Source organism: Ochotona curzoniae, unplaced genomic scaffold, assembly GCF_017591425.1.
Source record: "Ochotona curzoniae isolate NIBS_2020 unplaced genomic scaffold, NIBS_Ocur_1.0 contig_1071, whole genome shotgun sequence".
Taxonomy (NCBI): Eukaryota; Metazoa; Chordata; class Mammalia; order Lagomorpha; family Ochotonidae; genus Ochotona; species Ochotona curzoniae.
Genome location: NW_024464939.1, coordinates 2,769,038 through 2,913,216, shown reverse-complemented (window position 1 = coordinate 2,913,216; position 144,179 = coordinate 2,769,038). Strand labels below are relative to the sequence as shown.

At 42.7% G+C, this 144,179-nt stretch overlaps 3 protein-coding genes, 1 long non-coding RNA gene and 1 pseudogene across 7 annotated transcripts; 1 reads left to right on the top strand and 4 right to left on the bottom strand.

Annotated features, from left to right (window-relative positions):
- Positions 1–15,541: 15,541 nt before the first annotated feature.
- Positions 15,542–19,144, bottom strand: LOC121166110. The gene is made up of 4 exons (XR_005885344.1): positions 18,953–19,144; positions 17,870–17,970; positions 16,852–16,967; positions 15,542–15,745 (listed from the first exon to the last, which is right to left on the bottom strand). It is a non-coding gene; the product is annotated as an uncharacterized LOC121166110 (long non-coding RNA).
- A 27,275-nt stretch (positions 19,145–46,419) lies between these two features.
- Positions 46,420–102,779, bottom strand: TMEM67 (transmembrane protein 67). Of its 2 annotated transcripts, none has more exons than XM_040993350.1 (28): positions 102,540–102,779; positions 100,139–100,227; positions 95,739–95,832; positions 91,779–91,878; positions 90,035–90,104; positions 89,868–89,939; positions 87,539–87,601; positions 85,185–85,339; positions 84,952–85,060; positions 84,184–84,270; positions 83,839–83,904; positions 80,837–80,993; positions 80,152–80,275; positions 78,072–78,177; positions 73,755–73,811; positions 73,563–73,661; positions 67,325–67,423; positions 66,975–67,061; positions 65,664–65,763; positions 65,426–65,565; positions 63,312–63,452; positions 59,934–60,014; positions 59,333–59,449; positions 54,576–54,692; positions 54,374–54,478; positions 53,816–53,918; positions 48,315–48,457; positions 46,420–47,522 (listed from the first exon to the last, which is right to left on the bottom strand). In XM_040993350.1, the coding sequence occupies exons 1-28, from the start codon at positions 102,760–102,762 to the stop codon at positions 47,442–47,444; spliced, it is 2,985 nt and encodes a 994-aa protein (XP_040849284.1). In that variant the 5' UTR covers positions 102,763–102,779; the 3' UTR covers positions 46,420–47,441. The 2 variants fall into 2 exon arrangements, with proteins under 2 accessions (XP_040849284.1, XP_040849292.1); XM_040993358.1 differs by having other exon boundaries at positions 84,184–84,261; positions 102,540–102,772.
- On the bottom strand, positions 74,159–74,634 carry LOC121164964 (annotated as a pseudogene).
- A 5,997-nt stretch (positions 102,780–108,776) lies between the features above and the next one.
- Positions 108,777–117,689, top strand: RBM12B (RNA binding motif protein 12B). The gene is made up of 4 exons (XM_040993319.1): positions 108,777–108,932; positions 109,126–109,193; positions 112,871–112,923; positions 113,461–117,689. Exon 4 carries the CDS (start codon positions 113,489–113,491, stop codon positions 116,339–116,341), a length of 2,853 nt encoding a protein of 950 aa, XP_040849253.1. The 5' UTR covers positions 108,777–108,932; positions 109,126–109,193; positions 112,871–112,923; positions 113,461–113,488; the 3' UTR covers positions 116,342–117,689.
- A 2,442-nt stretch (positions 117,690–120,131) lies between these two features.
- CIBAR1 (CBY1 interacting BAR domain containing 1) lies at positions 120,132–142,539 on the bottom strand. 3 transcript variants are annotated; one of them, XM_040993331.1, is made up of 9 exons: positions 142,446–142,539; positions 141,754–141,988; positions 139,058–139,126; positions 138,330–138,431; positions 135,262–135,267; positions 133,073–133,177; positions 127,379–127,492; positions 122,643–122,762; positions 120,132–120,435 (listed from the first exon to the last, which is right to left on the bottom strand). In XM_040993331.1, the coding sequence occupies exons 1-9, from the start codon at positions 142,469–142,471 to the stop codon at positions 120,334–120,336; spliced, it is 879 nt and encodes a 292-aa protein (XP_040849265.1). In that variant the 5' UTR covers positions 142,472–142,539; the 3' UTR covers positions 120,132–120,333. The 3 variants fall into 3 exon arrangements, with proteins under 3 accessions (XP_040849265.1, XP_040849273.1, XP_040849280.1); XM_040993339.1 differs by lacking the exon at positions 127,379–127,492; XM_040993346.1 differs by lacking the exon at positions 135,262–135,267 and having other exon boundaries at positions 138,336–138,431.
- Positions 142,540–144,179: the final 1,640 nt, after the last annotated feature.

Sequence of the window (144,179 nt, the reverse complement as noted above, 5' to 3'; positions counted from 1 at the left end):
AATGGGCTTTGAGTTTCTCACATTGCAAGTGCTCAAGCGAAGTTGGGGTCTTGGCAGGTAGATGGTATGGCAGGAATTCCAGTGATGAGTGGAGTTTGGATAGCATAATCTGTGCCCTTCCTTTCAAAACAAAGGTTTTGTCTCCACTAAGCCTTAGCAAACACACACAGACTCAGACTTAGAGATTGCTCTGCAGAAAGGCGAAATGCCTTGCTTAGGCAAATTCTTTATCACTTTGTAGTTTCAGCTGGTTGGTGCTAGCCAGGCTACTTCTAGTTTCTAGTTTATCCACTGTCAATGGATGTGTTTACCACATAAGAAAAGCCAATGATTGAAAGAAAAGACTAGAGTGAAATATATTTGTATGTGAATTTACTTGCATAACAAGAACCCTGGAAAGGGGATTGGCATTATGACATAGTGAGTAAAATCACTGCATGTGACACCAGCAGCCTGTATGGGTGCCGGTTTGAGTCTTGGCTGTGCCACTTCCTGTCCAGCTCCTTGATAATGTGCCTGGGAAAGCGTAGAAAATGGGCCAAATACTTAGGTGCTTGCAACCATCTGGGCAATGAAGGACTCTTTCTCTCTCTCTCTCTATCTCTCTCTCTCTCTCTCTCTCTCTCTCTTTTCACACATACACTCTCTTTTTCTTTCTCACCTCCCATCCTGCCACCTTGCCCCATTACTCTGACTTCTAACTAAAAAATCTTTAACGAAGAAAGAGCAAATGAATGGACCTGGAAGGACTTTCATTTCATCAAAACATTGCAATGCTTATCTCATGACATGAAAGATGGTATCAATGTTTAAGTTTTATTCTCTGTGTTTCAGATTTTCTACAGGAACCAAGAACTGTGTGTACTATCTAAAGTCTGTCCATCTATCTGTCTGTCCATCTAGATATTTTTCCTTTGGCAGGCTGGAATACCAGTGACACCAGGACTGAGTGGTGCAGATTAGTGCTAGAGATCCTAGGAGGAAATGTGTACTTCGCTTAAGAAGATGCTAAGGAGCAGAGCAGGCTGCAGCATTCAGCTGACACCAGACCCACAAGGAATAATTTGGTGCAGTCAGGGCAGGAAGAGTTCAGGGCCAGAGAGCAAGCAGATTGGTTGTATGTCATGCAAACTGGCTTTAACTCAACAAGAAGAAAACGTTTTTCACTCATATTTTTCAGTGATGGCACCCATGCTACTGCTGGACTGCAGCAAATGAACAGTTTTGAGTCCCTGACACCTTGAGACACAAAGGAAGCTTCAAGGCACGGAGGCAACAAAGTTTGCCTCCATGCTTGGGAAGATTTTTGTGTCACTGGGAAGTATGACAGGTTAAGTGTATCCATCAGGAACACAGGGGTATCTCAAAAAGTACCCTTTTGTGAGAAAATGAAATAAAAAATTTCAGAGCAATTAAGTCTTTGAAATACAGGGATAGTTTTTTCATAGGACATATTTTAGTGAACTTCTGGAAGAGTCTCTGTGCATTGATTTCAATAAAACATTTTTGTGTCAAAATAACTTACCCTGTAATTGCATTTTCCATGGACTTTCTGAAGTTTCCTCATGATCCCCACATAATTAAATCAGTCTCAACAACGTGGATAAGAGACTTAAAATGATTGCTGTAAACTCATGTCAAGCATAAAAGAACACCAAGAAATGAAAGCACTAGCACTTTCCCAACTTTGAGAATGAACTCCTTGCCAGCAATATTAGAAGATAAAAATTAAATCTGGCTAGAAGCTGGCCAAATAGGTTGAGATTCATCAAGAGGACTATCTGAAAATGGAGTTTACGTCTAATATCATGAGCAATAAAAAAAAATTGTAAGAGAAAACTACAGCTTGTTATATCTGCCTGTGATAGAGTAGCCATGCTTTAATAGCATAATTAGAATGAAGGCAAAAAAGGAGACAGCATTTGAGTGGTAAGATTGCTTCAAAAGCTTATGTTTCATTTTTAGGTGATATGTTAAAATTGTTTAGCCACATGTTTTAATAGTGCCTATGCAGAACTGTAGATAGACAGAGCAGAATGGTTTCAGACCAGAAGTCTTGGAGCTAAATGAGTGCCTGTTGCTGGAACTATCTGACTGTAGGTTTAATAGAGTCAAATAACCTTTGGAGAATGAGGTTGAACATGTGCTAAAGACCTCATAAAGACTCCCATGTTTCCACAACCCTCTTGTGTTTCCACTGCATTTTATTCAACTTTCACAGAATGTATCTTATACACTGTGAAGATTATGCAGTTCAATACATATAACATATATTTATTTAAAGATTTTTTTTTATTTGAAAGGCAGTTATACAGGGAGAGAGAGAACTTACAACCACTGATTCCACTGCAACTTTTCCAGTCGGTAAGCAGAAGCTGGATTGGAAGTGAAGCAGCTAAAGCAAGAACAAGTGCCCACATGGGATTCCTGTGCTGCAGGGTGGAGGATTAGCCAATTGAGTCACCATGCTGACATCACAAATACATTTGTGATAAAAAAATTTTTAAACAATAAATCATTTTATTTTTGATGATGTTTATATGGTTGAGATGGATACATGCCCATGCAGACCACCAATTAGGGAGGAGAGGAGTGAGGAAGTAGCTGAGACAACTGTCTCCAATCTCCTTTTTTCTTTCTTTATCTGAGTAAGGTGGGGAGAGAAGGGGAGAGGGCCCTCCGAGAAGCTTAACCGCATCAGTACCTGGCAATGGGGGACAGTCACCAAATGTCATCCTAGGGTCCCTGATATAGAGTGTGCTCCAAGGATATTGCCCACGTGGTTTCATAGTACTGAGATGCTACTGATTTGGTTGCTCCAAGGTTGAGGAAATCCTTCCAAGGTCCATTTGCTGATATAGCCCAATTCGTCCAAAAAGCTTGACGAGGAGAGCTGTCCAATTGTTCTCCCCTCCGTGGTATGTGACATCCTCCACGGGTCTCAATGAACTGGTTGTCATGTTCCCCATGTGTATCCACTGCAAGGCCTCAGCAACTGAGGAGACCCAATTCTGACACATGCACTCCATTGTCAGACCACAGAGTCTATGATTTTCAGTGTGGTCAGAGTTCTGAGTCTAGTGATCCAGTTGTTGGGGAGGAGGGTTCCCCAAGAAACCTTGCCAGAGGTGACCCCAACCTGACTCCCATGTGTGCCAACCAGTATAGGGTTCAGCTCAGTCCATCACCCACATCAGCTTACACTCACACACATATACACACACTGATGGTTTCAGTCACCTGGTCTGTACTGTTCTCAGCCCCATTTTACACACAAACCAATGGATTCTTAGGCCCAGCCTAACCCTGCCCACCACACACTTGGCCTTCACGCAACCAGTAGGAAACTTTAACCTAGTTGGAGCAATCTCTAATAAGCCACACCACGCCTGCCCCAGGCCTGATTCCTGTGCTTGCCAATATGTACAGCAGATTGGTCTAGTCTATCCCACATCCCATTTGGCTTTTGTATACACCAGTAGATGTTAGAACTAGCTCAACCCAACTGACCCCCCCTATCTAGCCCACACTCATACTATTAGGTGCCACTGCCCGCCTGTCCAGCCAGGTTTGCCCTCAGCCCTGCTTCTCATGCTCAGCAATGGGAGCTGCAGCCCATCAGAAAGGTGCCCACAATTTCCTTACAAAGCCTACTCCCAGTCCCAGATCTTCCACTTTCCAATCAGTACTGCAGTCTAACCTGACAGAACCTCCCCCAGTCCCAGCACCTGCTAGTCGATGCTGCAGCAAAGCCCAACCAGCCCATACTTCCTCTGGCTCATGCATGTACCAGCAGATACAGTCACTTAGCCCAGCCTAGCTTTCCCCTAACCCAACTCACATGCAGGCCTGAAGGCTGAGAGGTGACCTGCCCAGGCTGATCTTTCCGTACTTCCAGCTCTCATGCTCACTAGTGGGAGTGGTGGTCCAACAGGGGAGCCCCTGAGCATTGCTACTGGGCTCTTCCCCCACCCCCATCCCCATTCTGGGTCTTATTGTGCTGATAGGAGTTGCAGCCCAGTCTATTAGACTCGCCTCACCTCAGCACTCACCAGTGGGTGCTGCAGCCTGACTGAACCTGGCCTGCCCACAGTTCCAACTCATGCTGGTAGGTGCTGCAGCCTAATGCAGCCGAGCCAGCCCCAGTCCTGCCCCTAACGAGAAGTGTCTGGTGCTGTGGCCCAATCCAGTCTGTCCTACACCCCATTGTGGCTCTCATATCTACTAGTGGGTACTAAGAGCTGGCCCACCCTGGCATGCTCTCAGACCTGACCCACATGTATGCCAACAGATACTGTAACCTGCCTGGTCTGGGCTGCTCCAATAGGTGTGAGCCCAGCCTAGCATGGCCCACATCCCATCCTGGCTTCTGCATGCCAGCATGCTATGGTTTGGGCTAACCCTGTCCATCCATCTCCCTGCCACCTTTTCTCTCCCCAAGCCAACCCACACATCTGCCAACAAGCAAAGCAGCCCTTCCTGACCTGACCAACACCCAGCTGACACACACTCACCAATAGGAGCAAGAACCCACAAGAGGAAAGGAGTTGCCCAAGTTCATCCACCAGGCCCACCCCTAGTCCCAGATCTCAACCATGCCAGCAGGTGCTAGACCCTTACGCAGCATAATCCACCCCAGTCTGCTGGATGTTGTGACCCATTCTGCCCCATACCCAATTCTTGGGTGCACCTGTGGGTACTATAGTCTGGACCAGCCCAACCTGTTCCCAACCTCAGTACCTGTGAGTTTTTGTGAATTCCATGTCATGCCTACCTTAGCCTATCACTACCCTCAAACTACCTTTCACTACCTTGTGCAAACCAGCTGGTATGGCAGTCCCATGGGGATGAACCCACAATCTACCACAGAATCTGCTCCCAGACACAGTTCTTTCATGAACTGGTTAGTATCATGGCCCAGCCTAACAAGATCCTCACCCTGCCCCAACATTCACTAGTAGGTGGTGTGTTCAAGCCCTGCCAGGCAGGCCTTCCAGCTATGGCTTTTGTGTGCACCAGTAGGCAGTGGCTGATACCAACAATCCCAGCTCAGGTTTCCAATGTGGTCAGGTTATTGGTTTGGCCCTGAAGATCCTCCAGTTTCCCTCCTCTAAACCACCTGATCTCAACTCCTGTGTTTACTTCAAGTCCAGTAGCCTGATTGTTGGAAGTCCCCTAGAAGTCACTTTTCATTTGTCACATATTCCCTCAGTGGTCCTCCCTCCCACACATCTCTAGAACTGCTTAACTGAGCAATCCACAGCTCCATATGACTGTGAGTATGCAGATTCCCAAGCCAGGTCCTCTGGCAGCGTTCTGTGGCAGCCTGGGGTCCTGCTTGCCTACCTTGGGCCTATGCACACTCTCATGTGGGTTGCCAGACCCTATCTACTGACAAGCTAGCATCTACCTGCCTTCCCATATCTTAAAAAAAATAGGCAACTATGCTAGCATACTGATACAGTTAACATAGATTTGGCATTTACCAGTCCAGGATGCCCACCAGCTATTAGCTGCTTTTCTCCCAGCAGTGTAACACCTGCCAAGATATAATGCAACCTAGACAGTTGCGTATGGCTGGGGTAAATACATATTGCTAAATATTAATGGGATTTCTTTTTTTCTGAGAGCCATAGTATTCATTTCAGGAAAGAGGAAGGGCAATCGTGAAACACAGAGTTCTGAAATAGCTGATATTGCATCAGCATAAGCTGGTTCCAACTCCAGGGGCAAGAAGGTCCTTTTATGTCAGTGATGGAGACCAGACCAACAGCCACAGCAGGACACTGAAGCCGCATGGCCTTGGTAGGTGACAGGAATGGCATCCCTGTAAGGGCTCAGTCTCCTTTGGGACCCATCCTAGACTTTTGTTCCCAGGATTCTGGGTAAAATGGGGCCAAAACCCAGAAGGCTGTTTTACTGTCAGAGTGATCACTGCTAGATTTTGTCTGCTGCCATGCTAAAACCTCAGTCTTGATGCATTTATCTACAAAAGGACATGTTACAACTGAGAAGAAGTTGCCAATTCCTCCCAGCTATGAGAATCTGCAGTTTTATGAGAGAAGATCATTTCCTGAGACAGACAGATCCAAGGAACTTGCCAGGCCAGAAGATCTGGTTAGGTAAAGCCTGCAAAAAATAAACCGAATCTTGGGATTGTGTAGACGAGGACACAACCAGGGGAGGGAGGAGCTGTAGAGCTGCCAGTGACCCTTGGGAGGCCCCACTGTCCCTGCCATGCTAGTGGCCCTGCTGAGGCGGTTGGTAGGCTTGTCTTGGCTGACTCAGGCTTGGTTGTCACCAGCTTGTCATTGCTGTAGCTTGCAACGATCACTGATTTGGTTTTGTCCCTTGGTCAAATCTATCTCTGCTCTGAGCTTGTGAGCTCAGCTCTGCTGCTGAATCTCCGAAATGATGACTTCTGGGGGAAGACATTTGGGCTGATGGATCAGGAAAGCCAACTCCAGTGAGCTAACAGAAACAGGGCACAACCAAACAACATCATTTTTCTTTTAGTTGTTGACAGAAATGAGGATGGTGCCACAGGCTGCCGTCTGCTGGAGACTTTCTGCCCTGCTTTTGGTTCTATTCATCTAGGTGGCTCTTCATCACTTCAGCAGTGATGAACTTCAGTATATCAGGCACTATGCCATGTGTTTGTAGAAGTCAACGGCAACTTGCTCGACCATGTAGGACCTAGTAGTTTATAGGGGAAATACAGAAACATACACAGTGACTGTAACACACTGTGACAAGAGGATGTTGCAAGACACAGAGAAGGGACAGTGGCAGCTCATGGGTGGGAATTAGGGGAAATTTCCAGGAAACTTAAAAAAACCTTGGAAAAGTCTGTAAAATTAGAGAATATAGGCAAAACAAACCACATAGAGCCACTTAGGTAAAGGCATAAGGGCACTAACATGGTGAATTCTCATGTGGAATTCAGTTACTCAACACATATTTATGGAACATCTATTACATGCCAGGCACTGAGGCTTTCCTTCCCGGTACTGAGGATATAGTCCTGGATCCAGGACACAAATATTCTTGCCTTGCTGGAGCTGATATTTTAGCAGGGAAGATCATCCAGAAATCATAAAGCTGGATAAAGAAGACCCCAAGTGAGAAGGTGAGACATGTGATAATTATGCTTCCAAAGTGTAAGATCCAAGTGGAGGAATGAGTTGGAGACTACTCAGACCTGCCGCTCTCCTTCATTTACCAAGCTGTTCTTCCCCAAGTCCATCTTCAACCAATCCTCCTGAAATGGATCAGGCTGTTCCCCTAGTGCAGTCATCCTGTGGTTGATTGCTGGTTTCTACATACCTTTACACAGCATATGTGGTCTTACCTTTGCCTACCTCCTCACCTTTCTCTGGGGTTATAGCCATTTATCGACCACCTCTCTTCCTGCTTCCTCTCTGAAACTTGGTCATTCCAAGAAAGTTGGAGCCATCCTTTTCACACCATGAGCAGAACAACTGGCTCTTGGAAGAGGCCTGGGCCCTAACGTGATTTGTCAGATGTGTGTCTGGGACGCTGGGCACAGGACTTCATTTTACTATTGTACTTAATGTGGCAGAATATGCACAACATAAAATGTATCATGGTAACTAACTTTTAAGTGCACAATGCTGTGCAATGATGCCCATCATTTGTCTCCAGAACTTTCTCATTGCCCTATAGAAACTCCATCACCATTAAGCAGCAACTCCACATTGTCCCTCCCCAGTCCCTGGTAATTAGCTCCCAAGTTTTTGTGTCTAGATTTGACTGTTCCAGGTACTGCAGCCTTGTGGGATCATACAATACTTGACCTTTGATGAGTGAATTCTTCCAAGTAACAATCATATGTTCAAGGTTCATGCTGGAGTATGTGTCCGCGTTTCCTTTCTTGTTAAGGTTGAATAGTGCCCATTGTGTATGTATCAGCTAGTGCAGTCATCCTTTATGGACACTCGGGTCTCTCCTTGGCTTCTGATTCATGCTGCTATGAACATCGGTGCTCAAGTCTCTGTTCATGTCCCAATTTTCACTTCAGGGAGTTTTGGTTTTTTTTTTATCACAAATCTTCATCACAAGTCCACATTCATGTGCTTATACCTCAGATGGGGGATGGGATGGGGATTGTGCCTTGGAATTTGCTCCTCTACTGGAATTTTTTTCTTTATATCTCAAAGCCCCAGGTAGAATGAGCAGTTCCATATCCTGTCATACAACTGACAACACATGAACTATCAGTCTTTCACTGCTGTCTGGCCATGATAGTTCTGAGTGAGTCACAGCCCTTCCCTCAAAGGAGAAAGGAAAGCCATACAGTTGGGTTGGATGGCATGGGTGTGTGATGAACACTGCTCTTTGGTTAGCAAGACTACGAGGAGTTTCTGGCTTCATGGCAAGGCCTGGCAGAAGTTCTCTAGTCACCTCATTGCTGCCTCATCCCATTCTATGGACACTCGATCACTGCTCTGACATTTCATAGAATTCTCCTGAGGGTGCTGCTGTTGTTTTTCTGCAAACGTGAAATGATTCCTGTAACTGGCATAATACCTCAAACTGATAAATCATGTTATGGTAAAAGCATCTTTAGTGACGCAGGCAATAACCCACAGCTAAAAGCATGCAACAGTAGAACTGAACCCATATTGTCCCCAAACATCCTACTATGTGTCCACCTTTGTCCTGGAGCTTGCCCAAATACAAGTAATGTTCTCCTTAAGAAATGGCTTGATAATATCTTGGAACAGATGGCAATTGTGGAGATACAAAGAGTTTGCTTACTGTGCAGCCTCGAACTGTTGTAACACATGAAATGATACATTTTGGTTTCTCACCACGGAAAGCAGAAAGTATATGGGCCATCTTCTAAAGGGAGACAAATGTGAACCCCCAAAGAAAAATGGCTTAAAAATTCTACCTTATATTGGCACTTGCATTTAGGGAAAGAAAATAGTTATAAAGATGAAAAGAATTTTCTTGTAAAGGCCCTCTGTTTGTAGAAATGCTGAGTTGCCCTGATCCCTTTCACTGCCCTTTAACAAAAGAACAAAAAACAATTGACTCAGTGCTAGGTGAAGGTGATGATAATTAATGCCTGATTATAAAATTTAATAAAGAATCTATCATATATGCCTTTATAAATTCCTTTCATTTATGAGCTTTCTTTTTAATTCTGTACTCTTGATATTTTAAGTAATATTAGTTTAGGTTTAGTGAAAATTGATTTTGAACCGCTGTCACTATGTAACCGCATGTGCTGCCAACCGTGCCGTTCTTGGCTTCAGCCAGGTCACTGACGGTTTGAGTGAGTAATAGCTTGCTGAAACTATTTTCTCTGAAGTAAAATAATAATGTTTTTAGGATTGTTTCTGTAATCATTCTTTTATAATAAAGTAAAAATGAAACAATCGGATGTTGTGCAAAAGCTTGTGATGATTTGTGTATAAATAAAAAAGGTAACTTTTCTGGATTGTCCATTATGAGCATCATGCCTTAGTGGTCCACGTCTCCTCTTCTTGTCTCCTCGCTGATCCATGCATTCTTTGCAAGCTCTCGAATCAGCCGGAGCAGGTCTCTGGTAAGTGGCACCCAACGTGAGCCACAAACCCACGACCCTGGGATTAAGAGTCCCATGCTCTATCGACTGAGCTAGACAGACGTGGCCATGCTGCACCTCAGAGAAGGATCTCCATGTTATCACCTCCATAAATCTGTGGGGCAGCCCTTCCAAGTGAGGCTCCTTTTGTTCTTTTTAAAGCTGAAAAACTTCCATTTTAGAGAAGACAAGCAATGTGTCTGAGGTTCCACAGCCAGCTTCCTAATCCTATATGGCTCTAGTTGTTTTGCTTGTTTGTTTGTTTGTTTGTCTAACTGGACAGACAAAACTGTGAATAAGCAAGTTACAGAGCACTGATTATATATTAAATCTCAGAAGAGGAAACACCAAAACATACTCCACTAATTTGAAAGTAGACTATATTGAAGATTGAACTTGATAGGGATGTTAAAGAATGAGTTGTCTTGAGCAAAGCTGCCGTCGCAAGAGGATGTTCCTGGGGTGGAGACTCTGTTGGGCAAAAGGTAGGAAAGAAGCAGTTCTCATGTGGATTAAGTAAGAGGCATAGATTAGATCCTCTGAGTCAATGGGGTGGCTTTGGAGAACAGTCATATCGGAAGGCTCCACGCACACTAGAACAGAACGAGTCCAGTGTGGCTTGCCAGGAGCAACATGAGGGTAGATTTGGACTGAATTCTTACCTTGTTCTAACTTGCGAAATCTTGGGCAAGTCATTGAAACATGCTGATCCACTTCCTTACACATGAAATGGGGCTGATAGTGCCAACTTTGCAAGAAGCTTTATAAGAAGCTGTAAGAATTGGAGACAGTTTAGGTGTTTGGCCCCTGTATCCCATGATGACATGTCAGGCTTCCTGGGTTCACGTCCTGGTTCTGCTCCTGATTCCAACTTCCTGCTAATGTGAACCCTGGAAACCAGCAAGTGTTGGCTCAGGTGCTTGAGCTAGAGATGACAAAATAACAAAATTTGAACAAAACAAAACAATTTAATCATTGTGGGTGAGTGCCAGGATGGGTCTTGGCTTAATTAGCCCTGTGCAGGAGGCAGCAGGAACAAGGTTTCGGAGCATGTGTAGAGACTTGAGACCTATCTTTGGTTTTGGTGAAAGACTTGAGACCCTTCTCTTGTTTCAACAGCACATTGAGACCCCTGTGGACCCATGCAGTTGGCAAGAAGCCCGAGGCTCTCCAGGTATTTCCCTCCCCTTCAAACTCTACTGGTAATTTGTGGACTTTGCAGTAGCTTGGTTGCCTCCTCCCCCTGCTTACCCCTGCACATACCCATCTCCTGGTAAACTTATGATAGTCTTGTAATAAACAACTCTAGGGTGAGAGTGATTTACATAAGTTGTGGTGGGCTACATAGTGCCACCTGGCAAAGTATGTGACAGCTGCACTGATTGGCTAGGCTTATAATACGTAATAAATGTGTATATACAATAAAATTATTGTTTCTACCCTGATGCTTGTTCCCCTGAGCCCTTCCTATATAAGGTTGTGCTTGGTTATTTATAAAATGGACCAGTTCACCATAACTCTCTCCAGTACTTCTTTATTGAGAATGCTATTGCTGTACCACGTTACCTGAGTAGGTTGTCCGTGACCAAAGCCCACCAATAATCATTTTATTTCCATACATGGAGTGAGACAGAATTGATATCAGAGAGTTTGGGAAAGAATTCAGAGAAGCATAGACAAGACAGCAAATTGGATTTGGGTTGAATGCACTGACAACAGCACGCTTCGTACACGAACCTCTCATTGTCTGAAGCCAGTGGCAGGGAAAACAGGACCCTTGCTTCCCTAAAGAGGAAGCCACAGCCATCCAGACACCGTAGGACCCTGGTGTCTCTTGCTTACACAGTGAGCCTGTGGACATTACTGTACTGGGCAAAATGCCAAGCAATCCTTGCTCGCAGCTGAAGAATGGAAGGCAATGCTGCAGAGAACTGCATTTTCCACTGCCAGCAACTGAGATTTTGCCTACATGTATTCCGTTTGTCAGTTAATATGACACAAAGCTAAGGCAAGAAACCTGAGCCTCATGCTTAGATGCAAGTGCAGAATTTTCTACTGGAAGTTTCCTGAATACTTACAGGTTGCTAGGATACTACCCAAGAACACTACAGCTTATATTTCTTTAATGTGGTAAAAATGACTCCCCCTGTACTATAAATGTGACCTGTCATTTTAAAATTTTAAATGGAATTTAATTGGTTTAGTAATGGTCAATTATTTTTTATCCTCTATGGCATTTTAGAATAAATCTTATTTCAGCAAAAATGACCTAATGTAAGAGTTATTCCAGGAGTAAAGATTTTCTTTTGATTTTGAAACATGTTGATTATCTCTATGCAAAGCAGTGTTGATTGTCCCATTTATTATATGAATGGAATGACATGCATCATTAGTTGAATTCTTGACTAGGGTTCTATCTTTTTGCTTTCTGAATTCAAGCAGGTTGTAAATGAAAGCTTTTGGATGCTCTGTGAGCAACACAATGTGTCCAAAAGTACCTTTTCGGTTGAAAGGTTAGGGGGTGGAAGAATATTCTATTCTTGCTTCTGTTCTGAGGCCACACAAATGCTCAAAGCCAACTTGACCTCTGAAGTTACAGACAGCAAACTCATAGCTGACATTTTCACATCGTTGCTCCGTGTTCCATGGTCATGAGACCGTAGAATCCCAAGCCTGTGGAGGAATGTTTACATTTTCATGTATAGAATTTGAGCAATAAGATTTCAGCTTTACGTATGTTGCCCCACATGTGCTCATGTGTTTCCGTCTTCTCCTACCAGACTAACAGAAACACCTACATGTGCTCGTCAGCTCTTCTTCCATTAAATCGTTAGTTCTATAAGAAAAAGCTCACATTTGTGTTGTTAATCACCAAACGCCCCAGTGTTGTTCCTGTATCAAATTTTAATATGTAATACACATCTGAACATGTAAATCCCTGAATGAAAGCAATACTGTAATTGATTCAATTAGGTACACAGAATGCCAAAATATATTTCTTCATTATATCAATATACTTGTTTATATTATCTACTTTTTAATCCTACAGTCATAGAAATTTAGGAGTAATAAAGGTCTTACAAGTCACTTGGTACAGTTGTGGTCCACTTTAGATGCACATTACAATCATCCAGGTGCAATGGAAATTACTGGTGTCTGAATCCCACTCACAGGGGTTTAATACAGTTGGTCTGAGATGTGGGCCAAACACTGGGAGTCTTAAAAGCTCAACCCAAGTTCAGATACATGAACATGTTGCAACCTTTTCCTTTTACAGATAAGGAAATTGAGTTCCAAAGAGGTTAAGAAACCCACTGTATGTTATCCAGCTGGTTGATGCAAAATAATAGAGAAACCTCAGTGTTTGCTCAGTGTTCTTTTCCTTACACTTTCATTTCTCAATCTATTCATTCACAAAGCACTTACTCTTTTTTTGAGTATATGTTTATCATGTACAACATGCAATTTTGAAATGTATGTGTACAATGCAATGTCTAAATTGAGTTCATACACATTAACATGCATGTTTTAAACACTACTTCACATTTTTTACCTTTTTGTTATGAAAACATGTAATATCTACTCATCAGTTTCTTGGGGAATATGATGTAAAGTTATGAACTATGGTCACTACTGATTCCTTCCAGAGCTCCTCCTGTGGGCAGCATCTCTGTGCCTCATCTGCACCCCATGCCCATTCTGGCCAACTTCTGTGAGTTCAACTTTTTTTAGATTAGATATGTGAAAACATGTAGCATGTCTTTCTGTGCCTGACTTATTTCACTTAATACAGCGGCCTCTTAGTTCTTTTATATTACTGCAAGCATCAGGATCTCCTTTTTCTGAAAGTCAAAACAGTATTCCATTGTGCGCATACGTCATGTTTTCTTGCCCATTCATTCACGCATGCACACCTAGGTTGATTCTGTATGTTGGCCATTGTGAGCAGAGCTGCTATCTGTGGGCTGACATTGATTCATTACATCTATTTAATCTCTTTTGCATACATAATCAGTAGTATGACTGCTGTATCATATGGGAGACCTAGGACCCTACGTACGACTTTCCATAATGACTGCACTAATTTGCATTCCTGTTAATAGCGTGCCAGTGTCCCTGACTTTCCATATCTTTGCCAAAACATTGTAACAGGTGCAAAGGAACATCTCATAATATTTTTATTTAAATTTACATTTTTCTGATTAGTGACTGATTAGCTTTTCTTTTACAAAAAAAATTATTTTGATTATTTTAAGAAGTTGATTTATTTTTGGACAGGCACAATACCACAAGAGGGAAGGAGGGAGGGAGGGAAAATCCACTGGTTCACTTCCCAAATGGCTGCAATTGCCAGGTTCAGGCCAGAATGAAGCCAGGAGCTAGAAACTTTTTAAAAATGATTTATTTGATTTTGATTGCAAAGTCAGATATACAGAGAGGAGAAGAGACAGAGAGGAAGATCTGTCTGATGAATCACTCCCCAGATGACCGCAACAGCCATGTTGAAGCATAATTTTGCTGAACTGGCTATTTTTTGGGTAATCTAACTCTATAACTCTAACAAGACATATGTCAACAGTTTAGGTGAACGGTTTTAGGAGGGGTGTGCAGAGAAATCTTAAATACCCTAGTGAGGAGTAACTAATCTTCGTGTCCCACCCAGTGAGTTATAAGTGCATCCCCACTGACCATTTCCTGTCTGTTTCTAAGCTTTCCTTGTTGTTCTCTATCTATTCTAGTTTTGTTTGTTTGTTTGCATTAAGGGGTTTCTGGAGCGATCCTGATGGTCATTAGGAGAGAGGGTGGGGACCCAAAGTCAGAACCAAGCAAGGACCAGAGAAAGCTTCTCTCCCTAGTCCCAAAGGAAGTTTATAGTTCTTCTGTTTCTGCGGACTGCTCAGTGCTCCTGGTTGTCGTTCTGATGACCTTGGATCCTGCAAGGCAGGATTTGGGCTTCTTCCATCCCATGTGGTGGATCCAAATGGGGGTGGGTGACCTCAGAGTTCTCGGCCTCTGAAGGCACTCCAATTCCCCGTGGTCTCCTTGGCAGTTGGGATGCAATCCTCGGTGCTCATACTGATAGTTCTTGGTGAGGATCTGGGAGTCTTCAGGGTTGAGATACAAGCCTCCTCCTGGCCGAAAAAGGCACATTCTTAGCCAGAATGAGAAAAAGTAAAGAAGACCCAAGTAAATAAAATCAGAAACAAAAGAGGAGACATTGCATTTGACAACACAGAAATACAAAGGGTCATAAGAGATTATCATGGATAACTAATTAGTGCAAAAATGTGGTGGAAGAAATGGACAAATTAACGAACATAGGAAACTTACAACGACTGGATCATGAGAAAATGAAAACTGTGAATGGATCAATGACCAATGAGGGGGTTGTAACAACAGTAAAAACACTTCCATCAAAAAAGCCTTGCATCAGATGGCTTCATTGTCAAATTCTACAAACCACTTGCTTGTTTCATTCTACATTTCCCTTTGATTGTAGTTTTAGCATTAAACCTTTTACCTTCTTAAAGGAAAACTTTATTTCATTTGACAACTGAAAAATATTTCACTTGCAATACAGAGGAAAATTAAGAAAAATAGAACATTACCAAGTTCTAGGTGGTTAAAATTGGCTGTTGAAGACTCTTGGCCTGAAGAATACTTTGAAAATTTATGGTCAAAATTGATGGTCTCTGAGGCCTGATGGCAAGAAGCCATATGCTCAACTGGCTTCTGGTGCATTGGATGTTGTCGACAAAATGGGGATCATCTCAACTGATTGTGGTTAACTAATTCTAAATGCTCACTTTTTCGTCAGTAAAAAAATAAATAGCAAGTGATATGAGTATATAATATCATTAAGGTGATGAATTCTCCTTGACAAAAACTGAAAAAAAAAACTAAAAATGAGTGACTTTATTAACACTATATATGAGTCAAATAATAAAATCTGGAAGAATTAATCTATTATTAATTTAAAAATTCTGCAACCACATAGCATCTATAATTACCTTCACTGCCAAAGTGTCCCACAGCTCATCCTCTATTAAATGTCATGCTGCATACCTAATTAGAGGCTCAGGTCTCCCTGGTGTCTGCAGTGAGCATCTAATAAGGATGGTGAAGGCAAAAGCGCGTTCAGGGTGAACTCTGGAATAAGAAAATCTGTACATATGAGAAAGAAAAAAAGCAACTTTCATTTAATATACTCAAAAAATTGGGAAAATCCACTAAGAATTTCTTGTTTTGGCCTTAAATTTCTTTCTAATTAAGTGATTAATTCTGACAGTTAGCATCTAATACATACAAATTAAGTGCTTTCTCCAGGAAAAAAAAAAAAAAAGAAAGAAAGAGGAGAAGGACTGAAAGCCCCTATTGTGACTCAGCTAAATCAAATCCAGTTCTGAGAGAAATATTTAGCGTAGCTTTCAGCACCATTTGGGGTACCTGTATTTCATATCAGAGCACCCGAGTTTCAGTTCAGGCTTCACTTCCAAGTCCAGCTTCCTGATATTGACTACCCTGGGAGGCAACAGATGATGGCTCAATGCTTGGGTCCCTACTGTCTACCCATATTGAAGACTCAAACTGAGTTTCAGGCTCTTGGCTTGATGCATCACTGGCTGTTGTGGGCACCTGGGAAGTGAGCCATTGAGTGGAAGTTCTTTCTCTCTGTGTCTTTTGCTTTTCAAGTAAATAAAAATAATAAAAACTTAAAAGACTGCCATTGTGGTACAACATGTTAATCCTTGACCTGCATGTCCGTGTCCCATGTCAGAGTGTTAGTTCCAGAGGTTTTGATTCCAATCTAGCTTCCTGTCAATGTGTATGGGAAAACAGCGGAAGATGGCCCAAGGGCTTGGATCCTTGTCGTCCATGTAGGAGAATAGGATGGAGTTCCAGGCTCCTGGCTTTGGCCTTCCTCGGCCATTGATGTCATGTAGGGATTTACTCAAAGGATGGAAGAGCACTCTATCTAACACTGCTTTGTGTGTGTGTGTGTGTGTGTGTGTGTGTGTGTGTGTGTGTTTCAGAAAAGTTTATTTGTGAAGGGTCCAGGTGAGTAGGGAAGGGAGAGGGAAGAGAAAGCACCTCCAGAAAGAAAATGGGGAGGTGGGATGTTTCTTGAAAGAGGAAGGAGAGAGACACCCTCTAACACTGTTTTCAAATGAATACATATTTTTTTAAATACATTAGGCATGTTTTCTAAGAAAAACTTTGACTTTCAGAGATCAAAGCTTTCTTATTATACATACCTCAATGACATGAGTCAGTGACAAACGACAAACTATGAGGTGCAGAAGACTGATAGATGTCTCCCAAATATCAGCCCAAAGGGAGAAAATGTTTCCTGGAACAATCCTTGTACTTCCTATAAAATAAAGACTTACTTTCACTCATTCCATTTCCTTTTCAGAAGCTAAAATTGTTGCTGTCTGTTTTGTGCTGCTTAACAGTTCTCTAATGAACATTCCCCTAACACTCTGTCCTTCCTATAAAAGCCAGCTGCCATTAGTGGTTCTATCAGGGCACAAGTTATAATATAACCAGTTTCCTTTCAATCTTTTGGCTAGCAAATCTCCCCTGCCAGGAACTAAAAAGCTTGACTTGTGTGAATCATCAAAGCTTTTTCTTATACGTGGTATAGAATAACCTTTCCTTTTCTGAAGGTTTCATCCAATAGCCTCCTCGACCTCGGGATGTCACCAAATGGCATGTATGTGGTATGTGAGAGAACAAAGGGAAAAGCCACTCAAAGCCGAGCCACATATTGCATAACACCTTATATTAAAGACTCCATGACCCATAAAGTGCTTACCTACTTTGTGGAGTTTAAATAAAGCAGAGTGGTGTTCCTTTTTAAAGAACTGCTTTACAGTTACCTTCCTGTCAGAATTCCAATTATTCTATGACTCAGTGGGTATGTGTCTAGCTTTTTTAAAAGACCTTTGGGTAAGAATGTGAAGAAGTTTTTGATGAGAAGTTTGTAGAGGAAAAGTTTATATAATACTACTGAAGCTACACCAAACACGTATTTTGTATATACGCACACACAAACATATGTAAAATCAGGTCGACATTCTTGTATATAAATGACTCATTTTTCCAAATTTAAAAAATAAACCTTGCTTAGATACTTTTATTTCATCTATAATAGAGACTGGCTCAGTTCATTTACTTTTGCCTTTACTGGTGCATGCAAACTATATTCTGTAACTCCCTTACAGACTAGTATGGCCTGTGACTCATTCTGGCCAGAAATGGTACACTCACCTTCTTCCAGGCCTATAGAACGTTGTGTCATCCCCAGTGTGCATGCTGGCTGGCAGAAGATCCAGACCAGGACGCAGAGACCTTCACAAAGTGCCTAATTCCTAAAATGAACCATCACATGCCAATCACAAGCATCCCTTACACTGAACTTCGAGTAAATAAGAAATCAGTGTTTATTGTGTTAATAGAGATTTAAGTGTTTTTATTTTGGTACTGAATGTATTTTCTTTTCTCTTTTGGCCTTCTTCTACTTGCCTCTTTCTTGCTTTTATTGTCTTTACTTGCCATTTGATTGTGTCTTTCTGATTAAATAGCCAAATCGAATTTCCCTTAGTGGATTTGGGATTAAATCCCAAACAATGTTGACAATGTTGAAATAATCAGACTCATTAGGAGATAAAGATGAACCAATTCAACTCATTGAAGAGCTTACAAGTTAAATATTTAGCAATAGCGATTTTTATTTAACAATTGTTTGAGTGGATGGGCAATATTAATCTAATTTAGGGAATGCATACACGTCTTCTGGTAATTGTGACAAATGTGGTTATCTCAGCACTAATGACCCAGCAGATGTGTATGTGAAAAGTCTCTTCTGATAGGGAGGAAAACCAATGAACATGAGCTTGAAGACAGACAACAGCCTCAACACTCTGCCAACTCTATTTGAATGGCCCCGTGACTTCTGACGGGCACACACGGACACAGTCACTCAGTGTCAGGCATCTGAAAAAGTAGACCAGAAAAAGGATTAGCATTGTATGTGATTGGGGCAGTGAGTCCAAAAAGAGCCTGTATAAATCCAAAATTTAAAATTCCATATGATCTTGTGTGACAGTATGTTAACCCGCCCCTGTTTCCCTTCTTGCTCCATGTTGTTTGTTCTCAAGTAGGACTCGATGAAACCAGTTTGGGGCTGTCTCAAAAACAGTTCCCAGGAGAGCCACTCTGGATCTAATCAGAAAAAGTTTCATTTTGATCTATTTTACAAAGTACATTTTGACATTAGTATGTGTTACTGTGTCAGGGCGGGGAAGCTTTCTTGGCTTTAAATAGATTATAAGCCATTGCTTTCTGCTTTACCTGGCATCCACGCTCACAAGTTTTGTCTCACGGACAGCCAGTGATGTACGTGCTGAGATCTACAGCAGACCTCTTGCCTAAGCTCCCCACTCAGTCCCACGCATACTCCTTCTTCTCGGCTTCCTGGATTTCTCATAGGTTGACACCTCCACAGAATATTCCCGAAACAGAACCCATTATCCTGCCTACTCTTCTCCCTTAATGATGTCACCATGCACTTGATGACTCAACAGTAAACTCTGAGTCATTTGACCCCCTTTTAGTTCCTTCCCCATATTCAATCAATCATTTGGTCCTTTTTGGAAAATGTCCTAATTATCCCTTATATAGGCATATGTCCTTGTTCTCCATCCTCACTGCACTGCCTACGTGTCAGCATCCGTCATCATCCTTCATGGGGATCTTCTCAATGGACCCCCCGCTGCTTCTCCCGGTTCACTCAGCCCCAAGGCTGTCTTGATTTTTCTGAAATAGAGGAATAATAAAAATAGAGTGTCATTTTTAATTAAGTAGTTAACAAACTGTTTTCATGTAGGTTGTCATATTTAAGTCTCACAACTGTTCATCAAGAAAACATTGTAACCAATTTCACTGCGTGTTCAGATTTGAGTTTGACAAATGCTTCTCCACTTGGGCTGCCTTCTCTGGTCCAGATGAAACAAACACCTGATGTGCTGTTCTGGATTTTGCAATCAGAGAAGCAGCACATAATGTCATCAGCTGAGCAGGACCAGGGAGCCCCAACCTTCACCACGAACCCCTCCCTGCCTTCATCATGGCGACTGCTGGGCTCTTGGTAAAAAGACTGGCTCAATGTGATTTCAGTGTGGCCCAAACGATCATGGGTAATTTTCTTTCTTTCTCCCTCACACAGCTATGATCCTATATATTTTAAAGATAAATGTTTTGACTGAATATTTTGATAATAATCATTCACTCGTATATAAATTCTCTGAAAGTCTTAACCTTTCTGGTTCTGTGGAACTTTGTTGGGTAACTTCATGCAAAGTATATGCTACAAATTATTTCTTAAATTGCAATAGTAAATGATTTGGTACCTACAAAATCATTTTATGTTCTTCAGCTTCATGACTTAGATTGGGCACATTTTTAATTACTGCCCTTAATTTTTTTCCTTAAATGTATAAAACAGCAGGGTCCCTGAGGTGAGCATCATTCCTTAACTTCACAAGTCTGTACAGTTCTGGCAATGACTACAAGGCCTGAAGTCTTCTTAGTTTTCAAATGTCCTTAGAATTAATAGACAAAAATTCTAAAATTCTATTGTTTCACTAAAAAGTATCCACTCTGAAATTACTATTTTAATACCTATTCTTTAGAGAGATGCAAATTAATGTAACAATAAAATGATCACTTTTTCCCTATTGCCTAAAATATACATTCAGAAATATGCCTTCATGTAACAAGGAGCTATGACAAATTGCCTATCCAAACAAAACAAAACAAACAAGTCCTCCCCGGGAGGCCTTTTTGGATATCTTTGGCATTAATGTAACTTGGAATAACCTTTATGGAAGGTCATTTGGCAGGAAGTATTGTCAGACTTACGTATGTATGTTTTGGAGACTGGTGTTTGATCCAGTGGTGAAGATCCTGCGTGGGATGCTTGCACGCCATATCAGAGGACGTGGGTTCAAACCTCAGGTCTACTTCAGGTTGGGCTTTCTGCTGGCATGCACCCTGGCAAGCAGCGGGTGCCGGCACACATAGCTGGGCTGCTGACACAGGGGATGCCTGGGCTGAGCTCTGGCTGTCAGGCTTTGGCCTGGCCCAGTTCCAGCTGCTGCGGTTATCTGGGAAGTGAACTAGCTGTTAGAAGATCTCCTTTCTGCCTATATATCTGTCTCTGTGTGCCTCTCTACCTTTCAAACAATTGGTTGCATCAATTAATTTTAAAATGCATGAAAATACCTAGAATCATTAACTAGAACTTATTTTTCTAGAACATTCTTTTAAAAATATACTGGAAAATGGAAGGGCAGGTGCTTGGTGCAGCACTTAAGCTGTCGCTTGGGGTCTCAGCTCCTCATGTCAATGTGCTTGGGTTTAGTCCTGACACACTTCCTGTTCTAGCGTCCTGCTAGCCATAGTCTAGGAGCCAGCACTTTTTTTTCTTTTTGCCTCTCAAATCAGTATGATATAAAGGTTTAAGAAAGATCTATTTATTTAAAAGGCAAAGTGACACACAGAGGGAGCTGTTCTTTCTGCTTGCTCATTTTCCAACTGCTCACAACAGCAGGAGCTGGGCCAGGCTGACGCCAGGAGCCAGGAGCTCCAGTGAGGTCCCTCTCCTGGGTGGCAGGGCCGGGGTCCTTGGGCCGTCACTTGCTGCCTCCGAGGTACAGCAGAAGACTCACACTGGCACACTGATACGTATGCAAACAGTACACTAACCTACTACACAATCATGCTGGGCCCTAACAATTTCTCCGAAGATACAAATGACAATAGACGCAAAGCTTTGGTTAAATGATGGTCCACGAAAATAAACGTATCAAATGCTTGTGGGTTAAATGAAGTAAGTGGCATTTTATAAATAAGCGATGAGGTATTTGGGGCTGTTGCTCCAGGTGGCTGGGCGAAGACCAGCAAACATGAATCGGTGCTTTCTGAGGTTTTGGCTTGGGGCTGAGTCACTGAAGGTGAGGGTGGGGTACGTCAGGAAGGATCCGGTTCCCTGGACGGAGAGGCTGGAGCGGACACAAAGAAATAAAAAACCACGAAGCAGAGGCAGCAAGCCTAAAGCTGTTTCTAGACCATACCTGAACCTGAACGTTTCAGAGTTCCGGCTGCAAGCGGGGAAAGAGCTCTCTTGCGCCACCTCCTGACACACCCGCGTACGTGCCCCAAATGTTCCCTTCTGCTCAGACTCTGCGTCTTTTCTGAATGGGGCACAGCAAATGCTTCACAACAGTTGATAATTAAAAGGTCCAAGAATGTAAGGCGGATTGAGCAAATATTTACAGAAGTAATACTCACAATATTTAGTGGAGTGAAGAGGAAGCAGGTTAGCCAAGAAGGGTTCAGTCATTTCATTTCTGTGAAGGGCAATGCTCTTCAATAGTTCCGAAAAATGGAGTTTAAAGATAATGAGAATGTAGCATCATATTTATGAAATCTCCTTCTGTCTCTACAGACACAAACGGAAAAAAAGGGGAAGGGTAAACTTTAAGGTGTTAACAGAATTCTAGGCAATGAGGTTAGATACAGCCGCAAGAAAAGAAAGAATCCCCTCCCCCCCTCTCACGGAGCTTGCTTTCTTGTGAGAGAAATAAATAACATAAAAAGTAAGCTAATAAAGAAGTACAAGATATTTACTGCGTGATATCCTGGGTGCTAGATATTCAATTTTGTGAACAAATTAGACAGATCATGGATCCTGCCCCATAGAGTTCTCAAATCCTTCTTCAGGCAAGAGAATAGGGTAAGTCTGATACTACAGTAAGTGCTTGCAAAAGGAAAGAGGGTGTTGTGGGACATGTGAGAGGGTCCCCCACCCCGGCCAGGGGCATCCGACAAGGCCCCGAGGGAGGAGCAAGCTAACGGTTGAAACATAAGGTGGGAGTTAAGTGAAGTAAGAGAGCTTTCCAGAAAGGCCAGCAAGTTTGAAACCCTTGAGGAGGGACAAGACAGGGCGTTACAGTGATTTGCGGGTTTATCGGAAGGTTGGATCTTGTCTGTGGTACTTAGAGTTTGCGCACGAACAGAGCATTGAGGAGAGAAGAGGCAGGGGAAGCCACCAAGAGGAAGCCATGCCACCCTGTTCAGGAGCGGTCGGACCTGACCGAGAGGGGTCGCTCACAGCTCAGCCTGGGTGGTAAGGTGGCACTGGGGAGGCTGCATCCCATATCGGAGTGCCCCATGTGAGTTCAAGTTCAACTCCCTGCTAAAGCACGCCCTAAGAGGGAGAGGGTCAAGCACTAGACTTGGTGATTGCTGGAATTTAGGGAATGAACCAACAACATCTCAGTATCTCTTCCAAATAAGAAGGTACGTCAATATTTTGTTTTAAAATTACAGTATGTTTAAAATCAATTTCTAAAGACTGTTTAATCACATAAGGATAAACTTTTTATTTTTTTTAAAGATTTATTTTTATTATTTTTTCATTGGAAAGGCGGATATACAGAGAGGAGAGCCAGAGAGGAAGATCTTCCGGCCGATGATTCACTCCCCAAGTGAGCGCAACGGGCCGATACTATGCCGATCCGAAGCCAGGAGCCTGTTCCGGGTCTCCCACGCGGGTGCAGGTTCCCAAAGCTTTGGGCCGTCCTCGACTGCTTTCCCAGGCCACAGGCAGGGAGCTGGAAAGGAAGCGGGGCTGGCGGGATTAGAACCGGCGCCCATATGGGATCCCGGGCGTGCAAGGCGAGGACCTTTAACCACTTGTGCCACCGCACCGGGCCCAAGGATAAACTTTTATTGCAATATTTTTTAAAAGAATATAACGTGTTTCCTATATAATCCCCTTATAGGAAGAAATAAATGTGGCATATATTGTTTATAATGCAAAAAAAAAAATGCAATCTGCAGTTCTAGTGATGGAATTAGTGGGTTTTTTCACAATTTAATAACCCCATTTTATTTAGCCAATGTTTTGTTATGATAACAAAACTCTTGAGGCAACTAGCTTTCTAGACAAAAAGTTTATGCAGCCTTACAGTTTGAGAGGTTCAACTTCAAGATTGGGCATCTACATTGACTTGGCTTCTGTGAAGGCAGTGGATGGCAGTGGTGGAAAAAATGTGGAAGGAGGAACACATGGCAAGCCCAGAAGCAGAGAAGAGTGTGGAGACCCAAACTGCAGCTTTCCTAGCAACCCTTGCACAGAACTCGACAAGCCGCATGAGAGCAAAGACATCCAGTCGCCTAAGGACTCCACTCCAACCTGCTCCAAGATCTACCACCTCCCAATAGCATCACCTGGGGACCAAGCATTTAACACATCAGTCCTTGAGGATCAATCAAAATAATATTCAAGTGACAGCACGTATTTTGACAAGTTAAAAACACAAATGTAAAAGTCCTACTGTGTCCTGTCCAGCAGGACAGTCAACGGGGGTCGCAACCACCTAGGAGAGATTGGGGGACAAGAGACACGAAGAATGGACAGCAAGACAGGATGTCTGATCAAGCTGTCAGTTTATTGATTTTAGTTGAGGGTTTTTATATTCTTCAGTAACTAAGGCTCAGGGAGGAAAGGAGAAGCTAGGACGCAAGCCATGGTCTCCAGACCAATTGTTCTTGAGCAGATCCATATCCACAATAGTAACCAGCATATCAACAATAGCATAGGTAATCAGTAACAAGATGTCGGCAGGTATAGCATAAATCACATTCTAAAACACTTGCTACAAACAATTGAAGCTAAGCGTGTGATTAGTTTCATAACTTCTTTCCCAAGCATCTAGCCAGCCGGGGATTTTCCACTGGCCCGTAGTTCTACACTCAAAATGGCTTCAGTGTGGCTATAGTACACGGCTCCTGACACTACTGGTGCCACCCGCGGGAGTGATCCTGCCCTCTCTCTCAATCTCAGTCCTGCTGGGCGTTTAGGAGGCGGCAGCAAAAAAGTCAGCTGGTGCACCTACCCTACGTAGAAGTTAAGCTTCACTGGGAAGGAATCTTTCAAACAGGGCACACACCAGGTAACTGTAGTTCCTACAGGCAGGACAGGCACACGACACAAGGCTGAGCTGTCAAGTAAAGCTTACACTTTCCCTGGGAATTACTGGTTTTTTAAAGGACAGAAGTCACTGAGTGATCTAATGATGTAGAAAGGATTAGGGTAACTATGTGGTTGGCAATATGAGATTCAGGACTCATGAGATTTTATTCATATTTTTCTATAACAATTTACATTGTAATCTCAAGAGCAGTGAAGGGAGCTCTGTTTTGACAATATCATATAAATCTCCCTATTGGTTTTCACTAGTACAGCTAACATTTACGTGCATAGATTTGCATGTTTAATCACACTATTTACATATGATGGAAGCCCATAACTTGTAAGAATTCTGAGCAGTAGCAAACAACCTAAATTATATTCTGAATTCTGTGGCTCTGTTGAGAAGACTGGAGTTCCAGCTCTCCACTGAGGAGCTTGCCAATGACCCTAATCCTGCCACAGAACTGCTTCTGGTCTCAATTTCCCAGCCACGTGAGGAAGGAGAGCTATTATTGCTGGCGTTCATTCAGTTCTATGGCTTAAGGGTTTTATCCCCTATGGTGAAACTCAACAACATCTCAAAGCTTCAGTGAAGACTGAACATTCTCAGAATACTTTTATTCTGTAGGTTTCACAGGAAAGATGACATTACAATTTTTTAAAAACTGTAACGGCTTTCCTACTCTGGAAGGTGGAAGAGATAAAGATGTTCTCCTATTCCAGACATACTGGTATGGGCCAGATTATTCTGTAGATTAAATAGAAAGATGGTCTTACAGTGGGGAAAGTGAGGGGGTGGCTGTTGTAGCAGACATGTCTTTAGCGCTATTATCTCTACTAGAGCTCTTCCAGCAACATACACACCATCTTAATAACAGCAGTGCGCTCCTAAACAAGGAAGAGCATTAGTCCTTACTCTCAGATTGGAGAAAGATACAGGAATCAGTTGAAGGCTCAGAATCTGGAGCAGGGCACAATAGCACATGCCGGGGTCCCATATGGGTGCCTCTGCATGTCCAGCTTTCCCATTCAGCTTCCTGCTTGTGGCCTGGGAAAGCAGCTGAGGAAAGCCCAAAGCTTTGAGACCCTGCACCTGTGTGGGAGACCTGGAAGAAGCTCCTGGCTCCTGGCTTCAGATGGGCACAGCTCTAGCCATTGAAGCCACTTAGGAAGTGAGTCAGCAGATGGAAGATCTTTGTCTCTTCTTCTCTCTGTATATCTGAGTTTCAAATAAAAATAAATAATTTTTATAGAAAAAGAAAAGAAATCTTGGAATCTAGTAGGAATGAATGATTGTAAATTTTTCCATGGTGGAGGGTTGGTTGGAGGACTTTGAGAATGGCAAGCTGAAGTTGGTTTCCAATTTGTGCAATGCTTTAGATCTCCTGCATTATTCCAGAATCCTTGCAAAAGCAAGAAACATACAATTCTGTGACTTTAAAAGTGCTTCACAGATGCAGGAGAGTCGTGGCCAGCGGGGGCCGGGGGGAAGGGCAGGTGGCGTAGCAGGAACCAGAGCTACAGCTGCCGGGGAGGGAAAGGTAGAAATGAAATTGAGCAGGGGTGTTCAGAGCAAGAGGCAATTTGAAGGACACGCATACACAAGTACACACACAAGTACACACACACACATTCCCATACACCCTACCAGGGATGTGCAGAAACCCTGGGAACGGGCAGGGCCTCTGGTAGCAGGTGGTTTGAGAACTGGAAGTGTGCCGTCTCAGAAGGCTGAAGACTGGTGACCATACGGTTCGTGAGAGAAAAGAAGAATTCAAGTGTATTAGCAAAACTAACCATCGTTCTTTAAAAGAAAGTAGAAGTTTTCATTGGAACAGAAATCACTTCTCCAACTGTTAGTGAGATTTTCAACCATTTGACTTCCATGTTAACTTCTTGTTTTGACAGCTAAAGCCCCCTCCACACCTGTGCTCACGGGCCTGTCTAGCTGGCCACCGCTGTCAGCCCCGGGAAACTTCCCAGACATTATCTTCCCTGGACATTTTCAGAGAGCTTTCATGCCACCACTCAGGCCATCTCCACTTAGGTGCTATGGGGATTTTCTTTTTCTTTTAAGTGATTTTTATTTATTTTTATTGGAATAGCAGATTTACAGAGAAGGGGAGACAGAGAAAAAGATCTTACATCTACCAGTTCACCCCAAGTGGCCATAATGGCTGGAGCCATAACAGCCAGAGCTGTGTGGATCCAAAGGCAGGAGCCAGGAGCTTCTTCCAGGTCTCCCAAACATGGATTCAGGATCCTAAGGCTTTGGTGCGTCCTTCACTGCTTTTCCAGGACACAAGTAGGGATCTGATGGGAATCAGGGCCACGGGGATTAGAAGCGGCAGCCATATGGGATCCCAGCACATGCAAGGCAAGGAGTTTAGCCACTAGGCTACCTCACTGGGCCCCTCAGTACAATTCTAGTAATAAGGCTGTGATTTTATGCACAGATACATAACATGGAATGAATTCTATCTCTCAAAATAGAACCAAAAGAATAACAAAATAGAAGAACATAAGTCTGTTACGATCTCATTGGTCTCTGACCCGTGAGCGTATTTCATCTGCAAAGGAATTTGCTTTAAGGAGTCTTGAGAGCTTCCGTTCTGGGGACTAGCCATCCCAGGAAGCCAGACAGCCTTGTATGATGTTGTGATTGTTTGGGAAGGTTTCATGTGCACACCCATCCTCTCCTCAAGGTAGGAAACTCCTTTCAGCATACCAGCTTCACTGCCTTAAAGCGTAGCAAGAGCTGAATGCCAGCCACTCTTTTGAAACAGCTCTAGGTAATCTGAACCTGCTCCAGTCCCTCAAACTGGCATTCACCATTTCCTAAGCTCCGTTCACTGAGCCTAGGTGCTGGGGGACTTCACGGATTGTTAACTCCAGCGTCATAGGGAAACATCTGCGGGAAGCCATCATTTTAACCTGTTTCCCATTTTCTTAGTTCCTTCTACTATTTTTCACAGGATATCTCTGATCACTGCTTTCCAAATACAGCCCAGGTTACTCAGGGTTAGAAGCAGGTATGTTCAGAAATAGAACAGCACCAGGGAGATGGGTGTGCGCAGCATTTGACAGTCATTCCTTCCTACATTTTTTGAGTTCCCATTAATGTGGATTGGAATTACATTATAGTCGCATCCTCATGTCGTTCCGTATCGAGCTTGCTGCTCATTCCAAACTATTCTCCTTTGTCGGGAGCGCCGTTGTCAGACTAAACATGTCACATCGTTTTGTGGTCGTCTCAGTAATAATTCAGCCACCTTGGCAGACTACATTTACTGCGCCTTTGCGTAGGTCAGACTTGATGCTTAAACTTTAACTTTACCCTCTTGATGCAAACACTTCATTTTACACATGAAAAGCAGAGGTAAAGATCACACATAATTAAGCATTTTTATTGTAAATTTAAAATGTTATCTCAAAGACAACAGAAGGAGAAGAGGAGGAAAGATGGGGGGGGGAGGGGAAGGAAGGAATATTATTATGTTCCTAAAATTTTATCCACAAATCACATTGAAGCTGTTAAAACCTAATTAAAAAATTAAAACAAACCATTTCAAAAAGGAAATGCAGGACTGGGGAGTTCAAATAGGTCTGTTGAATACAGTGTTTATTTTGAGCTACAGTTTTGCCTCTTTATTCGAAGCATACAGAAAAATAACAAAGCAAAAACAGAACCTGACTAAATGAGGGCTCTTCTGCAGATTTTCAGTATCCCAGGAGAGCAGACAGAGCAGAAATAGGCGTAAAACTTTATTTTGATTAGTGTCCAGGACTGAAACTCACATACATAAAACCTCCTAACCCTTTACTCTCTAAGGGTCTAATCATTTACATAAACACTTAAAAAATCAGCTGAATGAATTTCCTTGCTTCTAGCATGGCTGTGCTTGGATGATACAGATAATGAGAAAGGATAGTACCCAAATATTTCTTAAAATACAATACTGGGAATCCAAGTATCATGGCAATACTGATCCCAAAGATCTCTAATCATTATTCTTAATGGCTGAGTAGTATTCCATGGAGTAGATTCACCACAGCTTCTTTATCTACTCCTCTCTAGACAGACATCTGGGTTGTTTCCATGTCCTTGCTACAGTAGATTGTGTTGCTGTAAATGTAGAAGTACAGATCCCTTTCTCATATGTAAATTTCATTTCTTTTGGATATATTCTTATGAGCAGGATAGCTGGGTCATATGGCAGGTTTATTTGGGGTTCTCCAAGCACTCTCCATACTGATTTCCATAGAGGTTGTACTAGCCTACACTCCCACCAGCAGTGAAGGAGGGTACCTTTCTCCCCACATCCACGCCAGCAGGTGTTGTTAGTAGAGTTCTGAATGTAAGCCAGTCTCACTGGAGTTGGGTGGAATTTCAAGGTGGTTTTCATTTATATTTCCTTGGCAGCTAGGGAGCCTGAGTATGTTTTCATGTCTGTTAGCCATTTGAATTTGTTCTTTTGAAAAATGTGTGTTCATTTCCTTCACCCATTTCTTCACAGGGTTATTTGTTTTGCTGTTACAGAGTTTCTTAAGCTCTTCGTAAATCCTGGATATTAGTCCCCTATTTTTTGTGTGTTGCGTAAAGATTTTAATCCCGTTATGTTGGTTGTTTCTTCACTTTGTGGGTTGTTTCCTTTGCTCTACAGAAGAGAAAATATTACATTCAGTGAAATAAGTCAATCCCAAAAGGATAGATATCATATGTTCTTTCTGATATAAGGCAACTTTCATGCAAAAAATAAGATCAGTTGTCCTTCCAACACTGTTTTTGGTCATGGGTTTTGATATTTTGTTTTCATTTTCATTTCTTCAAAATAGTTTATTTTATTAAATTCTTCAGGGACTCATAGGTCACACAGTAGCATCATTTTCTTCAAGAAGGTCCTTGATTTTTTCAATACTCAGTGACACACTGGTCATTCTGTAGCATGTTATTTTACTTCATGGCATTGTAAGTTTCTATTTGTCTTCCTGTTGATTTTGTTTTATGGTTTGTAATTTAAGGGGATGTACAGTAACTGTGTACTAGACTATCATATCCAGATGTGAAAACACAATGTAGTATGCATCTCTACTTCCAAATCAAAGATGGACTCCCAATGAAACTGTCAAACATATCTTGACAATAGGATGCTGGACTGTCTGCCATTGTCCGTACCTGCAATGTCAGGATACACTTAGATAACAGAATGATGGACTTAGGATATTAATGAAGAAATACAATAATATAGGGGAAAACAGCGGGGAAAGGTGGAGGGAATAAGGGAAATCCCAGAATCTATGGAATTGTATAATAAAACTTTAAACAATGATAAACAAACAAACAAATAAATAAATAAGATTTCCAATGAGAGCTGGTTTGAGCTTGAAAGCGTATCAGGTGACATGGAGGAAAGAGTGCAAAATGGTCTGCTACCAGCTGTTTCTCCCCTGCTGTGTCAGTTCTGCCACTCAGCTCAACAGAACAGCTGCAGCAGAAGACACCAACAGAACAATGGCCGACCCTGGCAAGGGGCAGACCTTTCCCAGTGTGACTCAGCTCATTGCCTGGCTCTGTACTCTGAGCATTACCACAGCCCTGGTAATGAACCTTTGAAACTGTGTGCAGTTAGATCTTTGAGAGCAGCTCCCCAAAATGAGAACTGCCCAGCGGATGGCACTTGAGTGGGCAGAACAGAACAAAACAGACTTAACTGAAGCAAAATCTGTCCTAAGGCAGATGACTGGAAACATGAATTAGATGAAATAAGACACTTCGTGTTTTGCTTTGGGACTATATGCTCACCTCTAATCCAATCTTCCCTCCGATGTTGGTCAGTTCTGTGCAACAGTCGGTGCAGAGCCTCTGAGGACCAGAATGCTTCCCCCTCAAGGCCTCCGCACATACTGGTCTATGCAGAACCCTTCAACCCTACTGTTTCAATCCTGGCTAGCTTCTGTTCATCGCTGATGTCTAAGTTAAAGCACCTCTATGTAAGAGATCCTTTCTAGACCGCCCGAACCATAGCAAGCATGCTGGTTTCAAGCGCTCCTTGTATCCACTGCAGTTACAATGAAGTACTTCCTACTGGCAGGATGAAGCTCCTCCCCACCCCCAATGACGCCCATGCCCGAATTCGGACTTTAAGGGTGTGATTAATTTAAGCATTTGAGATGAGGAAATGATCGGGAATTAGACAGATGGCCTGATGTAATCACTGAAGTCCTCTAAGTGAAAAAGAGCCAGGGGCGGGGCAGAAGAGTCAGAGTGGAAGATCCAAAGACACTGTGCTCCTGGCTTTCAGATGAAGAGGCCAGAGCCAAGAAACGCAGGTGGTGCCTTAAAGCTGAAAAGGCAAGAAAACAGAGTCTTTCTCAGAGGTCCCAGAGGCACGCAACCCTGCTGACAGCCCGATTTTAGACCAGTGAAAGTCTTTTCAAATTTCCGACGTTCACAAGTCCAAGATAATTTTGTGTTGCTTAAAGCAACAAAACAAGTGCAGCAATCTGTTAGCACAAAATTGCAGTGATTTGCTACAGAAGCAGCAAGAGACCAACAGCCACTTATTGTACTTGGATGTTTGCTGTTTGGTTTCTTTCTGCTCAACTATAAGCTCTTTAAAGTACAAGCGGTATTGTAGCTCCGTATCCTTAGCACCCAGTGCAGTAGCTGGCACTTGTAAGCACTGGAAATACAACTGCATATTGCTCATGCTCTAATCCTGGGATCTTACTCAGGGGCTCCTCATGTACAACAGACAGTAATCCCAACCAAGACACATATTCTTTCCTCCTAATGTTTACTGAGCATCTCTTGTATGTTCCAAGTGCAGCACCAAATGGGAGAAGACAGTGAGAAGAAACGAACACGCCCTTTTTCTTGATGAAGATTGCACAAGTGTCGCTACCAGCAACGTGGGAGCTTCCTTTCTCGTCACACAGCTGCTAGGGGTCACAGACACAAGTCTTTGGAGAAAAATATTATTATATTTACTATATCAGTTGTAAAAAAACAATATATATGGGCCCGGCGCAATGGTGCAAGTGGTTAAGGTCCTCGCCTTGCACACCCGGGATCCCATATGGGTGCCGGTTCTAATCCTGGCAGCCCCGCTTCCCTTCCAGCTCCCTGCTTGTGGCCTGGGAAAGCAGTCCAGGACGGCCCAAAGCTTTGGGACCCTGCACCCATGTGGGAGACCCGGAACAGGCTCCTGGCTTCGGATTGGCATAGCATCGACCGTTGCGCTCACTTGGGGAGTGAATCATCGGACGGAAGATCTTCCTCTCTGTCTCTCCTCTCTGTATATCCGCCTTTCCAATGAAAAAATAATAAAAATAAATCTTTTTAAAAAAACAATATATGGATTTATAATTAGATGTTTTATAAGGTGACTCTTTGGGCTGTGTAATTGTTCAAACTGCTGTTTCTACTGCCGGCACTCTAGTTCAGAGTTCCAGTTCCAGCCCCAACTGTTCTACGTCTGAACCAGCTGGCTCCCTGCTCATGTGCCTGGGAAGGCAGAGGATGGTGGCTCAAATATTGGGGTTCCTGCCACCCACATGGTTCCAGCTTCTTGGATGCAACCATTTGGGGAACCAGGGGAAGGAAGATCTCTCTGTGTCTCCCTCTCTCTGTCAATTTTTCAGCTGATAAACAAATAAATAAAAGAAAGTTACAAGTATATCAAGTAGTCACTTGGAATTTACTTGGACAAGCTTCAGTTGAAAACAATTTTAAAAATAATTATTTACTTGAAAGTTAGAGAGACAGAGACCTTCCACCATCTGAATTGCTCAACAGATAACAGATAACTGTAACGGCAAGTACTGGGTTAGGCTGGAGCCAAGAGCCAGAAGCTTCATATGGGTCTTCCGAGTGGATAGCACTCACCCAAGCACTGGGGCTCTTTCACTACTTTATCAAGCACATCAGCAGAGAGCTGGAATGGAAAGTGGAGCAACCAGGACACAAACTGACTGCCAGGCGCCCCAGGCAGTGGCTTTAATCTAAAATGGAACAATCCCAGCTCCCTCAAGTAATTGTGCTTTATATATAAAGAAAAATTTAGGAAAAATTCATTTGGCGAAGAATACATGTGTAAAAGCTGCACTAACGGGAGACCACAGTTAGCAGGGACAGAGGGAGTGAGGTGGAGAGAGTGAGGAAGTGCTTTTCTTAGCTCAGCAGCAGGGCGAGTTCACCTGCCTTTGACATCACAGAGGAGCCTAACTGGTCCCTACGACCTGGCCGTGCTCTGTCGCCATCTGCCGGTGCAAATACAAACGACAAGGCCTTCAAGTCAGTTACAGATTAATACCTTCATTTTTTTTTTAAATTACATTGCATTATGTGACAATGCCTTCATTTTACACAGCAAATACAGCATGAAAATTTATTTGTTCCACATACACTTACCAACATGTAAATTTGTTAACGTTAGCCGTTTTGATGGCTTCGCCTTCTCACAATGACAACAAGGTTGAGTACTTTTCATACATGTCTATTGGTCATTTGGACGCCCTCTTTTGGGGGGTAGTCCCCTAAGTGTGAGTTCATCGTTTTTTTTTACTGGGTAGTCTTTCCTTATTGATCTGATTGTGCGTGTGTGTGTGTGTGTGTGTGTGTGTGTGTGTGTGTGTGTGAGAGAGAGAGAGAGAGAGATGAATGCCCTGTATGGGTTAGCTTGTGAAATGGAGGAGAGGTTGCACAGCTCCTGCTCCGGGGAGGAGTCTGCGGACTCATTCACCATCCTCCAAAAGTGGGTTTTTGTCTTCTTTGGTCCTTCTTAGGCAGACTTTGTCAGATATTTGCAAGTGTGAAGACCAGTCTTTTCCCTTACGGTTCATCTATTTTTAAGAATCTTAGCCTACGGTTACGATAGAGGTTGAAGTTTAGTTGGAAGCCTAAAGTTACATGACAGAACTTTGAGAGGCTCCATCATTTACGCTTTAACATTTACATCGCTGTGTGAGACTGCTTCTTGTGTATGGCATTGGGGCAATTTCATTTTGGTTCCCACTGGCATATTCAATGAATCATTAAAAAAAAAAAAATAGCCCTTTTCCTCACTGCCTTGCACCCTCTGTGTTCATTAGTAACTCTATACCTGTGAATGATATGCCACTCTTACAATCTACTGGTTACTTGGCTATCCTTGGGCCACAAGTAGGTATTTATTCATATTAATAATTATAATTACAGTGGAAGCAGTAAGGACTCTGATAGAGTGCTACAGGGCCCAGTGAAGAGAAGTCGGCTAATCTTCTGCCTGTGGTGCCGGTATCCATATAGGTGCCAGTTCAAGTCCCATCTGCTCCACTTCCCATTCAGCTCCATTAATGGCCTGGAAAAGCAGTGGCAGATGGCCCAGATCCATGTCCCTGCATCCATATAAAAGACCTGGAAAAAGCTCCTGGCTCCCAGCTTTGGACCAGCTCAGCTCTGGACACTGTGGCCACTTGGGGAGTGAATCAGAGGATGAAAGATCTCCCTCTCTCTCTCTCTTTATAACTCTTTCAAGTAAAATAAATCTGAAAAACCCTCTAATAGAAACCAATGTTGATTTTGCTTTCTAAGTACACAGATCGCCTTGTGGCAGGCAGTTTGTGTGCTCTCCCCTCTAGTAAACGCAGCAAAATGACAGTGTCTTAACGTGAGTTCCACGGGGGCCAATCAGTATTTCTTTCAGAATTTAAAATTCATGGGACTAACTACTACTTATTACATAACCAGTACTTACACCATATCTGCTAAGTGCTAAGCACTGTATACACATTGACTCATTTAATCTTCCCAATGACGATGGTAAGTACATTAATCCCTTTTACAAGCCGGGCAAATTTAATCACACCTGACTAAATCACCGTGCTAAGAGATGTGGCCAGGTCAGTCTGTCAGATGTCTCTCCTATGGGTAACACAATTCTCTCCAAATCATATAGTGCAGTTAGGAAACAGGGCAGGAGTACCAGTTTCCTAATCCATGAGCTGTCCATTTTTCCAGACCAATGGGACTGTGGGAACCACACACTCCCAACTCTTCTATCCATTCACCCTCTTTGGTGTGTTGAAGAGTTCATTTAAAAGTGAACTGGTAACTTTAGCTTGATTTAGCTCGCACATGGATGGGAATGTGACTTGATATAAGGACTCCTGGTTTCCCTTCCCACTGCATTGCTTTCTCAAACCCTCAGTGTATCGCTCTGCCTGCCCTTTATGATCAGCCAGGCACTGCCACAAGGGGAGACACAGAAAAACAAAGCTATTGTATACTCCCAAGTCCTAGAACTAAGATGTGCAGTGGATCACACATGGTTATGTGGGCAAGCACCAGTCAGGAAGACAGAAGGCGTAAGGAAAGGGGAAAGACAAGATCCTCACTGAAGTTGCTGTTGCTTCTTTTTGGAAATTATTACTTTTTAAACTTGTCTGAAAGCGAGAGAGAGCTAGAGAGATGTATCTGCCATCTGCTTGTCCACTCCCTGAATGCCTGGAAGAGTCAAGCCAGGGCCATGGCAAAGCTGGGAGCTGGGGTCTCACACCAGGTCTCTCATAAAAGTGGTAAGAATATAAGCACCTGAGCCATGTTACCTGCCATGGTGTGCATGAATAGGAATGTTAGAATCTGGAGTGGGCCTGGGCCTTCAACTCAGACACCTTGATGTGGAATGTTGGTGTCCCAGATGACATTTTAACCACCATGTCAATGCCACCCGTTTTATTGAAGTTTCTCAGAAGGGGATATGCACATTAAAGACTGGCTAATTTGAATAATTGAGTGAGTTTTGAATTCTGGGGTGGTCCCTAGTTGCTGGGTCCCAGGTCCTAAGATGATTGAGGCAGAGGAACATCGCTTATAGAGTGTGCAGGTCAGATACAGGAGGAATGATTAAGGATAGTTAATTTGTATATAATACACATCATCTCCCCTGATCGCTTTGTTATTTAGAAGAACTCACTAGCCTGAGGAGGGGCTTCTCACCTCACCCAGGACACGTACGTTGTCAGTACATAATATGCAGGAAATGTAGAAATATCAACATCTGTAGTTTGAGGTCAAACTACCCCAAACTGTGACATGTATCGCAGCACTGAACACATATTATCCTGTGTTATAATTGCACCTGTCTTATCTTTAAACCTTAGAGCAAATAGTACTACTTCGAAGTCAAAGCCCAAGAACTCAGTGGCACAGTTCAGATTGTCGCCTTTGTCGCACCCTGGTGACGACAGCTATATTACACTGCTGTAACTATTGGTTCATTGCAAGTTTACCTTGCGGGGTCCTGGGAAGGAGATGTAACCAAAAAGGAGGGACAGTGCTCTCTTGGGCAACTGACAAAGTTCATTTCCAGGGTTCCAGTTTATATACATTCAGCAAAGCAACGCTTCAAACATAGTTCAGCTCAGATATCAGTTACAATGATCAGGCTTGGGATGCAACTCATGTCACATGTGTGTAAGCAGGGTGTTCCAGGAGAGCTAACAAGACACCAGGATCAAAGCACCATTGCTGTGCGAGATTGATAAGGAGGACTGCTTTAACCTGGGATAATAGGCTAACTAAGCACAGATGTTCACCATACATCAGGGAAGCACGAAAGCGCATCCAAGGACTCTCTGGGGCAAGAGCGCGCTCTGGCTGAGAGGCCCTCCGCCTCCTCTTTCCTGGGGCCTCTTCTCAACAGGATCCCACACATCATCTCCCCTGACCTCTGCTGTCCCAACTACCTTGTTGGATGCATTCCGACAGTTAATATCCCTGTTTGCTTTACTGAATTTAAGCTACTTCAGAGGAAAATGCTTACATCAATGAATGCTTAAGCAAAGGAATCTTCTCTTTCAGGGAAAGTATACCTCTCTTGGCCTTTTCTCCATGCCGTACTAGTACTACAACTGCAGCATAGAGTGATGAGGGTTTCTGGCATGCCTCCCCTCACTGTACAGCTCTGCACCCTGCCACATCACTCAAAGAATTTCAAAGAATTTAAGGAAGCAGTAAAGCAAATCAAGACTAGAATATCAGAAATTAAGAACACAATAGAGCAAATTACAAGTACAGTGGAGAGTCTTCAAAATAGAATGAAGCAAGCAGAAGAAAAAATCTCAGAATTGGCAGATATCTCCTGTCACCAGGGGGAAACAAACAAAAAGCTGGAAGCAGAGCTGGATCAGGCCAAAAAAAGTATCCAAGAATTGAAACACACTATTAAGAGGCCAAATGTAAGAGTTATGGGAATTTCAGAAGTTGGTTTAAAGATGCATTTAATGAAATAACAGGAGTTTGACCTCTGGGCCTGAGTGGTTATGGAAGGAAGCGAGCTCTGGTGTTTTGGGGGTGTGGAAGTGCTGCCTAGAGATGTGCATGAATGAGGCCACTGTGTGTGTTGGTGAGGAATCAACCTTGCGGGACTGTGATAGGGTCACTTTAGTTGCAGGTAAGCAAGGGGACTGAGACCTGATGGTTTGGATGGGAGAGGCCAGAACATCTGTATGAGTCAGATTGAGACACCAGCCTACATGTGAATCTTGTGTAGGGCTTGTTATCACTGAACAATGCTGACCAGCACATGCCAGTCCATGTGAAAGCTAGTCCTGGGAGGCTGTCTTAGCAGGGTTAGATCCTAGCACCTGACAGAATGTTGGAAAAGGGAATGTATTACATTAGGCAGGGCAATGATACTAACCAGCATGCAAGAGAACCAGTTCCAGAGGTAGATTCTGTGAGGGATATGTGGGCCCAACCCTGTGGAAATACAAGTCCCACTGGTTAGCTCAAGAGTTGGGGTGATAATGGGCTGAGCTAGGTGTGACCATGAAACATGCCATCACTCACAGATACAGGGACTGATAACAGTCTGGGCAGATCCAGGCTGCAGCACCTAAATGTGCATCCTAAAACAGGGTGTGGGGCTGGCTGGGCTGCACTGTTCACCAGCTCATACAAAGCCAAGATGGAAGGGCAGACTATGCCAGGCACGGACGTAACACCCGCTGGCATCTATGAGATCTGGGCCTAGGAGTGGGCCAAGTGGGGGAACATGGGAAACTCCCCTAGCGGGTTATAACTTCCACTGGTGATCACATGGCCCAGGCCTGGGGGTTGGGCAAGCTGGGTAAAGTAGCTCCAACTGTTGGCTTATCTGTGGGTTGGTAATGGAAGGGGGTAGGCCAGGCAGGGCCAAACAAACCTTAGCTCACAGGAAAGAACGGAAACCAGGCTAGAGCACGGGTCATGCCAAGCTAGGTTCTTACACCTACTGGTTTGCATGAGCCAGGGATGGGAGTAGACTGAAGAGGGCCAGATTCCATTTCCTGCCAGTGAGAATTGGGATGGGGGCAGGCCGAGTCAGGCCAGGCTACAGCATCTAAGGCAAAGGCCAAAACAAGTGAGGGCTATGCCAAGCTGGGTCAGAGCAACCACTGGTATGTGTGCAACAAGGGGATGCCCTGCCTGGATTGTGGGTCCCACTAATGTGGGGGGGGGGGCGGAGTGGGAGCTGCATTATTGTCTGGATATAGCTGCAGTGTTCCTTGGCACAAGTGTGGACTGAGGCTGGGCACATCAGACTGCTCTAGAGTCCAGCACCAACTGGTGCTTGTGAAGACCAGGGTAGATAGAGGAGAGACTAGGCTAGGTCTCTGATCCTCCTGAGCCATGTGTGATCTGTGTCTGGGTGTGGATGACCTTTGGCTGGGCTGAAACATCCCACAGCAAGAACCAGAATGGGTTGAAGGCCAGTCAGAAAAGGCCACTGTTCTTGCTAGGACAAAAGGTGGACTAAGTAGGGCTGGCCAATGGACCCACCAGTGTGCTCGAGATCTGACATTGGGAAAGGTTCTGATGGAGGAGCTTGGGAAACTCCTCTGTCAGGACACAGTTCCTGCAGGTGAGTGCAAGAACACTACAGGGGGCAGCCCAGACCAGGCCAGGGAAAGGTACCCACTGGCATACATTTGGTACAGGTTGGGGGCAGACCAGGCTGAACCAGTTCACATCACCCGCTGGCAAATCTGAGCACTAAAACAGAATGTGGGTTGGGCCAGTTTCAGGTGCAATACAAACCAGTACACATTAGGGTTGGGACTGGCAAGCATGGGATCCAGAGCTGGGGGCAGGCCTGGTGGGGGTTATTGTGGCTCACTTTGACCAGGTGACAGCTCCCACTGGTTTGCATGAGGGCCAAGTGTGCAGTTGGCAGTATTGGACTGGAGTGTAATGTTGGTTTTTGTAGATGACAGGTTGGAAACAAAACTGACCCAGTAATTGCAACTGCCAGCATATGCATAAGCTGATTGGGGTGACCATCTGTTCCAGACCCTGTATTGGCAAGCACACACAAGAATCAGGTCTGGGATCACTTCAGATGAAGTTTCTTTGGGGATTCCCCCAACTGAACTGCTGAACTCAGAACCCCAACCATGAAGAGAAGGGCAAATCCAATGGTCTGACCATGGAGTGCACGTGTGAAAGCTGAGCTTCCTCAGTGGCGTAGATGAAGTGGACAGCAAATCCAGGTGCAGATGGAGGATATGACAGTGCATCGGACCTGCAGAGGACACCTGGTACAACAACAGTGGATAGAGAACAGAACAAATTGATAACTACCCTGGCCAAGTTATGGCAGTGAATAACTTGGCAAACAGAGACTCTAAGGTGGACTATTTCAGCCAGTGGATTCTCTAGAGATTTCATCTTGCATGGAATGGTGAGATTGGCAGCAATTCAGAACTGTTGAATTTTCAAAACCGCTTAAGCAGTGCCCTCAGAGCATGCCTCACATTGGGGACCCTGGGATGGGTGGGAGATTGGATGGGGCTTCTCCTTTTATTTCACTCCTTCCCCCAGATGCAGAAAAAAAGAGAGAGAATGTGAAAACAATGGTCTTACCCACTTTACTGTAGCCCTTGACTCTTAGTGCCGTAACTATTTAAATATTATCAAAATAAAATAATAACGGAAGAAAAAATTTTCATGTATGTAATGAAATAATAAATGAAAACCTCCCTAATATGGAGAAAGAATTGGGAAACAAGATCCAGTAGGGGCACAGAACTCCCAACAGGGTTGACCAAAAGCAGTCTTCACCATGACACATGATAATCAAGTTCTCTTCAGTCGAACATAAGCAAAAGATTTTTAAATGTGCACATAAAAAAATCAATTGACCTTTGGAGGAATGACAATTAAATTTAACAGCTAACCTCTCACAGGAACCTCTATAAGCCAGAAGAGAATGGAGTAATAGATTGCAGATTCCTAAAGCAAGAAATTGTCAGCCCAGAATAATGTACCCAGCAAAGCTTTTGTTTGTCTTTGCAAATGAAATTCTTACACAGTAAAGAAAAGTTAAAAAGAATATGCCTCTTCCAAACCTGCCCTACAAATGATACTTAAAGATGTTCTCTTGACAGAGAAGAGGAATAGCACCCACCAATACCAAACGCAAATATGAAGAACATTCCAGTAAAATAACAACAGAACAATAAACCAATAAACAATTCGTGGCTAAAATGACAGGGCCAAATTACCAACTGTTTGTGTTAAGTCTAAATGTAAATGGCTTAAACTCATCAATCAAATGTCATAGATTAGTAGACTGGATTAAAAAGTAAAACCCATCTATTTGTTGCCTACAGAAGACACATCTCACCAACAAAGGTCAGTGCAATCTCATGGATTTTCATCTTCTTGTTTTTATTTTAATTTTTCCAAAACAGTTTTTTCTCATATTCAATTTTTCAGTGTCTCATAAATCATACATTAACATCATTTACTTCAAGAATGTCTTGGATTTTCTTTTTCATTTCTACAGTGACACATTAATCATTCAGTAGCATGTTATTCAACTTCATGGCATTGTAAATTACTATTTTTCTTCCTGTTGTTGATTTTGTTTTGTGGCTTTTCATTTAAGGGGATGTACAGTAACTGTATAAAGGAGACTATCATATCTGGATGTGAGGATACAATGCAGTATGCATCTCTACTCTCAGCTCAAAGATGGACTCCCAATGAGACTGTTCAATATATCTTGACAATAGGATGTTGGACTCTCTGCCATTGTCCATGCCCACAATGATGGACTCATGACTGTGTATGAAGAACTATACTATTGAATAATATAAGGGAACTCAGTGAGAGTATGTATGGGAAATCCCAGGGCCTATGGAACTGTATCATAAAATGGTAATTTTAAAAAGTAAATTTTGAAAAAAGGCTTTTCTCTCCAAATGCCAGCAATAGCCAGGGTTGAGCCCAGTAGACCAGGAATTCATCTAGGTCTCCCACTTGAGTGGCTGCAACCTAAGTACCTGATTTGTCGTCTGCCCATCCCAGGGTGTATATATTAACAGGAATCCTGAATTGAAAATAGAGACAGTACTGAAACCAAGGCACTCTGACATGGGGCGACATTGTCCCAAGCAGTGGCTTAAACCACTTGAGCCACAACACCCAGTATATGCATTTCTAAGACAGAAATGAGGTAACAGCAGGGGGCTGGTGCCGTGGCATATCTGGTTAAGATTCCCCTATACCATCCCACTCTGGCACAAGTTTCACTCTTGGCTGCTCCACTGGTCAGTAGCAGAGGACGGACCAAGTGCTTGGACTCCTGCACCCACATGGGAAACCAGGAAGCAGCTTTGGGTTCCTGGCTTCTGCCTGGGCTAATCCCACCTGTTACAGCCATTTGGGGAGTGAGCCAGAGGATGGAAGATATCGCTTTCTCCCTGTATCCCTCTTCTTTCTATAACCCTACCTTTTGAATAAATGGAAAAAAAAGCAAAAAAAAAAAAAAAAAATCCACCCCAGCTGAAGGCAACTACCTAGGCACGTGTTACACTGCTGGGAGAAAAGCAACTAATAGCTGGTAAGCATCCTGGGCTGGTTAATGCTAAATTTGTGTTAACTATACTAGTGTGCCAGAATAATTGCCTATCCTTAAAAAAAAAAAAAGATTTATGGAAGACAGACACTGGCATGCCAGCAAACATTGTTCAGGGACCTGCGTGCAAATGTGCATGGGCCCTGGGTAGGTAGACAACTCCAGCCTGGCATGGCACACTGCCAGAGGACTAGATTTCGGAGTCTGTGAGCAAGGGAGGCTGTGGATTGCCCAGGAAAGGAGGTCTAGAGATGTGTGGGAGGGAGCACTACTGAGAGAGAACATGACAGGTGAGGAGTTACATCTCAGGGACTTTTATCAACCAGACTACTGCACATGCAGGTAAATAGGGGGCTGAGACCAGGTGGTTTAGAGGAGGGAAACCAGAGGACCTTTGAGGCCAAACCAATAACCCGCCGACATGGTAGACCCGGGCTGGGATTGTTGGTATCAACCACTGCCAAATTGCACACAAAAAGCCATGGATGAGGGGGTCTGCCTGGCAGAGCTCAACAACAGTACCCGGCAGTGAGTGTCGGGGCAGGATATGGATCATGTTAGGCTGGGCGATGTCACTAACCAGCTCATGTGAGAACTGGGTCTGGGAGCAGATTCTTTGGAAGATTGTAGGCTCACCCCTGTGGGACCGCCATACCAGCTAGTTTGTTCAAGGGTTGCATGTGATGAAGACTGGGAGATAGGGTACTGGGGTTGGGAACAGGTCCAGGCTATAGCACCTGCAGGTGCACCTAATAATTGGGTGTGGGGCAGGCTGAACCACAACATCCACCAGCATACACAAAGGGCGAGACTGGGGGAGTCAAGGACAGATTGCCCTGGGAAAGGGCCTCGGACCTGCTGGCATGCCTGAGATCTGCATTTGGTGGGGGGAACTTGGACAACTCCCCTAGTCGGCTGTTGTTCCTGCTGCTGAGCACATGAGCCAGGGCTGGGTGTTGGTCAGGTTGGGCAGGGCTGCTTTACTTGTTGGCAGCTATGTGTTTATGTGGCTCTGCAGGGGGCAAACAGGGCAAGTCCAGGCCAAACAATGCACATTGGCATGTGTGAGAGCCAGGGTATGATGTGAGCCATGCTGAACTAGGCTAGGCTGTCATACCTACTGGTTTGCATAAAAGCCAGGGATGGGGGCAGGTTGGACAGGACTGGACTGTAGCACCAACAAACAAGAGTTGAGACAGGGGGCAGGCCAGGCAGGCCGGGCTGTATCACTTGATTGGCAAAGGCCAAGCTGGGTGATGGGTTATGCTGGGTTGGGTGGGAGCAACCTCTGGAATGTATAAGACTTATGGCTGGCAGTGAGCCTGGCTAGGGAGCTAAGGCGAAGCCCTAGGTGGGTTGCTGTTCCCAGTGGTGAGTGTGAAAGCCAGAATGCAGGCAGTGACCTGGATTGGACATGGTTTCAGTATTCCTCAGCATGGGTGTGAACTGATTCTGGAATGTACCAAACTGGGCTAGACTCAAGCACCTAATAGTGCTCACAAGAATCCAAATGGCTCTAGCCCAGGATGGGCTAGGTCTCTACATCCACTGAACCATGTGAGAGCTGGGTCTGAGGATAGGCCAGGTGTGGCAGGCTGTAGCACCCAACAGTATGAAAAAGAACAAGTGTGGACCAGTTGGGCAAAGCCGTTGTACCTGCTAGGACGGGTGGTGGGCCATGTCAGGCTAGACTAAGAACCCACCAGTGTGCACAAGATCTGCCACTGGGAGGTGACCTATTAGAGGAGCTTGGGGAACTCCTCTGTCAGGACGCAAGAATCAAGGCTGGGAGCAGCCCAAACCAGGCCAGGTTACAGTACCTGCAGGCATACATGTGGGTCAGGCCTAAGAGTGGGCCAAGGTTCATAGCACCCACTGGCAGATGTGAGAACCAGGAAAGAGTGCAGGACAGGATGGGTTGGGCCACACCACCAGCTAATTCACATTAGGAACAGGACTGAGAGCTGGCTGGGCTAGGCTAAGCTACAGGACCCAATAGCATGAGGTGGAAATAGGGGCAAGGTAGGCTGAGTCAGCCTGCAGGACATGCTGGTGAGTGCTGAGGTGAGGCAATCCATGCCAGTCTGGGCTGAAGCTCCCACTAGTACATTTAAGACCTGGGATAGAGGGTAAGACCAGCAAGTAAGCTGGCGGGCCTCTCCTGCTGGGCCACTGTTCCCATCGGTGAGCATGAGAGCTGGGACTGGTGGCACACCACCCTGAGAACTGCTACAAAGTCCATTGGCCTGCATGTGAGTTAGCTGAGGGGGGAGAGCCAGCATGGGCTAAGTGACTGCATCCACTGGTACATGCATGAGCCAGAGTAAGTGCAGGCTGGGCTTTGCCACAGCACCAGCTAGCAAGTCCTGGGGCAAGGGCAAGACTTGTTAGGCTAGATCTCAGAATCACCTGGAAAATATAAGATCTGAGACTGGGAGTAGCCTCAGTAGGGAGACTGAGGGTACCTCTGCAATGGGCTGCAAATCCCACTGGTGAGCATGAGAATCAGGGCTGTAGGCGGGCCTGGATGGACACATGCTGGCACCCACCAGCATGAGTGTGGGCTGGATAGTGGGGTCAGTTGGGTTGAGCTAGGCTCCAATGCCCATTGATATATACAAGAGCTGAATGGGACATGCACAAGATTGGACATATCAGCATGCACAAAAACCAGGGCTGGAGGCAGGCCTGTTGGGGATTACTGGGAGTCACCCCAACTAGGCTGCAGTTTGCACTGCTGTGCATGAAGGCCAAGTGGTGGTCAGGGGTGGGCTAGGCCACAGCACCCATTTGTTTGCCCATGAGATTTTTGCTTACAAGATAGTGCGTAGGCTGACATGGGTGAGGGATTGAGCTGGACCCCACTCAAGAATCAGGTCTGGGGTCACCTCTCGTGAGGTTTCTTTGGGAATCCTACCCTTCCCCCCACCAACAAATAGATCACTGGACTCAAGACTCCAACCATTATGAAAATCACAGGATCTGTGGTCTGAGCGTGGAGTGCATATCTGAGAACTGCATCTCCATGGCTGCTGAGGCCTGTGCAGTGGATGGCATGCCCAGATGCACACAGTGGACATGACAATCAGTTCATTGAGGCCCGCAGAGGATGTCTAGTGCCAGCAAGACAGAACAAATTGGATAGCTCTCCTGGACAAGCTTTGACAGCGAATAAGTATCTGGGCAAATGGAGACTCTAAGGTGGACTATGTCAGCAAGCAGACCCTTGGAAGGTCACTTGTTCAACCTTGGAGCAGTGAAGTCAAGAGCATCTCAGTACTATCAAAACCACTTGGGCCCGGCGCGGTGGCGCAAGTGGTTAAAGGTCCTCGCCTTGCACGCCCGGGATCCCATATGGGCGCCAGTTCTAATCACGGCAGCCCCGCTTCCCTTCCAGCTCCCTGCCTGTGGCCTGGGAAAGCAGTCGAGGACGGCCCAAAGCTTTGGGAACCTGCACCCATGTGGAAGACCCGGAAGAGGCTCCTGGCTTTGGATCGGCATTGCATCGACCGTTGCGCTCACTTGGGGAGTGAATCATCGGACGGAAGATCTTCCTCTCTGTCTCTCCTCTCTGTATATCCGCCTTTCCAATAAAAAAATAATAAAAATAAATCTTTTTTTTAAAAAAAAAAAAAACCACTTAAGCAGTATCCTCAGAATAGGCTCCACTTCCAGGACCCAAGGATAGCATCGGGTGACATTCCCCATCCCCAGGTATTGATGTGGTTGGACTGCTGGGTACAGCCCTCTCCCTTTATCTCCCCACCTTCCTCAGATGCAGAAAGGAAAAAGGAGATTGGAGGAGATCTCATCCACTTTTCTTTATTCCTTGACTCTCCTCAGCCTAATCTGTGGTCACATGGGCATGCATTCCTCTCAACTATGTAAACATCATTAAAAATAAAATGAATTTATTTAAAAAAAAAAAAAAAAAGAAAGTACCTTTGCAACTTCCTGCAGCACGGTCAAAGTTTCTGGTTGCTGAATGACAAACTGCCTATTTTATGTAGGAAAATATGATGACTGGAGTAAAGATGCTATTTGATAACTAAATATCCAAAACAAAGTACACAGCAACTTAAAAAAAAAGCATTCTAGGGTCAAATATAATTCTAAGTAATCAGTAAAACTTGACACTTTAGATGCAAAAAGCAGTAACTGGGTGTTAGAGGCACACAGACAATAACACTGGATAGTTAATTGTATGCGTGGTCGTAACAGTTCAACTGTGGCAATGTGTGGGGCTGGTGTTGTTAAGCTGCTGCTTGGGATGCTGAGACCCCATCTCAGTGTGCCCTTCTGCGTCCCCATCCTGGTTCCCGGCAATGTGCCTGGGAAAACACCTGAAGATGGCCCAAGTATCTGTGTGCCGACCACTCACATGGGAGAGCAGTGTGAGTGCCAGGCTCATGGCTCTAGCCTGGCACACCCAACTGCTGTGGTCACTGGGGAGTGATCCACCAGGCCAAAGATTTCTTCCTGTTCCCCTCCACCCCACCCTGTCAGTCTGCCTTTCAAATGAACAAAATATGAAAATCTGAACACTTTTTTATGCGTCAGAGCAAAGTAAAAGTATGCCAACTGATTCTGTACTTTTTTGATATGTACCATTTTGAAAACATCTGTACTAGCATTAACTTCTCATGAGGGTTGGATTTCTTTCATATGCTTCTGGATGTGGTGTTTTAAAAATCACTAATCTTTGCAGCTTTTATAAAGATATTCCTTTTTACACAACTGCATTTCCAAGGTTTATCAGCCCTTTTTTTCCTTTGTGATCCTCAAGATTCAGAGAAAAGTAAAAGATCCAACATTGGCAGTGTCTAGAAACTGACAGTACTACACCACTAAGTGCTAGTTCATAATTTACACAATAAACAAACTGGACACTGAAACACCACATGGTTTATTACATATTTACAATTTAAAAGCAAACATAATACATAGGATTGCAATTAAGTATTTACATGTAATTAACACAGAAAGTAGTATGAAGCATTGATTCAGCAGCTGATGGCCATCATACCTCAAATATGTATGGCCTTTCAAGTACAAGGTACACAATGAGGAAAATGTTAAAAGTACTGAAGAAAAAAATCATGTAACTGAAATCCTTCGTTCAGAATTCACTTGAATCATACTTTGCGTGTATTTTTTTCCCCCAAAATGCAGGCTTGCTGACCTATAAAGCCCAAGTTAGCTCAGTGAAACACCTTGTCAATATAACACAAGAAAGACACAGTTTGTAATTTACAATCTTTAGCATAAAGAGCAAAGCTTTGGAGCAGTACCTTTAAAAGATTAAGTTGTTAAAAATGCATATAAAAGCAAACTGGCTTCATAAATGTCAGTTACATTAGAGATGTAAGACACCTTGTGGAAAAAGTACTCAACTAATGCAAGATTGTAAAGGAATTCCCATTTCATGAGAATTAGCTCACTGTCAAGCCAGGTGAACAACGCAATTAGCAGTACAATAAACGTAACCTTAGAAATTTGGAAACATCTTTCAACATTTAACCACAAAGAGGTAAAACATAAAAACACTTATCTGAAAATTAGTGCTGAATTTGGAATGAAATAATTATGTCAATGCGAGAAAATAAAGACATGTCATAGTTTATAAAATGATCTGAAGACAAATGGCGATGATTTTGATTAATGTTAAAACTGTCACACTAAACACATTTTCCCGTTTCACTGAAGTGCTAATTAGAGTATGAAGTGCCATATACAGTGAGAAAATGACATCTTCCATTGTAACATGTCATACAGTCACAGATTATAAAAATAAATCTTTGTGCAGATAAAAATGAATAAAAAACAGAATAATCTGTATTAAAAATTTAAAAATATGTGGCAGACTAACTTAACATCATGACATTCTTTGCTACAATTGAGTCTGTTCAACAAATTAAATCAGGAATCTCTGATCCACCAAGGTTTTAGCAGCCAAATTCTTCTGTCCTACTGTATTACGGATGAATCTAAATATCTGGAAAAGTAAAACAATTCAGAATGAAAATAAACATATGAAGCAAATATCAAAATATCTAAGTTAAGCTAGCTAACTATTTTCGCACATTAGACATCTGAATACCATGGTGATACAAATTATTCTATTATGCTGTTTCATAAAATCAAAGCAGTTCCTATTCAGAATATATACTTCTCAATTAATACAAATCCTCTATGTTTACAGAATATATTTACAAATATTTTGAAAGCCAACTTTATTAAAATTTTTAAAGCTATAGGAACATCAAAAGATTTTACCTACTACAGGCAAAATTTGTTTATAATTCTAGATCTCTACTAAGGACTAATAAATTATATCTTCCTGATTCATATTCCCTTGACAAAGCAGAAAAATTTTGGTTATGATTAACAACCACATTTTGCCACTTCTTGGAGCTTCCGTCTCAGAGACTGTTTTATCCACACCGCTGTCTGTATGCACACAGGCTGGGAAGCATGAAAGTCACAAGCTAAAGGGGTTTTTGGTGTGTTGAGCTCCCCTAGAAGGCGAATTGTTCAGTTCTGGCAGCTAGCAGACTACTGGGTAATTGTTCTGCGAGATCACGTTTGGTTAATAAGCAGCCAAGGCCCTCCACTACATCCCAGTATTTCTCTGGCCCTCAAGGATGGAGTGTGGAATGCAATTGGCTGAACTTTGTTAGCTTCACAAATTCCCAGTGACAGAACACACGGTGACTCTCTGCTATCAAAATAACTATTTCCAAACTATCTATTTTAAAGAAAAACCAGAGAAATCTGAAAGATTTACCTCTTGTTGTACATATGTAAGGAAGGCTGCTAAAACAAAATTTTGGCAAGCCAAATCAACAACACAGAAGAACAGCAGATCAAAGATAAGAAGAGTGGCTTCATTTCCATAATACAGAACATTGCTGAAAGAATAGCCCTCATCTATTAAAATAAACAAACAATCTGTAAGACACAAATTATAAATTTAAAAATAGCACAAGTCCAAATTTTTGTCAATAAATTTTGTATACTTAAAAATAACATTAGAAGTAACAGTTCACTTAAAAACAAACAAAAGGAATTAAGATTTATGAATCTAAAAGGATAGCCACAGGACTAATAAAAAGTAGCTTTAACATTTGGACCAAGCGTTGGTAATTGTAAGTGTGTGTGTGTGCATTTGTGTTTAATGTCTTTCAAAGATGAGCTAATAAACATCCTTTCTCTTTTCTTAAATGTAATGATAGATATTAATCCTAGGAAAAATACTCAAAGATTAAGTTAAAGATTAAACAAAACAGCTCAAAATCAGAGAAGACTACTCCATGAAGTTCTAAAATTTCTATCTTAAGCAGTATCCAATATTTTCTCTCTAAGATATCTTCTAACTCTACAGGTGGGCTTTATTTTGGGAATATGAACATACTTTAAAACAAATTCAGATGAAAGCTACAGATTCTTTCACCGGAAAACATGCTGCGAACAACTTGAGGGGGGTCCAGAGAACCAGGAAAACTGTTTATGAATACCCAGATGGGAACCCGTTTCATACAAGAGGACATCTAGGGGGCTGGCAATGCTCTTTCTTGATCAGGTGCTAGATACGAGGAGTGCATTTGGTTTGTGAAAAGTCAGTGACCTGTAAGCTATATATACATACAATCGAAAAAGTAAAACCTACATGCTTTCCCTTGATGATCAACTAATTGATCCTGTAATGACTTCCTACGATAGTCCCTAGCTTATTATGTATCTTTACTTTGTGCTAAAACCTAGTTCTTCTATCGGATGCCCTACTGGACGCCTCTACATGGACATCCCAAAGACACACTAAGATCCAATACATTAAAAAATTCACCGACTTTTTCTCACAGCCTGTTCTTCCACTGGCACTCCATTTTAGTCAGTGGTGCCACTTAGCTGCCAATTTAGTCACATGAGCTAGAAATCTGGATAACTTCTGACTACTCTTTTTCTACTACATTTATATACATCCTTTAATACCTCTCTTTTTTTTAATTCCAACTGCAAATACCTTAGCTTATATTCTCATCATCTTGCAATAAAGCTGGGAAAGACTATTTAGAGGGTGATAGTAGAGAAGGACAAACAAAGGAAGACGGAAGAGGAAAGAAGAAAGGAACGAGATGACTGTATTAGAAGTAGCAACACCCTGTTTCTGGCTACCTATCCAACAGGTACTGGTATTTGATTCTTAGTATATGATGACTGCATACAAATCTTTGGAAGGTAATATCTAATTTTACAAAAAGGGCTTTCAAGTTCAGAAACTTTAAGCAACTTTTCCTGGTTCATAAGCAGATAAGTCAGGCTTTGACACCAAGCCCAGAAGACTGGAAATTTTAAGTTCATTTTTAATTTTCTTTTCAATTTGTTTACATGGTTGAAAGGGTCTCCGATTAGAGTGGGGAGGGGCAGGTATGGAGGAAGGTAGGTGCAACACATAAATTTCAATTTTTGTTTTTTCTCCTTGTCTACATGGGAGGAAGGAGAGGGAACCATTCCTTGATGTCAAGCTACATCAGCATCCGGCAATAGGGAACGGTCCATTGATGACACATTAAAGATCCCCCACATGGCAGCTGGTTAGATGGAACTAAGCTTTAATACCCATTGACATGTATGAGAGCTGAATGGGATGTGGGACAGACTGGACTACTTTGCTACACATACTGGCAAACCAGGGTAGGGGGACGGCCTGGTGGGGGTTATTGTGGGTCACTCTGACTAGGCTGCAGCTCCCACGTGTTTATGCAAGGGCCAAGTATGTCCTGGGCAGAACCAGGCTGGACTACAACACCCATTGGTTCCAGTGGAAGTTGAGGCTGAAAACAGAACCAACCCAGCAATTGCAACCACCAGCTGTTTGGAGCAATGGACTGTGCCAAGCCCTGTACTTGCTAGTACATACAAGAATGTGGACTGGGAACACCTCAGACAAAGTTGCTTTTGAGATCTCCCCAATTGAAACGCCGGACTCAGAACCCTAACCAAGAAAAGACAGAAGACAGAACAAGTCAATCAATCACCTCAGCTATATGTTGGCAGGGAAATACTGGGCAAACGGAGACTCTACTATGGACTATGTCAATCAGTGGATTCTTTGACGACCTCATCGTGCTTGGAGTGGTGAGATTGGCAGTGATTCATAACTGGTGAACTATCAAAATCACTTGAGCACGAATCTCGGAGCATGCCCCACATTCAGGACCTGGGATGAGTGGGAGACTGGGTGGGGCTTCTTTCTCAATATCCTCCTTTACCTCAGATACATGAAAGAAACAATATGGAAATAATTTTACCCACTTTCCTATAGCCCTTGAACCTTTTTACCCTAATTAACTACTATGTAAACATTGTCAAAAATATAATAAAAAATGAAGAAAAAAAAAAAGAGATCCCTCCCACACTCCCACACATGGGGAACAGTGTTGTAAGGGTATTACCGGAGTGCTTTTGACAGCTCTCAGATGTCATTGGCTTTGTTGCTCCAGAGATGACAAAACCTTTCTGGGGTCTACTGATTGACAAAATCCACCCTGATGTATACACAGAGCCAGGAACATACTTGGCCATAACTGTCCAACCTGTTCTGCTTTCCATCCTCGAATGAGGCAGCTGACAGCCTTTGCTGGTCTAGAAGAGCTGGCCATCATGTCTTCCATGTACATTTGGACAGGCTGTCCATTGCACAGACATCAACAACTGACGAGGCTCAGTCCTCACACATGTACTCCAAGGTTGGACCATATACCCTGTGATGTTCCCTGTGGCCAGGGTCTCACTAGTTGGAGCTGCAGCATAGTAGAGTGCCCACAGTTTCCCTACAAGATGCACTCCAAGCCCTGGATCTTGCGCTTGCCAGGGAGTACTGCAGTCCAGCATGACATGACTTGCACCCAGTCCCAGCAAACAGATGTTGTGGCCTAAACCAGCTGATCTGCAACCATTCTGGCTCTCATGTATGCCAGCAGGTGTAGCAGCCTACCCCAGCCTGGCTTGCCCCCAGATGCAGCTCTCATTCTCACCAGTGGAAGCAAGAAACCCAGCAAGGGAGTCCCTGAAGTTCCTCTACCAGGCCACTTCCAATCCCAGGGAGTCTTGCATGTGCCAGCAGATGTTACAAGTCAGAGATGGCCCACTCCAATCTTGGCATTCACCAGCAGTCACCACAGCCCAGCTCAGCCTGGCCCAGTCCCAGTCCCAGCTTTCACTGGTGGGTCCAACAGCCCAACACAGCCTGGTCCACTGCCACACACATATGAACTGGCAGCTGTTGTGGTCCGATCTGGCCTGGTCTACCCCCAGTTCAAGCTCTGACCAGCAGGCACAACAACCTGGCTAAGCCTGGCCCGCCCCCAGCCCTCATGTGAACTGGTAGGTGCTGCAGTACAAACTCCCACAAGTTCCATGTAGGTTCCTATTAGGCGAGTTGCAAGGTCCAGCATGGCTTGGCTGATCACCACCCCTAACTCTCTGTGCAAACCTATGGCTGCTTGCAGTCCAAAGAGGCAAACCCACAATTCCCCTATAGAATCTGCCCCCAGATCCAGTTCCCTCACGTTCTACTGGATGCTGTGGCCCAGCATGACATGGCCCACCCCATGCTCTGACACTTGAAGGTGGGTAATGCAGCCTAACCCAGGCAGCCATGCCCCTACCCCCCAGCTCCAGCTTTTGTGTGCACCAGCAGACAGCGGGTGATGCTATTTAGTCCAGTCCAGGTCTTCCATGTGGGTGGGTGCCTAGACCTGACCCAGACATGCCTTCCGGTTTCCCTTCTCTAAAGCACTCCAAATCAGCTCCCTTGCCTACCTATGAGTGCAGTGATGGAACCCTGGAAGCCCAAAGAAGTCATTCTTTCCCCATCAAACATGCCTCAGCTTCTCCCACTGCAATACATCCCCAGATCCCTCTCCCTGGGTGATCTGCAGGCCAATCTGCCCCTGCCAGCTGGGGCCATGGTGGTGGGCTCCAGCCCAGTGTTCCCCACCTTCCACACATATCTTTTTAAAAAGAAAAACAAAATAGCATAGGCAGCTATGTTTAACCCTATACTTGCACACAAGAGTCGAGTCTGAGGACATCCCACGTGAGGTTTCTTGGGAGGACTCACCAACTAGACGGCTGGACTCAAACCCTGGCCATAGAGAAAATCACAATATATGAGGTCTGACCTTGGAGTGCATGTATCAGGATTTGGCCTTCTCAGTTGCTGATCCCTGTGAAGTGGCATAGAGGGAACATGACAGACAGTTCATCTAGTCCAACAGAGGACGTCGAGTGCCTCGTCTCCACCTTCAAGCACCAGCATCCAATATGGGCAATGCTTTGTGTCCCGGTTCCTCTACTTCTGATCCAGCTCCCTGCTTACAGCCCGAGAAAGCAGTAGAGGATGGCTCAAGGTTTTGGGATCCTGTACCCACATGGGAGACCTGAAAGAAATGTCTCCTGGCTTAGGACTGGCTCAGCTCTGGCCACTGTGGCAATTTGGCAAGTGAATCAGAGGATGGAAAATTCTTCTGCTTATTCTCTTTGCAACTCCTGCCTTTCTAACAAAAATAAATAAATCTTCAAAAAAAAAAAAAAAACCCAAAACAGATTTTCTGAACCCTGGTGAAACAAAGCTGATGACTTCGTAAACTAGCAAAACCACTCAAGTAATACCCTCAACATACTCTTCCCCACACTGGGGTCCCTAAGGTGTCACCAAATGACCATCCCCACATCCCTGGGTGTTGATGTAGTTTGACAGCAAGGAGCAGCACCTGCCTGCCCCTCCCTCGCTGGGGACACAGCTTCCTCCATACCTCAACCCTCCCCACCCTAACTGGAAATCCACATGGGTGTGCATCCCTCTCAACCATGCAGTAAACAATGTTAAAAAGAAAATTAAAAAATAAAAGTAAAACAAAATAAAAAGAATTTAAGATACAATCCAAATTAGGTGTTAACAAATAATCACAAATATTTTTCTTCCTTTAGTGCTGAATAGATATTCCACTGATTAATGTTCCAATAAAATCTCTGGATTTAATATGTTTTACTCTCTTATTCATGTATAGTATTGATTCTGAAATTAAGCTTGTTTTCTAATAGATTCTCTTATATAGTTTATATTACTTGACATAAGATAGAATACAGAAAACAATTCTATGAGGTTAACTGAGTTCATTACATTTACTTTGTTTTGATTATATATCAAAGGAAAATAACTACAAATATTTCTTCCAACTTTGGAAGCAATAATCAAATTCAGCAAAGGCATTTGAAGGGTACCATTGTAAAAGATGCTCTTTTCCATTGGTTCCATGAATTCCATCCCAAGAATTCTTTCAAGAAGCAATTTATCTTTTATAAAGTAATCCATTTCCTTATGAACCTAATACAAAGAGAATAACTTCAAAAACAGTGAATATAGGCTTTCTAATTAACATAAAACCAGACGGAGGAAAAATACAAATGAAATATACACAATGAAAATCAGTTCAAAGTAAGTTTCTCAGGAATAGAATCCTGAAATAGCAGCAGGATTTCAAATAATGAATAATGCAGGCATATTTTGATTTTATGCTAAGAAAATTTCAGTACAGACATATCAAAGAGAATTATCATTATACTAAAAGACATATAAAATCTCATTTTATTCTTACACAACCCAATTCTATTCCTAAGCCATAATTTTTAATGACTAGAAATATCTTTTATGTATTAAATTTGACAAAACGAAAAAAGAGGATGCTAGGAACACTCCCTAGGTTAACTGATATTCCAACCCCACTTTTTTAAAAAAATCACATTTCATCCTAGCTCCAATATCAATGCTGATATACATACATGGTCGATGAACGAGCCAAGAAATTTATTCATTGTATGATACGCTTTTATGCACTGCTCAAAAGTACTTGTTGATGAACTCAGTAGTCTAGCAGGGCCATTTTTCTAATGTAAAAAGAGAAATGAATGAATCCTACACATCTTGATATTTAAATGACATGCAATAGTGGCAACACGCATCTGAACTGTCCTTCACACTGACCCTCGTTAGCATCTCATGAATCCTGTCGTAATGCTGCCGCATCTGGCTGGAAATGGCCATCTGAAAAGTCTGGCCATCTGTGTTGGGTACCAAACCTCGCTGGCTGCACAAATTTTCCTGAAAAGTTAAAGAACTTAAATTAAGCCCAAAATTATACATGTATAAAAAGCCTATTTCAAAAAGAAAATACAGCACTTTCCTTAGTGGGCATCATACACTACAACACTGTATTTGGCACAAAGTTTCTACAATTACCCAATGTTACCACTCCCCTTCAGTTTTTACTCATTTCTACTTTATTCCAATGCATACTCCCCTCCTTACAAAAAAATAAAAAACGAAATTTATCACACATTGACATTCTTAGCTTCCTTATGATTAGTTAATTGTTCTTAAATGTACACAGAAAACCTGGTCATAGAATTAATAGTCTCGTGTGGAGAAAAAAGATGACCAACAGTGGTAGATTGATGTGCTTAGGGGTGTGGAAAGAAGGGGACGGGAGCTGACAGAGAAGAGGGCAAGAGAGAATCATGGAGAAAACGGCAGGCAGCAGTGAAATGGACACGAAAGACTAAACTGCAATCCAAGAGCGTAAAGGAGGGCTCCACCTGCAGCTACAGAGACTCGGAGACTTGAGCGAAATTCAGTGAGAGAAATTCAGTGAGCAAAATTTGTTGAGTTGCAGACACAGGGAAGTGCCTGCCCATAGCACGGGGATAGGGGAAGGTGGACCCCAGGAACAAAACACGGGTGAAGAGGGTCTGAACTGAGCAAAGTGCAGCAGACATGGAACTAGGCGACCCAGAACAACCAAAACAACAAAACAAACAAGCAACTAATTTCTCTTTCATCCATTATTATGTCCTGGGTAATTTTCCACATTTAATATTCTATAAAATATGATTTTAAATCTATTTAAGATATCACTGTAAGGGCCCAGCGGCGTGGCCTAGTGACTAAAGTCCTCGCCTTGAACGCCCCAGGATCCCATACGGGCACCAGTTCAAATCCTGGCTGCTCCACTTCTCATCCAGCTCCCTGCTTGTGGCCTGGGAAAGCAGTCGAGGACGGCCCAAAGCTTTGGGACCCTGCACCCATGTGGGAGACCCGAAAGAGGTTCCTGGTTCTTGGCTTCGGATCGGCATAGCATCGGCCGTTGCGCTCACTAGGGGAGTGAATCATCGGACAGAAGCTCCTCTCTGTATATCTGACTTTGTAATGAAAATAAATAAATCTTAAAAAAAAAAAAGAAACCTTTAAAAAAAAAGAGATATCACTGTAAAAGTAGACTCATTTAATATTCTCTAATTTAAATATTTTCTCTGGCAGATAATCCAAGATGAAGTCTGGGACTCCAATTAGCTGTTCATATTGCACACTTTTCCTTTAGTTAAATTCACAAATTCTACAAAGATTATGAACTTTATTTGCTGTAACTGCTCAAATGCTTTCCACAAGGATTTATCCTACAATGGATGCCATTTTCACTGACGCTTTTATGTAAAAACTTTTAAAACTTGTTTATCTGATTATGAGTTAAGTTTGCTCTAGACATCTACTAATTTATTTCTAATTGTTTACTTAAAAATTCAGAATTGAAAATAAAAATATATCAAAAAATATTCTAGTCATTCTGATTTTTAAGTGGGGTTCATATAACTTAGTATTATTGAATCTGTTGTACTTCTTTTGGCATTTTATCCGCATTTACTGTTTTATTATTATAGAAGTTTTATATCAATAATATCGATTAATATTCATTATTGCTTAGACTGTCATTCTCTAATTTTTTTCTGGGTGCTTATGATTTTCTTTTTCACATTTAACTATTCAGGCTCAGGGTAACTTTTACTTTATTATTATTTTTTCAAAGATTTATTTATTTTTATTACAAAGTAAAATACAAAGGGAAGAGGAGAGACAGAGGAAGATCTTCTGTCCGATGATTCACTCCCCAGTGATCGCAACAGCTGGCGCAGAGACGATCCAAAGCCAGGAGCTAGGAACTTCCTCCAGGTCTCCCACATGGGTGCAGGGTCCCAAAGCTGTCCTCAACTGCTTTCCCCAGCCACAAGCAGGGAGCTGAATGGGAAGCTGAGCCACCGGGATTAGAACCGGCGTCCATATGGGATCCCAGCATGCACAAGGCAAGGATGTTAGCCACAAGGCTACTGCACCAGGCCTCATGTATTTTGTTCTTATAAAAGTTTTATTCTGGATGTCAGCGCTGTGGCGGAGGATTTTATGCTGCTGCTGCAGTGTAGGCATCCCATGTGGACACTGGTTCCAATCTTGGTTGTTCCACTTCCAGCTCCCTTTTTTCTTAAAATTTTTAAATGTTATTTTTTACTTATTTAATTTACTTAAAAAGGCAGATATACAGAGAGAAAGATCTTCCATCCCTTTTCACCCCATAAGCGGCTGCAATGGCTAGAGCTGAGCCCATCCAAAATCAGCAGTCAGGAGCTTTCTCTGGGTCTCCCACGCAGGTGCAGGGTCCTAAGACCTTGACTGCTTTCCCAGGCCACAAGCAGGGAGCTGAATGGGAAGAGGCGCAGCCAAGATCAGAACTGGTGCTCATATGGGATCCCAGCACGTGTAAAGCAAGAATTTAGGGGCCTGGCGGCGTGGCCTAGTGGCCAAAGTCCTTGCCTTGAATGCGCCGGGATCCCATATGGGCACCATTTCTAATCACGGCAGCTCTACTTCCCATCCAGCTCCCTGCTTGCGGCCTGGGAAAGCAATCGTGAACATCCCAAAGCCTTGGGACTCTGCACCTGTGTGGGAGATCAGGAAGAAGTTCCTGGATCCTGGCTTCGGATCGACTTAGCACCGGATGTTGCGCTCACTTGGGGAGTGAATCATCAGATGGAAGATCTTCCTCTCTGTCTCTCCTCTCTGTATATCTGCCTTTCCCAAAAAAAAAAAAAAAAAAAAAAAAAAACTTAAAAAATAAATAAAAAGCATGAGAACTTAAAGGAAAATATATAAAGCAAGGATTTAGCCATTAGGCTACCATGTTGAGCCCATTCTAGCTCCTTTCTAATTAATTAGCCTGGGAAGGCAATCGAGGATGGTTCAACTGCTTGGGCCCCTGTACCTGTGTGAGAGACCCAGAAGCAGCCCCTAGGTTTGATCTGAACCAGTTTTGGCTGTTGCAGCCTTCTGGGGATGTACTGTGCCTTTCAAATAAATGCTTAGAAAAAAAAATTCCAGAGGTCTCAAATGTACACAGAATAATAAATCACACATCACCCAATTTCAACAATTACCAACATTTTTAGCAACTTTATCTATATTCCTAAGTTTCTATTTAAAATCTTTCATTTTTATTTGAAAGGCATAAAAACAGAGAAAGAGGCATAGATCTTTCATCTACATTTGGATTCACTCCCCAATGGCAACAGTAGGTAGAGCAGGGTCACTCTGAGGTCAGCAGCTTAGGATTTGATCATATTAAATAAATAAATAAATGAATAATAAAAATATTTTATTTATTTGGGAAGCAGAGTTACATAGAGAGAAAAGGAGAGACAGATCTTTCATCTGTTGATTCACTCTCAAAATGGCCTCAACAGCTGGGAATGAGCCAGACCCAAGCTAGGAGACCAGAACTCAACCCTTGCGTTGTAGGGGTCCCATGTACTTGAGGCATCTGGTGTTTTCCCAGGCACTTTAGCAAGAAGCTGGATGGGAAGTGGAATCTCCAGGACTTGAATCGGTGCTCATATGGGATGCCAGCATCACAGGCTGCGGCTTTACCCAGTGTGGCAAGACACCAGACTCATGAAGTTTTTATATTACGCACTCTGCATGAACTTTTTGAAGTCTATTCTTACTTTTGTATTTATCTCTTAACACGCACCTAAAACAGAATTACCATGCTATAAACATGCCTAACAGAATTAATCATTTAGTGATATAATTTAACACTTACATATTAAATCCTTAGGGTTTTTTTTTTTTTTCAAGCAGTTGGTTTGGTTGAATCAGAACACAAATCTGTATTATTGTATTTGGTTGTTTTGCTTCTTAAATCTTAAATCATGTAACCTCTTCCCCTTCCATCATCATCCCTCCTTTTCTTCTCATGCCACTGATGTGTTTGAAAACACTGAGTTACTTTCTGTGAACCACCCTACATTCTGAGTCCAGCTACAGTCTCATTGAACTTGTCTCTTCAGCTCTTATGTTTCTTATAAACTGGAGGTTAGATATAGATTTTGTTCAAGTTCAATTTTCTTACTAAGAACACCTGATGGGTGATGTGGTATTCTTCCTATTGAATCACATCAAGAAGCATTGAATTTAAGTTTTCTTCACTTTTACTTATAGATAGAACCAGTGTGTCTAGATTGTAAGAACCTAATCTTTCATGATAATCTTCCCCATCAACACTGCTGATTATAGACTACATTCCTTATTGCTGCTTACAGGGTATATTTCTCAGATCATTAGTGACTAGAAAATGATGACCTTCTAGCTTAGAATTCCTTGTAATTTGTCATGTTTGGGACAGCTTTCCTTCTGGAATTATTTGGTTACTAATAACAGGAAAAACAGTTCATACAGAACTTCCAGATAAAATTAGATTTTTTTCCCCTTCATCAGTGTTGACAGCAATTGAATTGATAACCCAACCAACTTTTAAAAGTTACCAACAAGGACTTAAATATACATACATATGTTACAAATTGTATATTAAGAGAGCCCATCTCTTGACCTAAAGACAAAAATACAAGCCACATTCATACCGCTTCTCTTTTAAGATTCATATTCATTTCTTCCATATTAGTATCTGCATGGCCATGTACTGACCTACCATGAATGTAATATCCAAAACATTTGTGGGATAACACAAATACTGATATCTATATAAAAAAGAAGAAAAAGGACCAGTTACCAGCTTATTTGCAGAAAAATTAAAAAATTAAATTTTTGTTAACATTGCTTCATTTCTCACAAAATAATAAGGAATGAATTTTTAAGAAATATAGAAGAAGGATAAAAAGGAAATAAAGGACAGCAAAGAAGTAGGTGGGAATAAGAGTGAAGTATTTTTCAAGAAACGAAGACAATTTTATACATGAAGATGTTTCAGAGGCCATTATCTGAATGAACTGTTTGCCAGTACAAAAAATCCTTAAGTCAAATAAAGCAAATGAAGAGGAAAAAAGACTAAGGCAGTAACTATTAACTTACAATTCCTTATAAAACTCTCTGCAATTAACAACCGGTGGGAAATTAGATTAAAATGCAATCACACCAAATCACTTTTAGAGCCTTTGTTAATGTACTTATGACCTTTACAAAGGGGAAAATAACAGTTGCGAGGAACAGTCAGGAAGCACTTACGTTACTCATAGAGCATAAATCAACGAACTGTCGAATTTTATCCTCTACAAATCTCTCATAAAAAGCAGCAAAGAACACGATCTGAAACATTAAGCCAAATTTATATTTATTAGCTTTTAAAGTTTCAATTTTCTTTTATAACTACAGTGTAGTATTTTAGGAAAAAAGAAGTTGCCAGTAAGAACCCAGTGGCATCTTAGTAATTCCCAGGAGATGCAAATCCTTATCCTTCTGTGAGAGGAAGAAGGGTTTGGTGATTGTGTTAAGTCATGGGATGGAGGGGAAAGGAACAGCCTACTTCGACTTTCAGAAACTTTCCTGAGGCATCAAAACAAAGTAAGACAAATGTGTCAGAAGAAGGAAAACATCCAAACAATTCTGGACAAGCCATGTATTAATAGCCAAATGGCCATTTTCTTCTCCCGAAATCCATGTCTGCAGAAGACTGTGCTCTCCAAGCTAATCTCTAACAGCAGAACACATAAAACCATAGATCTAGTGTTGCATTTTGACTAAGGAGAGCGCATATATGCAAGTGGGTCATTAGAGGTGTTTTCTTAGACTGGGCTAACAGTCCTGGAAACAGATCTTCGCATGACAGCCCTTTAGACGTCTCTATCAGAGAAGGGTAGAGTTTGCTGAAAGCTGCTCCCTTACCCTATTTCCCTTGTCCCTCACTCCACCAGCTCACCTCCCACTCCACTAGCTCACCTCCCTGTTGATTCTCTTACAACTTGCCACAATCTGTAACTTTGTTACAGGAACTCATGAGCTCAGCACAGTGTCTCCTAAGAGTGTACAGCCTCTGATGATGGGGAACGTTGTCCTAAATACTCTACATACATCTTTAAATCCCTTTAAAGGACATGAAAAAACTGCATTATCCAAAGCTTATAAATTATATAACATTAAAAAAAAAAAGCTGGGTTTACGGGGAAAAAAGGAATAAAAGATAAAGCTCAACATTAACAGAATTCAAAAGTTCGGAAAATTTTTATATATAACTTTAATAGATTCTTAAAGGAACAAGTTAAAGGAACAAGTAAGTTTATTTGTGGAACAAAACATTGATAATCCTAGCATATTGCTCATGGAAGGAAACTCTCCTATCAGACCAGACAGCTAAGTGTTAACAAGGCTAAACGGTGCAGCTGAGGTTGCTAGCTGCTGTCCCAACCACCCTTCACTGTTCTAGAAACACCGTTCCTCTGAGCTCCAAGGGACTACAGCACAGCAAGGTATGGCCAAGAAGCCAAGCATGAGCAGAGCAGATGTTGAATGGTAGGCACTTCTAAAGAGACAGTCAGGAGGAAATAGGAGGTCAGCCTATCTTCCTGACTACCTCCTGCACCTCCACCAGCCCTGAAGACCATGAGGTGACCTTGGAGAGCTCATAGCACATGGATGGCTTATGGGGCCCAACAGCAATAATGAAATATATTCTAGCTGTACACTGCTGACCTATGCTCTTATTCATCAGAGTTATCCAATTTGTCACTTTCATTTTGTTCTGTTCTCTTGTTATATTCAATCAAATATGAGAACTTCAGGTGAAGTTCCTTTAAATTCTCTACAGACTGCCATAAGCACAAGGTATTTTCTTACTATTATGTTGATAAATTTCAAACCCAACACTTTCAAATTCAGCCTGTCTTCCTTTTCTGTTGTTGACTATCCATTAATCACTCTATGCCTATAACTTGAGTGTGATCAAGTTTGATTAATATAAATGTTAACTTCAGGCCCAGTGTGGTAGCTTAGTGACTAAAGAAGTCCTCGTCTTACACGCACCAGGATCCCATATGGGCACCAGTTTAATCCTGGCAGTCCTGCTTCCCATCCAGCTCCTTGCCTGTGGCTTGGGAAAGCAGTCAAAGACAGCTCAAAACCTTGGTACACTGCACCCACATGGGAGACCTGGAAAAAGTTCCCAGCTCCTGGCTCCTAGCTTTGGATCAGCGCTGCTCTGGCATTGCTGGATTGAACTAGTGAATGGAAGATCTTCCTTTCTGTATCTCCTCTCTGTATATTTGCCTTTCCAATAAAAATAAATAAATCTTTTAAAAATAATAAAATAAATGTTAACTTAAACAGGCAGGTCTCAGGGGTAGCGCTATGGCACAGTAAGCTAAGCCTCTGCCTGTATTGCCATCATCTTCTGTGGGTGCAAGTTGACAGCCCAACTGCTTCACTTCTGATCCAGCTCTGTGCTAATGGCCTGGGAAGCAGCAGAGGGTGAGTCCAGTACCCTCATAGGAGATCCAGAAGCAGCTCCTGGCTAATGGACAGCTTCAGCCATTGCAGGCTTTTGGGGACTAAAGCAGAGGATGGAAGATCCCTGTCTCTCCTCCCTCTAAAAATGCCTTTCAAATACAAATAAATCTTTAAAAAAGGCAATTTTCAGGTTACAGAATAACACCATGTGGGTCCAATTCTGTAGGAGTAAACTCTGTTAGAGGAATTCTAATGCCAAAAGGTCTTTAAAAATAGGCTGTTAGATAAGCTACACAGACTCCTGTTTATCAGGCTACATGGGAAATTAACCTTGCTCTCTTCAGAGCTTCTATCTTCATTTGTTGAATACAAAAGTTGAAGGAATGTTTAACCAAACAAAGGCTCTTTCTGATCATAGTAGCATCTGGAAGCAAGAGAAAGTACAGATATCAGAGTTGAAATTCTGGCTGCTGTTTTTCTATTTTTTTGACTTTAAGATGAGAGAAGAAGAAATAGATAAACTCTTCTGCAGCCATAGGACATGTGGCTGAGGTACGTTTTTAATTTGTCATGCTAACAAATATTTCAAAGGAAATCTCCAAGGGGTACTAGCAATTAGAGTGACATTTAGTAATGTATAAATAAATGCAAATAGTTATGCTTTAAAGAAAGTATTTAGAGTAGCTTAGCTGTCTCTAAAACTGCACAGAAACTAAACAAGAGAGTCACTCTTATGAGCAGAAAGCTTAAGATTCTGAAAGACTTTTTCAGGCCCTCACTATTGACAAGAACAGGAACTCTGAAGCTAGGCAACCGGGGCTGCAGCTCCTGTTCTGTCATTTCTAGTTGCGCTGACTTCAGGCAAGTATTTTACCTTCCTGTACTTCAGAGGCTTCTCATCTGTAAAATGGAAATATTAACAGAACCTGTCAATAAGGATTACCATAAAAATTAATCAGTTAATATATGTAAAGCAATCTATTACTTTTCACAATACCTGGATAATTATACAAGGTAAGAATCAGCTGCTACTGTTATTGTTCTGGCCATCTTTATGCCTCAGAAAGTAGGAAGTAGTTCGCATCTGTGGGTACTCACTGCGCAAGCACAATGACCTATAATTACAGAACAGCAATGCTATCTGAAAGCATACTTTGCCGTTACCTGTATAACTCCAATGACTAGCCAAAGTGCAGTCGACACTGCGTATCTCAAGATGCGGCTGTAAGGAGCGACGTAGTCAGATGGGCTGCTGGAAAGACTAGATGATGAGTCCATCAACGCTAGGTTCTTGAATCCCACAACCTGGAGCGAAAAGACAAAAGCATCAAACAGATGTGGACAAAGAAACCTCCCTCAGAATCAAATCGAGGCACCCTGTTTGCTCTTCACCTTAACAACAATATCCACGTTCACACATACAACATACAAATGAAATAACTATCAGCTACTATTTTAACTACAGAATATTTATTAAATACTCGGTATTGTTCTTAATACAATAGGCCAGATATGACTTTACTACCATGCATACAGATAAGATGAAAACATTTCTATTGAAAATTTGAAATTTTTTTCAACAAACTACCGGTGAAATACATGCGTTATCAGCATTTCACTTGTATGAGGTTTCACACTGTGTACTTTTATTTTAAAACAGTCCAAATATCCTTTGAAGGAAACACCTTCTTCAGGAAAAGGAAGCCACTACTGAATAAGCTTGGAATGTGCATTTACAAAGTCACTGGCATGCTCCCACCTTTCTTCATGCAGAATAACGGCTCTGGGAAATTATACAAGATTTCATTCAATCTAGCATTTTTTCAAACTTCATTGCAAACGTTTTAATGGAATACCTTGACAGTACTGCCTTGGGGTTCTTATTGTAGGGCTGGGGTATCATATCTGGCTCCAAACCTCCCTGTTAATTCACCTGGAAAAGCAACAGATGATGCCCCAAGTCCTTGTGTCCCTGCACCGAAGTGGGAGAGCCAGAGGAAGCTCCTGACTTCAGAACGGCCCATCTCCAGCCTCTTCCGCCTTCTGGGGAGTGAACCAGCAGATACACCTTTATTTCTTTTTTTTTTTTTTTTTTTTTTTTAAAGATTTATTTTTATTATTTTTTATTGGAAACGCGGATATACAGAGAGGAGAGACAGAGAGGAAGATCTTCCATCCGATGATTCACTCCCTAAGTGAGCCGCAACGGGTCGATACTATGCCGATCCGAAGCCAGGAGCCTCTTCTGGGTCTCCCACGCGGGTGCAGGGTCCCAAAGCTTTGGGCCGTCCTCGACTGCTTTCCCAGGCCACGGGCAGGGAGCTGGAAGGGAAGCGGGGCTGCCGGGATTAGAACCGGTGCCCATATGGGATCCCGGGCATGCAAGGCGAGGACCTTTAACCACTTGCGCCATCGCGCCGGGCCTAGATACACCTTTATTTCTACCCTTCTCTCTCATTAAAACTCTGCCTTTCTTAATAATAAATAAATCTTAAAATAGAAAAAAAAAAAAGGAAGGGGATGTAGTGGTGCTGCACAGTGGGTTAGGCCAAGGCTTATGACAGCAGCATCCCATTTCAAACCGCCAGTCTGAATCCTGACTACTCCGCGATTCCAATGCAGCCTCCTGCAAAGCGGCCTGAGCAGGCCACAGAAGGCAGCCAAAGCACTTGGAGACCAGGATGAGTTTCCTGCTTCTGACTCTGACCTTACCCAGGCTTTGGTTTTGGCTCTTTGCCCAACAGGGGAAGTAAACTGGTAACTAGAAACGCTCAATCTCTCCCTTCTTCTCTGTTGCTCTGCCTTCCAAACAAACTTTTTTTTGGAAAAAATTCATAAATTGAATTTAAAAAAATTTCAACATAGCAAACTGTCCACTGATTTATTCCCCAAATGGCTATAAAGACAGCGCTGATCCAGCGCTGAAGCCTGGAGCAAGGGAACTCCGTTGGGATCTCCCATGTGGGTTACAGGGGCCTAAACACTTGGGTCTTCACCTGCTACCTGGCCAGAGGCACCAGCAGGGAGCTGGGTGGAAGGTGGAGCAGCCAGGACCCACGAGGACAAGACGCTCTGACATAGGGCGCTGGGGTGCTAGCATTGTAGTCAGTGGTATAACACACTGAACCCCAGGCCAACCCCAACCCTTTCCTTCTAAATGAGTGATAACAGTGTCAACTTAGAGAAAACGTCCACTGTCATGAAAGCTTAATTAAGATTATTCCAACATTTATGAAGTACCTACAAGTTGATCTATAATTACATCCAACAGTTTGTACCTCCAAAAAGAAGAGAACAGTAAGTATTTGAAAAAGTGGATTGATTTTTCTCACAGTCTGAATTTCATTCCATTCATTTGCTACAAAATATGTTCTCCATATGCTTACAGGAACAGTGGCACTCCGCACACCACCCTCACCTGGCCAAGGAGATAAAATGAGGGAAACAGTTTCACCTTCCCTGCTTTGCAAGCCTAAGTAGCAAAATAACTGTGGTGCACATACTGATTTTATTTACCTTCAACAGCTTTCAGAACTTTTCCTTTGGGTCTCTCCCAATCAATAAAGAATACATCTATAGTTATCTGGGACATGAGCTTATGCAAAAACTGTACAGCCTGAGAACAACACACAATAAGACATCTGAAAATTATCCGAATCAAGCCCGCTACTGATTAAGAAACATGCTAGATAGTAACATAGGGAAAAACTGGGGGAAAGGGTAAATGGGGAAGGTAGAAGGGAAAATCCCTGAGCTGTACCGTGAAAAATAAAAACTAATAATAACAATAATATCTAAAATACAATTATAAATGAACAAATCTATACACATAAGAACATGCAATTGTTAAAAAATGCCTTTACTTGAAGTTACATGTACTATTAGGAAACCATGAGAAGTTCACCAAAGCAAATCACCAAATTCACACCATTCTCACACATTCACTTCACCTTTTCTTTCCTTCCCCCCTCCCTCCTTCTCTTCCTTCCTTTACTTCTTTTTTTCCTCCTTCCTTTAATATAGGGGTATGAAAACAGGAAACCTATACCTCCTTCTTACAGATGGGGCTTGCATATCTGACTTTGCTCCCAAGGCTTCTAGATGTATACTCTGCTTTGTATTGCATATAACTTCTTCAGAAGGTATTTTCATTTGTAATTTGCTTATCCTACTTAAAAGTTTAAGATATTGTATTTTTTCTATTTTTGCATTGAAAATTCTCATTTATAAAGTTGTAAATTGTTCTCATACATAAAAGCAGTTGTTTCAACAGAGGCATTCTTCCAAAGATGCATTCCTGATCAAATACAAGGTGCTGATGAGAGTATGGGATGAAATCTCTAACAGAAAAGCTCACTGGGAAAGTCAGGCACTAATAATTACAAGGAAGTGGGAAACAGAGCTCCCAAAGAGGCCGAGAGCCAGCTTCCTCAAACCAATGGACATGGTCACAGAACACGAGGGGGAACAAACACAGAGAGCTCCCCAACAGGCCTGTGCCTGCTACCTCACACACCAACGGACATGGTCACAGAAGACGAGGGGGGACGGAATACAGACACAGAGAAACAACCTTTAGCCTTTAGCACCTCATGCAGAATTGTACCTTTTTGATTATCAGGCACAAACTCACACCTCCAGGCATTTTGTCCCACTGTGAACTCAACTTGACTAAAAGTAGATTATCCCATGTAAAACAAAGGCATACTTCCTTTGAAAACCAAAGTAAATTTTATACCAAAGATCTTTAAAAACCAGCTTAATTTTAAAGACTTACTAGTTTATTAGCAATCTTTTGAACTAGGAGAGCTGTCCTTTGAAACTTACTTTCAGAGCGAAAGCGCATCCTACATAAATGACAAAATCTTCTTCCTGGACAGGTGTTGGTAGCAAAACAGAGACAGACTTCTGCGCCTGTAATAAAAATTATTTGGCTAAATATGACCACACGAGGATTTTTAGTGCATACAATTTATAAACCTTTGAAGAAACAACCATAAAAGGGGATAATCATTTATCCCATGAATATAACCCATCAGGGAATCGTGAAGTTAGTTTTAATATTCTTTCATATTCTTTATCAGAAATGCTTCCAATAAAATAGTTCCTTTATAAAAATCATTTTTCCAATGATTCAGGTATTGGCATTTTCTGAATGTATTCAGAAACTCACTCACTTTGAAGAAAATCAGCCAATAAAGACCTGCTCCCACTGTGATCGTAAAGAAGACATTGGCCAGATCACCAGCATAGTACACCAAGAATTTCATAACTGTCTGCAATTAAAAAAAAAATTATAGCTGTAAAAAATGCAACGTTTATGGCATTCAGCAACACTATCACTTTTAATCACAGATCATCCCTGACCACATTTAATTTACAGAACAACTGAGTCTCCTTCCTAGATACTTTTGGATCCTTATGTTTAAAAAGTTTCTGGAACTGGAGCAATGGCTAAATCCTTGCCTTGCAAGCACCAGGATCCCAGTCCATGTTCTGGCTGCTTCACTTCCTCCCCAGCTCCCTGCTTGTGGCCTGGGAAAGCAGTAGAGGATGGACCCCAAAACTTTGGGACCCTGTACCCATGTGTGGGACCTGGAAAAAATTCTTGGATCTTGGGTTTATTGGCTCAGTTCTAGCCATTGCTGTCATCTGCAAAGTGAACCAGTAGTGGATGGAAGATTTTTCTGTCTCTCCTCTGTAAATCCAATCTGTGTTTCTAATAAAAATAAATAAACCTCAGGCCCGGCGCGGTGGCGCAAGTGGTTAAAGGTCCTCGCCTAGCACGCCCGGGATCCCATATGGGCGCCGGTTCTAATCCCGGCAGCCCCGCTTGCCATCCAGCTCCCTGCCTGTGGCCTGGGAAAGCAGTCGAGGACGGCCCAAAGCTTTGGGACCCTGCACCCACGTGGGAGACCCAGAAGAGGCTCCTGGCTTTGGATCGGCATAGTATCGGCCATTGCGCTCACTTGGGGAGTGAATCATCGGACGGAAGATCTTCCTCTCTGTCTCTCCTCTCTGTATATCCGCCTTTCCAATGAAAAAATAATAAAAATAAATCTTAAAAAATAAATAAATAAATAAACCTTAAAAATAAATAAATAAATAAAGCCTGTCACTTTTCAACCCTTATCTCAACACCTAAGAAAGCTGAAATTGGGCCAGCAGCAGCCAGATCATGGGGGTCCGAGAATGTGGGCTTGCAGGGGGCCAAGGGATAAGTGCTAGTGGGGGTGAGTAGAGACCTAGGGGCTTAGATCCAGGCAGGTGAAGCAAGCCTGGGGAGTTTCCCAAGGGAAGGGGAGGGAAGAGCATGCTGGCCTGGTGGGCTGAAGAGCCACGTTTGGGGAACTTTGAATGGGCCTGGATCTTGGGTGTGTGGAGGGATACAGTCCCAGGCTAGCCCATGTGCCACGAGCTGGAAGGCTGGGCTGGGGAACCCATGCACTCCCAGGTGAAGGGACTGTGGATTGATCAGGAAGGGAGTAAGGAAATGTTTGGGAGGGAGAACTGCTAAAGGAGTATATTGCAGGTGAGGAATGACTTCTGAGGGACTCCCAAATACAAGGCCACAGTACTTGGAGGTAAGCGAGGAGGCTGAAACCAAGTGGTTTGGAAGGGAGAGGGAGAGGACCTTTATGGGTTAGACAGATGCACTAGCCCACGTGGGAGACCTGAGCTGGGCTAGTTAGCATGGATCACAGCCAACCACAGATGCACATTAAAGCTAGGACTGGGGCCTGCCTGGCAGGGTTAGATCACAGTACACCACCCAGTGAGTGTCGGAACAGGGGATGAATCATGTTAGGCTGAACAATGAAACTAACCAGTATGCAAGAATCAGGTCCATGGGCAGATTCTGCGGAGTATATGTGGGCTCACCTTGGGGAAACAGCAATTTCCACTGGTTAGCTTAAGAGCTGGGGGTGGTGATGGGTTGATCTAGGCATGACCATGACACCCTCCAATATTCATGGGTACTGAAGTTGGGAACAAGCTGGGCTGATCCAGGCTGCAGCACCCATAGGCACACTCAAAAAATGGGGTGTGGGGTGGGCTGGTCCACATCTACCAGTTCATACAAAGGCTGGGACAGAGAGGGCAGACTACCCTGGGTAAGGGCCTACAGCTTCCAGCACATGTGTGACCTAGGTTTGAGAGTGGGCCTGGTTGGGGAACTTGGGAAACTCCCCTGGGGGCCATAGCCCCCAGAGGTGAGCATTTGATTTTGGCCTGGGTGTTGGTCAGGCCAAGCAAGGTAGCTCCACTCATTGGCAAGTGTGTGTGTTGGTTCTGGAGGAGGGTGGACTGGGCAGGGCTGAGCCAATGTCAGCCTCCTGGCAGGTGAAAGAGACAGGCTGGAGTACAGGTCATGCTGGGCTAAACTATCACACCTACTGGTGTGTGTGAGCCAGACTGGGCTGGGGTAGACTGCAGCATCAGCCAGCGAGAGCCTGGACTAGGGACAGATTGGGATGGATCAGGCTTCAGCATCCAATGGCAAAGGCCAAGACAGGGGATGGACTATGCTGATTTGGGTCAGAGCAATCACTGGCATGTGCAAGATTTGTGGCTGGGAACAGGCCTGGTTGGGAAGCTAAGGGGACACCTCAGCTGGGTTTCAGTGCCCACTGGTTAGTGTTAGAGCCAGAATGAGGGCAATGAGCAGGACTAGACATGACTTCTATGTCCCTCAGTATGAGTATGGACAGGTTCTGGGGTGTGACAAACTGGCCTAGACTCCAGCATACACTGGTGCTTGTGAGAGCCAAGATTCATTTGTTTTCTCTTTCTTTCTTTCTTCCTTCCTTCCTTCCTTTCTTTCTCTTTCTTTCTTTCTTTCCTTTTCCTTTCTCTTTTCTTCTCTTCTCTTCTTTTCTTCCTTCTTTCCTTCCTTCCTTCCTTCCTTCCTTCCTTCCTTCCTTTTCAAGATTTATTGACTTTTATTGGAAAGGCAGATATACAGAAAGAAGAAGAGACAGAAAGGAAGATTCTTCATCCCTAAGTGGCCAAAATGGCTGGAGCTGAGCCAATCAGAAGCCAGGCGTCAGGAGCTAATTTCAGGTCTCTCACACAGTTACAGGGTCCCAAGGCTTTGGGCCGTCCTCGACTGCTTTCCCAGGCAACAAAAAGGGAGCTGGATGGGAAGTGGACCCGTTGGTACACAAACCAGCGCCCATCTGGGATCCCAGCACATGCAAGGCTGAGGATTTTAACCACTAGGCTACCCCACGGGGCCTGAGAGTCAGGATGAGTGTAGAACTGGCTGGGCTAGGTCTCGGTAGCAGCAGAACAATGCAAGAGCTATTTCTGGTGTGGACCAGGTGTGGCTGGGTGGTAGCACCCAACAGTCAGAAAAAGAATGTGTGTGAGAACCAACCCAGCGATTGCAACCACCAGCTGTTTGGGGCAATGGACTGTGCCGGGCCCTGTACTTGCTAGTACATACAAGAATCTGGACTGGGAACACCTCAGACAAAGTTGCTGTGGGGATCTCCCCAATCGAGCTTCCAGACTCAGAACCCTAACCAAGAAAAGACAGAGGATAGAGTGGGTCAATCAACCACCTCAGCTATATGTTGGCAATGAAAATGCTGGGCAAATGGAGACTCTATGATGGACTATGTCAATCAGTGGATTCTCCAACCACCTCATCGTGTTTGGAGTGGCGAGATTGACAGCAATCCGGAACTGCTGAACTATCAAAACCAGTTGAGCAAGACCCTTGGAGCATGCCCCACATCTGGGACTTGGAGTGGATGGGAGACTGGGTGGGGCTTCTCCCTTAAAATCCCCTTTTACATCAGATATATTAAGGAAATAATACGGAACTAATTGTCTTGCCCATCTTCCTGTAGTGCTTGAACCTTTTTACCCTAATTATGTCAAGATTGTCAAAAATAAATTCATTAATTAATTAAAAGAAAAGAAAAGAATGAGTGTGAGCCAGTTGAGCCAGGCCACTGTTCCTGCCAGGACAAAAGGCAGACTAAGTCAGTCTGTGCCAAGGACCCATTGGTGTGTGTGAGATCTGCCACTGGAAAGAAAACTGATAGTGGAACTTGGGGCACTCCTTTGTCAGGATGCATCTCTGCAAGTGAATGCAAGAACCAATGTTGGGAGCAGCCCAGGCCAGGAGAGGTTATACGTATGCAGGCATACGTGTGGGTCAGGTCTGGGGGTGGGCCAAGCTGGGCCAGTTCATAACACCCACTAGCAGATCTGAAAAAGAAGAAGGGCTGCAGGACAGCCCAGGTTGGGATACAACATGATCCAGTTCACATTAGGGCTGGAACTGAAGCATGTCGGGGCTGGACTAGGCTGCAGCATCCACCAGCATGAGGTGGAACTGGGGACAGGCAGGACCAAGCCAGGGGTCATTACCCACCAGCAAATGCCAAAGTGAGATAGGCCATGCCAAACTGGGCCGCAGGACCCATCAACACATGTGGACCTGGGCTGCGGGTAGGTTGTGAGCCTGGTAGGGAGGCTGCAGAGGACTCCTCTGCTGGGCTACTGCTCCCACTGGTGAGTGTGAGAACAAGGATGCGAGTGGACGAAGCTGGACATGGCAACAACATGTGCTGGCCTACGTTAAGCTAGGTTGGGGGAAAGTCAGGCTGCGTTAACCAATTGTATCCATTGGTGCATGCATACGCCAGAGTAAGTGCAGGCTGGTTGGGCTTTACTGTGGCATTTGCTGGCAAGTGCCAGTCTTGTCAAGCTAGACTGCAGAACCACCTGGAAAGTGGATCCAGTATGGAAACTGTGGGAACCTGTCTGAGCGGTTACAACCCCCACTGGTGAGCAAGGGAACCAGGGCTAGGTGTGGGCCTGTTGGTAGTGGCACATGCTGTCATGAACATGGGCTGGATAGTGGGGTTAGTTGGGCTGAACTAGGTTTCAATGGCCATTGACATGTATGAGAGTTGAATGGGATGTGGGAAAGACTGGACCAGTCTGCTACACAAACTGACAAACACAGGAAGCAGGACTGGGAAGGGGCCTAATGGGGCTTATTGGGGATCTCTCCCACTGGTATACATGATGGCCATGGATGTGGTGGGCAGGGTTAGCTAAGTCACACTATCATTGGTTTGTGTAACAGATGGGGCTGGAGACAGAACTGACCCAGTGATTGCACCTATTAGTGTGTGCATAGGCTGATGTGGATGATGGACAGAGCCGTACTCCATTCTGATAAGCACACACAAGAATAAGTTCTGGGATCACTTTAATCAAGGTTTCTTTGGGAATACCCCATCTGAACCGATGGACTCAAAACTCCAGCTATGGGGAGAATCACAGGAACTATGGTCTGACTGTAGAGTGCCATGTGTCAAAGCTGGGCCTCCTCAGGGGGGACAGCAATGGACAGCATCCCCAGATGCACGTGGAGGACATGGCAGTCCATTAGAGCCTGCAGAAGACATCTGGTACCAAAATACAGGTAGGAAGCCAACAGATTGGTCAACTACCCCCAGGTATATGTTGGCAGCAAATATCTGGGCAAATGGAGAATCTAAGGTGAACTATGCCAGCCAAAGGATATGGAAAGGATTTTCTCATCTTTGAATTGGCACAATAAACAGCATTTCAAACTATCAAACTACTGAAACCACCAAAGCAGACAAAGCAGATCCCTCGGAGCATGCTCCACCACCAGGGACCCTGGCATCACATCGGGTGGCCATTCCCCGTCCCCAGATACTGAGGCAGTTGGCAGGCTGGGTGTGGCTTGTCCCCTTATCTCTCCCCTTTCTATCTCGACCCTTTTTACTGTAATTAACTATGTAAACATCATTAAAAATAAAATTAAAAACAAGAAAAAGCTGAAATTGTGGCTTTATTTCCCCACAGCTGGAACTCCTATCCTAATCTACCCTCCCCAACACCAGTTAGTTTTCCTCTTTCCCCTTTCCTCCCCTCTCCTCTCTCCTTCCCCATCACTTCCCAAGAGAGGTCTTCCATCTGCTGGTTCACTCTCCAGATAGCCACAACAGGCAGCACTGGGGCAGGCTGAAGCCAGGAGCCAGGAGTCATCGCTGGGCCTCCCAAGTGGTTGTAAGGGGCCATCTTCTGTTGCTTTGCCCAAGCCATAAGCAGGCAACAGAATCAGAAGTAGAGCAGTCGGAACATGAACTGGGACCGATACAGAATGTCACTATCATAGGCTTTATCCACTAGGCCACAACACTGGCCCCAGAATCAGTTCTCTAAAAGGTCAGTTGGGTGAAAGAGATTTTCTCTGTATCTAATTCTGCTTTTCAAATAAAAAAAAAAAAATGAAATCTTTTCTTTCCAAAAAATTCTACTGGCTGTAAAAAAAAATGGTACTTCTGTATAGTTCTCTTTGATTAGTATGTATTTTCTATGAACTTTCTGAGGATACCTTAGGCACTTAGACCATCATACCTGTAAGTCAATCATGGGACTACCAATGCGTCTCTTCCATCCTGCTGTCTTCAAAAGAGATGCCAGAACAGCCAGTCCACCCAACACACCCAGGGCAATCTACAAAACAGAAATCACATTTTATAACTGATGTTAACCTTTCTATTAAAAATATACTTGTAAATATTTTGAGTTTGAGTTTCAATAACTCACATCTGTTTGGACATGTGCTTCTCCTTGATTCATTTCATATGTGACTGAGAAAGAAACCTGGTATTAAAAACAAAACAAATTAGCCATACTAAAATTATATATACCACAGCTCATTTTATTATATATAATATAAAAAAACAAGTATAGCTGGGTTGTATCATAAATGCCTTATCATTTCTCAGAATCACTAGATTTGACTCTTGCTTACATATAACAGAGATGTGCTGTTAAGAATTATTTGTGCTACTTTAAATATCTTTTGTGAACATACATTAAAGGAGGAAAGTTCATTTGGAGGTAAATTAGGCTCATTAACAGTAGTTACACTCAAACTAATGTTTCATTTTCTATAACTCAGGATTGGTTATCAAGAATTTGGCAACTGGATAAACAAGCACATTTTTTTTTTTTTGAGGAGGTGCCAACACAATGGCTAACCTTTATTGGAAGAAGAAACTTTACAGCGCATTTTGATTCAGTGAGTGCAGGGACTCAGTGGGCCAGCTGGTGAGGCACCAGCTTATAGTGGGTTCCATAGCTAGGGCATCGCTGGGCCTCACCTATGTGCAGCCAGGACCAGATGACAGCACTGTTGTCCTCTTCACAAATGCAGCCCACTATCTGCTTGTTGGTGATGGAAGGGACTAAATTAGGGTCTTCCTTGGTGCCAGAAGCTGCCTTTGGGGTAACAAGTTGTAGGGGTTCAGGCCCTTCCATGCAGCCATCATGATCTCCCGCTCTAGCCCGGTGGCCTGCTCCTCAGCGGTCAGGACACCACCTCCAGAAGCCATGGAGCGTACGGCAGCTGCCCCATGGAGTGCACGGGCCCTCAGGGCCTGGGCAGCGAGCACCCCAGCTCCCCAAGTAACCTTGAAGCCATCACCTGCGACAGACAGTGCCACTTACGCAAAGAACCAAACAAGCACATTCTAAGGTGCCAGATTAGTCACAAACTTGAACAAGAATCAGAGGGATAACATCAAATGGAGACAAAGAAAGGAAACATCGGGACTATGAGAGCAAGGAGAGGCAAAATACCTAAATTTAACCTGAGCCACAGGATAGGGAGTTTCTAGAAACAGGAGGTCTCTAGTACAGTGCCAAGTGCTGCATAAATGTCAATTACAGGAAAAACCATGGGTCCTGTATTGTGGCACAGCACATCAAGTCACCAGCTGAGAGGCCTGGCATCCCATATCAGCACTGGTTCAAGTCCTGGCTGCTCTGCTTCTGATGCATCCCCCTGCTACTGTGTGTGGGGAAGCACTGAAGGAACGGATGGCCCAAGTAGTTGGATACCTGCCTCCCACATGGGAGATCTGATGGAATTCTAGGCTCCCGGCTTCAGCCTAGTTCAGCCATAGCCAGTGAGACATTGGGGAGTGAACCGGCATATGAAAGATCTCTCTTTATCTCTATCTCTCCTTGTCTCTATGACTCTGTATTTCAAAAAGTAATTTTTTTTTCTAAAAATGAAGCCATTGAGCCCAGCACAGTAGCCTAGCGGCAAAAGACCTTGCCTTGCAAGCACAAGGATTCCATATGGGTATGTTCATGTCCTGGCTGCTCCACTTCCCATCTAGCTCCCTATTAGTGGCCTGGGAAAGCAGACAAGGAGCCCAAAGCCCTGGGAGTCTGCACCCATATGACAGACCTGGAATAAGCTCCTGGCTTTGGATTGACTCAGCTCCTGCCATTTTAGCCACTTGGGGAATGAACTAGCAAGTGGAAGATCTTTTTGTCTCTCCTTTCTATAAATCTGACCTTCTAATAAAAATTTAAAAATAAATCTTAACGAAAACTGTAGCCAGTATAGGTGGGATTCATTGCTGTCTGTCTTAAAGAGGTTTTGAAGAAATAAAATGGCAAGAGCCAGACGGAAAACACCCAAGGAGAGTAACTGATTAGCTACAAATGAAAGCAATCTGATGACAAGCTGAGGAGCTGAGAGAATTGAGGAAAGATATTACTGCTTGGTAAGTTCTTGTAACTTTGTAATATGAAGCAACCTGAGATTTTTTAAATTAAGATTTACTTACTTAAAAGGTATAATTAGAGAGGAATCCTCATGGGCACAATAGTGTAGTAATTAAAGTCCTCACTTTGCACGCCCAGGACCCCATATGGGCGCCGGTTCTAATCCCGACGGCCCTGCTTCCCATCCCGCTCCCTGCTTGTGGCCTGGGAAAGCAGTGGAGGACAGCCCAAAGTCTTGGGACCCTGCACCCGTGTGGGAGACCCAGAAGAACTCCTGGCTCCTGGTTTCGGATTGGCTCAGCTCCAGCCGTTGCAGCCACTTGGGGAGCGAAACATTGGATGGAAAATCTTCCTCTCTGTCTTTTCTCCTCTCTGTATATCATCCTTTCCAATTAAAATAGACAAATCTTAACAAAAAAAATAAAAAGAAAGGAAGAAATCCTCCACCCCCTGGTCCACTCCCATGTAGCTTCGATGGCCAGGGCTAAGCCAGGTAGCAGTCAGGAAACTGGAACTCCCCCCAAATCTCCCACATGGCTGGAGGGGACTTGGACCTAGGCCATCCTCTGCTGCTTTCCTAGGTCCTTCAGCAGAGAACTGGATCAGAAGTAGATGAGCAAGGACTTGAACCAGTGCTTACATGAAACACCAGAACGGCATGCGGTGGTTTAAGCAGCCAGCTGTATCACAATGCTGGCCCTCTCCTGTGATTTTTTTTTTATAGGTAAAAGAAAGGAACTAGCAAAAACAAAGGGTGAGGAGAGGAATGCTGGGGAAAGCACTGCAAGTACTCACAGATGATTAGATTAAAAGATGAGGGAACCTTGTTTCCCAGGAAAAGTAACAAGTAATGAGACTCTGAAGTGTTACAAAGAAAATCAGGAGAATTCCTTATATTAAGTTACCCTGATCTGTCTACCAAACTAGAAAACCAAGTTATTTGCTGTGGATGAGAGCAAAATTGCTGTAGAACTGTTTTTTAAGAGTTAGTTACTGCAGGGCCCGGCGCGGTGGCGCAGTGGTTAAGGTCCTCGCCTTGCACGCCCGGGATCCCATATGGGCGCCGGTTCTATCCCGGCAGCCCCGCTTGGATCCCATATGGGTGCAGGCAGCCCCGCTTCCCTTCCAGCTCCCTGCCTGTGGCCTGGGAAAGCAGTCGAGGACGGCCCAAAGCTTTGGGACCCTGCACTCGCGTAGGAGACCTGGAAGAGGCTCCTGGCTTTGGATTGGCATAGTATCGGCCATTGTGCTCACTTGGGGAGTGAATCATCGGACGGAAGATCTTCCTCTCTGCCTCTCCTCTCTGTATATCCACCTTTCCAATAAAAAAAATAATAAAAATAAATCTTTAAAAAAATTAAAAATTAAAAAAAAAGTTAGTTACTGCAGAATAACAGAGACAGGAATGGCCAGAGAGACAGATTTCCCATGGATGCCTCACTCCCTGAGTGCCTACAATAGGTGGCGATCAAGATGAAGCCAGGAGCCAGCAGCTAGGAACTCTACAACTTCCACATGGTTAACACAAACCCACATACTTGCTCCATTATTCACTTCCTTTCAGACCGCACAGCACAAAGCTGGGATGGAAGTGAGGAGCAGCAGGAACCAGATCCTAGACACGTTGCAGTAGTCCTAAGAGATGGCAGCTTAACCCACCATGCCACACTGTCCATTGTAAAGTCTGAATTCCTGGACACAGAACTTAAAAAGAAGCGCAGCGTAGAGGAACACAGGCTACGCATCTCAGCACCCCAGAAGGCCCTTAAGAGTGATGGCCAACTCTTGGTAAGCCTTCTACTAAAGAACTTCACTCCTGCTTTTTTAATCTTTAAAATCTTGGGCCCTGCGCGTTGGTATAATGATTAAGGTCCTCGCCTTGCACGCGCTGGGATCCCATATGGGCACCGGTTCTAGACCCGATGGCCCTGCTTCCCATCCAGCTCCCTGCTCGTGGCCTGGGAAAGCAGTCAAGGACGGCCCAAGGCCTTGGGACTCTGCACCCGCATGGGAGACTTGGAGGAGCTCCTGGCTCCTGGCTTTGGACTGGCTCAGCTCCAGCCGTTGTGGCCGCTTGAGGAGTAAATGATCGGACAGAAGATCTTCCTCTCTGTCTTTCCTCCTCTCTGTATATCTCCCTTTCAAATAAAAGTAAATAAATCTTTAAAAAAATATTAAAATCTCTAATAAATGACCTCTTTCCAGCATTAATTAAAAAAAAGTTAAGCACGGATGATGAAGAATTTCTTAAAAACAGACTGTCTTTTGGCAGTAAACTGTGTAAATATAAATAATTTGTATACTTATAGGTATAAAGACAGTGGCTGGTAAAGAACTCACCTTCACAGACTGGCTGTTGGCGTCTTTGGTGTCGATGTCCCTGTACGCAATGGTGATTAAGGGAGGGTAGATGTTTCCATTCTTTGTATTGGGTACAAGGTTGATGCTATTTAGAGAAAAATGTTTACAAATATAGTTATAAATGTATCAAGGTTCTTAGGTATACATTTTTTTGCAGTAATTTAAGACTTTCTTTTTTTAATGTTTTATTTTTGTTATTATTTCCCACGATACAGTTTTATAGATATAGAGATTCCTCCCCTTCCCTCTCCTTTCATCCTCCCCGTTTTCTTCCCCCACCATTTTCTCTCATATTATCACAGTGGTTTAGCACTTTGGTAATAGTTACAAGTTTAACCTTCTACTATTTAAATACATCAAGGTAATTATAATTGCTAATTTCTTTTTTAATTTAACATAGATTATCTTGATGATCTCAGAACCAAACAGTTATTATGAACTAGGGAGAAGGCCAAATATAAATTAATGGTAGTACTACAAGTTAACCTTAGCTGGTAAAAATGTAATATTCAAACACCTTCTGAGACAAATTAGAAACTTTTTAATTCAAGTCTTATGAAGCTTACAAGTAAAGCCACTGAACCGTTATGAATTACCTCTGAGAAAGATGCAGGAAAAGCTCTATATAATGGCTAACGAAAGATAAAGAACTTCCTTATTTTTTAAGAGAAAGATGAATTCCTTTAAAAATGTGTTAGATCTAGAATGTTTACGAAAGAGAGTGGGGGACATTTTCCCAAGTTCAGTGCCTTAGCATTGTACAGTTTATACACTTAAAAGGGGAAGTATCAATTAATTAGAGGACAGCATGACTTCATTAAGGAAAAAATAAAGCCTAAATAGTTCCAATTTTATTTCTATTAGTGATACTACATTGGCATCTTGAAAAAATGCTAAAAATGCAGTACATTTGGATATCAGCAAGACAAATGACCAAGCTTCCCTACTGTCTAACTTGTGAGACTATTCGGTGAATTAAAACGAAATAGCAGTGGAAAAAACTGTGTGTACATGCAATGCTTTAAAATGCCAACGTTGGGGCCACGGCAATGGCTCAAATAGCTCATCCTGTGTCTGCAAGCACTAATATCCCACATGGGCACCTATTCATGTCCTGGCTGCTCCACTTCCCATCCAGCTCCGGGCTTGCGGCCTGGGAAACCAGCAGGATATCACCCAAAGCTTTGGAACCCTGCACCCACATGGAAGGCCCAGAGGAGGTTAACAGTTCCTGGCTTCAGATTGACTCAGGTCTGACTCTTGCGGCCATTTGGGGAGTGAACCAACAGATGACACACTCTCTCTGCTTCTCCTCCTCTCTGTAAAACCTACTTTTCCAATAAAAATGAATAAATCTTTAAAATCTAATGCACATCACAAAATACCAGAGTGAAGTCAGTTAAGATCTTAGAGATGAATAAAATACACAGAAATACAAGCTGCATGGCATCACTCTGTGGTAGTGTCGTATTCCGCGTATCCTAGGAAGACGGAGGTCTTGATCTCTGGGTCAGCCTACAACAGCCATTACAGGAAATGAGGATGCGGAGGTGGACCTAGTCACAGTTACCTCGCAGGCTGCTTCCAAAATGCCCACAGCAGCTCACTGCTATCCTCCTCCACCACATTTCTTAATCCTAATTCAACAGGGAGAATCCTTCATTTTTTTTTTAAGATTTATTTATTTATTTTTATTGAAAAAGTTGGATTTACAGAGAGAAAGAGACACTGCTTTCCCAGGCCACAATCAGGGAGCTGGATGGGAAGTGGAGCCTCCGGGAAAGGATTAAAACCAACACCCACACAGGATCCTGGCATGTTCAAGGCAAGGACTAGGCTACCACACAGGGCCCCCAAGGATGAATTCTCAACATACTTCTTAGACTCTTCAGATAAAAATCCCTCTCCTTACTCCTCAATTTTGTTGATTTATATCAATCTACACAGTTATCTCAAAAGTCTTACATAAATTATTCTCACATGACAATTAGTAAACACTTGCTTTGAAACATTTGCCCAAATATTTTTAGTCTCATTTACTCATTAGCCAATCGTTTACCTCAGTGATATCTGAGTAGCAATTCGAACGACTCTTGGTAGACTGCCCAAGTCATTTTCTCGTCCACTTACTGCATCCACTAAGAAAATGCGTCGTGTCAGAAGCCACTTGCCAGAATTACTGTCTTTTGTTATTAAAAAAGAATGGAGTTAAAAGAATTCAAATTGTACATATGCCTTTTAAAAAGATAGCTGAACAAATAAAAACCAAGTTACAATTTTGTTTAGATAAGATCATTGCAAAGAGCTGGGCCTCTAAGACATTCCTGGAAATGGCCATCTACAACTCATCTGAATGTTTGCTCATTGAAGTATTCAATCCATTTGGAAGGATTTTACTTGCAAATTATCTTTAAAATGTGCTTTTAAAACGTAAATAACAGCAGCAAAATTAATTTCTCTGAAAAGATGATCATGAATAAGCTAAAAGTCCTTATTTGCAGCTCTAATGATTTTTCTCTGGCTATAGTCTTAGCAATACTTCTGAATAATATTCCTGAAAATCTAATTGTAAAAAAGAGTCTAAAACACAATTTTATTGTTTTCAACATACTGTATAATCCTTATAGTTGCAGAGAGTCCATGACTATGACCTTTTTTACAAGCAGTGACTTTGATTTATCATGTTGGTTATCTTACTGATTGCTTTCAGCTAAGAGAAAGAATGCTATGTCTGCAGGTCTCACCTTGGTTCACAAACATTTTATTGTGCTGGAGATTCAGATTTAACACAGGCACAGCCCAGATATGCTGCTGCTGATTGTCATCACTATATTCAAGGTATACATCATAAAATATAGGAGTGGGAAAGTCATTCAAGATTTTAGAGATAGGGATCTCACACTGGAAAACAAAATTAAAAATTAAAAAGTCACCAGCAAAAGTTTCAAACCACAGTTATTACCTTTTATAAGAGCAGGGTTTTTTTTTTTTCAGTTTTGCAAAATATAAAGTCTCCAAACTCTCTTGTTTATGTGTGCTTTCACATGTCTTCTGAACACAAATACTATGCATTTGGTTCTTCTCGAGGGCCAAAAAAACTAACAGCAAAGAAATACCACTGTGTTCTTGACCTACAGCTCAGATGGAGAAGTATGCCTTTATTTTCAAATTTTCACTTATTAATTTTCGTTTTATTTGAAAGGCAGAATGACACAGATAAAGGCATCTTTCAACCACTGGTTCAGTTGCAAATGCCTACATGAGCTGGGCTGAGCAGAAAGCAACAAGCAGGAACCTCAGCCAGGTTTGCCATGTGGGTGTCAGGATTGCATCTGCTGTCTGCAGGGTGAGCATGAACAGGAAGCTGGATGGGAAGCAGAGCCAGAACATGGATACGGGATGCAGGTGACCCAGGCAGTGTCGTCACTACTGCATCAGATGACTGTCCCATTTTCTAAACTAAGCACATATCACTGAAAAGGTTTAAAAACCTTTGCTCAACGGGATGTGGTCTCAGTTTTTTCTCATGACGTGTAATGACATCTACGATCTGGCTCCCCTAACAGAACCAACTTCCTGCTCACAGCTCCCTGCAGGTGTGTGGTCAACATTCACTAATTCACGAGCAGGTGCTCAATATGTGATTTCTTCTATGCCTGCCTAATGTTGCAAATGCGGTTTCTGCCCAACATTCTTCCCCCTCAAAGAAGAAGTCAAAGTGCCACTCACTCTGTAAAGCTTTCCTGTGTTTTCCAGGAACTGGTACATATACACAACTACAGAACAACAATGATCACGTTCTTTGTAACTCTCCATCTATATGACAATTTCGCTGTCTAGAGAGTGAACTACTTAAAAGTTTTAGCCAAGTTGGCTTAAGTTATCACAGTTTTTAAACTGAATAGACCACTGACTTTCCTGAATAAGACTGAGTAAACTACCTACTATTCCCATTACTTTATCATCTGTGAAACCTGGATAACATGTCACATTTATTTTGTGCATCAAACACGATAACAATAGGAACATGCTGGGTACACAGCAGCAGGTATTTAACAAGTGCTAATTCTTCTGGCCTATTATAAACACAAAATAGCATTTATTTTAAGAAAAACATTAGTAACATATAAATCATTTTGACAACAGAAGTAAATTAACGTTTGTGGGGAAAAAACTTAGAAGATACAAAAAGGAAAAACTAAAAACCATCTCTAACCCCACTATCCAGAGATAATTGCTATTAAAAATGCTTATTTTCAGGCCTGGTGCAATAACCTAGTGGCTAAATCCTTACCTCGTAACCACCGGGATCCCATATAGGCACCCAGTTTGTGTCCCAGATGCTCCACTTCCCATCCAGTTCCTTGCTTGTGGGCTGGGAAAGCAGCTGAGGCCGACCCAAAGCCTTGGGACCCTGCACCCTCATGGGAGACCCAGAGGAAGCTCCTGGCTCCTGGCTTCAGATCAGCTCAGCTTTGGCCATTGCAGCCACTTGGTGAGTGAACCAGTGGATGAAAGATCTTCCTCTCCATTCTCCTACTCTCTGTAAATCTGCTTTTCCAATAAAAATAAATAAATCTTTAAAAAAATGTTTATTTCCTTTCTATCTGTTTTCCATGATGTTATGTTTCATTGTAGTTTTGTTCTATGCTATGTTTACACATTTTATCAAGAAGTATTTCTAAATGTTCAATGACTTATGACATTTAAAATTATTTAATGATTTATTGAATGCCATACTATAATTTTTAAATGGTTATCAGAAGCAGGAATATCAGTACTGGATAAGAGGACAAAAGTGCATATAGACAGAGGAACATATGGAGAGAAAAAGGAGCATTTTTATTTGCCAGGAGGTGGTAGAATAACTCATTTTTTTTAAAGATTTATTTTATTTTTTTTGGAAAGACAGATTTATAGAGAGAAGGAGATACAGAGAGAAAGATCTTCCATTCATTAATTCACTCCCCAAGTGACTGCTGCACCGATCCAAAGCCAGGAGCCAAGAGCTTCCTCTGGGTCTCCCACACAGGTGCAGTGTCCCAAGGCTTTGGGCAGTCCTCCACTGCTTTCCCAGGGCACAGGCTGGAGCTGGATGGGAAGCAGGGCCACTAGAATTAGAACTGGTGCCCATATGAAATTCCGGCGCATGCAAGGCAAAGACCTTAGCTGCTAGGCTGCTGCACCAGGAATAACTTATTTTTATTAGTAAATAATAAATTATTTTATTAGTAAATAAAATAAAGCAAGACTTAACTTCAGTGCTAAATGATCAGAAGTGGCACTGTGTTTTAAAAACCTATAAGCCCAGGGATTAGTGTTGTAGCACAGTGGAATAAGCTATAACTTTTAACTGCAGAATCTCATGAGCACCAGTTCTGCTCAGCTGCTGCAACCATTTGGGGAATAAACCAGTGAGTGAAAGATCTCTATGTCTCTCCCTCCCTCTCTGTAACTCTGCCTTTCAATAAATAATTATAAAAAAATAAAGCAAATATAACCTGTTAGTCCAGAAGTAGATACACATTTGATTAAGAAAACATTCAAGGAAAGTTAAGATAGTCTCTTCATGCTGATTACATTAAAATTTGGGAGCTTAGGTGATAGCAAAAGTATATCAGCAAAATTACTCATTACATTAATATTATTTCCAGTTTCAAAAATTCAAATTTTCTGCCAGTTAGTATTGATGTAAAATCTTAAAAAAAAACAAAGTAAAATATAGACTAAAAAAATTCAAACTCACATTTTGTTGATAAGTTGTTCCAAAAGAATAAGCAGCGTTTAGTCTTGCCTCTGTATCTGGACAAAGCTACAACAGAACAATACAATTAATAAGTATCTCTCACAAACCTTTTCTTTGAATACATCAAGAGTTTTCATGCCTTGACAAGATTATATGCTCTACATAACGTTCACTTAATATATCAAGGGTATGAAAAGCTAGGGTAAGGACATCAGTTACATCAATGCGAACTTAAAGCGCAGAAGGAAAGCACTGCAGTGTGTAACTGATCAACCATAATCGTGTCTCTTCCTGCTGTCTTTGCCTCCACAGAAAGCAAGCATTCTTGGGGACACTTGAACTCACCTGTAAAACACCTCCTTCTAAAGACTGCCACTGGAGAAAACGGCCGCTGATATCATAGGAGGCAGCAACAAACTTCAGCTTTGTATTCTGATGAGAGAAAAAGCAAGAATAAAATAATGTCAAATATTTTGAAGGCAGTAAGTAGTCATTATTAAATGAACTACCATAGTTGCCTAACCCTGTTTTTGTTTTCGACTGATCCCTTTTGCTAAAATTTCAATCCCGCTGAATTAATCGAATTGAAGCTGAATTAATCCAATTGTTTCTATGACTAAATGTATATACATGAAAGAACTGAACTGATATTTTGCAGGCAAATGACACTGCAGAAACTACAAGGCAGCATTAGTGATGGGCAATCTTTCAAACTTATGATATCTGGAGGAGGGGGCGGGGAAAGCCCAAAGGCAGGAGGTAGAAATTTCTATCTGCAAAGTGCTAGGAAACAGCACGGAGCCCCGGTTGATCTTGGAGGCACTTCCTGAAAATGTGCAAGTACAGAAGGACACGCTATTTTGCACCTGAGGAGGAAATCCTTCTTCCCAATCCTACCAGCACATCTTGTTGCCATGACCATGTATTTCATCCAGTGATACCTGTGCGCGTGAATCGTTACAGGCTAGCTCCTCTAAGCAGGTGAAACTTATTTAACTCACTAACTAAATTTTGTTAAATGACCTGAAAGACAAAAAATTTTGACTAATAACATTCTTACCTTTAAAGATTATAAATCAAAATGTGGTTCTCTAGAGATACTGTGATTTGTACCTGATTTTTCCCTTTAAAACTGAAGTTTGTAGGAAGAGGCGTGGTCCTGAGAACTTGAGGTGCTAATCCCAGCTGGTCTCCGTAGAACAGCCACGGAAGGTTCTGCCTCCTTCAGACAATTACAATGGCTTTAATACTTGAAGAAATATTTACTGATATTTCTGGAAATAGTTATACTGAATTGTACTTTATGAATCAAAATGGCATTTCATCAGTAAAACTCATTTCCTTACCAAAATGAAATAGAATGAACAGTGCCTAGTGCAGCAGTGTTCTCATAGACAGACTGGAAGAGCCAACATGCATCAAATGTGGCAGGATCACGCGAGTTCATGTTCATTACACACATGTTTCCAAGAGTCTGACAGGAGGTTAGATTGGCATACATCTATGAGACGAAGGCAGAAGAGAAAAGTTACATGTTACATGACCTTCACAGACTGAGCAAATCTGAAACAAAAACTGGGCTTAATTTTAATGTTATTGATTCTCAATCTTCTAAAAAATTTGTTAATACCTTTTCTCTAGATAAAATAGGACTCTTCCCATATGCTAAAGAGAATAATATGTACATAGCAATTATAAAATACAGGCTAAACACAAAGGCAAACCACTAAAAAATTTAAGTAAAAGTTGATAGCATGATAGTTTTAAAACTGCTAAATAAAACAATAAAACACTTGTATTTGAAAGATTGTTTATGTTAGATCTTTTACACACATATCTAATCCACTTTAATCTGCTTATTATGAATCATCAATGAGGTAATTTTTTGGACTTCCCTTTCAATCTTTATTTTAGTTAAGTCAAAAACATTGGAGTGAATGTTTTTACCCCCTCATATTCCAATTGATCAATAAATCCTGTTGGCTTAACAGTGAAAGCAGAACTGGAAACTAAACAATTATCTCATTTCTTGTTGAACATGTATTTATTTGAGTGGCAGAGCATTAGCAAAAGAAAGAGGGGGAAAGGGAGAGGAAGAGAAAGCAGGTTAGGGAGGTGGGGTTGAGAGAGAGAGCACACACACACGCAATCTTCCATCAGCTAGCTCACTCCATTTGGTCTCAACAGCCAGAGCTGGGCCAGGAATTCCATCCAGATGTCCCACATGTTGGCAGGCGTGCCAGCATATGGACTATCCTCAGCTGCCTTCCCATGAGTTAGCTGCATGAAGTCAAATCAGAGGAGGAGGAGCCAGGAGTTGAATCGGTGCTCTAATTAGGATTCCAGAATCCTACTATCCCACAAAGCCAACCTCCCATTTTTCTCATTTCCAGTTTATCTCCTGTCCACCCTCCCACTATGTCCCACTCAGGTTACTGCAATATTCTCCCAAGCATTCCTACATTCTGTCATTGCCCAACACACTCTTTACTCCATGCTCCAGTGAGCCTCTTAAAACACAATGGAAAACTGCTTCTTGTCCTTCTGGCTAAGATCAAGTGTAAAACCCGATGTAAAACAAACAACCCTCCCCCCAAAAAATGTAAGATTATGTTTTTCTTTGTACAAAAATCTTTTCCCTTCAGGTAAATCCTAAGTCTTTTTATTTAATAATTATTATTACATTTCATTATGTGACACAGTTTCATAGGCTCTGGGATTCCCGGAACTCCTTCCCGTGCCCTCCCCCGCCCCCACGGTGGATTCCTCCACTTTGTTGCAATATTACAGTTCAATTCCAGTCAAGATTCTTTCATTGCAGGCATATACCAAGCATAGAGTCCAGCATCTTATTGTCCAATCCTAAGTCTTTACCACAGTAACTGCCTTGCATTCCAGATCTCATTAATCTCACTTCCTCTCCTCTTTCTTCTTTTTTTTTTTTAAAGATTCCAAAGCCAGAAGCCAGGAGCCTCCTCCAGGTCTCCCACACAGAGGCAGGGGTCCTTTGGCTTTGGGCTACCTTCCGTTGCTTTCCCAGGCTATAAGCAGGGAGTTGATGGGAAGTGGGGAAGCTGGAACACGTATCGGTGCTGGCAGGAGGAGGACCAGCGTGTTACACCGCTGCACGGGTCGCTCCTCTCCACTCTCTCTGCTTTGCAGTCTCTGCTCATGCTGTTTTCCATTTACAATACCCTTTCTAGACACTTGCAGGCTTCACTCCCATTTCTTCCAAGCTTGCTCAAATTCCTCTCAGAGATGCCAATCGTAGCATCCCATATAAAACAGTCCTCTCTAATCTCTACTCTTTACCCAGATTCAAGGCCTTGATAGCACTTACCATAACTAGGCATTTAAAAAAGACTAAAACTTGCAGAGCAACCTATTTCTTCTTCTGAAATATTTAACCTGGCCTGAAAATAGGACTTGATGCACAGTAGGCTCTCAATAAACATTTATTAAATGACAGTCACTTTCCCCTACCACTCAATCCCAGCAGAGTAAGTCAGGATACATTCAACTTATATATAGTGAACAACATTTTCTTTATGCAGCCTCTCTCAATCTACTAGAAAGGAAATATTCTTCTTGTAGGAGTGCTTGAGGAGACACATCTAATTAGAGAACAAACTTATTACCTGGGTGAAAGACTATACCACAATTTTTCAAAATAAAGCATTTTTCTTCACATTTTACTCACCCGACATGCAGCTGCTGAAGACTGCAAGTACTTTGCAAACCATTCTGAATTTAAGGAAATGCCCTACAGAGAGACAAATTTTAAGTTTAAACGAAGATTCCCAAACATCACACACCATTAGAAAGATATTAATACATACATTCATGAATGAGAAACTTTCCCAAAGTTAGCAGAAAAATAGATTCTAATGGTAATATAAGAATTTATTTCTACCTAGTGTCAGTTATTACAGATTTACGATTGCATTAAAAAAATAATGCTATTAAGGCAAAATACAGAAGCAAGTAAAATGTATATCCAAAAAAAAAAAACTTTCTTCTCATTTTACTTATACAAGAAACAAAGTGCCAAAAGAGTAAAGAAATAGATTTTAACTGTGTACTGATATGCTAAAATTTGATTTAGAAATACAAATACTGTATTAAGCTGACACGTAATAGAGAAATTTGAGGAATGATTTCAAATCTCCAAAGTGGTGTTTCTCAAATCATGCTGGGCTTCATGTGAAATTTTCTAAGCACAGAAAATAGCCGACTCAGAATCTCTATGTGACAGCAAAGAACACAAGAGTCCTGACAGCTACATTCAGAAACCTCTGGCTGAGAGCTGCTGCTGGGAAACTCATCGGTATGCCTTGTTGAAACATGAGGCACTGAGAAGCATCAAGCAGACTAATTGTCTCCTATACATGGGCAGGGTAATATTACCAAATTCTATGCAACACAGTACCACAGATAGCAAAGAAATTTAAAGTCAAATGAGACACTGTTTTTATCTCTTCAATAAGCAAAAACTTTCATTTTTTAAGAAAAAATACTGGTAGTGAAAAAGCTAAAGAGGGACAGACATTATAGCACAATGGGGTAAGTTCCCTCTTGGGCCGCCTCATCCCAAATCAGAGCGCCACCTCAGTCCTAGCTACTTCTCTGCACTTCTGCCTCAGCTTCCTGCTACTGCATCTGGGAGGCGGGGAGACCAGGAGGAGCTTCTGGCTCCTGCTTCTGCCTGCTCTAGTCCTGGCTGTTGTGGGTAATTGGGGAGTGAACCAGAGCATGGAAGCTCTCTTTCTCCTTCAAATGAATAAAAATAAATATTAAAGAAAAACACTGAAAACCATATGCAAAAATGGAAAGCAAAAACAGCAGCACCAGAGACCCTGCACCTGCCTGGGAAACCCAGAAGAAGCTCTGGCTCCTGACTCCTGGCTCCTGGCTCCAGATCAGCTTGGCTCCAGCCATTGTGCCACTTGGGGAATGCACCAGTGGATGGAAGAGATTTCTCTCTGTATCTCTTTCTCTCTGTGTATATCTGCCTTTCCAATAAAAATAAAATATAAAAAAATTAAAAAAAAAAAACAAGGATGTGGACATATCAAGAAGACAAAGGAATGAACCAGAAGGGGCTTCAACTGGCCAAATATAAGACAAGTTAAGCTCAAAACAAATGAGCATACTGACAGTAATAACAATAATATGTGTGTAAATATTATATGCATTCATTTATGTAAAGAGAGGAAGTCATCTTTATCAGAAGCACAGTCATTAGTAAATGTGAAAAAAATGATGGAAATCAAATAAATTTGGTAAGCATCATCAATGGAGACTATAGTTACTAAGTTAATGGTAAGTAAGGAATGCAGAGTACAATTTCAGAACTCTCTCTTATAAAGTACTGGGGCCAGCGCTGTGACTCAGTGAGCTAATCCTCCACATTTTGGCACAGGCCTCCCATATCTGGCCTCCCACATGAGCGGCAGAAGCCCAAGAACTTGGGCCATTTTTTGCTGCTTTCCCAGGTATACTAGCAGGAAGCTGGGTCAGAAACAGCACTCAACAATGGCCACAATGTCAACCCCAATAATTTCTATTTCTTTTTTTTTTTAAAGATTTATTTTTATTATTTTTTCATTGGAAAGGCGGATGTACAGAGAGAGGAGAGAGAGAGAGGAAGATCTTCCGTCCGATGATTCACTCCCCAAGTGAGCGCAACGGGCCGATACTATGCCGATCCGAAGCCAGGAGCCTCTTCCGGGTCTCCCGCACGGGTGCAGGTTCCCAAAGCTTTTGGGCCGTCCTCCACTGCCTTCCCAGGCCACGAGCAGGGAGCTGGAAGGGAAGCGGGGCTGCCGGGATTAGAACCGGCGCCCATATGGGATCCCGGGGTTGCAAGGCGAGGACTTAACCACTTGCGCCACCGCGCCGGGCCCAATAATTTCTATTTCACAGGGATTTACACACAGATACTTCTTATTTCAGCCCAAAATTAATTATCACAGGAAGAAACATAAAGAGTTCTTTAACAATGCAGAAAAAAATCAAAACATACTCACGAGTTCTGAATAACGTGCAGTTGAAATCATACGGGCAGGAAAGTTCATTCTGCTAAAACATAATCCCCCTGTCTTCACGGATAGACAAGAGTAAAGAGATCCAGTTTATGGACATGAATATGCAATTGAATTAAAAATATAAACTTTATCAATTGGAGTAGCCTTACTAAAATGTTCGGTTCTGAGCATGCACAGGACCTGCTGGTATTAATGAATGTTGGTTCGCATCGGACACACCTGATCAATACAACAGAAATAATTTTTAAAATGTTAAAGAATTATACTTAGCCCGATTTAATTAAGAAATTGTCTTCCTAAACACTGGATTAGAATAAATTCACTCATTTAAACAATTACTTAAATAAATTAAAAAGCATTAATACTAATCAGGATAGATTTATATCACTCTTTTGTAATGTAAGACGAAGCACAAATCAAGAAATTAACCACTTATTTAACTATTTCTGAACTAGATAGAATATACAGAATAAAGAATACTGAGTAACAAAGAGAGGTTACTCAACTGACAAAAGAGTCCAACAGATTCACACAAATGGAACTACATCAATTTTTTACAAATCATTTTTTTTCACAATTTTTACAAGTAGTTGCATCAGGCATACTTTTGTTTTATCTGCCACAAACCAGAAAGAGAGCATAAATTTAAAAACAATACCATCAATCTCATCAAACATAGCTAATATTTTAGAAAAGAAAGTATGGCTCAGCTTTGTTCTATAAAAACACTTCCTATTTGTCATTACTGAATGAGATAAGAGGAAGGAGCAAGCATCTTTACAGGTTTATGTGAGCCTTCATCACTGGATGAAAGACTAGGCAGGAAGTGGGTCTGGAACACAGCAAAACACTCAGCCTGGGCCTGGAGAAGCTTCAGACAGGTGAACTCGGGGATCAGCTCCATATTTGGATGCTGCAGCTGGATAAACCTGAGGAAGGATGATCCAACAGGAACTGTTCCTAGGAGAAGCTGCTCAACTAGTTTCTGCATTAAATTTGGGAAACTGAGAACTGCTTAGAAGGAAATCATCAGGTAGGTTTCTAAGGTTTCTTAAAAAAAAAAAAAAAATGACGAAACCAGCAATGTGCTGCCACCTGCAGTGCCAGCATCCCACGTGCTAATCTGACTGCCAGCTGCTCCAGCTCCTTGCTAATGTGCCAGGGGAAGCAGCAGAGGATAGCACAAAAGTTTGGGTCCCAGCACACATGTGGGAACCCCAGAAGTTGTTGGCTTTGGCCTGGCCTAGCCTTGGCAGGGGCATTTGGGGAGTGAATCAATTCATGGAATACTTCTCTGTTTCTCATTCTGTAACTCTGTCTTTCAAATAAAGAAAAATTTTCCAAAAAAAATTAAAGAAACAATACAATATATTTAAAATAGCGGGAAGAAGCATATATGCAGAGGTATGTATGTGTAGTATGCTTAAAAAGAAGTGGGAACAGGAAGCAGTATAGTATTATAAATCAAATATATCTACACTATAATTACTATTCTTATGTCTTTGGTATAACATTGCAATAGGCAAAGACGTTAGCACAGTGCTTGCTATGTAACCGCAGATTATGCACAAACCACATATAGCACTATGCTAAGGAATTTATCCACGATTTCTGAGCCATCGCAGCCTGAGAAGGGGTGACACAGTCAGGGGACTATACAGACTATACAGTTTGTTTACTGCACTAAACAAACCAAACCCCCAAGAGAGTACACTGCAATGTGACCTTGACCCTGTCTCGGGCTCCAGGCCCCAGCTTTATAACTGTTCAAGTGTACTTCAAACCTTGGTCAGTTATTGAGGAAAAAGGAATATGACAGGAAAATGCTTTCTTTCTAAGATTACACAAACGGAAGGTGACACTAATGAAGCCAACTCCTGGTGTACCACTTACCTGTTTCCTAAAGCATTTGCAACCATAAAGGAATCTTCCGTTTCATCACAGCGCTCACAAGTTGCTTGAGACAACAATGTTCCATTAGCATTTCTTTCCACTAAACAAGTTAGAAACAAAGTTTACACGTAACACATAGTGAACACACAAGCTTTTATACACTCAGAAAACATTTCATCATGATCCCAATAATCCTCAAAACAAAGGCTTGTCAGACATCTCCATAATAAACTATGAAGAGTGACATCTTCCCTATTTACGCTAAAAAATACATAACGAGTTTCAAGTCACCATAGTAATAAATCAGTAATATTTTTCCTTACTTTCTTATTCCCTACCTATATATTCCTGTAACATCGAGATGAAAAAGCAAGTATTTTCATAGACTGCTAATTTGTTTCTATACCTAGAGTTTTTAGTAGTGTCTGTACATTAAAGTTTTAAATTGACATCCCCTACAACAATACAATTTTACTTTTGGATAACAGACCCACAGACACCCTTGTGAAAGGATACTCACTGAAGTATGATTTGTCAGTGTCATGGCTCAACTGACTGACCCCTCTGTCTGCAAGCGCTGGAATCCCATATGAAAAAAGGAAATCTCTCTCTGTAACTCTGACTTGCAAATTAAAGCTTTAAAGATGAGGGAAAAAAAACCTGAAATAGCATCCATTATGTAACATAAACACTGAAAACAATTCAATGAAAAACATAAGTCTAAATGATTATGTTGTTAACTGAAAAAGGTGTACTATGGAATCAACTCTTGGAGTAATTAAGATCTATCACACACATATCCAAAAGCTGTTAGAATTATTTTGTGGGGCCCGGCATGGTAGCCTAGCGTAGTGGTTAAAGTCCTCACCCTTGAAAGCGCTGGGATCCCATATGGGCACCGGTTCTAATCCTGGCAGCTCCACTTCCCATCCAGCTCCCTGCTTGTGGCCTGGGAAAGCAGTTGAGGACAGCCCAAAGCCTTGGGACCCTGCACCGCGTGGGACCGATCGGTTCAGCTCCTACCGCTGCAGTCACTTGGGGAGTGAATCAACACAGCAGATATTCCTCTCTGTCTCACCTCCTCTCTGTGTATCTAACTTTGCAATAAAAATAAATAAATCTTTAAAAAGAAATTATTTTGTGGTTGAAAGAGAAACAGAGAATCAGTATTGGAAAGAATGGTTAAAGAGATTTCCATCTTACCACTGAAGTTTTTCGTAAAAAAATAACTAACAAAAATAAAGGAGGACAACACACTGTTCCTACAAACATGCGGTAACTTGGAAACTAACTGCATTCAACAACTTCTTTACCCAAGTCTCAGTCCTTGGTCTCCCGATGTCCCACGTTAAAATAATAATGGACAAACTTGTAAATGCTTTTAGGTCTCCTTTCTACCTCTACAATTAAAACATTGCCATAAATATCATCATCTCCCACCTGGGCCTTTATAACAAGCTTCCACTCAGGATGATGTTTTTATCCTCCATGCAAAAGTTAGAGTAAATCCTGTTAACGTTATGATAATTTTCATTCATTTGTAAAACAGAGAAACACAGAGATTAGCCAGCCAAGCTAGCTTACAATCACCTACCTGCTGGTTCACGGTTCAATGCCTACAGCAAGCAGGGCTAAGCCCGGCCAAAACCAAGCACCTTCAACGCCACTGGGTGTTCCATCTGGGTTAGCAGGGGCCCAAGTACTCGGGCCATTCTCTCAGGATGCATTAGAAACAAACTGGGTAAGAAGTACACGAGCTGGGTCTCAAACGTAGCATCCCAATAAGGCGGATGCAGTTTAGCCTGTCCCCAACACCCACTCCTACTATAAACTGTTCAAAATCTAAATGTGATCATGTCACTCTTCGTTTAAAAAAAAAATTATTTATCTTTACTGGAAAGTGAGATACAGAGAAGATCTTCCAACCGTTGATTTACTCCGCAAGTGGTCACAAGGGCTGGAGGTGAGCTGATCCAAAGCCAGGAGACAGGAGCTACCTCCAGGTCTCCCACGTGGGTGCAGGGTCCCAACTCCTTGGACTGTCTTCTACTGCTTTCCCAGGCCACAAGCAGGGAGCTGGATAGGAAGCAGGGCCACTGAGATTAGAACCAGCATCCATATGGGATCCTGGTGCATGCTAGGTGAGGACTTTAGGTGCTAGGCTACCGCACTGGGCCCACGTCACTTTTTAAAATCTCCCGTTGGCTTCTTGCCACACACGAAGTAGTTCTGGAGGTCACCGTTAGAGTCTACAACGCCTTCCATGACCTGCACATAATCACTTCCAACTATTCTGATTGCTCTGCGTCCCTCTTCTGGCTATTCACATCTCAGCCATACTCACACAGTACACTGGTTATAAAATACATGTAACAGTGGAGCTAGTTTCCTTGTATGAGTATGTTTTGCATCACTGTAACCTAACATCTAACACAGGCTACTTACGATGGAAGTGATATTCTGGCTAAGCTTCAGAGGTTCAAAATCAACAGCACAAAAGGAGAAACAACTACATAATATGCAGTCCAACTTGACTTTTGTTTTGTTTTGCAGGCCACAGTTTTTTTTTCTCTTTAGATATTTTTAATATTTAAGATTTATTTAATCATTTTTTATTTGACAGACAGATTTACAGAGAGAAAGACATTCCACCTGTTGGTTCACTCCCCAAGTGGCCACAATGGCCGGAGCTGATAGCCTAGTGGCTGAAGGCCTCACCTTTTATGCACTGTGATCCCAAATGGGCACTGGTCAAGAATGGCCCAAAACCTTGGGACCCTAAGATCGTGTGGGAGACCCAGAAGAGGCCCCTGGCTCCTGGCTTTGGATCAGCACAGCTCTGGCCATTGCTGCTGCTTGGGGAGTGAATCAGGGAATGAAAGATCTTTTTCTCTTTGTGTATCTTTCTCTGTGTATATCTGCCTTTCCAATAAAAAAATAAAGTAATTTTAAAAAATCAAGAATTTTTGGATATTAATTTTATATCTAGAACTTATTTTCATAATAATGTTTAGTGACTCCCTCAAATTTTCTAAACACATAATTAAATCATTACCGAATAATCATTTAACAGCTTTTCCTTTCCAATAAATGCCTTCCCTCTTATGAATACAACGTACAATCTTTACCAGGTCCTGCCATTGACAAGATTGCTTACAATCTCCCCATCATAATTAAGAAGTTGAGGCACATATTTTACCACATAAGGTTGCAGTCATCCAATCTTACTTTAAAATAAATCAGAGCTTTTAATTTCCTTTCCAAGGCCTGCTAACGTCTTAACCATCATTTAATTTTGGGCATGAATAATGTAAGATATTTTTAAATAATCCTCAAGCTATTGAAGATCCATCCCTTTCAAAAACCAAACACAGGGCCATCGCTGTGGCAAGGCGGCTGCTTAAGGTCCTGCCATCCAGCATTGGAATGTCCGTGCAAACGTGTCTCATTGCCTTTTACTTCCCTGCTAATGCGCTTGGGAAGCAACCAAGATGGCTCAGGTAGCTGGGCCTCTGCCACCCACAATGAGACTGGGATGGGAGTTCCCGGAGCCGGCTTTCCTTACGCCAGCCACGGCTGCTACATCTAGGCATTTAGGCAGGGATCAGTAGATGGATAGTCTCTTATCCTTTCTTTGTAACTCTGCATTGTAAACAAATAAATAAATCCTTAAAAAATGAATAAATAAAATAGAAAGTATCGAAGAAACTATACACTGATAGTTAAAGGGCATACATATATATAAAGCGTAAATTCAAAATGTTGTCTCAAAAATCAGAAAGGAAAGGAAAGGGAAGTAAAGTGTCATTCTATTCTTAGGATTGTATGTGAATTACATTAACTGTTCTCTTCACGTTAAAATTGTAAAAATACAAAAAAATCCTCTGAGTTTTTAAAATAAAGTGAAAAAATACAAATGAAGAGTCATCATTACCATTTCATAAATAATCCAATTCTTACCTAAAATATGGCCAGGGGGACAGTGGCATTTTCCGTCTGCAGTTAAGCCACCAGGGCAAGAAATGCAGTTCCAACCATCTTCGGTGACACCTCTCTATAATAATAATAAGAAGAAGAAGAAGAAGAAGAAAAAGTTTAAACTGACCAGCTCCTTCTTGCATGATCATGCAAGTTCAAAAGGCCACAAAAATATGTAACAATTATCAGTGTCTCTCTCTCTCTCTCTTTCTCTCTCTCTCTCTCTCTCTCTCACACACACACACACACACACACACACACACACACACACTAGTTGTATAGGAATTTCCTGGAGCCAGCACCATGGTATAATATGTTAAGGCTCTGCCTGAGGTGCCAGCTTCCCACATAAGCACTGCTTTGAGGCCGGTTGCTCCGTTCAGATCTAGCTCCCTGCTAATGTACTTGTGGAGCAGCGAGGGATGACCCAAATGTTTGGGCCCTTGGATCCACATGGGAGACCCAGAAAAAGCTCCTGTCTCTTGGCTTCAAACCAGCACAGCTCCAGTTTCTGTAGCCATTTGAGAGGGAATGAGCAGATGGAAGATATTTTTCTGTCTCTACTTCTCTCTGCAAATCTTCCAAATAAAAATTACACTGAATAGCTAATTCATACTTATAATATAAAATTATGTGTTATTACAATTACTGATTACTATTAAAAGAGTAATTTTTGGAAATTTTTTTTTCTTCATCATGATCTTTGGTTCAAAAAGATTCTGACTTCATAATTTAGTCATTTAAATTTTTCAACTTATAAATATAGGGATACTTACAAAGTTGGTGGAAAACTGAACTAATGGATGCTTATATTGGTTCAAAAAAAATTTTATGCCATTTTTGATGAAGTTTGCATAACTTATCAGGGTGAGAAAGGTCCAGGATCACAGGGCAAAGTGCATGAAACCACAGTTTCCACATTTTCCTTTCCTTCTTGCTGTATCTGGGGGAAGGGTGGAGATAAGGGGTGAAGCCACACCCAGCCTCACAATCGTCTCAGTGTGCAGGGATTGGGAATGGACACCCAATGTCATCCGAGGGTCCCCCATGTGGAGCATGCCCCAAGGGTTCTGCTTAACTGGTTCTGATAGATCTGAAATGCTGCCAATCTCACAGATACCAGGATGAGGAAATCATTCCGAGATCCACTGACTGACATAGTCCACCTCTGAGTCTCCGTTCACCCAGAAATTTGCTGTCACGCTTCACTTGGGTAGTTAAACAATTTGTTCTGCCCTCCTTCCTCTGCTATGGTACCAGGTGTCCTCTGCAGGCTCCAGTGGTCTGACCTATCTTCCATGTGCCTCCGGGTATGTTGTCCACTGCTCCGTCAAATCACTGAGACAGTCCAGTTTGCACTCCGTTGTATGACTACAGGTTCTGCCAGTCTCATCATGACTAGAGTTATGAGTCCAACAGTTTAGTTGGGGACAGGATCCTGCAAACAATCTCATCTGAGGTCATCTCAGACCGTCTCTTGTGTGTGAGCCTACCTGTATGGGGTCCACTGCATTCTTTCACCCACACCAGCCTATGTCCACACTGGTACCTGCAATTGCTAGATCAGATCTATCTCCAGCCCCATATCTCATATACACCACCAGAAGCTGCAGTGAGTCAGAGTGATCCCCAACAGTCCCCAGCCCTGGTTTCTGTGCCTGCCAGCATGTGCAGTGGACCAGTCTGTTCCATGTCCCACTCAGATCTCATACACATGACTGAGCACTGAAACCTAACTCATCCCTCCAGCTGACACTCACGCCAGCAGGTGCCACCTCTATAGCCAGGCCTGCCATGGTTCTCATGCTCACCATTGGGAGTTGCAGCCTATCAGAGAGGTGCCCAATTTCCCTACTGGGCCTATTCCCTGCCCCAGATATTGTACTATTTAGGTGGTTCTGCAGTCTAGCTTGACAGGACTTGCCCCCTAGTCCCAGCCCTTGCCAGCTGATGCTGTGGTAAAGTCCAACCAGCCTGCCTTTACTCTGTCTCATGCCTGCACCAATGGATAGTCAGTTAGCCCAGCCCAGCTCTCTCCTGCTCCAACCCACAGTTCACATGAGGGCCAACAGGTGTTATTGCCCTAGGCCGGCCTGGTGTGCCACTAGTCCCAGCTTTCACACCCACCAATACGAGCAGTGGCCCAAAAGGAGAATCCCCACAACTCCCCTACAAGGCTTGCACCTCTGCCATCAGGTCTCATATGTGCTGGTGGGTGCCACAGCCCAGTCTGGAATGGCCCATCTCACCTTGGCATTTGCCAGCGGGTGCTGTAGCCTGGGCTGGTCCATTCTGCCAGCAGTTCCAGCTTATGCTGGTTGGGGACAGTGCAAAAAGTTTTTGAAAGTCATACAAAGGTCTTCAAAAAGCTCAGGAAAAATGTGTTTTATGGTAAAACTACATGTCTTTCAGAAATATTTTGCAGAATAAATATTCCTTTTTTTAAAGATTTTATTTTTATTAGAAAGTCAGATACACAGAAAGGAGGAGAGGAAGAAAGGAAGAGTTTCCATCCATTGATTCACTCTCAAACTTTGCCAATCCTAAGCCAGGAGCCAGGAGTCCGGAGCCTCTTCCGGGTCTCCCACGAGGGTGCAGGGTCCCAAGGCTTTGGGCCATCCTTGACTGCTTTCCCAAGCAACAAGAAGGGAGCTGGATGGGATGTGGGGCTGCAAGGATTAGAACTGGCGCCCATATGGGATCCTAGTGTGTGTAAGATGAGGACTTTAGGTGCTAGGCTACCACACCAAGACCTAACATTCTTTAATTATACTTTTCATTGGGTTTTCTGAAATATCTTTAGATAAAACACAACACATATTGATAGGATTAAGTCACTAGCAGGCTGGTTTAACAACTGTTTTATCTGTTCTAAAATTACTGGAGTTTTTAAAAATGCAAAAATTTTAGTTTTTGAAATTTAATTTTTTCTGGCAATATGGGTGGATTTTACGGCCTATATATACACAGTGCTGGGGTCGGTATTGTTGCTGCTGTGTTAGGCCAGCACCTGTGCCACTGGCAGCAGCAGATGGTCCAACTGCTTGCCCTAGCTGTCTAAACGAGAGACCTGAGAGGAGCTCCAGCCTCCAGGATTCTGCCTGCTCTAGCCCTAGCTGCAGTGGCCATTTGGGGATGAACCAGAAAGCAGAAAACTGTGTACGTTCTCTATCTTTCTCTGTAATGCTACCTTGCAAGAATATAAATCTTACAAAGGGGGGCCCAACACAGTAGCCTAGTGGCTACAGTCCTTGTCTTGCATGCGCCGGGATTTGGTTCATATCCTGGTAGCTCCATTTCCCATCCAGCTTAGTACTATGACCTGGGAAGGCAGCTGAGGACAGCCCAAAGCCTTCAGATCCTGCACTCACGGGGGAGATGTGGAAGAAGCTCCTGGCTCCTGGTTTTGGATTGGCCAAGCTCCGGCTGTTGCAGCCATTTTGGGAGTGAACCAGCAGATGGAAGATCTGTCTGTAAAATCTGCCTTTTTGATAAAATTAATTAATAAGCAAATCCTTTAAAAAAGTATACTTGATGTGTCCAGCATGGTAGCCTAGTGACTAAAGTCCTCACCTTCAATGTGCTATGATCCCATATGGCCCCGGTTCATATCCCGCAGCCCTGCTTCCCATCCAGCTCCCTGCTTGTGGCCTAGAAAAACAGTGGTGGATGGCCCAAAGTCTTGGGACCCTGCACACCCCTCCCCCGGTGGGAAATCCAGAAGAGGCTCCTGGCTCCTGGCTTTGGATTGGCATGGTTCCGGCTGCTGTAGTCACTTTGAGAGTAAATCAATGGATGAAAGATCTTCCTCTCTGTAGATCTGACTTTGCAATAAAAATAAACCAATCTTTTAAAAAAATTATACTTGCTAATATTCCTGCATTGGGATATTGAAAAATTATTAAAAATTGAAATATCACTGAAAAACAAATCTGACCTGGCATATTTCTATTTTATTGTTAATAATTCAGTGAAGATTAATATATTGAAAAATATAAATATACCAAACTATTACCAGACCTACAAATAATGGCTATGGATTACATTCAATAAGTACTAAGATTTTAATATTTTTTGTATGACAGTGTTGAGAACCATTATTATGAAAGTCAGAAATGCTATATAAAATGATCCAAAATGAGAAATATGTTATTAGTTAAAAATTAACATATGTAACAATTTTCATTTTCCAAAAATCATGATATAATGAAGTGAGCGATAGGATGACAATGGCATAAATTAACGTATTTACTGAGTTTATGAACTTATTACATGTAAAGGTTGAGGGTATTTAAGTAAGTAATAAAATTGTAGCATGAAAAATTTAAATGTTGAATTTATTACTTATACAGCAGAGTTATTTGAAAATAGATTCCCCATACCATGCTCTCCGGGCACTTTTTACAAACAACAGCAGGTCCTCCGTTATTAGAGATCATCTGAAATCCAGCGAGGCACACGCATGACGTACCTGAAGAGAAAAGAGTCAATTTTGTCATGAGAAACAAAAAATAAAACTCCAATATAGGAAAATTTTAGCAATTCTTAAGATTTGCAAAAGCAGGGCCTGGTGCGGCGGCCTAGCAGCTAAAGTCCTGCCTCGATCATGCCAGGATCACATACGGGCGCTAGTTAGTATCCTGTGGCCCTTACGGTCACTTGGGCAGTGAATCATCAAACAGCAGATCTTCTTCTCTGTCTCTCCTGCTCTTGGTATATCTGACTTTGCAATAAATAAATCTTAACAACAAAAACAAAAAGATTTGCAAAAGCAAGGGCTGATGCTGTGGAGTAACACACTAGGCATTCTTCTGCATCTCTGGCATCCCATGTGTGTGCCGCCTGGTATCCCAGCTGCTCCACTTCCTTCCAGCTCCCTGCTTGTGGCCTGGAAAGGCAGTGGAAGAGCTGGAGGAAGCTCCTGGATCCTGCCTTCTGAGCAGCTCAGCTCTGGTCATTGTGGTCGTTTGGGGCGTGAACCAAGCAATGGAAACCTGTGCTTGTCTCTCCTTCTCTCTGTAATTTCGCCTTTCAGATAGAAATGAATCTTAAAAAAAAAACGATGTGTAAGACACTGGAATCAGTACTGCCTAGGTTCAAATTGAGAGACATATTCCCTGGGTTCCAACTTCAGTTCAACTTCAGCGTGTAAATCTGGGACAGTTAGAGTGCACCCGTGCTGGGGCACCTCCTCTTCAGTTAAATCGAGAGAACAGCTAGAACTGCCTTGTAGGTGAGCACGCGCGACCCGAGAAGAATGGTACACAGCTAGTACTGTCCTGAATCAAAGCACGGAATAGCACACAATTAAACCACTGTGGGAAATATTCATGTTTCTTATTTCCAAATCATACACATATATTAAATGAATTCAAATTTACCTAACCAAAATCATATTCAAAAAGTAATCTTCATTCAAATATAACCCTATTTCCCTCTGAACAGACAGCAAAAATCATAAAGCAGGCATTATTTGTTCACTGGATAAGCAAAGCATTTTGGGCCCGGCGGCGTGGCCTAGCAGCTAAAGTCCTTGCCTTGAACCCACCAGGATCCCATATGGGTGCCGGTTCTAATCCCAGCAGCTCCACTTCCCATCCAGCTCCCTGCTTTTTGCCTGGGAAAGCAGTCGAGGACAGCCTAAAGGGCTCCTGGCTTTGCATCGGCGCAGCACCGGCCACTGCGCTCACTTGGGGAGTGAATCATCAGATGGAAGATCTTCCTCTCTGTATATCTGACTTTGTAATAATAAAAAATAATAAATAAACAAATAAATAAAAAAGAAAGAAAAGCATTTTTGAGGGGGAGTCATTAGGTAGAAGTTGTACTCAAAGGACCTTCTGTAGTGTAGCATACACGATATTTAGATTCCTAATTACAAAATGAATAATTTCTACTTTAGAGTCTGAAATGCTTTATCCGTCGTATTTATAATTTTTCTTGGAAAGGAAGGATGACATACAGGGATGTCTTTCACCTGCTGGTTTCCTCCCCCAGTAACTGTAAAGCTCCAGGCTGAGCCAGAAGTGAGAATTCTTCCCACAGGATGGCAGGGATACGTGCTGCTGGCCGCACTGGCACAAGTGCAGTGACCTGAACCAGCAACGGGGCATGGGACACGGACGGGGAGGCCATAATTCCGAGCCCTACTTCACATGACCTGAACAGCATGAGCTGTCCGATGAAGTGACAGGAATGACAACTCAAGTCTGCAGACGGCACAAAGTGAACGCAACGGGTCACTCTGACAAGTAAAAACATCTCAGATGGTGCCCAGCACTGTGGCACAGTAGGTTAAGCTGTGGCTTGAAATGCCAGCATCCCCTCTCTGAGGAGGGGTTCAGGTCCCGGCTCGGCTGCACTGCTTGGCCAGTGTTCCTGCTGCTGGACCACGGGAAAGCAACAAGGAATGACCACAGTCCTCGGATACCCTGGCTCCCACGCGCGACAGAGTTCCAGGCTCCGGCTTCAGTCATTTGTGGAGTGAACCAGGGGGAGATCTCTGTTAGTACGGCTTTCAAATTTCTATTTTAAAATCTGACTTCAGAATATGAGAAAGGGCTTTACTATGGCTTTTCTGCTTGTGCTAATCTGATCTGACGAGGAGCTGATCTGACGAGATTCCAGGATCACTTAGGGTTTCCCAAAGCCCTTTTCTCGGGCGTGGGCAGTTAACACGTGCGAGCCAGCCCCGCCCTGCAGAAGAGGCGTCCTCGCGAGCCGGGATGGGGACCCAGGCAGAAGCGGTAACTGGGGTGCCAGGGTCACCCCACAGCGTCTCACCTTCAGCACTCTGCCTCTGGTGGGCTCCACACGGGGCACAGGAGAGCGCAGAGATATCGAAGTACTGGTCCTGGCCGCAGGTCTCCGGCTGCCGGAAAGGGAGAGAAAAGATCTGAGCCTGCGAAACGCTAGACAACACCAACAGCAGGAAAGTGGATAAATCCCGGGCGGAAAACACGGAGAAAACCGCCATTTCCAGCGGCAACCCGAGGCGCGTCGCCATGGTACCGACGCCGGCAGGCGACGCGCCGTCCTCAGAGTCCCGTCGGCCTGTGCGGCGGCTGCCCTGAGCTGATTGGACGACCGAGGTCGGGGTCCCGGAAGCCTCCGCCGGGGACGCTTGGTTGCTAAGTTACCAAAGCCTGGGAGGACCGACGGCTTAAATGAACTACCGGGTTGAGGTGGGCTGTTTGAAATACCTGGGGGTGGGGGTAAAAAAAAAGGGGCCGGGCGGGCGCGGTTGCCTAGGGGCTGAAGTCCTCGCCTTGATTATGCCGGGGTCCCATATGGGCGCCGGTTCTAATCCCGGTTGCTTCACTTCCCACCCAGCTCCCTGCTTGTGACCTGGGAAAGCAGTCAGGAATGGCCCACAGCCTTGGGACCCTGCACCCATGTGGGAGACCTGGAGGAAGTTCCTGGATCCTGACTTCGGGTTGGCACAGCACCGCTCATTGCAGTCACTTGGGGAGTGAATCATTAGACGGAAGATATCTCACTTTGCGGTAAAAATAAACATACTTGCAAGCACAAGAACCAGTGCAGTGGGCGGGCCTGGTGGGGGTTATTGTGGGTTGTTCCAACTAGGCAACAGATCCCACTGGCTTACGTGAAGGCCAAGTATGTGGTGGGCAGGTCTTAGCTGGGCTGCAAGGTTGAGTACAGGGCTGGAGACAGGACTGACCCAGCAATTGCCACCACCAGCATGTACATAAGCTGATTGGGCCTACAGACTGTGCTGGACTCTATTGGTAAGCACACACCAGAATCAGTTCTGGGATTGCCTCGTATGAAGTTTCTTTGGGGATCCCCCAACTGAATTGCTGGAGTCAGAGCTAGAACCCCAACCATAGAGAGAAGTGCAGGTTCCGTGGTCTGATCATGGAGTACATGTATCAGAGCTGGGCCTGCTCAGTGGCTTCAACAGTAGATCCAGGTGCACATGAGAACATGGCAGTCCATTGGAGTCTGCAGAAGACACCTGGTACTGTTAGAGTACTGGTATAATGTTAGTATGTTAAAATGTTAAGAATATTAGTGTTAGGTGATATTAGGCCCTTTTGGGTGAGAAGCCACTACTTTGCTAGGTCAGAAGGCGCCTGAACTGTGGGAAAGCTCCACTCTAGTGATAAATCTGTCTCCCTTGTTTCTCTGTGAACTTATCTACCATCTAACCCGGGTGCAGGAAGGCAGGGGCACAGTTCCCCGGCCCCAGAGTCTGGAGGAGCCATAAAGATAAGGGTGCCAGGATGGGATGAGCCGTAAATAATAAGTGTGGAGCATAAACAATAAGTGTGGGAACGTAAATAATGAGTGTGAGAATGGAACAGACTGCTTGCACCTAAATTTGTTACTTTTGAGTTGACTTTGATATATGTTACAGCCAAGATGGGGTATATAATCTCCAGCCTTATGTTAAGTTGGAGTCCGATCTGCTTGGCTGGCCTGTGTGCCCCAAGTACGATCTGACCCCAGCATGCTGGCACAATAAACTCTGTTTGCTTTTTGCATTACCAGCAAGACTCTGTCGTTTTCTGGGGGTTGACTAGCTCACACCCTAATGTCCGGGCGGGGACTCTAACAGTACTACAACAGAGGACTACTACCCTGGCTAAGTGGGCAAATGGAGACTCTCAGGTGGACTATGTCAATCAGTAATTCAAAAACCTCATGAGCAGGACCCTCAGAGCATACCTCACATCAGGGACCCTGGGGTGGTGTCGGGTGGCTGCCCTCCATCCGAGGGTGCAGAGGCATTTAGGAGGCTTGGTGTGGCTTCTCGCCTCTCTCCGCTCTTACCCCAGATACAGGAAGGAAAAAAAAAAAAAAAGAATGTGGAAAAGGTGATCTCACCCACCTTCCTTTAATTCTTGGCTCTAATCACCCTAATCAACTATGTAAAAATAAAAATAGTAATTAAAAAAAAAAACGTGCTCTGGGGAAGTTAAGACAAGGGGAGTAAAACAATTTCGTATTTTGCTTATTTTTATAATTTTTATTTCAATTTTATATTAAAAGAAAAACTTGGGACCAGGAAAATCTTAACTGCTTACTATACCCTCTGACTTAGCATACAGTATTTGCTGTTGGGGTCCGTGCAGTAGATGTGGGGGACATGAGGGGGTGAAGAGTGTTCCATTGCAGGCAGGGCCTCAAGGAATTTCCCGCTGTTCGGCAGGGCTGGCCCCGCGGATGTCTCTACAACCACCTGAATGCAGCTCCACCTTCTTTTGCATGGACACCTGACCACCCTGCAGAAGAATTCTAATCCATCCTGGCATTTGCTACTGCGAGGTTAACCTTTTGCTCAGCCTGAGCTTGGAGGTCAATATCTTGCAAAAAGGGCCCTTTATCATTCCTACTGTCTTGGCTGTCCCCATTGAACCTATGCTAATCAAGGGACCTGTATTTAGGCTTTCATTCTTTCCTTGATCTTTAAGTTCTCCTTTTCTTTGTGATACAAGATTGAGTTGTAGGATAAGAATCCTAGCAGGAACTTCTAGGTAATGTTAGCAGGAACTTCTATTGTTTCTAGGTAAAACTAATGGCAGAATTATCCTTAGAAACACCCACTTGGTCATGATGCAAAAAGTCTGAGCCAGAGTTTGACTGATTTTGTATAAATAAAGCGGACAGCTTTTGTGCATCGTCCATTATGATCATGAAATCCTAGTGCTCCATCTCTTTCTTTCCTCTTTACGCCTCATCCACGCACCCTTCGTGAGTTCTGAACTCAGCTGGAGCTGGACTCCGGCAATTTGCATTCTGGTTTTTTGTTTTGCTTTTAGAATTTATAGATTCTCTTTCTCTCTCTCTCTCTCTCTCTCTCTCTCTCTCTCTTTGGAAAGTCAGGTAAACAGAGGGAAGGAAAGACAAGAAAGATCTTCCATCTGTGGATTCACTCCCCAAGTGGCTGTAATGGCTAGAGCTGAGCCAGTCCAAAACAGGGATCCAGGAGTTTCTTCCAGGTCTCCTACACAGATGCAGGGTCCCAAAACTTTGGGCCAGCCTCCACTATTTTCCCTTCTTAGATTTTCCTCCTGCTTCTTTTTGTTAGGTACAACTGAGATGGGATAGAATGCAGAGGTCAAGAAGCCTCAACAGAGGAGACATTGCATTTTGTATGTGGTACTTCCCCGTTCAGTAGGAAGCAGGGTTTTTTTGTTTTTGTTTCTAAGATTTATTTGTTCCCACTGGAAAGTCAGATACACAGAGAGGAGAGAGAGAGAGGAAGATCCCCCATCCGACGATCCACTCCTCAAGCAGCCGCAACAGCTGGAGCTGAGCCACTCTAGAGCCAGGAGCCAGGCACTTCCTCCGGGTCTCCCACGCGGGTGGAGGGCCCCAAAGCTCTGGGCCATCCTCAACTGCCCTCTGAGACCACAAGCAGGGAGCTGGATGGGAAGAAGGGCTGCTGGGATTAGAACCGGCGCCCCACATGCGATCCCGGGCGTGCAAGGCGAGGACCCCAACCACTACGCTATTGTACCTGGGCCTCAATAGGAAGCAGCTTACAGAGACTTGACATCTGGGGCTTCAGCAGCAAAACATCTGAGACTTTTATTAATGATCCAGTCTTTATTCTCATTTGTTATTCTGTTGCATTAACAGCATATTCAGGGCCCGGCGCGGTGGCGCAAGTGGTTAAGGTCCTCACCTTGCACGCCCGGGATCCCATATGGGTGCTGGTTCTATCCCGGCAGCCCTGCTTCCCTTCCAGCCCCCTGCCTGTGGCCCGGGAAAGCAGTCGAGGACGGCCCAGATCTTTGGGACCCTGCACCTGCGTGGGAGACCCAGAAGAGGCTCCTGGCTTCGGATCAGCATAGCATCAGCCGTTGTGCTCACTTGGGGAGTGAATCATGGGACGAAAGATCTTCCTCTCTGTCTCTCCTCTCTGTATATCCGCCTTTCCAATGAAAAAAAAATTAACAGCATATTCAAGCTCATAGTCCTTTCATTTTTCACACATGGAGACAAGGCTCTAATTTATTGTAGGCAATAAATTATTAAAGTTGCATCAGACGGGTCTGTTAATTTTTTAAATATTTTTTATTGGAAAGCCAGATATACAGAGAGGAGGAAAGACAGAGAGAAAGAGCTTCCATCTGTTGGTTCCCACAGTGGCCACAATGGCGGGAGCTGAGCCGATGCAAAGTCAGGAGCCAGGAAATTCCTCCAGGTCTCTCACATGGATATAGGGTTCCTAACTCCTTGGGCCATCCTCAACCATTTTCCCAGGCCACAATCAGGGAGCTGGATGGGAAGCAGGGCCACCAGGATATGAACCAGCGCCCATATGGGATCCCGGTGCGTTCAAGGCGAGGACTTTAGGCGTTAGGCCACGATGCCGGGTCCAAAAATATTTTTTAAAAATCATGGTATTAGAATTGTTTAGAAAATGTCAAGAAGCAGAGCAAAAAACCTAGACATCCACCAGACGGAGGAAGGAAAATGGGAGGCCAACAACACCTATGCTAGCCTTACTGGGGAACTTGATGTGACAGCCCTACATCAGGTGCTCATTGTGACAGCTCCTGGATGTGTGGGAATGCCCCAGGAGCTTTCATCTTTTAGCATTCTCTAACATCTCGCGTTGCATTTCTAAGCTTAGCAAACAACTTTTATAGCTTGACTTTGTATAGAAGGCATCCTAGTGATCTATAGAGGTGCTAGTCCTGCCAAGTCGATCTCAACTTTATTTTGCTAGGATTTCTTATGAAGTGACTCTTGACCAGGGTGACATTCCGGAATACTGCTTCTGTGTGCCTGTTTACAGGGAGCCTGTTTCAGAGGTCATAGTCTCCCTGTATAATTCCCAGTGGTGACCTCAGGAGGCAAACAGCCAGGGTACAAGGTCTGGTTTATCTTTTACTACCTGTGACCCTGGGCTGACTAAATTACATTGCGTGCCTTGGTTTTCCGCTTATTTATCAAATAGGAAAAATGGTATCTACTTCCAAAGGCAATTAAGAATAAAACAAGATGAGTCATAGGGACCAGCACAAAATAAACACTCAGTACATGTCAGCATTGAAGGTCAGCCCCCTGAGGCTGCAGGGAAGGACCCAAGCCTGGATTATAAAGATAAATGACACCTAGTCAGTCTAGCTCCACAATGGGACAGCCTCTGCTTTTTGCTTAAGATTGCATTTATCTGAAAGGCGGAGTTACAGAGTGAGGCAAAGGCTGAAAGAGAGAGAGAGATGTCTTTTACCTGTTGGTTCTGTCCCCAAATGGCTGCAATGACCAGGGTGGGATTTGATTTGCTGAGCACATCTGGCCTGCCACAGATCATCTTTCCCTGCGTCCCCAGGTTCATTTAGTGGGAGGCTGGAGCAGCTGACACGATACCAGGTTCGCAGCAACTTAACACATTTATAGGACACTTCGCCAGGTTACTAGTGTCCATAAAGTCAGTTAAGCAACATGCAGTTATTAAGCCCACAGGCGCTGTCAAGAGTAAGGTAGTAAAACCAACATTTCTGTGGTCTTTTCGTTTACAAGAGTCTCAGAAGATGCTTATACCAAACAGTAATTTCAGCAATGAAATAGCAAACAGTGAAATTTTCTGTTCTTTTATATCTCTTTAAAGATTTATTTATTTTTATTGGAAAGTCAGATATACAGAGAGGAGAGACAGGAAGATCTTCCATCTGAGGATGCATTCCCCAAGTGAGCGCAAAGGTCGGTGCTGAGCCGATCCAAAGCCAGGAGCCCAGAACCTCCTCCAGGTCTCCCACGCGGGTGCAGGGTCCCAAGGCTTTGGGCCGACCTCGACTGCTTCCCAAACCTCTGGGAAACAACAAGCATCCTTTCGTCAGTTGCACTAGGCAGTTGGGCAGCAATCACCGGAGCCCCTCTCCGCCCCCTCGTTGTTCGCGAACGCTCCGGCCTTGGCTGGGGTCCGAGCATGCGCGGGAGCCGACAGCCCCAGGCCCCGCCTCGCCGGGCCTCCGCACGGAAGCGGGCGCGCGTCACGGCTCGTGCGCAGGCGTGGCCAGGCCGCCGGGGCGGTGGGTTCTGAGGGGAGAGCGCATGGGCAGACAGACCGCGCGTCCGTGTGTCCGGAGCGGCGGGGCCGAGCGGGCGCCATCTTCCCGGCTCCCTGAGGGGCGTGCTGCTTCTGAGGAGGCTGCGGCGACGAGGAGTGCCCGCGTGTCCCACTCGGCAGCCGTGGTGTGTGTGTGTGTGTGTGTGCAGGGCCAAGCGCGAAGCAGTTCCCCTTGGGGCCTGAGGCCGGGGAGGGGTTGGCGATCGAGACGGAAGCGCAGGGCGAGGCGGGGCGACGGCCGCGCCAGGTTGTAGCATAGCCTGTGCCGTTAGGGCACCCCCTTTCCATGCTAAACACCGACTCTCCCTCTCCCGTCAGCCTCCATGTGGTGGTGTGTGTGCGCTCCGCAGCGATCTCGAGAGCGAAGATCTCGAAGGATTTCCTAGGTATTTTTTTTTCCTTTGCTTATGTCATCGTAGTCGGTAGCGGCGGTGCAGCCCCGGAGGGCCCTGCTTGTCGGGCTCGAGCTGGGCGAAGTGTCTCGGATTCGGGCGCAGTTCAACCTTGTCGCTCGTTGGGGTGGAATGTTTGCCCTTGGGGACGGCGTCGCGGAAAGGCACGGGGCTGGGCGGTGCAGGTTCTTGTGAAGGCTGATTGTGGCTGAAGGTCTGGCGACAAGATCGGAACCCCGCGTAGCAACTTTGGCCTTGCGTGGGAGGAGGAAGCCCTTGACCGCCGCCGGGCGTGTGGACAAAGGCCGCGGGCTCTGGAAGCGATGCCTTCGGACAGTTCCCGTTGGAGGAGGATGGATGTTGCCGGGAAGAATCCTGTGCCGGGTGATGGATTCATCTTCACTTCCAGTTCCTGTTGAGGACTCGGGCTCCGGGTGGTCACAGGAGCCACCTGCCTTGTAAAAGGCAGGTCATCAGAAAGAATCACTGTGGGTTGAGTGACACAGCAGAGGAAAATTCACGCTTAGAATTTGAATTGCTTCACGGTAACTTGGAATTTTAAGAAAATACCTGCGGGCAAAAAGTAAAAGAACTTTCCCTCTTCATGTCTGGAAAAAAAAAAGACCTTACTCAGTAGTTGAAATAAAACTATCCCGAGGTAACACTACAGTTCAGGCCCCACCTGTCTCCTGCCCTGCCTTAATTCATATTGCAACGCTATAGTGAGTGGGATCAGTCGCTGCGTAAAACCAGCCAGGTCATTTAAAATGCTTGTAATTTCAGTGAGTTACCTTTAAATGAACTTTGAGAGATCCATTTTTCACAGATGCTCTCTAATAGATTACTGTGTCTTTGAATCATTGCAGGTCACAAAAATACTAAGAAGTATTACTTCTTAGAAAATACTTAGAAATGCTTAGAAAATACTTTTTACTAAGAAGATTTTTAAATGCAGAGTACCTTATGTTAGTTTGTGTGGGCTTTTTTGTGTGTTTGCTTTTTATGTAATTTTAGGAATATAATCTCTGGTAGTATGTGTAAGGGAATGGAATATTGAAGTCACTGGATAGTTTCAAGGTGTGTTGTGGAGGGGTGAATGGTACATTGTCTCGCTGAAGGGCACAGCTGTGGCACATGAAGAGAAATCTAGTCCATGAGATTTGACTTTGTGAAACGAAGTCACTGACAGCTAAAATATTTAAGAAGGTTGCTTTTAAAGTTAGGAAGGATAAATTACTTGGAGGCTTTTTGTACTTGATAATGATGAAGTTATTCCTCAAAACATCTGATTTCTGCTGGGGGAACATTTTTTCTCATGACAAATACCTTTTAAGTTTTGAAGATTTATTTATTTGTATCAGAAAGGCAGAATTATAGAGAGAAGGAGACACAAAGCTCTTTTCATTTGCTGGCTCACTCCCCCAGTGGCAGCCAAGGTCTTAGCTGAGCCAGGAGCTTCTTCCTGGTCTCCCACGTGGGTGCATGGTCCCAAGGACTTGAGCCATCTTCTGCTTACCCACCCAGGGCACAAGAAAGGAACTGAATGAGAAATGGAGCAGCAGGGACAGTGCCTGAAGGGGCAAGATTAACTAATTGAGCCATTGCACTGGATCCAATGCCTTTTAAATATAAATGAAACATTTTAGGAGAGTTCATCTACTTTTTAAATTGTTAAAAACAGCTAAACAGTTTATAGGAAAGGGAGCCTTGCAACCTTACACTTAGATACCTATTTCAGAAGCCGTCATACTTTTTAAGTGTTGGTGTGAATATTGATTTACTAAGAAAGGAAGACGTACACTGCTTTTGTTGTATGGTACTATCAGATATATTAATAGTTAATTTCATTGCTACTTTTCTGATGTAGAAAGTGCCATCTTGTTATCTCTGTTAGTTTCACTAACAGTTTATAGAGGGTTTAGTCTGGATATTTTTTTTAAAAGTAAAACAGTCTTGCAGACCTCGACGAATATGTCTCAAGGTGCCCCCATTAGCACTGTCATTTGTGAGAATTGGACTAAAATATCATATTTGCATAATAAAGTAAAAAAAATATAATTACTGGATTCTCAGATCTAAAAACTTAGTTGACACTTTTTGGAAAGTGCACCTTCCTGTCAGAATGCCTTGGTTCCACACTGTGCTCTCTGCTTCCAGTTGCAACTGCCTGTTCAGGTGCACCCTGGGAAGCAGTAAGTGATGGCTTAAGTAGTTGGGTGCCTGGCGCCCACAAGGAAGACATGGGTAGAAGTTTGGGATCTGGCTTTCAACCTGACTCAACTTTGTTGTAGGCATTCAAAGAATAAACCAGCAGATGAGATTCTTTCACTGCTTTTCAAGGAAAAGAAATAAATAAATTTTGAAGGACTTAAATATTGCTACATTAGCAATCCTTGAAAGTATTAAGTGCTTCAGGTTTCCTTAAGATAGTAAGAGGCAGGCAGAGGTTAGCCTAGCAGTTGAAATACCCAGATCCCAAGTTAGAGGAACTGGGTTCTGTATCTGGTTTTGGCCTCTTGCTAATGTAACCTCTAGGAAAGGAGTGCTAGCTCAAGTTTTTCGGTTCCCGCCACTCATGTGAGAGATTTGGATTAAGTTCCCAGAACCCAGCTTCAACCCAGTTCAGCACTGGCTGTTGTGGATATTTGGGGAGTGAATCAGCAGATGTGAACTGTTCTCAGTAACTGTATAAAATTTTCAAACCAGTAAGTTCAGAATTTTTTGGGTAGTTAATGCTGATAAACCCAATATTCAAAATTAATGAATTTTTAAAATATCTTTTACTCTGCCATTTGGTTTCTCAAGAGTACAGAATAATTGAAATGTAACGAGACTATTGGCATAGTAAAATTCTGTATCAAAATTGTTATTTGAGGTCAATTTTAATAGGTATTGTTATAGGAGTATAAGATGGTGTTGAGATTTTTTTTTTTTAAATTTAAGGGATTGGATAGTATTTTTCTCAATTATGTTGGAGTCAGGAAATTTGGTTCTGTGTGTCAAAGTGTGAGCTGAGCGTATGTATAACCTATATTCAAGTGGTAGCCATAGGTTTGGAATTAATTGCTTCAAACATTTGTTTTTGAATTTCAGGATTTGGTTTTTATTGTGTCATTTTGACCAATTGCTTAATTGCTAGACTTTGGTCTGGATGTTTTGAAAGGGAGGAAAGTAAGAGTTGCCTGTGAATGGGAACTAGATGGTGAGTTTTCATGGGGAAAGTAAGAGGACTTTTGGATCTTTGGTGTTCTTAAATTGATATTTTGCTTGTAGAACTTATTTAAGTGGGTGTGAAACGTTCCTATGAGGTGCATAGACCTTAAATATAGTTTTGATCTGTTTCACATACTCATGTAATCCCACAGCATTTACATTGTGTAACATCTCCTTCATGCTTAGCCTACTTTCAGTCAAGGAGCAATTGTCAGGTTTTCAGCAAGCTTTCGGTTTTATGATTTGCAAACATCTGCTCACATTTTGTATCTGTCTTTTAGAAATCATGATAATGTTCCTCTTTGAACAAAGAAGGGCATTTTGTAAAGCTGTAATTATAGGTCTTTTATATTGCTTCATTTCTGATAGGTAATTCTAGAATGAATTTCCTATTCAGGCGTTGTTTAAGCTCAATTAAAGAGTTTAAGAATTAATTATATTTCATTTTCTTTCCACAGTTAAGTTGCTTTTACAGAATTAACAGGTCTCCAAGAAAAAAAAAATTAAAAAGGTAAGACATCCAGAGTTTAAGGCTTTTCACAGAGACTTGACAAAAATCATGTAAAATTACATAGTACAGCTTGCTACTTGTGACTTCTGCTCTTTATATCTGGCTAGAGGTGCTAGCAGAAGGCAATTATCAGAAGTTACATACTGACCCTAGGTGAGTGCTTTCAGTTTGTAAAGTTCATTTTCAGCTACAAAATTTAGTTTTAGCAGATACATTTCTGAGTTCAAAAGCAGTTTGGTCTTGTTGTGCAGCAACATTGGTAGACTGACAAAGGAAGATTTGGTATTTTTGATGTTCCTGTTGTATAGGATGGGTGGTAGGAAATGTTTCGTCAACATAGTTGGTTTATTTGTAAGTTTAGTTGGGAGAAAGTGTACTGCTTGTTGAAGTGTTAGAAGTAATCAGTATTTTTGTGAACTTCTATCTTGTTTTCATGTACAAATGCTAAAGAAGGCAGGAACCAGGTAATTGCTAAGCTTAGTTTGGGTTAAGGTACTTCAAAAGTAAGACTTGCTATTTGTACCTTTTTGTCTGCAGGTCATTATTGCTGTGGTTTGAGCTCAGCATGGCTGTAGTCATCCGTTTACTGGGGCTTCCTTTTATTGCGGGGCCTGTGGATATTCGTCACTTCTTCACGGGATTGACTATTCCTGATGGAGGAGTGCATATAATTGGAGGGGATGTAGGGGAGGCTTTTATTATCTTTGCAACAGATGAAGATGCAAGACGTGCTGTAAGTCGTTCAGGAGGGTTTATCAAGAATTCATCAGTAGAGCTCGCTCTTAGTAGCAGAGCAGAAATGCAGAAGACCATAGAAATGAAAAGAACTGATCGCGTAGGAAGAGGGCGACCAGGATCTAGGACATCAGGGGTTGGCGGCCTGTCTGATTTTGTTGAGGCTATTGAGGAAGAAGGAAATAAATCTGGATATGGCTCTTCAGTTAATCAAGATGCTAGGTTTCATGCTAACGGTACGGGACGTGGTGATCTAAGACCAAAAAAGACAAGGCCACTGAAGGCTGAGAATCCTTACTTGTTTCTCCGAGGTTTGCCTTACTTGGTGAATGAAGATGACGTACGAGTCTTTTTCTCTGGTTTGTGTGTTGATGGAGTAATTTTCTTAAAACATCATGATGGCCGAAACAATGGTGATGCCATAGTAAAATTTGCCTCGTGTATTGATGCTTCAGGAGGTCTTAAATGTCACAGAAGTTTTATGGGTTCAAGATTTATCGAAGTCATGCAAGGCTCAGAAAGACAGTGGATTGAACTAGGAGGTGACGCAGTTCAGGAGGATGGTGTTCCTGCAAGCTCTGATGAACATTCTTCAGCAAGAGGAATTGATAGACATTTTCGAAAACGGTCTCATTCAAAATCTCCCAGAAGAACACGCTCTCGTTCCCCTCTTGGATTTTATGTTCACTTAAAAAATCTGTCCCTTAGTATTAACAAAAAAGATTTAAGAAATTTCTTTAGAGATACTGATCTGACTAATGAACAGATTCGATTTCTATATAAGGATGAAAGAAGGACAAGGTATGCCTTTGTGATGTTCAAGACTCAGAAAGACTATAATACTGCTTTAACTTTGCATAAGACTGTTTTACAATATCGTCCAGTTCATGTCGATCCAATTTCTAGGAAACAAATGCTGAAGTTCATTGAATATTATGAAAAGAAGAGACCAGGGTTAACAGGAAAAGAGAGGTCTGGACGTGTTTCACAAAAAAATTCTCAAGAAGGCTCTTCTGGCCAGAAACTCTGCATTTATATGAGAAACTTTCCATTTGATGTCACGAAAGTCGAAATACAGAAATTCTTTGCAGACTTTTCTCTTGCTGAGGATGATATTTACTTGCTTTATGATGACAAAGGTGTTGGTCTGGGAGAAGCACTGGTGAGATTTCAATCTGAAGAACAGGCGATGAAAGCTGAACGTTTAAACCGGCGGAGGTTCTTGGGAACAGAGGTTTTACTAAGACTCATATCTGAGGCACAAATGCAAGAGTTTGAAGTAAATGTGATGTCTGGTGAGAAAACACAAAGCTATTCACCATCACGTGACCGAGATGACCGCTCCCATGTATTTGGCTCCAGAGAAGCACCGGTGTACTCGTTCGGCTCCTCGGAAAGCTTTAGGCATCCCCAGAGGGATTCCCGGCACCTTCCAGAAGACTTCAGGCGTTCCCCAGAGAACTTCAGACGCTCCCCGGAGGATTTCAGGCATCGGCGGGAGGAGCATTTCAGGAGGCCTCCTGAGGAGGACTTCCGGCGTCCGAGAGAGGAAGACTGGAGACGGCCAAATGAGGAGGACTGGAGATGGTCAGCGGAGGAGGATTTCAGGCGGCTTCCAGAAGGAGATTTTCGGCGGCCACCCGAGGAGGAATTGATGCCTTGGGAAGAGGATTCATGGTGCTCTCCGGAGGACAGCTTCAGCCAGCCTAGGGAGGAGAACTTCAGGCGGCCGCCTCATGGGGAATGGAGGCGAGCACCTGAGGAGGAATTCAGGCAACCCCCCGAAGAGGACTCCCGGCGGCCCCCGGAGGAGGATTTCAGACGTTCCCCTGGAGCAGAGGCCAGGCGGTCACCCCCTGAACATTTCCGGCGGCCACCTCAGGAACGTTTCCGGCGACCACCACCAGAGCACTTCAGGCGGCCACCGCCGGAGCACTTCAGGAGAGCACCCCCGGAGCATTTCAGGAGAGCACCGCCGGAGCACTTCCGAAGGCCGCCCCCGGAGCACTGCCGAAGGCCGCCCCAGGAACCCTTCCGACGTCCCCCTCCGGAACATTTCAGACGCCCCCGAGAGGAAGATTTCAGGCACGAGTCCGATGAAGACTTCAGGGACCCTGCTGATGAAGACTATGGGCTCTCTCCTGACGAGGACTTCGGGAGCCCTCAGGAAGAAGACTTTAGACACCCTTCTGATGAGGACTTTAGACAGCGCCCTGAGGAAGACCTCAGGGATGTCCCCGAGAAGGATCCCGGGCCTCCAGAAGGCGCTAGGGCCCCTGGTGAGGCTTTTAGGAGTGCGGCTGGCGATTTTAGAAGTCATCGTCCTTTCGTGAATTTTGGTCGTCCAGAAGGCGGCAAGTTTGATTTTGGAAAGCAACGCAGTGTGGGAGGTTTTCCTGAGGGGAGGTTTATGCCTGATTCAAAGTTAAATTGTGGTTCAAGTAGAGGAACTCCCATTAAGATTATAAATCTTCCATTTAAGGCTAATGTTAATGAAATTTTAGATTTTTTCCATGGTTATAGAGTCATAACGGATTCAGTTTCAATTCAGTATAACGAGCAAGGATTGCCTACAGGGGAAGCCTTTGTTACTATGGTAAACTATAATGAAGCCATGGCTGCTATTAAAGATCTGAATGATAGACCAGTTGGCCCCCGCAAAGTTAAGTTAATGTTACTCTAGCGACTATATATTTAAATTGTTACCTTCCACAGTATTGGTGCAGTAAGATGCATTTAAAAAAAATGTTTACTTGTAATTATCTAGTGAAGGGAAGCATTTAATTTTTGAACTGTGAAACAAAAAATGTAAATAGAATTTGACTTTTGGACTTGGAAATTAGTGTTCATTTTTTCTAATTTAGAACCACATATGCCCTTTTTCTTTGAAAGAGATAATTGATTCCTTGAGTTCAATAACTTTTGTTGATGTTACGGATAAATTTCAAGACTTGCGTAGAGTTGTGTTTGTGAAAGACAGATTTTCCATTCACTTTCATTCTGTAGTCTACACCTTTTAAATCCTTTTGTGTAAGGAGATGGTCAGTGACTGTTCAGGTTTAGCATTTTCATTGCTACTTGCCTTCAAAATCAATGCCCACTTTCTTGTCTGAGATACTGTTTTAAGCTTCCTGTTAATTACAAATAGTTCAAAATGGACAGACTGTGAACCTGAATATACTTATGTAAAACACTTAGGTGATTCTTGAAGTTCCCATGTTCATAACTTTGCAGTTTTATAAAAATAAAAGTATTACAACTGAATAGAGCAACTAGTTAACTTGTATTTATATAGAAAGAAAAAAGAATTGCAGCTCAATATTATGAGGTTTTTCAACTGCTTATGATGGGTGGGACCAAATATTGTATAATAGTGATGTGCAATACTTTTGTTTCTTCAACATTTATTAATATATTGATAAAGACAAAATACTCAAAAAATAATAAGAATATAATTTTAGGTCCAAGGAGACTTTCTTCTCCTTTTTCTTCCCTGGCAATTCTTTGACAAATGGATATAGTTTCTTTTCTAGGAAGATTTTATTAATGACATATATAACTTGTATGTTTTTTAGGTTCTTATTTTTTAGCTTCAAAACTTGGGTGTCTGTTCAGAGACTCAGAAACAACTGTAAGACTTGAGAGATTGGATTTTGATTTGATAATTAACATTTAATGTAGACATTTTACAAATTTGATTTTCTATACCCATCTCTACTGTTTATTGGATAATTACTATATGTTAGGCACTATAAGCACTTTATAAACTTATATCCCTTAAGGAGTACAGGGCTTATTATTACCTCTATTTCACCAATGAGATTGATAGCCCAGATAGGCAAAGGCTCCAGTTCATGCTCTTAATACATTTGCTGCCTCATTTTGTTAAATTGTATCAATTTTAGTAAAACCATGCTGCAAACATTTTGAAGGGTAAGTGATGTCTTACCACCATTTCTGCTTTAAAAATACCATTTAAAAAGATAAACCTAGAGTGTTCAAACATTGTTAATAAAACACCAAGTGACTAAGATTTTTTCATATCCAGTGTTTTCTTTGGAATACCATCATACTGCTGGCTTCTGATTCAAGACTGTTCATTTGATGCAACATGATTGAAGTTTGGTTGTCCTGTTCTAGTTTATATAAATTTATTTCCCCAATTCTTTTTCAGAGACTTTTTTCATATTCATTTAAAATTCAATATGGAAATTTAGTCATTTAATAATAGGATATTACAGAAGGAGAGTTTGTTGCCAGTGCTTAGACAGGTAGTATCTTGAGTATTTTGGGTTAATGTTCAGTGGTCCAAAGAAATCTAAATGAAATCCACTTAAATTTCCTTGATTTTAATAATGAATATCTTAATAATAGTAAAAAAAAAAATCAGTATTTTTGGTTCAAAAGCATTTAAGTATGTCTCCTTAAACTAGCATGCTAGGAGAGTGATGCCCGAATGGAACACAATGCATGGCCTAGGAAGCGAGGAATTTTTTAGTTGTTCAAACATGTAGCTGGTTAATTTCATCAACCAACCTTTTTGAGGAATGTACAAATAGATGAACACTTTTCTGATACCTAGTGGTAAAGCTAACGTGAAACTGAAATTGATCATAAAATGGAATTGCTTCTTGTACTGGGTAAGAAGGTGGTAGTTGAAAAGGCCAGCTAATTGTTAATACTTTATTCCTTATTCTATCAAGGTTTAGTTACTTAAAGCTGGTTCTGATTAACAGCCATGTTTATGCATCTTTCTCTTGCCTTCAGTGATAGGGTGACTTAGACGGGAGTATGTATCATGGAATTTGGTAAGTTTTAAGTGCAGCAACTTTGGGCGTTTCTCTGTGTCTTCTCCAGCCAGCCAGGTTACCAGTTTATTACCAGTTTGTAACACACACTGTTACTGAGTGTTGTACTGAATCCTCAGGTGAACATCACCTGGCTGCAGTAACTACTGCACAGAGCCAGTGTTCCCCTTTGTTATATGAGCAGGCAGCCAGGAGCCTTAGAGGCATAGTTGCTCTCTAGTGTGGTAAAAACAGCTTTATGCCTACTGCAAAACATCTCTCTCTAGGAAGAATCTGAAAATAGAGCATATCTAGAATGTATAAATCATTAGGTGTGCACTTGTGTGAATTTACATTAAGACAGTGGCACTTGATGCATTTATAACTTACTAAGTCACAACCCTGCTATCTTTGCAATAGGTATTACCTATTGTTTATTGATTTGCATTAGATACTACACTTAGATATTTGTGGTCTATAATTATGTAAGAGCTAAGTGTCATTTAATCCTGATTATCCTAATTTATTATTCCTGTTTTGTAGATAAGTGATGCAGCCCTGCAGGCTAAGTAATCTGTTGGTTTGGTTGCCCAGTTCGTTTTTTTAACAGCAGGGACGTTTAAAGAGCAGTGTATACATTTTTAAAATGTGGTTACATCTTAACTGGTTTGTGAGCAGCCATTTGATAGCTTTGATTTTGAGTTTTGGCCCCCAGAGCATTTTATATTCATTTGGTCCTTTAAGAAAGTTTACCAAGTAAGTTTGGTAATTTTACATTGATGAAATTATTTTTCTGCATAGTTTTCTTTTTTGTTCTTCAAATGTTTCTTTGAGGTAGATAAAACATTTGCTTTGTAATAGAATTATTTGTTCATGTTCAAATACTGGTAACAAAACCAGAGAAGTAATATAACCTGCTCATGGCCCTCCTGAACTACACACCAAATTAAAACACTGAGAAAATAACAGAAGTGCAATGATAATGTCAGTTTCTTAAGAATAGACATTTAGGGTTTTAAATGTTTTGATTTTTTTAAAGTTGGAATAATGTTATCGCTTAGAACTCTTCACAGGAAACAGTGCTTTAACAGAAGTAGAAATTAAATTTCTTGAAAGTATTTTTCTACTATGAGTAATTGCTTTTTTCAATATCAAATCATTATTTTCTATTTTATGTATACGCGAGATCAGTAAGTAAAATTCCTCACCAGAAGAAAAAATAAATATCAGATACATCAAAAGGTTCAGATATATGTTTTTTGTAGGGTAAGTGGCTGTATACCTTTTTATTCATTAGGTGGTAGCTTGGTAAAGTTTTAAAGAAGTTTTAGTGGTTTCCCAAAAGCTAAGGTACCATGCTTAGTGCTTTAGCATAGCAGCTTTGCTTTAAAACCAGTCTGTTTGACTTTTTTATTAAAGGGAACATGTATTTGTAAAATCTGATATCTCAGTGTATTATAAAGTAAATTTGCATATCTAGTAATGACACTTAACATTTTAATTCTTCATGGAATAGATTTTGTGTCATCCTCTTCTGGTGATAGAAAGTATGAAGTCTTAACAATTTAAAGTGCTTTTTTAAAGTCATCTTGTTTCAGCTGCAACAGCTAAGGCAGTAATATATGCCTTGAAATAATCACCTTTTTTTAAAAAAAAGTTGAATACAAAAAGATCACACAGCACTAGGTAGTATGTGGAAATGGCTGGTGTGCACTATTTTTTAAAACCTTCAGTTTGGGCCAGCATAAATTCCCTTTATTTATTTTTCATTTTTGGTAGAATTTCATTTTGAGGTTTAATGTGTCAATAGAGTATAGAGTTTTACAACTTAGTAATCTTTGATTTCAAGTCACCTAAGATGAAAGTAGAAATATAAAATTAAGAAAAATTAATTTTCATCTTCTGTAACATCTAAATCTTCATCATCATCATCATCATCATCATCATCTTCTGTGTGGTGTTGGTCCTTTCTTAGTCGAGAGGTGGATACCTGTTAAAAGTGGTTACACAATTTAAAAAATAAAAATAGTAAAAGATATTTTTACATGCTTGGTATCTTCATGTGCCCTTCTAAGACATATTTAAGAAAAATGTCCATATGTCATTTTTTAAAGTTTTATTGAAAATGTAACAAGGCAGGATGGAAAATACCAAAAGAAATTCAATCTGGTTCATTTCCCGTAAGACTACAGAATGCTGAGATAAATCAGGTTGCATGCAGGCGTCAGGAATGCAGGTAGCAGGAACCCAGGTACTTGTGTTTGGGACATCATTTGTGGGTTTCCAGGGGCATTAGCAGGAAGCTAGAAAATGGGTTGCAGGTGGCAGTGGCAATATAAACCACAATGACTGAAGACTTGCCCAATTTTAGGAATGAGAGTTACCTATAAATTTGGTATAAGGCTGAAAAAGCTTACATTTTTGGTAGGAGTTTGAAATTTGGTTTCAGCTGACAGCTTCAATAACAAAATATTTATAAAGCATGGCTTCCAGTGTATTAAATATTCTTGAATCACTTAAATAGTATTTGAAAATTAACATATATGGCCAGAACATAGTTTTTAGTGAAGCAGTGTGATAGAAGCAGTAGTCTAGAGGTAGTGCTATTTAAACGTTGCATGAGACTGAGTTGATCAGCTCACAAGTCCTGTCTGTTGGATTTCGGGCATGTTACTTAAACCTCCTGGAGGGGAACATTAGGTATCTAGTTGCACAGATACCTAAATTTGGTTAAATTTGTAGGACACTTTAGAACACATTATCCCAGATAGAATTTTAAACATATGGTACTAAGTTTATGGAATTATGTGCAAAGCCTTTAATGCTGGAATAATAATAACAATTTGGTTAGGGGAAGAATTAATTAAATATAAAGACGAAATGAATGCTTATACAAGAACAAACTAATAATGAAAGCACCTGCGGCCCAGCACAACAGTCTAATGGCTAAAGTTCTCACCTTGCACGAGCCAGGATCCCATATGGATGCTGGCTCTAATCCCGGCGGCCCTGCTTCCCATCCAGCTTTCTGCTTGTGGCTTGGGAAAGCAGTGGAGGATGGTCCAAAGTGTTGGAATCCTGCACCTGCATGGGAGAGCCTGGAGTAGGCTCCAGGCTGCTGGCTTCGGATTGGCTAAGCTCCTGCTGTTGTCGCCACATCAGCGGATAGATCTATCTCTCTCTTTCTCTGTATGTCTGACTTTCCAGTAGAAATAAATCTTAAAAAATGAAAGCACTGAATCAAATTTATCTAAAAATTTTTATTTTGGAAGTGTTTTGTTTGCTTTTTTTACATAAAAAGCTCTGTAGATTGAGGTTTGGCGACTTACAGCTCAGATTGTCCTGTTTGTGTAAACAGTTGCATTAGGACACAGCCATAGTGATATGTGTATTATGTATAATTGCTGTTCATTAGGACTGAGACCACATGGCTCACAAAGCTTAAGCCTATCTTTGGTCCTTTAGAGAACAAGGTTGATTCTGCTCTGGACACAGGCTAACTCAAGTCTTGCTGGTAGAAGAAATGAGAAAATTGGCTCTTTCTCTAATGATATGTGCTGCTAGATCTGTGATAATGTTAAATGAAAGGTTCTGCTTCAGTATGATATTCAGATCCATTAAATCTGGATCATGGGGTTTGGCATGGTAATCCAGTTTTGCACACACTGCGATCCCATATGGGCACTGGTGCTAATCCCAGCAGCTCCACTTCCCATCCAGCTTTCTGCTTGTGGCTTGGGAAAGCAGTCGAGGACAGCCCAAAGCCTTGGGACCCTGCAGCCGCGTGGGAGACCTGGAGGAAGTTCCTGGCTCCTGGCTTTGGATTGGCTAAGGCTCCAGCCATTGCTGTCACTTGGGGAGTGAATCAGCTGACGGAGGATCTTTCCTCCCTGACTATCCTCCCCTCTGCATATCTGACTTTGCAATATAAATAAATAAATAAATAAATAAATAAATCCTTTAAAAAAATCTTGATGAGATGTAAACGTAAGCCATGTTACTTCAGAATTTTTCTTCATATTATACTAGATCATTCCTTTGTCTTTTATACTTTTGCTTCAGAGTTAAATGTAATTATAAAACATAGAAAATAACATTTTACAGATGAGAAAATAGATGCAGAAAGTTAGAAATGTGAAGACTGAAGGAAAACATCTTTAATACTTAAAGATTGCACTTTAATGATGTATAACTTACCTGTCCTGTTCCAGATACACATTTAGCTGACAATGATCTCTGAAGAGGCGACTTTGAATTTGCTCTTACAATGTCTAAGCGAGATGAATAATCTGATGGATACAGAGAATTTCGGAAAACCTATTGCAATGATAAAAACAACATTGTAAAATGCCCACTAAGTAAATAAGAGCTAGATAGTCAACTTCAGTACCTCCTTGTTAACCTCGAAGCAAGTTCTCCCCGAGATGGACAAAATGCCAATGGTACATTTAAAGGAAAACTAAATTTTAGACTTGAGCTAGAAAGAGGAAAGCTAAATTCAGCCTGAACATCTGAGACAATGAGGGATGGGAAACTGGTGCTGACCTCAGCATGCAGGCAAATTAGTGGTGAGGCTGCACACACAGCTTTGATTCCACCCTACCTGTTCTTCTATTTCACTGCCATAAAGCCTCAAAGAAGCAAACTGTTCCACAGATCCCTTTCTTTAGAGATTAAGTTTAAAATCAAATATGTTACTCCTTCTGAAGTATTTTACTTAATGATTTTTTTCAACTAAGTACAATTTGCACTTTCAGAAATCCTCCTCTAAAATTGCTATTAAGAAAATTCCCAAGCCATCTTTGACTTCATTATCCCTGACCTGCTCTGACTTTTCTCCTGTGCCCTCACTTAACTTTCATTGTGTCAGCTGGTCTGCTTCGTTATGTTTTTTCCCCACATCTCTTCCTCTACTGTTTACAAAACCATTTATAATTTAGTATTTTTAAAAGTTTTCACTTAGGCCACTTTTCTTGCACATTCCTCTGAAAGATCTTACAGCTTTCCACCAATCAGTCCTCCATATACTTCACTGCCCTGACACTATCTGTTCCAAGGTGCACTATCACTGTCCAGTAGAACTTTTTCAGATGATAGAAATGTTTGCTGTCAAAGTGGCAGCTACTAAGCAGATGAAATGTGACATGAAGATTGAAGATTCATTTATTTGAAAGGCAGAATTATAGAAGGAGAGACACAGAGATCTTCCATTTGCTGGTTCACTCCCCAAATGGTCAAAATGGCTGGAGCTTCTTTCAGGTCTCCTCTGTGTGGGTGTGAGGCCTGAGCCCTTGGAGCATACCAAGATGCTATCTCAGGCATGTTATCAGGGAGCTGGATCGGAACTGGAGTAACTGGGACCTGAGCTGGCAATCATGAGATGTTAGTGCTGCTGGCAGCTTTACCTACTGTGTTCCAGTGCTGGCTCTAATTTGTATTGTTTAATACCCACATGCTTTTAGCTACTTCATTGAATAGTGCAGTTCTAGACTCCTTTTGTAGTGAAGATACAAACTTGAGCATTCTTGTTAAGCTTCACTCTGAATTACTTCTGTTTTAGTTAACAGATTCCACACAGTTTTTTATTTAAAACTGCGTGTTGGGCCTGGCATGTTAGCCTAGTGGCTAAAATCCTCATCTTGCATGCACTAGGATCCCATATGGGCTCCGGTTCATATCCTGGCAGCCCTGCTTCCCATCTGGCTCCCTGCTTGTGGCTTGGGAAGGCAGTCAAGAACAGCCCAAAGCCTTGGGACCCTGCACCTGTGTGGAAGACTAGGAAGAGGCTCGTGGCTTTGGATCGGCGCTGCTCCGGCCATTGTGGCTGCTTGGGGAGTGAATCATTGGACGAAGATCTTCCTGTGTCTCTCCTCCTCTCTGACTTTCCAATATAAATAAATCTTAAAAAGCAAACAAAAAACACAGGGATAATTCTCAAAAAAAGAAAAAACAACCAAACAAAAACAGCATGTCTTCTAAAGACTGAAGTAGGATCTTTACTCAAAACTGTCTTGTGGACATGGCTGTTAAGTCCAACTGCTTTAGATGCTATCTAAGGATTAAGCTCACTCAAAACTGCACCACTCTTAGCCAACACACTGCTAGAAAACAGCTGCAATTCCAGCAAACTTACTCTACAGGAGTCAGATCGAATGTGTGTTCTTTAGTCACAAGTTCCAACTGTTTATATAACACCAGGTAAGCTTTTATCTACCTGTTCTGTAATTGATTCTATGTCTTTACAATGTGTCTTTTAAATTTCTGTAGCCCTGCAAGGAGTCTTTGTTTATCTCTGCATCTCTTCCTATCTAACAGCAATTTGGTATGTACTGTTAATTAAAATTAATTTATGCAATAAAAGATTTTAAACCACTGGTGATAAGCAGACGAGGAGATGTCTACTCATTGAACCCTTAGCAAACTGCAAGACACGAGTTGAGGGAAATAACTGTGGAGGGGAGATAGGTGTTTTGAGGCAATTCAGATATACTAGATAGCTTAACCGTCTATTGAGGACCAAATTGTATTTTGATGCTAATGATGGAACAGTGACATTGTAAAATGATGCAAAAACTAGATTCATCAAATGGTACTTGGAGATTTTTTTTTCATCAGAATATTTCTAAGAACAGGTGAGTGAAAATGAAAGACAAAAATATAGACCTTTGGTTTAAAAATTTGTACTAGGTTAAATATTTAACTACTATTGCAAAATACTAAACTAAATACTACAGGAAAACCTACCAGCAATAACACATTTTCCAATGTGCAAGATTTATTGTAGAAGTTAATCTCAAATCTGAATATATTCTGAAATGATTACATTGCGTTTTTGAAGGGGAAAGTGGGCCTCATATTATTTTTAGAAGAGCAAATGAAATAGAGTGTTAGACTATCAAACATTGGCTGCTTCTGAAATCTGAACAGTTACCATAAAGCATGGGCCACCTGGGAAAATAGCAAGTTACTTCTGTGAACTGTTTATTCTGCTGTTTGCAAATAACGTGTTTACAGGTTCCTTCCTCCACCGACTGCTCTCCTCTCCCCGGCTGCTGGGTTGCTGAAGTTCATGCCTATGTTTCACTGAACATGTCCTCTATTGTCCTATTTCAAATATACTGACTTTTGCAACAGTCCTAGCTCAGAACTTTTGAATACCCAACTCCTGTGTACTTCGGGTGGAAATATTTGCTAAATATCTTCCTATTTCTACTTCCCTCTCTACCTCAAACACACATACTTTTTTTTTCTTTAGAGAAGTGGACATATCCAACCACACAGGACTTTAAAAAATGTCGCCTCAGTGGTACATTCAATTTATACTTTGTCAGCTTGGCTCATTTTTAACAATACTAAGGTCCTCACTCAGCATTCAAACTGGGGTCTGGCATATAATAAGTGCTCAGTAAACAGACACACGTGGTAAGTACTGTAATCTTCATTTTTAGAGAAAGAATCTGAAATGTAGAGAAGCTCAGTATTTTTCCACTAGAAAGTGGAGAAGCTGATTTTGAAATCACATTTACCACATAGCCCTGAAATCTTTAGTTTTTCCTACATAGCCCAGAGATGACCTGGGCCGCAGATTCTTAAGTAGTGGTGTGATAAACAAAGGGATGCTACAAAGAGTGATAAAAAGGCTGTATAAATCATCTGGAATGAGAAATATTGGGGACCAAATGACTTGAACAAACTTTATTATCTACTAAGAAACTGCTTATTTAGAGAACAAAGAAAACCTGAGATGGGGCCCAGTGGTACAAGAAAAGTGGGAGTCACTTTTGAACCTGCCACAAAATATACTGTGGTTTCTTAAAGGAAATGGTTCATGTGACCCGTTAAGCCTGGCAAGCTCATGAAGTGAAACATGAATTACCCTGATTTGATGAGTATGAAATGTAAACATTTATTGAGAAATATCATACTGTACCCCAGTGCCAATCAAAGATTTTAAGAAATGTTTAAGGAAATGCTAACCTGATTGGATTTTCACACATAAAATAAAAAATATGATCTCCACAGGACCATATTCTGTGGCTCAGCTCTGTTATCACCAGCTATGGGACTGCTGAGACAGAAACATTAACCTCACTGTACATCAGTTTTCCCATTCATATGTATGAAGACAAAAAGTACTTAGTTTATTGCAGGTTAAAAAACAACTGAAGTAGCTGGCCCAAAGCAATAGTTACAAAAATATTTTGATACTGTTTTGCAAATGGCAACTTAACTCCTGATAATCTAGGTTTCAAAAGGAGGACATATAGAAAGGAATGAAAATTAAACCAGCTTTATTAATTTGGAAGGAAATGACACATTTCAAGTCCTGCTGAACAAGAGAAAATACAAAACTGTTTATCAAAGTTTGAACATGGAAACACAATGTATACATGAAAACATGTAGCTTAGTTTTAGCTGCATTCTGGTTTTATAATTAAGTTTCCTGGACCAATGAAATAATGGCATGAATAGGCACAGAGGATCTCATAATAGCCTGTTTCTATACATGTAAAATGAAACGTAGACTTCATTAGGTTAAGCATCCCTAAAGCAACAATTTGAAACCCAAAATGTTCTAAAACCTGAAATGAGGGTTTTGGCAGAATGTTTCAAGTTTTGGAGTATTTAAAATTTCACATTAGGGATGTGTAACCTGTAGAAGCATGGACCTACCTTTTAGGGTTGTGTGAAGAATTGAATGAGCAAAGACAAAGCTTGGGACACTGCATGACATCAACACTCAAATGTTGTTCCATTCAGGTACTAGTTAACTGTCATTTTAGTGGGGCTTACATAACCAGTCAATGCTACATTTTTTATAGACTTATTAGTCATATTATCTGTTGGAACTTATACTATGGCTTCTAAGATTCTTTCCCCCATGCAAACAAAACATCCCCCATATAAAGAGATGAGCTCAGATGCAGTCCTACCTCTAAATCTTCATCCTCGTCAATCTTTTGAATATTTTGATAGGCAGCAGTGTACACTTCTAAAGCTTTGCCATGAAATAACATTTCGATTGTGATAAATTCTGAAAATATATTCTAAAAAAAAAAAGATTCAATTTTAAGTATGAGTGAGTGTTATGAGTTTATTTCTCACTATATTACTGGCATTTTATTACATACAGAATAATACTTTTCTAGAGGGTAAATGAATAAAACCTAAAAACAACCAGAAAGACCTTTTTTAATAAAACCTTCAAATTACACACTATTTCCTATCGTCACTGTTTATTCTTAAACCAGGGGTAATGAGTGGTACAGCACACCGGGTTAAGCCACTGCCTGTGAATCCGGCATGCCGTGGGAGCACTGGTTTGAGTCTTGGCTGCTTCACTTTGGTCAGCTACTTGCTACTGTGCCTAGAGAGGCAGCAGAAGATGGCTGTATGTGTTAGTGCAGTTCTGAAGTTGGTAGTTCAGCCTCTGCAGCTGTTAAAGCAACAGTATTAAAGACTAGAATTAGGTTCTGGTTCTATGTTACTTTTATTCTCTAAACAAAGGAATTACTTGGTGGTAATGGTTATGACATTCCTACCACTGATTTTGGTACCATACATTTGCATCATTTGGCAGTTCACAAGTATGACTGCCCACATGGATGTGATTCTGTTGCAGAGTTGCCACTCTTGCCTAGTAAAAGCCATAGATTATAGCTTTTAGTGATGTGCTATTGTTGAAATCCATAATTTCCTACAAAAACTGAAGCAAGCTCTGTGACATTTTGAAAACTCAGCATTCTGAGCAGAGATTGAAGCAGGGGTGAGATGACTGCAATGTAGAAAACATAGAAAACAAGTTCTCAGTAAATATGCTCTTTTTTTGTTATATTGCCTCTTACAAAAATATTTAAACATGAATGTGGAATGAGATGAAATAAGAACTAGGTGGAAAATACCCAAGAATTGTTGTTAAAGGTATAAGACAGAAAGGATAGTATTAGACCGGAAGGCAACAAAAACACATTTCCCTCCAGATGCCTGCTCTTCTGAGGCACTCGCTGGGCAAGGAGTGGCTGTAAGCTTGAAAACATGGCCTTCTAGACATCCATTAATGTCCGGAGATTCTTTGCTTCATATATGTTATTTCCTAAAGGATTAAACAAATAACTTCAAGGTATATTAAGAGCCTTCTAGTTGCTATTCTCCAGTGAAAAGAAATCCATAATTGAAAATATGCTTAGTGTAAGATGACTGGTTCTGGGATAAGAGACTTATAACCGACATTTTAACAGTGAACATTGTGGGTCACTTTATGTAATGTCACAGCTCTGATATGCTGTACTGGCAGCTGATTCTTGCTAAGATAACAGTTGTGGAGCTGGGCATTTGGCATAATGTTTGAAGTGTGCAGTAGGCCTTCATCCACAGAGTGCCCAGGTCGCAATGCTGGCCTCTGTTCCCAGTTCCATGTTAATGCACACACTGTTGATGAGCTCATGTAGCTGAATCGCTGCCATACACGTGAACATCTGGATTGAGCTCCTGGCCTTTGCCTGGTCCAGCCTTGGGAAGGAAACACTGAATGGGAGGGTTCCCTTGTCTGTCTCTGCCTTTGTTTTTTTGCACTAAGAATTTCCAGATATTGGAAGTGGAGCAATTAATGGTGCAGGCTGGAAATTCTCTTAGCTGTCAGCCTAAGACAGAGGCTAACTGGAAAGATGTTGAGTGCTCCGCTACAAGTGTGTCAGTGCCTCTGTGAGAAATAGTAAGAAGACCGATGCTCCAGAGGTAACCCATATGGGATCCTGGTACGTTCAAGGCAAGGACTTTAGCCACCAGAGAGACTGTCACTGTAGTGCAGCAGGTTAAGGCATGACCAGAGTCCTGATCCAGGTACCTGCTAATGTGACTTGGAAAGCAGCAAAAGATAGCCTAAATTGCTTGGGGCCCTGCCTTGCATGTGGGCGAACTAGTTGAAATTTCAATTCCTAGCTGGCCCAGCCCCAGGTGTTCTGGTCATCTGGGGAGCGAGTCAGCAGACAGCCTGTTTCACCCTCTTCCTGTCACTCTGCCTTTTAAATCGGTGATTTTAAAAAGCCATACTAAAAGAAAATATAAGCAAATATAACATAATCTTAGCGATGGTAGTGGTTTCTAGGCTTGACACCAAGGCAGAAACCAAAAGAGGCAATGATCCAGCCAAACAAGCACTAAGTATCAAAATCACCATAAGCAGTAAGATAAGCAACTATATTTAATACAAAGGGCCTGGCGCAATGGCTCAGTAACTAAATCCTCACCTTGCATGGGCTGGGATTCCATATTGGTGACAGTTTCTGTCCCAGCTGCTCCATTTCCCATCTATCTCCCTGCTTATGGCCTATGAAAACAGTAGAGGATGGCCCAAAGCCCTGGGACCCTGCACCAACATGAGAGACTTGGAGGAGGCTCCTGCCTTCAGCTCAGCTAAGCTTCACAGCCACTTGGGGAGTGAACCAGTATATGCAAGGTCTTTCCCTCTGCCTCTCCTTCTCTTTGTAAATCTGCCTTTCCAGTAAATATATATAAAAATATATATATTTAAATAAAGGTTATTTAAATAAACACAATTTTTACAAATAAGCAGTATTGGCGCCAGTGCTGTGACTCAACAGATGAATCTTCCACCCTGTGGTGTCAGCATCCCATATGGATGCCAGTTCCTGTCCTGGCTGCTACACTTCACATCCAGCTCTCTGCTTACAGCCTGAGAAAGCAGCAGAGGATAGCCAACATCCTTGGTACCCTGCGCTCATGTGGGAGGCCCAGAAAAAGCTGCTGGATTCCAGCTTTGGATTAGCTTAGCTCTGGCCATTGTGACCATTTGGAGAGTGAACCAGCAGATAGAACTCTCTCAAAACTCTCCTCTCTCTGTAAAAGCTGCCTTTCGAATAAAAATAAAATCTTAGAAAGTGGCACTGTGACAACAAGCCAGGTGCAGACATTTGATCTTTAGCTAATGACCCACACAGAAACTCATGCAGCCCTCATGGTCAGTGGGGTAAGCTCCTGCCTACAATGCTGACACTTCATATGGGTCCCAGTTCAAGTGCAAACTGCTTGCTTTCCAATCTTGATCCTTACCAATGTGAATGGAAAAGCAGTGGAAGATGACCTAAGAACTTGGGCCCTTGCCACCCATGTAGGAGGCCTGGCTGAAACTCCTGGCTCTGGGTAGATAAATTGGTAGATAAAATGGTAGATAAATTGTACTGCATTAAAATTTAAAACTGCAGCACCACTGGAAACTATCAACTAAATGAAAACTCACAGAATGTAAGGGAAGAAACTACAAATTCTTTATCTGAAAAGTTACATATGCAGCATACACTAAAGACTTGCAACTCAGTAAGAAGTCAATTAAAATATGGACAGAAGACCTACTTAGTCTATCCTTTAAGGGGGATCACAAGCAAGTGGTGAATTAAGCATGAGCAAGGTATGCAAATCTAAAGTACAATGAGATACTATTTCTTACCCACTCTGCTGGCAGCAGTCAAGAGGTCTGAGGAAGAACAAGTCCTGAGCATGCAGAGACAATCCGAACCCTTGGAATGCTACTGTGAATCTACAGTGGTGCTGCCACCTTGGAAAACAGCTTGGCAATTCCCTCATTGACTAAGCATAGAATCAATATATTCAGAATTCCATACCTCAGTATATACTGAAGAAAACGGAAGTGTTGTGTCCACCCAAACATGTACCTGGGTGATTACATCAGCATTTTTCCGGAAAGCCAAAAAAAAAAAAAAAAAAAGGATCACAGGTGTCCGTGAACTGATGGACAAAAACTGTAGCAATACTCACACAACAGTATTTGGAGACAAAAAAGAATAAAGGAGCCAGGCCTTCACATTCCACACTGGGGGCCTGGGTTTGATTTCTGCCCGAGGCTTCTGTCTGTATAGAGCCCACAGGGCAACAGTAAGGGCTGTAGGGTTCCTGTCACCCTCTTAGGAGACTAATGGAAGGAATCTTGGCTTTTCAGTGTCAGCCCTGCCCACCTGTGACCATTGCAGGCATTGTGAGCCGGTCAGTAGCAGCTCTCTGCCTATTAAATAAAAATAAAAGAAAATGAAATAGTGGTTGTTTACTGCAACATAGATAGGCTTTGAAAGCATGCTAACAGAAGCGAGTCACAAAGACACACGTTCTATGACTCCATTTGTATGAAATACCCAGAATATCCACATGGATAGATGAAATTGGAAGTGGGTGCTTAGGTCTGAGAGAAGCAGGGGAGTAAGGACGGAAGTGTGCAAGGTAAAAGTGATGACAATGATATACCATGGCTGATGGCTGCTCAGACCTGTGAATACACTAAAACCACAAAGTTGTACACTTTGAATTAAAAATCAGTTTGTGGAAGTTCTTCTTCCCTTTTACCCCAAAAAGCCTCCTTTGCCTCAGGAAATACCAGGCAGCAGAAATTGTAGCTGGGACTCTGCACTCGTAATTCCATTCTAGTTTTGTATTTGATTATGTACAGGGAATTAAACACACGGGTAGAACTAGCAAGTAGGCAGGAGGAACACAGAAGGGAGTCCAAACGTCAAAATACAGAGGAATTTCCAGATACAAGAAAATGATGTAGGTGTAAGAGCACTGGCGGAATGAGCGGTATGGTTCCTGCTAGGAAAGCTTTTCGGTGGCAGCAGAATGAAGGCCTGCTTACAGGGTTCCAGGCACAATTTTCAGGTTAGAGCCAATCTTTTATGACAGAAGGCTGTCTTCTTTAGTCTTGAAATTTCAGCAACTGTAACGCTTTACCTGTTCTCCCAGCTTGGGGAAGGTTGTCTGTCTTACAAAGTCTCCTTGAAGAGTGGGACCTTAATTGAGAGGTTGAAGTTCTGAAACCCTTTGTAATGAAGATAAGAAATGGAAGAAAACAGGAACTGCATAGGAATGTTGTCATAAGGATTTTGGAAAGGCAGATAATACTCCACTGGTAAGGATATACGTTTGATAAGGATGCAAGTCATGAAACCAGAAAGGCTTCTTTGTCAGCAGTGACAAAACAGGAACAGTTATCATGGCTTGCTACAAGAAGTCTGTGCAGTGAGCCAAAAAGACATCTTCAAGTGAGTTTTAAAGTATCTAAGAACAACATATGCAATCCTTCACATCTTTCCAAAATGCCTACCATAAAGCCTTTGAAGAACTGAACTTCATGATCCCAAAGATCATTGGCTGCCATTACCCTGTTTATTTGATAGTATAAAACTTAGATACTTTTATGCAACAAGTTAATGACAATGAATTAAATAGAAGGCACACACTAAACAACTGGTTTATAGCTCATATTTCTTGTTATGCTTTTCAGTAAATTACTCTGAATCACTTCTGAATTTCTTAAAACCATTTCATTCTCACGGAGTTTCTATGAAGACTGAAAGATAATTTAAATTTGCATTTGGGACTAGCACCTGATACATAAAAGCATAATAATGATTAGACAATAATTATAATACTGTGCAAAATGCATATTTATTATTACTTGGAGTCTCATTTGGAATGTAGCCCCTACGTTTTGGTTTATAATATTTTTTATAAGAACTATTCATGAGTTAAAAGCATAATTTAAACTTTTCATAAGGTAGGATTAGAAAATATGTTTTGGATGTTAACAATTATTTTATTACCTTTATGTCCCTTATTTTCTGCTTCTCAAAGTTGTCAATGGTTTCCTCCAGATGACGAGTTGTTCGCGTAGCATCCATTGTCGCTCTCTGTAATTCGGTTTCTGCCTACAAAATTATTCCCCAACCAAAGGTATATACATATATAAGAAATCAAGTCAGAATCCAATTGAGTCTGCAACAGTAGTATTGGCTTTTGCCATAACACAGTGGAAGTTATCAAATAGTATATTTCACCACACATAATAAAGTAATCTACATACAAGGGCCCAGTGGCGTGGCCTAGCAGCTGAAGTCCTGGCCTTGAACATGCCAGGATCCCATATGGGCACCGGTTCTAATCCTGGCAGCCCCGCTTCCCATCCAACTCCCTGCTTGTGGCCTGGGAAAGCAGTGGAGGACAGCCCAGAGCCTTGGACCCTGCACCCGTTTGGGAGACCTGGAGGAGGTTCCTGGCTCCTGGCTTCAGATCGGCATAGCATGACCGTTGTGCTCACTTGGGGAGTGAATCAACTGACAGAAGATCTTCCTCTTCCTCTCTGTCTCTCCTCTCTGTATATCTGACTTTGTAATGAAAATAAATAAATCTTTAAAAAAAAAAGTAATCCATATACAAGAACATGCAGAATGAAGAACTTTAATAATCTGAAAGAACTTTCATAATCTTAAAATGCAATAAAGCAAAAATCCATCTTTTTTACAAAATTATTTTTCCTTATCCATGATCATTTAATGTAAAGCTGTTTTCCATACTTCCTGTTGTTTCCATTTCACCGCCCGTGTCATTATCATGTCTTTTTTCCCTTGTGTCTTTTCTCTTGGAGCCCTTCTCACGCCAAAAGAAAGAACTACGACAAGTATTTTCAATTCTCTCAAACCTTGTGTCTTAATCAGTAAAATAATGTATATCCCATCAGATTACTGGATGCAGGATTAAATGAAATAACCCTTGTAAGATACTAAAGAGAGTGATGGCACACAGCAGAAAGACAGAGCTGGGACAGATTCCCCATTCAGTACCTGATTCTTCTTTAACCGTTACAACAAGAAGGCATTTTGGGCTAGTAAATTTAACTCCATTCTCTTGTTACCTTCTTTATTTTTCCTAGGTTTCCAAATACATTAGGTGTTTCTAATATCTTACTAAAAAAAAAAAAGAGTAGAATATAAATGACAAATATTTAAGCATAGGATTTCTACTTGGAGATGCTTCTAAGCCAATACTATCTTATTTCTTTTTTTATGTATTTATTTTTTTTTACAAAGTCAGATATACAGAGAGGAGGAGAGACAGAGAGGAAGATCTTTTGTCCGATGATTCACTCCCCAAGTGAGCGCAACGGTCATGCTATGCCGATCTGAAGCCAGGAGCCAGGAACCTCCTCCAGGTCTCCCATACAGGTGCAGGGTCCAAGGCTTTGGGCCGTCCTCGACTGCTTTCCCAGGCCACAAGCAAGGAGCTGGATGGGAAGTAGAGCTGCCAGGATTAGAACCGGTGCCCATATGGGATCCTGGGGCGTGTTCAAGGCGAGGACTTCAGCTGCTAGGCCACCACGCCAGGCCCTTATTTCTTTTTTAAAATATCCATATCTAATGAGATAATGCAAGTGCTAGTAATCAACTAGATAGCAATCTAATGCTTGATTCATACACTCCCTCATGTACTCATACTATCTAAATCTTGCTCTGCAATCCAGTGTGTCAACCAGCCACATATAGCCATTTACATGTAAGCTACTTAAATAGAAAACTTAAAACTGTCACAAAATCCCACTAGTTGGCCTTCACAAGCACAGCAGTCACAGATAGCTGGTGGCAGCACCTTTGTTAAGTGCAGTGTATGTCCAAGCAAATCGTATTTAAAGCATCATCTCCTTTAAGGACAATAGTTGTTGCACAAGATCTATGCTGTCTTAAATCTGTAACACAGAAATTCTAAAATATACTGGCCAACTTTCTCAGCAGCTTCCTAATAGTTTTGTTTTCTAGACTATTGTTATATTTACTCAAAAGTCTCATTTATATAATCAAGGAAGCATTTCATAATCAAGGAAGGTACGTGCATTCAAAGTTCTGTGACATGGAACATTATGACATTTAGCCCTTACACTTTCTAGAAAATATATAAACCGCAACAAGCAAAAGGATTTGCTGAAAGGATCCAATTCTTGACACACCAGTTTTTTACCCACCTGTGACTGTGATTTTTCATAAAGGAAAAAGCACATTTCAAAGACAATATAACAATTTTTTGAATAAATTAAAATCATACTCTTAATAATATTATCTTCTTTTTATTTTAAAGATTTATTTTTATTATTTTTTTATTGGAAAGGCAGATATACAGAGAGGAGAGACAGAGAGGAAGATCTTCCATCCGATGATTCACTCCCCAAGTGAGGGCAACGGCCGATGCTATGCCGGTCTGAAGCCAGGAGCCTCTTCCGGGTCTCCCAAACGGGTGCAGGGTCCCAAAGCTTCGGGCCGTCCTCGACTGCTTTCCCAGGCCACAGGCAGGGAGCTGGAAGGGAAGCTGGGCCGCCGGGATAGAACCGGCGCCCATATGGGATCCTGGGCATGCAAGGCAAGGACCTTAACCACTGCGCCACCACGCCAGGCCCAATAATATTATCTTTTTGTAATTAGCTTCTATGTCAGTTATATTATGTCAGGTATATACTTGATTCATTCAACTATACAATTTCAAGGTGTTAAGCACTTAAAATACACATTTGTTTAGAATTCTGCATGTTTGTGTATTCATTTGGATGTAAAGATGTGTAAAGCTACAGAAACAAGTTAAAATTTTCCAGAAATGAAAAGTATTTTTCTATGCTGCCAGACTTGGGATTCTTTAAATTATAAGTTCTTAACAGAAAATTCAAGAATAAAATTAGAGTGTCTTTGAAGAGTTACCAGTATTTTTGTTTTGTTTTGTAGTTTTTCTTATATATATGTGTGTGTGTGTATATATATATATAATATATATGTAATATTTATTTATTTATTTATTTATTTAATTTATACAGAGAAGTGGAAAGACAGAGAGGAAGGTCTTCCCCAAGCGGCCACAACAGCTAGAGCTGCACCGATGCAAAGCCAGGAGCCAGGAGCCTCTTCCAGGTCTCCCACGTGGTCTCAGAGTCTCAAGGCTTTGAGCATTCTAGACTGCTTTCTCATGCCACAAGCAGGGCTGCCAGGCTTAGAATCAGCGCGTGCAAGGCGAGAACTTTAGCCGCTAGGCCTCCGTGCTGGGTCCGAGTTACCAGTGTTAAAATATGCCTAAGTTGTCTGCTGAATGGTAATCTTTTGCTAAGAACATTCAAGTAGGCTCTTTCCTAATACAGATTCTTACACATGACTGATGTCACTCTTGGGACCACTACTTTTTTTCCCCACTTATTGATATATTCGTTTAATACTTTTGGAGGGTAAGCAGAGTTGGCTAAACCAGGAAGGAGGAACCTCAAGCCTTCTATTCCCCTCCAACAACTACTATTTATTCAAATCTCAAGTTCTTTGGGTTGAACAGAGCAAAATCCAAAATCACAGTTTTCACAGAGAATATGAATTCCTAAAAATTCCAATTTCTTCCTTTTCCTGGAAGTTCTTCAAAATCCTATAATATGCCAATTTGAATAGGAATATCAATAAATTAAATGGAATTAATCAAGAGTTTGAAATGATTTATGCAGGCCTGTATTAATTATGACAGGCAACTTGTTCAGCAGCTATCCAGGGGGTCTGGTGTAGTGGGCTGGGGCACTCCTGGTTCACATTCCCAGTTGCCTCTCTTCAAACGGGGCTCCCTGTTAAGGTACCTGGAAAGCAGCGGAAAATGGCCTAAGTAGTTGGGGCCCTGCCATCCATGTGTGTGACCCAGATGGAGCTCCTGACTCCTGGTTTTGGTGCAGCCCATTTCTGGCCATTGTGGCCATTTGTGGAGTGACCCACTGGACGGAAGCTGTCTCTGTAACCCTGAACTTTAGATAAATCAATAAACATCAGAACAAACAAAATACAAGTTTCTTGGAGGTCTCCTAAGGCGCTGAGCAAGCAGAGCCCTGGGGACGTCTGTGTTCCACCTTCTTCTATCAAAGTGACCGCGTCTATTACATGTGGAGCATGAAAACACTTCTGAATAAAGAGGCAGATGGATCTTAAGGGTCCATCCTGGTAAACATTTTATGTTGCCACAAATGTCTACTTTTGTGTTTACTGTTATTTATTTTCCATGCAGGTTCTCAGGATGCAGAGCTGGGAATCCCACCGAAGCAGCACCTCAGTGCATCTGCAGCAGTCTCTCCTGTTGCTGCTAACATTTCGCCCTATGTGATTACACCGTAGCTCTGCTTCAGCTATGCTCTAGGCTGACTCCATCTACAGCACTTTTCACAGGTTTCACAGGTTTTTGGTTTTTTAGGGGAAAAATGGAGGGATTTAAATGTGAAATTTTCTTTCTCAAAAGTGGGGCAAGAAGACTACCAACAGTATATGCACTAACATTAATGATCCATGTCTAATGAGCAGTCCTCGCCATGTAAGACAAAAATATCTGCACTACTGAGTACAGTTTTTCTTTCCTTCTTTTTTGGAAAGTCCATCATGGGCAAACATATGAGTATAAGGGAACTGACATAGGTGGTTGCATCTCTTGAAAATTAACTGATTTTTGAGGACGGTCCAATGTTTTCGGACCCTGCACCCATGTGGGAGACCTGGAGGAAATTCCTGGCTCCGGATCGGCACAGTACCGGCCATTGTGCTCATTTGTGGAGTGAATCATTGGACGAAGACCTTCCTCTCTATATCTCTTCCTCTCTGTATATCTGTCTTTCCAATAAAAATAAATAAAAAAGAAAATTAACTGACTTTTATAGTAATAATTGCTAAACATAAGTGTTTCTTTTCAACATTTTGAAAACGATCTTCTCTTCAGTTTTATTTAAAAGGAAGAGAGTCAGAGATAGAAACTCACACTTCACTTTCCAAAAGCCTGCGACAGCCAGGACTAGGCAAAGCTGAATCCAGGATGCTAGAACTTAGCCCTCTCCCAGAGACAGCAGGCATCCAGCCAGCTGAGCCACCACCTGCTGCTTCCTAGATGTACAGTAATAGGAAGCTGGAATGGGAAGAGTCCAGGTACCCGGATACGGCACGTGCTCGTGTGCTAAACCTCTGTATTCACATCTCCATACACATTGAGTCTGTACCACATACCTTACAAACATTTTCTAAAAGACCAACTTTCAAAGGATACAATGACGTGTCGATCAGATGGGTTTCGCTGACGTGTTCTTTCTAACTGAGTCAACTGCTTAGCTTCTCGATTCCTTGCTGTTAATGTTGCCTTGAGATCATCCTGCAAATTGGTTAGTTTGTTGTTACCAAAAGCTTCTGATTTAACATAAATGACACACAAGCTGCGTTTTAAGAATGGAAGAACAAATGTCTGACATGGGTCCCATTACCCCAGGGATTAGGAGTACTAAATAATTAGTGTGTACCTATATGAGTATGTGAGAAAGCTTGTCCATCAGTACCATCTAAAAACAGCAATAACACTGCAATGCAAAACTATATACAAATATATAATTTTTATTATGCTGGCAATTACATGACATTCATTAGATTTTTTTAAAATGTAAATTATCCCTCTATAAAATTGATTTAAAAGAGAACTTTGTCACCTTCATTTAAAAGATATAAATGTCAACACCTGCTTTATGTATAGATATATTCATTTAGTAAAATAATCTGTCCATATATTCATGACTACACATATTAAAGATTTAAGTATTTCTATAATAATTAGTAAATTTAGTATAAAATATTTCATGACTCTCAGAGATCTCAGAAACAATCTTTCAAAGCATATCAAAAGAATGACTACATAGTAGTTTGTACTTTGTATTAAATGGACAATAGGAAATATGAAACCCTTTGCCAGAACACCTAACAAAAGGAGAAAAACGCAGATTTACTTACCCGTTTCATTTTTACAATTGTGCCATAAGCTTTCAAAGGTTCAACTACTTTGGCTTCAAGTCTTTCAACCTATTGAAAATTATCATAAAACATAACTGAAAAGAAACATAGACAAATCAAAATTTAAATTCTGAAACAAAAACTATGTTGTTTTACCTGAATATAATCATTCGGTAAACTATATAAAAAATTTTAAGTTAAAATGTCACTTTGCCTTATCTTTATAAATAAAAAGCTTATCACCAGAAACTAATAAGACTCAGAATCTAAACTCAAACATATCAGGAACTGTTAAACTGCTGAATTATAATAAAAGCACTTGTTCAGAATGAAGTATGGCAAGAAAATATCTTTCTACACAATCACCCTAATATTATTTATTTGCTTTTAACGCTTTATTTATTTATTTGAAAGGCAGATTTACGGTGGGGGGTGGGTAGAAAGAGGGAGGGAGAGAGAAAGAAAGGAAAGGAAGGGGGATGGAGATTCTTCCATCCACTGCTTCATTCCACACATGCTCACAGCAGCTGCAGCTGGGCCAGTCCAGAGCCGGGAGCCAGGGGCACTGGGCCTCCATGTGGGTGCACAGGCCCAAAGACTGGTGCCATCCCCTACTGCCTTCACAGGCACATCCGCTGGGAGCTGGGGCAGAAACGGAGCAGCAGGCATGCGAGTCTCACTGTCCGCCATGGCTTACCCCACTCCACCACAGCGCTGCCTCCTAGTGCACTTCTTCAGCTCAGTAGTTTTTGGGTAAACCTTAAAACATCTCAAATGCAAACACAGCTGCTGTTTCCAGTTTATCACAGTGTGATATTCTTGAAAGACAGGGCATACTGGAAATATTTAAAGAAAAGAGGCTTAAGAATCATTGTATTAGTGGCCTTTTATTTTTCCTGGGGGGCTATCTAAATTCTCACAAATGGAGAAGCAGACAAATGATTGCAGTGTGGTTGAGCTCTCAACTACATGACTGATCCCTGCATTTTAGTTAAATCACAAGAAAGAACTTGAGCAATTACTACTTGTCTTGATAACACCCCTGGAAGGCACTGAAAAAACCCGTATATTTAAAATGGCAGGTACATGTGGTAAGCACAAGAAAAATAAGCCCTAGACACTAAAAACTTTTCTCTGGGGCCAGGATTGTGGCTCAGCAAGTTAAGCACCCAGTTATGCCAGCATCTAATATGGGCACTGGTTCTAGTCTTGGCTCTGCCACTTTCAATGTAGCTCCCTGCTCATGTGCCTGGGAAAGCAGCAGCAAGCTCATCTGGCCCCCTGAACTCAGGTGGGAGACCCAGATGCAATTCTAACTCTGGGTTTGCTGTCCTGGCATTGCAGTCACGTGGGAGAATCAACCAGTTGATGGGACATCTCTCTGTCCCTTCCTCTCTCTGTAACTGTCAATTCAATACACAGATTTCAAAAAAGTTTTTTCCTCAGAACTGGCAAAGTAAGTATGTAATTGCTTAAAGTAATATCTGTAACTTTTACAGCAGGAAAAGGGTTTTTTTATGACACATATTTGAGTAACCATTAATGTAGTTCATTTCTTACACATTTAGTTTCTGTAAGCAAAACGTTTATGCTTTATGTGAAAGAAAAAAACAACGTTCCATAAAGCATGTAAGCATTAGAAATCCTAAAATAAAAGCATGACCATTTGAAATGGCAGAGGCTGCGCCACCTCCCTGCTTATTCAGCGTAAGGACTCTCCCAGTCTTGCTTCCCCTCTCCTCTAGCTGCCTACCTTGTGCCACTGTTCAATACCACCTCCACCATTTGGTAAGCAAGGAAAACAAAGGCAAACACATGTAGATCAATTCACTTCGCTACTGGATAAACAGCATAAAGATTTTTCAAGAAAGGGACACAGAAATTATTGACCTCAGATTATTCTCTAAATACTAAATTCCTGTTTATCATGTATAACCAAGTTGTTATATACCCAGAGCGACATTTTTATAAAAAGTATCGTTAAACATACTACCACTCCAGTGTACATGTGACTAGCAATGAGAGGCTTAGACTGTATCATTCTCATTTTCTAATCATTAAGATTTGTTTTAGGCTTTTAGAAAGCCAAAGGTACTAATGAAAGAACTCCATAAAAGAAATGCAGTGCTTCCTGGGCAACTTCTGACAAGCTAATCTGTTTCAAAACATGCAAAATTATTATAAGCAGAAATGCCAAGTTCTAGTAAAAGCATGAGAAAAAAATGCATTTTTAAGAAGAATCGCAAGAACATTCCGTTTGCCAACTACGGCAACAAAACAAGATAAAGAAAAACCCAAAAGGGTCCCGTTGTCCCCCTAGCCCTCCCAATACCAGTTTGCTTCCATGATGTAAATTGCAAGGCGGGGTGGGGAAGGGGTCAGTGAGCCATTGGCTCACTCTGCAAGAAGCGGACACATTGAGATGGCCATTCCCAACATCTCCATCTTCCCCATGGTTACTATGTTGCCACCCTCTGCTCTCTGCCACCCAGGGGCCACAGTTGGCAATTCAAGCGGGCTGAGGTGGGGTGGGATTCAGGACTTGCAGCCACACTCCAGCTTCCCTTGCACAGCCTCACACAGCCAGGCACAGGCCGGCACGTCCACCATCCAGCGCGTGTTGGCCACGACAGACAACAGAAAACCTCCATGGGTGATTCGTCAGGGCCCAAGGACGCCGTGACCTCACTCCGTACCTCTGCTTGTCGATAATCCTGAAGTTTGGCAAACTCATCAGCAAAATTCTTCAGGCCTTGCTTTAAATGCGGGGTCTCTGTGGAGGCGTAGATGTTGATCTCGTTCACAAGCAGGTCCGCCTTGTCTCGCAATCGGGCAGTCTTCCGCACATAAGCAGCAAAGATTTGGCACAGCTCTCCAAAATGCTTCTCCACATTTGTCACAGCATCCTGCAGCTGTCTGGTTTGAGCGTCCCTAGAGGAAAAGGTGACATTAAAAAAAAAAAGATTCTCGTTAAGCGATGAGACAACTTCCATGATAACTGGCTAAGCATTCCTACCTTCCCGGGGCATTGTGCAGCGGGAGGCGCACAGGCACGGCCGGGGCTCCCGTCCGGACAGCGTGGCGCGGGCACACAGCGGCCCAGGGCCTCCAGGCCTCGCTGCTCGGCGGCTGTGCCTGTGCTCCGCGCTGCGCGGCTCGGGCGCCAGGCTGCCCCAGGCTTCCGCGGCTGTGCGGGAAGCAGAACGGCCGGCGGGCCCAGGCTCCTTTCCGCCGCCGGGAGCTCGGCGCAGCCCAGGGAGTTAGGCCTCCTGCGCACGGGGACCGCGCGGTGTGCGGCCCTGGGTCGGAATTCTGTGCGGAAGCGCCACGGAGAGCACCCCAGCCCCCGCATGTGGACGGCGTGGGCAGCCAAGCCCCGGGCTGTTACCGGTTGTCCAGGCTGCGCCTCAGCATCTTGCCTCGCGCACCAGCTGGGGAACCCTGGCTTAGGGTCCAACGACGGGGTCCGGGAGGCGCCGGGGCGCGCGCTAGGGCGCGAGCCGCCACCGGGAGCCGAGAGCCCGCCCCGCGCGCGCCGCCGCCTCCACGCCGGACCGGGCGTTGCCGTGGAAACGCGGCGCGCGGCCCCGGGCGCGCGGGAAGGACCAAGTGGCCCGGGACAGCGCGGGAGCGCGCGGCCAGCTGCCCGGCCGTCTCCCAGCGTGAGAGCCGCACTTTACCCAGCGCTCAGTCCGGGAAGGCCATCCGCCTGCAAGCTGCCAGGGAGGAGACGGAAAATCCAAGGTCGGCAGGGTTAAGTGTGTCCGCCTGGGTCACAGGGAGCTTTACAATTACTTCTCTGGTTGCAGCCCCACACCGTGGGCCTTCAGAAGGGAAGTGCTTGCCGCCTCTTCCTTGATTTTTATGTTTTTAAATATTCAGCAAATATGCATTCCGTTCGTCCGTGTGTGGAAGTGATTTACTTGTCATTAAAGAGAATACAGGGATTCGAGGCTGGGGTCCCCGGTTTGAAGGACCCAAGTTGAGTTTAGCCTGAACAGCCCACTGAGCGAATCAGCCATCTTTGCGGGCCTCAGGTGAACTCTGGCTGAGCTGGGACCCAAATCCTGTGGTACTGGGTCCTCAGTGCCTCTGATAGCTGGCTTTGAGCAGTTCGTTCTTTCTTCCCTCCTCTCCCATTTTCCGTGATGACACCGGTCTGCGCTGTTCTTGTGTTCCTTCAGCAAGGCATCCGGTGAAGGCCTGGTGTGTGCCGGTGTTGGGTTGTCAGCCCGGAGCGGGAACCTGAAGTTCTCAAAGTGTTTTCTCCAGGCTCCTGGAGAGCCCCCCCCCTCCACAGTTTTGGGGGGAGGAATAGATCTGGATAATAATAACAATTGTTTAAAAAGGAGTGAAAATGGCAACTGTAGCAGCTTCTGCTGTGTAACAAGTAACTGGGGATCCCAGCAGCTTGCAGCTACCGTTCAGCTAGCTCAGGATTCTGAAGGACTGCCTGGGTTCTTTGAGTTCATTGTACTCAGCGCGGCTGTCTCCTGCCTCTCTGGGTCGCTGGTGGCTGGAGGAGCCAGCCTGGCCTCTCCCTCAGGGCTGCAGTTGGCCCGGGCTCCTGCAGGTCCGGCCAGACGTTTCCCACAGTGAAACAGGCCGGAGCCCAGCATCTATGTGCCTGGGTTTGTTTGCTGGTTCGGTCAGTGTTCGTCTCCTGGTCTTGCCCAGAGTCTGAGTGGCTGGCTGCTGGGCTTGTTCTGGCTAGGTATGGTTGGTAGTAGAAGGAAGGGAAGATTTCTGGCTATTTTTGGAACCTAAAGGGAAACCACATGGCTGTGAGAGATCATATACATAATATAGAGCTTGGGTTTGAACTAGTTGGGGAAGGGCTTCATTGAGAAAGTGGTATTTGAGCTGAGATCTGAAGAATAGTGAAGGATTAACTTGATGAAGACATAATGAGAAACAGTCTAGAAAGGAGAGTGCAGGCAAACGGCCTCGTTCCCCATCCACCCCCTTCCCATATCTACCCAGAATTCTGTAGAATAAAGTCCAGGACTCTGGACGAAATCTTTCCCCCTTATAGCGATACCCATCTCTTCCACCTTTGGAGTATCTCTGGAATCACTCCCTTCTTCACTTCTACAAACCCATCATCCAGTTTATGCCTGTC

Bases quoted from the DNA above. Each gene is read 5' to 3' on its own strand.
- TMEM67 (XM_040993350.1), bottom strand. From the start codon at position 102,762: ATGGCGACGCGCCTCGGGTTGCCGCTGGAAATGGCGGTTTTCTCCGTG. The intron at 67,062-67,324 runs GTGAGTGAGTTT...TTTTTATTACAG, and splicing joins ATTGGCTGATTTTCTTCAAA to GCGCAGAAGTCTGTCTCTGT. The intron at 65,566-65,663 runs GTAAATAAAATC...CTCCTTGGCCAG, and splicing joins AGTTCTGAAAGCTGTTGAAG to GTGAGGGTGGTGTGCGGAGT.
- RBM12B (XM_040993319.1), top strand. From the start codon at position 113,489: ATGGCTGTAGTCATCCGTTTACTGGGGCTTCCTTTTATTGCGGGGCCT.
- CIBAR1 (XM_040993331.1), bottom strand. From the start codon at position 142,471: ATGCTGAGGCGCAGCCTGGACAACCG. The intron at 141,989-142,445 runs GTAACAGCCCGG...CTTTTCCTCTAG, and splicing joins AGGCGCAGCCTGGACAACCG to GGACGCTCAAACCAGACAGC. The intron at 122,763-127,378 runs GTAGGACTGCAT...TCATTGCAATAG, and splicing joins ACGAGGATGAAGATTTAGAG to GTTTTCCGAAATTCTCTGTA.